At 38.6% G+C, this 144,179-nt stretch overlaps 6 protein-coding genes across 13 annotated transcripts; 4 read left to right on the top strand and 2 right to left on the bottom strand.

Annotated features, from left to right (window-relative positions):
- Nucleotides 1–10,934: 10,934 nt before the first annotated feature.
- Nucleotides 10,935–22,627, top strand: LOC106052689 (cathepsin B-like; the record flags this gene model as incomplete). Its single annotated transcript, NM_001311273.1, is given in 9 exon segments — nt 10,935–11,066; nt 14,256–14,341; nt 17,160–17,289; nt 17,378–17,487; nt 18,054–18,138; nt 18,619–18,763; nt 19,972–20,085; nt 21,174–21,302; nt 22,405–22,627. Coding segments are annotated over 9 exon segments (1,002 nt in total). The 3' UTR covers nt 22,476–22,627.
- Nucleotides 22,628–24,462: 1,835 nt separating this feature from the next.
- Nucleotides 24,463–38,511, bottom strand: LOC129923604 (uncharacterized). Of its 2 annotated transcripts, none has more exons than XM_056015244.1 (2): nt 38,371–38,511; nt 24,463–31,468 (listed from the first exon to the last, which is right to left on the bottom strand). In XM_056015244.1, exon 2 carries the CDS (start codon nt 30,411–30,413, stop codon nt 24,681–24,683), a length of 5,733 nt encoding a protein of 1,910 aa, XP_055871219.1. In that variant the 5' UTR covers nt 30,414–31,468; nt 38,371–38,511; the 3' UTR covers nt 24,463–24,680. The 2 variants fall into 2 exon arrangements, with proteins under 2 accessions (XP_055871219.1, XP_055871221.1); XM_056015246.1 differs by having other exon boundaries at nt 24,463–31,465; nt 38,371–38,505.
- Nucleotides 38,512–40,368: 1,857 nt separating this feature from the next.
- LOC129923687 (uncharacterized) lies at nt 40,369–45,462 on the top strand. The gene is made up of 2 exons (XM_056015985.1): nt 40,369–40,658; nt 44,329–45,462. Exon 2 carries the CDS (start codon nt 44,474–44,476, stop codon nt 45,452–45,454), a length of 981 nt encoding a protein of 326 aa, XP_055871960.1. The 5' UTR covers nt 40,369–40,658; nt 44,329–44,473; the 3' UTR covers nt 45,455–45,462.
- A 3,390-nt stretch (nt 45,463–48,852) lies between these two features.
- LOC129923688 (uncharacterized) lies at nt 48,853–56,495 on the top strand. The gene is made up of 2 exons (XM_056015986.1): nt 48,853–48,980; nt 56,002–56,495. The coding sequence occupies exon 2, from the start codon at nt 56,006–56,008 to the stop codon at nt 56,366–56,368; it is 363 nt and encodes a 120-aa protein (XP_055871961.1). The 5' UTR covers nt 48,853–48,980; nt 56,002–56,005; the 3' UTR covers nt 56,369–56,495.
- Nucleotides 56,496–60,718: 4,223 nt separating this feature from the next.
- Nucleotides 60,719–73,729, top strand: LOC129923686 (uncharacterized). Of its 3 annotated transcripts, XM_056015982.1 has the most exons (7): nt 60,719–60,840; nt 60,927–61,304; nt 65,773–65,890; nt 67,209–67,321; nt 68,647–68,823; nt 71,017–71,140; nt 71,435–73,729. In XM_056015982.1, the coding sequence occupies exons 2-7, from the start codon at nt 61,208–61,210 to the stop codon at nt 72,210–72,212; spliced, it is 1,407 nt and encodes a 468-aa protein (XP_055871957.1). In that variant the 5' UTR covers nt 60,719–60,840; nt 60,927–61,207; the 3' UTR covers nt 72,213–73,729. The 3 variants fall into 3 exon arrangements, with proteins under 3 accessions (XP_055871957.1, XP_055871959.1, XP_055871958.1); XM_056015983.1 differs by lacking the exon at nt 60,719–60,840 and having other exon boundaries at nt 60,885–61,304; nt 68,650–68,823; XM_056015984.1 differs by lacking the exons at nt 60,719–60,840; nt 68,647–68,823 and having other exon boundaries at nt 60,883–61,304.
- Nucleotides 73,730–76,910: 3,181 nt separating this feature from the next.
- On the bottom strand, nt 76,911–132,457 carry LOC106079746 (uncharacterized). 5 transcript variants are annotated; one of them, XM_056015866.1, is made up of 10 exons: nt 132,020–132,457; nt 107,267–107,355; nt 102,044–103,084; nt 97,908–98,038; nt 96,700–96,778; nt 94,530–94,634; nt 93,433–93,602; nt 91,405–91,504; nt 89,183–89,291; nt 76,911–81,040 (listed from the first exon to the last, which is right to left on the bottom strand). In XM_056015866.1, exons 2-10 carry the CDS (start codon nt 107,300–107,302, stop codon nt 80,877–80,879), a joined length of 1,935 nt encoding a protein of 644 aa, XP_055871841.1. In that variant the 5' UTR covers nt 107,303–107,355; nt 132,020–132,457; the 3' UTR covers nt 76,911–80,876. The 5 variants fall into 5 exon arrangements, with proteins under 5 accessions (XP_055871841.1, XP_055871845.1, XP_055871842.1 ...); XM_056015870.1 differs by lacking the exon at nt 132,020–132,457 and adding an exon at nt 107,099–107,169 and having other exon boundaries at nt 107,267–107,338; XM_056015867.1 differs by lacking the exon at nt 107,267–107,355 and having other exon boundaries at nt 132,020–132,456.
- Between the last annotated feature and the right edge of the window lie 11,722 nt (nt 132,458–144,179).

The following is a 144,179-nucleotide window of genomic DNA, read 5'->3' as shown; positions in this document are numbered from 1 at the left end:
TTGTGGCCTTGGGAATTCATTTCTTAGTAAATATCATGATTCTCTTCAGAGGAATCAAAGCTTTATTCCATAGCAATCTAGCTACCAAGTGATTGAACAGCTCTACCATGTTCCACACTATAGGACAATGTTAGACCACATGGTTAACACTGAACGTTGATGGGTTGTTTTAGAGATAATAATATATAGTGATATGTTAAAAGTTTTCAAGTATAGACCTGAAGCTTGTTTGTTTGTCACCCAAGGAGTAATAGATATTTGTTCTTTAGAGGAATGATTCAACTAGAGCTGTGGTTGTGAACTTAAGGCTGAGAATCACTGATGTAGAAGTTTTCTGTGATCTAATGAAGAAACTTTGTATTCAACTGGCTGTTGTGTGATGTTCTCATTATTTCTAATGTCAAGATGGCCAAGTAGTCGTATGAACTCTAGTCCATCGAGAAACAATCCCAGAACACTCATATCACAATGCTATGTACAAAGACACACACACTTATTTAATCAGATTTATTCTTGTAGCTTTTACTAACTTTGACATCCACTGTCTTGTATTTCTTGGTTTATTTATCAAGCCAGGTATTTAAGCCATTCAGCAATGTACTGATTCACCTTGTCTCAATCTGTTGTTCCTGCTACCTTAACTCCAGCTGTCTTTCTCAAGCAATGATTGGGTGATACATTTGATTACACAGAAAGATGTGTCTCTCCCCACACCTGTAAAGGAAAACCTTTGGCTAAAGAAATATGTTAACCTAAAGTTACCTGCCTCTTTGATAATTTTTTTTGTTTACTGGAGATTTAATTTAGATGTCTAAAATTGAAATCAAATGGATTTCTCCCTAAGAGCAGAAGTGTTGTGATTAGGATTTGGTGGAAAGGAGTGATTGAAGAAACTCTGGGCTGGATGGATTCCATTGTTTTGATGTATAAGCCTTTTTTTTTTGTTACTGTTCATTATGAACTGGTTGTGAGTGAACACGTCACATGATCACCTTTACAACTGAGATATAAACTAACACAAATAATTGTTGGATAACTTGTGTCTGTGTATGTGTGATGAATGTAAGAAAACAGCACTCCTCATTTTTTATTAAAATTAAGTCAGTCCTATTGTTATGTTAGACTTGACTAGTTCTTTGAATGAAATGTAAGAATCAACATGTTCTTGTATTTTAATGGTGTACATTGTTCACAATCTAGATTTGATATTGATTCTTTCTATCCAGTCCTTTAAAAAAACTGTCTGAATGGACCAAGACTAGCAGTGACAAGTACAAAGTAAACTGCTAATTAGCATGATTGATTAGATGAACACATACATATGCTTAGAAACTATCCCTCTTCTTCTGTTAAAGATCAAATAAACATGCCAATGAAGTATACAGTAGCTGATGCTTGTTCCTAGTTTATGTAGACATCTAGGTCAGTGACGGACCTCTAACCCGAGCATCTTGGGATGTTTGGAAATAGGGATGTAACAAATTTATATTTGCTTGGATCTCTTCCAGTTGTTAGGATAGGCAGATGCAGGGTCGCTTCAAGAGTTCCAAGAGTCCTTGACCTTAGGGCTATTTCAAAGAAACGTTTCAATTTAAAAGAAATAAATCTGAGGGGTCAAGAATGGCTGACAATGGTACCAAAGTTAAATGGGTGAAAGTACTCTTTAGTTCTCTTGTTTTATTGGCTGGGTCACAGTGGAATGACTTTGACTTGGGTTGAAATATGTGAAGAAAAAAAAATTTGTATATAGATTTCAAAGGGTAAGCACATTATTAACACTTAGAAGGACAATAGTTGAACCTGTAGACTAGAAAAAATCTACTATAAACTGATTTGACCTTTTTTTTTTTTTTACCATTACAATTTGTATTTCAGCATGAAATCTACTGCTACATTTTGTTTCACAATTACAATACATCTGTTTATAGCACAAATCTCTGGGGAAATATGTAAACAGACATGCATGTTAACATTTGTTGACTCCATTGACTTCTTAAATATGTTTTTCAATTTTGTTTTTGTAAATAACCTTGTAGCTTTGTTGCAGTTCTTTTGTCATTTTTTTTGTTTAGCTTGACAGATACCTTGAAGTTATTGTAAACTATAGAGAGGAGCTTCAAACCTCATTGCACTGTAAACACTTTGTGTGGGTTTTGTGATAAACCTTTTTAAAAATAGAATTTTTTTTTTTCAATAGGCTTACTATGATTTCTTTTGGTTTATTGTGATTTCGTTGAGAGCCAAGTGTAACACAGTGTTGTGTTTAAACACCTGGTATCATTTATGGTCATTCAAAGCAGCATGTTGTTGTAACTTTTGGAGATTTTACTTTTGCTTTTTGAAGTGTTTTCTACTTTTGTTTTTGTCTTTTATTAGAGATTCTAAGTCCAGTAGAATAATTGAAGTGAATTGTCTGAGTTCTTGTACTAAATATTTGTGACTGTACCCTCTCCACCCCCACCCCCCCACATACATACACACACCTTTCCCTGCACTACACTAACACCTACATTCATTAGATTAAAAAAGAGTAGGAAAGTTTCATAAAACAAGATTTTGTTTGTAACTGATTGACACAAAAAAACAGGTGTGGGAACCCCTTCTTCAATACTATGGTGGAGCCCTTTACTTAAGTTCTGTGGTGGAAAGCCCTTACTTCAATTCTAGGCTGGAACCCTTAATTTAGTTCTATGCTGGAACCCTTAATTTAGTTCTATGGTGGAGCCCTTAATTTAGTTCTATGCTGGAACCCTTAATTTAGTTCTATGATGGATCCCTTAATTTAGTTCTATGGTGGAGCCCTTAATTTAGTTCTATGGTGGAGCCCTTAATTTAGTTCTATGGTGGAGCCCTTTACTTTCGTTCTGTGGTGGAAAGCCCTTACTTCAATTCTAAGCTGGAACCCTTAATTTAGTTCTATGCTGGAGCTCTTAGTTCAATTCAAAGGTGAAGTCCTTACTTTAGTTCTGTGGATAGAGTGAAAGGCGTTAAGGACCACAGTGTACCTGCCCCATCTATTGCCAACTTTCAGGTCACTTTCCAAATGAAATATACAATAAAACGTACTTTAACTCCAAGGCTACCAGTAGCTGCATACTTCAAATGCCAACTCTCCTAGAGACATTTACCTCTTCATATGTTTGGGCTGAAGCTCAAAGCTTCAAATGTTCAGTGTTCTATTTCAGCTCGAATTGTTCGTGTGGCCAGATTTTTTTTTGGTTTAACACACACACACATCTAGGGTGTTTCGTCATTGTTATTAACTGGTCATGTTATGTTCATGTTATGGTCATGTTATGTTCATGTTATGGTCATGTTATGCTTTTGTCAACCCTATGGGCTTGTAGTATTTGGATATTTCAGAGTTGGCTCTCAGAGAGCTCAGTTTCTTGGCTGTGAATTTGTTGGTTATGAAGTGCTCGCATGCTATCGTGTTTTCTTTAGTTTGGTATATACAATATATATATATATATATATACAGGCCATCTAATAGCCAGTTGGTGGCAATAGAGTGGTCTTTTTTTGACCACGACCTAGAAAGTAACATGAAAATGTTTCAATAACATCCTCACGTCTTCGTGTTTGAATGGAGGTCTCAGTGATTTCGTTTCTGTGTAGTTCACGACTAAATCAACTGCTGCTAACATCGTGTCCACTAGACAAGAAGGTCAAGTAGCTGAAAACTTGCTGCCCACTTCCTTCAGATGTATTGGATGCCAGGTTCAAAGGTCACCCAATCTGTTTGGGTTTCCTCATTTTCTGGAGGATAGTCTTGCACGGTTCAAAATGGGTTGTTTTTTTTAAAGAGTTCATGGACCAAACATTAAATGTACGTAGTACACACATTTCAGAAACATGTATGGATTTCTTTTGTGACAGTTTGATTGTGCGGTCCAATGTTGAGAGAGAGAGAGCAATACATTGTTGTTATAGTCAGAGAAATGATTATGTCCATCATTAAAATGCATTGTACAGTCAAAAAAAATAATTTGTTGGATTTTAAATTATTCACGAGGCGTTGAATCAATAAAAGAATGTAAAAAAAAAGTAGTGTTATTTTTCTTAAAAATTGTATATGTGTGTGTAATTAATTTTAGTTGGTTACCCGGGGGTGGGGGGGGGGGTAAGCAGGACGTTCCTAAACTTTTGGTTGTGCTTTGACTTTTCGACCTAGTAAGCCATCTACAGCTGCTTCCTCCAACTGGCCACCCCGCAGCGTACACGGTCAAATAGGTACACCAAAGTGTCGCTCTTTGTCCACAGTCTTCAGTAGTTTGACCAAGTTCTGCCTCCCAAGCTTTTCATGACATCACTTCAGCGTTCAATTGCTCAACCCTCTTGCCCCTCCACAGTTTTCTAAATCCCGCCTTTTTACAGTTCAATTCCTCACTTCGAGGAAACTTCTAAAAACCTGGAGTGGGTGGACGCAATTCTCAAAAAATGCTCTAATTTAACAGTTGATGTATATCGCTGAGAAAATAATTACTACACTGGGAAAACTCTAGTTATAATTTTTCAAAGTAAAAAAAAAAATATTGGCTAGAAATCGAAAAACTATCTATCACATTAACGGACTAAACGTCTTTGGGTACGGTACTTCCGCATTCGTTCAAGAGTTTAATAAATTAATAATCAAGAGCATTTTTCGCATTGTCTTCTAGATCTAAAGGCCTATCATTGGAATAAAAGAAAATCTAGCATTCGCTTAACTAGGATTCTTTCTTTTAATGTTTTATTTCTTCTGAACATTGTTTTATCATGCTGACGTCTGCAGACTGAAAAGTATTCCAATCTTAGCAGAAACACATCATATCTGGATGTATACGATAAGTTACATTTAAATCATATCTATACGTTACATCTAGATCCATACAAAAAGTTCATTTTTAGCGGCCTCCGAAAGGGGAAAAGACGCTATTAGTTTTGTGCAAAATGTCTGTCCGTCCGTCCCGTTTAGATCTCGTAAACTAGAAAAGATATTGAAAATCCGACATCACAATATTTTAGACCATTCAAAGTTCTGATGCAACGGCTACTTTTTTTTTTCTGAAAGCGAAAAATCTAATTTTTAAAATCAGTTATGCAAGCAGTTTTTTTAAAGAGAAAAAGCTAATTAGTAAGCATTATAAGTTAGACCTAGATTAAAACGAATAGTAATCTTGTAAACTTCATCTCCGTAAACTTTTTTAATTGCAAAGATGTATTTTAGTTGTTTTTTTGAGCATTTGAATAAGAAATTGAGCCTTTTCAAAACACATCAATTATAAGACTTCAGTTATGCCAGGAGAGGCGCGGTAGCTGAGTGGTAAAACACTTGGCTTCCGAACCGGGCGTCCCGGGTTCGAATCCTTGTGAAGACTGGGATTTTCAACTTCGGAATCCTTGGGCGCCTCTGAGTCCACCCAGCTCTAATGGGTACCTGACATTAGTTGGGGAAAAGTAAAGGCGGTTGGTCGTTGTGCTGGCTACATGACACCCTCGTTAACCTTAGGCCACAAAAACAGATGAACTTTACATCATCTGCCCTATAGACCACAAGGTCTGAAAGGGGAACTAGTTAGGCCAGATTCACATCTAACTTTGCATTCACTTGCACCTATCCTTTGATCTGCTGGACCGTTGGGGCACTACACAAGATCTGTCAACCTTCTTTCTCCATTCTTATCTCTCATTTGTCTTTGATATAATTTCATTTGGATGTTCTCTCTGAAAATATTGAAGCCTGCCTGGGTGGACCACTTCGGGGGCCGATTTTGAGTTTGTGTTTCCACACAAACTGTCTTTGTAACCTTGTTGATCTATAAGTTATATCTACATCTATAAGAAAAATTACATCTAGATTTATTAGAAAAGTTACATCTAGATCTATAAGTTATACAGATGTATAAGATTGAGAGTTTCAAATCTTCACCGTATCAGAAAAAAAGGTTGGGGGGGGGGGGGCATTCTCTTGAACTCTATACAAGTTCGGTCTTAAAAACAAAAGACTCGAGCGAACATTGGACGAGTTTAAAGCCTCGGTTTGATATTTACAATTGTGACTAAAACGTGACTCCATCGATACAGTTTTTTATCTGACGGTGAGCCATACGTGCATGCTTTATCTATGGCCCTTACTGAAATTTTAAAACGCAAGTCGTCAGCTGAGACATTCAGGGGATTGTTGTATCGCTTCTAAGGATCTGAACCAGATTCTCTCGTTTACCGATGATACCGAATCAGAAACCCCATTGGTAGTGAACCATGCTGAGAATTACTGCCTTAGAGCACGTGAAAGGAAGCGGGCAGTGAGTTTTAAGGTTGCCTTGGTCCCCGTACAAGGACAGCCCTAGTGTCGGACATGTACCAGTTCTCTCTCTATCAAATCCTTGTCCCAATCGTCTTTCGCACAGAACTCTGCATTCATAAAGAATGGGTTCTATTGTCTTGTCGTCCTCCAAACAGTGGCGACACCATGTGTCGTAAAATTCACTCTACCGTCCGAAGTAAACACCAATTGGACAGTGACCAACTCGCTAGGACCGCCTGTTCCACACAATTAAGTTGCCACCACGCATCCTTTCTGTCTGGTCTACTCATTGCCCTGTGGAGCCCACGGTCCTTATCCGAAGAATCCCAGCCATCGCACCAAAGCGCCAACAATCTTTTGTCGGCCAGGGATCGTATACTTTGCTATGTACACGGTTCATCACACACGAGTGCCGTCTGGACCGCGTTTTTTGCGAGGTGGTCAGCCAAATCGTGACTGACCACTCCACAATGGGCGGCACCCATTGTAAGGTAACGTTCACACAGAATCGTAGGAAACGCTCCCCGACCTTGAGGAGGTCCCATACCCTTCCTCTAGAGCGGACATCGAGTCTGTACACAAGACCATGTCCTTGGCTGGCGCAGCCCCTCTATCTCCTTTTCCTTCCACCCAATCCAGTGCCTAGAACATTGCCTCCAGTTCAGCCTCGAGGCTGCTTTTTACCTGGCAGGGTCCCATGAGCTCATCTCTTTCGGGGGTGCCAGAGGGTCGAACTATTGCCCCATAAACAGCTTTCACAGTGCCCTCGAGCGTCTGCACAGAGCCGTCTATGTAGATGGTAGTCACTCCGGCTGGATACGATGCGATAGTCTCTCTGGCTGCATGAAATAACCGTGTAGGATCACTCTGCCTAGTCACCACTGGGTCAAGTAGGCACTTCCGTATCGTCGGCATGCCGAGAGCCTCCATCGAGAAGAAAGAACCGGACGAGGAAAGAGCTGCCCGCTCCACCGGCAGATTCATCTCTCTGACCAGCTCACGTGGGTACTTGGGCTTTTTATCCCATGCTAGAATCTTACCGTCCATCCGTAGCTCAACTGGTTCCTTCAATATATAACGTCCGAGTGTAAACCAAGAGTAAACCAACTTCGAGTTAAAAAGCGATCACTACAACATTCACCCAGATACCCCTATTTCCCCCAGCCCTTCCCAACTGGTCCAGATAAGTGATAAGATCATAGCGCACTGAGAAAGCTAAAAGCATGACAAACAAAAACAATTTGTAAAAATATTTGCAATCGCACATATTTATTATTATTAGTCTAGATCTATTACAAATTTAAATAATGAACTAATTAATACAATCACACTTAACTAAGTTTTTTTTTTAAAGTGTTTTTTTTTTATTTCTTAAAATTATTTCTTCGCTTCGGTGTCTCGCCACTGGTTCATCAACTTATCTAATCTTGATCAATTCAACTGAAGTGTAGACCTCAGCACAAGGGAGACCTTATGACACAAAAGTGGGTGTGTCCATTAGTCATGTGATCGCTTGCTGCTGGATCTATTTAAAGAGCTTCAAGATCTCCATTGTTCTATCTGATTAGATATTTCTTTTGTCTGTAAGTATCACAATCAACTTTAAAAAATATTTTACTTTCTAAATTCTTAAGAATACATTGATCCAACCCGTTATTTCAAGTTTGTGAAGAGGTGGAATAGCAGTGAAAGACTTGGGTTCCTAACTCAGGTTCTCAATGTTAAATAACTATGTGTATTTCTATTGGAATTCTCAACAGGGCCTGCCTTAGGCATAGACAAACTAGGCAGCCGACTAGTGCCTCTGATTGGTGAATTTTGAAATTACGAAACATGGATCAAATCTCAAACATAGCAGAACTGTATGGCTTTATGTCTACTAGTCTAAGTCTCTACTATGATTCGAGGTTTATTCGCGAATGTTTAGATCTACTAGCTAGAAGACCATTGTTTCTTCCTTTTTGGTGAAATGTCGAAACGTTATTTCTAGTCTGGTGATCATGATTCACATGAAGCACATTCGCGCTATATGAATTTAACTAATTTGTTGATGTAGATATAGATACAGGACGGTGTATAGTTCATTGCGAATATTTGGTCTTAATTTTTTGTTTTTCTATTTCATTTGAGGCTAACCTAGTCACTACGCCTAGGGCCTCCATATTCGCTTCGCCCAGGGCCATCCAATCCCCTAAAGCAGGCCCTTCTCTCAAGTGAGATATACTTAAGAATCATAAAGAAAGCAGATCACTCCAATGGTTGCACTACATTTCTAATTAAAGAAAATAGTCAGGCGAATGGTATTAACCCGCTTCTGCATCCGTTTCGGTAGAAATTAGTGTCAGTGTTTATAAAACAATAGAACCAAACGGGTAAAGTCATTGATGCATGACAAAATATGTAGATTTGAAACAAACAATACTCAAGTATATAGCGGGCTACTATTCAGAAATCTACGACAAACATTTTCAGGACAGTCTGTGGCATTTTGTATGTCTCGGGAGACAGTCTTGTCTCTTTGCAACTTCTCATGTGCATCAGACGCTGTAGCACTTTCATCCATCTTTCTACGTGTAAGTCATCTGCAATCCAGGACCTTTTCATCCGTCTTTCTACGTGTAAGCCATCTGCCATCCAGGACCTTTTCATCCGTCTTTCTACGTGTAAGCCATCTGCCATCCAGGACCTTTTCATCCGTCTTTCTACGTGTAAGCCATCTGCAATCCAGGACCTTTTCATCCGTCTTTCTACGTGTAAGCCATCTGCCATCCAGGACCTTTTCATCCGTCTTTCTACGTGTAAGCCATCTGCCATCCAGGACCTTTTCATCCGTCTGCTGTGTAAGCCATCTGCCATCCAGGACCTTTTCATCCGTCTTTCTACGTGTAAGCCATCTGCCATCCAGGACCTTTTCATCCATCTTTCTACGTGTAAGCCATCTGCCATCCAGGACCTTTTCATCCGTCTTTCTACCTGTAAGCCATCTGCCATCCAGGACCTTTTCATCCGTCTTTCTACGTGTAAGCCATCTGCCATCCAGGACCTTTTCATCCATCTTTCTACGTGTAAGCCATCTGCCATCCAGGACCTTTTCATCCATCTTTCTACGTGTAAGCCATCTGCCATCCAGGACCTTTTCATCCATCTTTCTACGTGTAAGCCATCTGCCATCCAGGACCTTTTCATCCGTCTTTCTACGTGTAAGCCATCTGCCATCCAGGACCTTTTCATCCATTTTTCTACTTGTAAGCCATCTGCCATCCAGCACCTTTTCATCCATCTTTCTACCTGTAAGCCATCTGCCATCCAGGACCTTTTCATCCGTCTTTCTACGTGTAAGCCATCTGCCATCCAAGACCTTTTCATCCGTCTGCTGTGTAAGTCATCTGCCATCCAGGACCTTTTCATCCGTCTTTCTACGTGTATGCCATCTGCCATCCAGGACCTTTTCTTTAAGTTTGCTCTCCCTCTGGATTATTAAGCTTCAAAAGTAAAAACCAAATCAAACGTGACCTACTAATGGCATATTTGTCAATGGTTATATTTAAACACATACATACACACACACACACACACACAGACATGGACTAGAAGGCTAAGGACAAGTCTACACTTTAACACGTCATCCTACTCGCGTTAGATTACTTGCGGGTTTTCACGGGGAAGTTTGATTGTAATCAGTTGTTGTTGTTTTTTTTTTCATTTTTCCCGCCTTCTGATCGGTCGTATGCTAATAGCCGGGACAGCATGACATTGGTATCCTACGTCGTCTTAACTAACAAAACGTTGTAGGCTAGTGATCTTGGTGTTCATATTTCTAGAGGTAGCCTACTGACTACATGAATTAGTGACGTAAGAATAGGTATTGTTGACTACCAGTGTAGCAAAAGACACATTGGTATACTAAGGTAGGAAATTTAAATACTGTAATTGAAATTAAAGTTGCTTTATAAGGAAGCTATTTATTCGATTCAAGTTTTCTCGTCCGCCATTGTCCAGTCGTAAGTCGTGTGCTACAGTAAAATGCCAACTGAATGGAAAAGTAACTTGATGACAGCTTTGTTATTCTTCAGCAGAAGATAGTGTTCCTTTTACATGTTTCGGATGTTAAATTTAGTATTAAAGACTGTCCCACCCTGTAGCCAAAACCTCCTAAAGGAAGATGGGGGGGGGGGAGGTCAGTGTTCGAACCTGAGATCCAGCAAGACGACCAGGCAGCCACCCAGAAGTATTGCAAGTGAAACATATAATACACATTTTTGTACTCTATATTAAAGATTCGAAATGTCGATACCGTGGTTCGAATCGATCTTCTTACTATCAGATACTTAACATGAAGCTTATACCAGAACTTGTAAGTGAACTAATGGGAACTGTCACATTCAGCTACAGCTACAACTTAACACCACCAATTTTTAGCCACTCTAGTCTAGATGATCTAGCTGGGTTTTTTTTTTTTGTTATTGACCATTATGAGCACATAAAGATGAACTGTAGAAGTTGTTTTTTTTTTTAGTTTTTCGTAAGAGACAAAGCGAGAAACTTTACAAAATCTTTGTTTTCTAATTTATTTAGACATCCCAATTAAGCCCTTATGGCGCTATAAAAAGAAAAGGAACTTAATGACCTTGTTTATTTCGCGTAGATGTCCATCATGAGGATACTGGTAGCCATCTGCGGCTTGTTGGCTGTGGCCTTAGCAACACCATTCCACATCGAGCCTCTGAGCGATGCAGAGATCTTCTACATCAACCATGTGGCTAATACAACGTGGAAGGTGAGTCTGCATGTCTTGGTCTGAAGTCTGCATGTCTTGGTGTGAAGTCTGCATGTCTCGGTGTGAAGTCTGCGTGTCTTGATCTGAAGTCTGCATGTCTTGATCTGAAGTCTGCGTGTCTTGGTGTGACGTCTGCATGTCTTGGTATGAAGTCTGCGTGTCTTGGTGTGAAGTCTGCGTGTCTTGGTGTGAAGTCTGCATGTCTTGATCTGAAGTCTGCATGTCTTGATCTGAAGTCTGCGTGTCCTAATTTGAAGTCTGCATGTCTTTATCTGAAGTCTGCGTGTCTTCTTGTGACGTCTGCATGTTTCGGTGTGACGTCAGCATGTCTTGATCTGAAGTCTGCGTGTCTTGGTGTGACGTCTGCATGTCTTGGTATGAAGTCTGCGTGTCTTGGTGTGAAGTCTGCGTGTCTTGGTGTGAAGTCTGCATGTCTTGATCTGAAGTCTGCATGTCTTGATCTGAAGTCTGCGTGTCCTAATTTGAAGTCTGCATGTCTTTATCTGAAGTCTGCGTGTCTTCTTGTGACGTCTGCATGTTTCGGTGTGACGTCAGCATGTCTTGATCTGAAGTCTGCGTGTCTTGGTGTGACGTCTGCATGTCTTGGTATGAAGTCTGCGTGTCTTGGTGTGACGTCTGCATGTCTCGGTGTGACGTCTGCATGTCTTGGTATGAAGTCTGCGTGTCTTGGTGTGAAGTCTGCGTGTCTTGGTGTGAAGTCTGCATGTCTTGATCTGAAGTCTGCATGTCTTGATCTGAAGTCTGCGTGTCCTAATTTGAAGTCTGCATGTCTTTATCTGAAGTCTGCGTGTCTTCTTGTGACGTCTGCATGTTTCGGTGTGACGTCAGCATGTCTTGATCTGAAGTCTGCGTGTCTTGGTGTGACGTCTGCATGTCTTGGTATGAAGTCTGCGTGTCTTGGTGTGACGTCTGCATGTCTCGGTGTGACGTCTGCATGTCTTGATCTGAACTACTATCAACTATATCATTATATCAACAAGTATTATACAACATGCACAGGAAACAACTCAAAATCAATAGGTTGCAATGGTTTAATTAAAGTTACGTCAATCGTAAGATTCACTCAATATGTTAACCCTTCAAGTCCTACATCTTTAAAAGCCTGTGATGTTAGTCATGACTGATAGTGATATGCTAAATGTGAAATTGCCATTTTTAGCAATCGGTCAAATCAAAACTAAATTTGCTATTTTAATTAAGTTCCTTATTTTTACACTCACATGACCTTTGCCCTAACACCTACCACTTCTACCAAGATTTTTTTAAAAATTAAGATCTTGACATTAGACACATTAAAAACTCTCAGATAACAGTGACATTGATGGCGACATTGACCTAGATTTCAACAAATCACTTGAATCGAAAGTTCGCTTAGGAATGCAGGTCCATCATAAGAACTAGATAATCAACAATTCAGAAAACTATCAGACAAGTCTTCATTAGACTGGACCTTGACCCACAATCTAGTCTTCTTCTACCTCGTTCTTATTGTTATGTTGGAGCGTTTAGATGACTAGACCAATATATGAGATGAACTGTAAGAGTGTTTAGATGACTAGACCAATATATGAGATGAACTGTAAGAGTGTTTAGATGACTAGACCAATGTATGAGATGAACTGTAAGAGTGTTTAGATGACTAGACCAATGTATGAGATGAACTGTAAGAGTGTTTAGATGACTAGACCAATGTATGAGATGAACTGTAAGAGTGTTTAGATGACTAGACCAATGTATGAGATGAACTGTGAGAGTGTTTAGATGACTAGACCAATGTATGAGATGAACTGTAAGAGTGTTTAGATGACTAGACCAATGTATGAGATGAACTGTAAGAGTGTTTAGATGACTAGACCAATGTATGAGGTGAACTGTAAGAGTGTTTAGATGACTAGACCAATGTATGAGATGAGATTACTGGTTTCCAAATTCATATAGTTTTCTTTCTATTGGTGTGTTTGGGGCCAGTGTCTTGTACGGGCATCATGGTAAGAGAGCAGTTTTGAAGAACATGGTCAGAATTCTCTGGTGAGACTCCATATGGGCAGATTTCACTGGTTCCAATTTTGAGCTTCCGGTACATATGTTGTCTCATTCTGGTGTGTTCGGTTCTGAGTCGAAAGATTAGACGTTGATCTTGTCGGGATAGCTTATAATATGCATCATCTTTCTTGTGATTTGGATGAGAGTTTGTCCATTTCTCATTTATTTTATTTACTTTTAGTTTCTTCATTTCTTCTGGATAAAGTGCAATGTTTAATTGTGAGTCTGTTCTCCTACTCTTGGCGAGTGTGTCAGCCTTCTCATTTCCTTCTAGTTCTATATGAGCTGGTATTCATTGGATTACATTTTTTTGCTGTTGTTGTTGAGCTTTGAAGTGCTGTCCTGAGTTTTTTTTATATAGGAGGAATCAGAGTTTTCCAAACTTTGGAGGGTTGTTTTCGCATTGGTTTGAAGGACAATATGACTGTGTGGTTTACTTTGATGATTTGCTAGCATGATAGCAGCTATTTCTAGTGCTTCCCTTTCTGCTCTGTGGATGTGAGTCTATTTATAGCTCATTGTATTTTTTAAGTTTCGGTTTCCGGGTCCTCCCTCTCATCCCCATCTCTAACAATAACAGTAAATTAATAAAAAAATATAAAAAAAGTTACTCAAAACTTTCATTGAAAATATCAAAGCTTCACTCCATAACCAAGCGATCTATAATTAGCACTGTATGAAGTAAATGACATTTGATTCTGTGACCAACGGTTAGCCAGGGGGTCGATTAGCCACCACAATGTGTTCAGCCTATTTTTTAATTTCCACAAGAAATGGGTAGACGGAGCTGGATGGAGCATGGCATTTGGTGAATACAGTTTTGCAATAGTTTTTACTGGAGCGGAGTTTTAACCTCAAAACCCTCTTGGGCACGCTCTTGAAATTTAGTGACTGTAGTTTCGCTTTAGGTTAACAAAAAAAAAAAAAAAAAAAAAATCCCTTTCTTGGTTACGCCCATGAATTAGACTCTACCTACGTTCTCCTAAAACTCGAGAAGAATGATACACGTTGACGTATTAGCTGCATGTATTTACTCATAAAGTGTAACAGTCTTACAACATGGAATCACATTTATTGTCCAAATTTAGTTTTGTTTATTTGAAAACAATTTTTTGTTTGCTTTAGGCTGGACGCAACTTTCACCCTGCTGAGATAAAAAGAGCCAGAGCTTTGTTAGGTGTGAACATGGCTGAAAACAAAGCTTACAACAGGTCAGTTTTGACATTACGTGACAGTATGTAACAGTATGTGTCAAGTGTCATGCCTCGTGGTCTGTTTCTTCTGTTTCTTATAAAACACAGACGTTATTTGAACAAGGTTACAAAGACAGTTTGTGTGGAAACACAAACTCAGAATCAGCCCCCCTTAGTGGTCCACCCAGGCAGGTAAAAAGACAGGTATCAATATTTTCAGAAAGAACACCAGAATTAAATTCGATCAAAGACAAATGACAGAGAAGAATGGAGAAAGAAGGTTGACAGATCTTGCGTGGTGCCCCAGCGGTCCAACAAACCAAAGTATAGGTGAAAGTGAATGTGAAGTTAGATGTGAACCTGTCCTAACTGATGTCTTATAATGAATATCTAATGGATCTAATTGTTTTGTAAAGGGTCAATCTCTTATTAAAATTCTCAAAAAAATAAAAAATCATTTCCTTAAAAAAAATATTAAAAAATCCTTTAGTTGAGTGTTTTATGTATATGTCGCAACGATGCAGTTTACGCGATAATATGAAAAACTACTTATTAATTGTTGTTTTTAAACATTTATTTTTGTGTAAATGTAGCAATTAGTAGGACAGATTTTACATAACGTAGCAATATAAATGTAAAAAAAAAATATTTTTTTTTTGACAAAAATCTAAAACCATTATGCTTAAATAAGTTAGAAATTATGGTATGATTATATTTCACCCTATTAGAGAGCATACAGTGTTTGTTACTATTAATAGTGAATAGTTGTAAAAGTGAAGTTTTAAGAAAAAGAAACTGCTTGCATAAGTGATTTAAAAAAATTAGATTTTTCGCTTTTAGAAAAGAAAACAGTAGCTGTTGCATCAGAAGTTTGAATGGAGTAAAATATTATGATGTCGGATTTTCACTATCTTTTCTAGTTTACGAGATTTAAACGGAACGGACAGACATTTCACACAAAACTAATAGCCTCTTTTTCCCTTTCGGGGACGGCTGAAAAAAAGAAGATGATTACGTACTACGCGTCATGCATTTAGTCATGCATTTAGTCATGCATTGGCTTTGTGGTGGGACTGTCTGCGATGGTTTGATTTGTGATAGGGCAAAGAAATTGTGAACATGTAATATTTAAAACAGATTTTTATTTAATTAATACATTTTTACTATCTTAACTGTGAATAGACTGTGAATAGACCTTGTTTTTAATGACTTAACTGTTTAAAATTTAGCTCTTGGGATATGAAGGGAGAATAACCCTTGAGGGATTATGGGCACGACATGGCCGAAATTGTGCCAATGTGCCAAAAAAAAAATCAAATATCTAGTCATGCATGTTAACCAATGACTAGATTCTGCCAAGTCTGGTTTTCCTAGCTGGCTCAGGCAACCTATTCTTTGCTCTAATAGCACTAGGGAAGAAGGAGCATTGTTTTACAAATTCGTCTTGGCATATGGAAAGAGGAATGTGACTTTATCGATATGTCTTTCTGAGTATTTGATTAGGTCTTTCCCAAATATCTCTTCAATGAAGGACTTAAATTTATAAAGTCAATAGCCCTCCCCTCCCACAATTCAGCGATTTCAGAACGTGAGCAACTTTCTCGTGACCTCTTCCAGAATGTCTTGCCCGTGACCTGACCACGTCTTAGAGCTACCAATACCAAACAAAAAACAAACCACCATTGTTTAACTTCTTGAGTCAATAGACTTGATCCACTTCTACTAATGTGTTTCAAAGTAGACAAAATGTAAACCTTGTATTGTCATTTGTCACCATGTATGAATAGTAACTTATCAAGACATGAATGCGTGGCTAACGTCCCTTGTGATTATCTAGTCCCGTGTTTCTTGATAACACGTAGATCTAGGTGCCGATAAGAGATGAAACTAAATTTCACACCATCGCATGATTCGCAGCGCGCGACTCAACTGTCACATGTTTTATAAAATCATATCCTGCGAAGAGAAAATGTAAATTTTGTATAAGCAGAAGTTAAATTGTACAACAAAGACTGTGCCATCTCTATAGTTAATTTGGGAAGGATTTCCCAATCTAAGTGTAGTTCTCAACATTTTCAAATTCAATATTCTAAAGTTGTAAAGGCGTCTACAGATAGTTGAGATTGTATAGACCTCTTCCCCAATGTTTTATCAAAATGTCTCTTGGGATTTTGGAAAATTCTGTGTGTGTTGTGTCTGTTCTATTTATGTGAAATATTGATGTTGTTTTAACTGAAAAAAAGAGTCCTTGTAATCAAAACAAATTTCCAATGAAGGATCACTAAAGCACATATTAGTCTAAGTTATGTCTGAGAGGTTCAAACTTTGACTACAAAGGATGGCTGCCTGTGATAACCGCTTGGAACTCGTCTCACTGAGTATATAATAAAGTCAACAAAGCGTTTCAAAAAAATAAAATAAAAGTAAAGTTCCACTTTCAGACCTTGCGGTCAATAAGGCAGGTCATGTTTCTGTGGCCCACGGTTAACGAGATTGTCATGTGGCCAGCACAACCGTCTTTACCTTCCCCAATTAATGTCAGGTGGACTCAAAGGCGCCAAAAGATTTCGGTCTTTACCTGGATTCGATTCCGTGACCCCGATTCGGAAGCCAAGCGCTTTACCGCTCAGCCACCGCGCCGCCCCCCCCCCCCAAAAAAAAAAAAAAACAACAACAACCCAACAATGTTGCTCTTGACAGTTTTCGGTCATTCACGTGATTCACGCATTACTATTGTTGACTGTTTTCCAATGTCAATATGTAAGCATTAATCAATCTTTGTTTAAATGTAAGTCATACAAAAGGTTAATGCCCTTGACCTGTCCTTCTACTCTAGAATTCACTTAAAATACAAACAAGTTCAGCCCAGGAATGATCTTCCAGACAACTTTGACCCAAGAACCAAATGGCCAGATTGTGCAAGTCTTAATGAAATCCGTGACCAAGCCAACTGTGGATCTTGTTGGGTAACTGACCTACTTGGTAGGCTTTCCATATTCTTCTGTGGCCATGTTTGTGTACATCTTCATGTTCTCTATTGCTTTCTCTCTGAAGGCTTTCGGCTCGGCTGAGGCCATGACTGACAGAATCTGTATCGCAGGAAAGGGAAACATCCACATCTCAGCTGAAGACATCAACGATTGCTGCAAGTCATGCGGAATGGGGTAAGTGGGCCACATGTACTCGTGTAGCCGCAGTTTGAATCACTAATAACAGTGTAGGTAGCTTAACCACCTACTAATTTTATTGTCTCTTTTTGGTAAATATTCTCATCAATCCTCCAATCTCTAGGCGTAGTTTAACAATCTTCTATTCCCGGCTCAAACCAAGAATGCCGCCATATTTGTTTCATAATGCCGTTTATGTGTTGGTTTTTCTAGACAGCTACACTTTCTTTATAAAACACATAATTCGACTTATTATCATGTTCCATACAAAAGTAAAGATCCGTTCACTTTTCTTGGTAGCTTCTACAATCACAATCCCATTTCATAAACGCACAAATGTTAAAGAACATGATACAAATCTATCAGAGAAAAAGTAAGGGCCCTAACGTAGGTAAAGATACATTTTTCAACCTTTTTTTTTGGAAGGGGGATTTTCTATACTTTGTGACGACATTTCGGTGGGCCAGATGGAGCCACGTCGTGTGCCGAGTCACGACTGTTGTAAACGAATGCATTCCTGGGTTCTAAATCTGAAGTGTCAAGGTTCTCATTTCTAACCACAGGTGTAACGGAGGCTATCCAGCAGCAGCCTGGGAGTGGTATGTGGACACTGGCGTCGTTTCCGGTGGTCAGTACGGAACCAACGAGGTAAGTTGACCTGGTTTCTAGCCCTTTAGAACTACAAGTGTTTATAGTAAGTAGTAGGCTCAAATATCAATGAGAGATTTCGACTAAGTCATTGGTTTTCCTGGCTGATTCAGGCAACCCGTTGTTATGCTCTAATCGCGCTTGGGAAGAAAGTTCACTTACATGACTCAATCTAAGTTTATGCAATTTTAAAAGTGGCTTTATCTGTATGTCGAACTGCGTATTTTATTAAGTTATGATTTTGTATGTGTAAGATGTCTGTATTTAAACACGAATCAATCAAAAATTAACCAATTAAATAATTAATGACTGGTATTGATATATATATATATATATATATATGGCTGTAAATTTGCAGCTCTTTTCCATTATATAGGATTCTTTTTAATTTTTTGTTAATACAATGGCATTGAAAAGAAAATGTTTTTTTGTACGTGGTATTCACGCTTTAAAGTCTCGTCTCCTCCTCTCCATGTTTAGGGCTGCATGCCTTACTCTCTGCCACACTGCGACCACCACACAACTGGAAAGTACCAGCCCTGTCCAGCTGTTGTCCCCACACCAAAATGTGAGAAGAAATGCCTCACGGGTTACCCCAAGTCTTACTCCAACGACAAAACAAGAGGTAAGCGCTGACAGGGGAAACAACCAATGTTTTTAATAGCGTTACATGGTATGACTGCAAAGGTAAATTAGGGGGTGGGGCGCATATGGAGCAGAAATGGAATTGAAACAAGGATAATAAGGAACGTTTGGGACACAATGACTTTAATGACTTCTTATTGGCGTTTAGAAAATCGTAGACTTAGTCATTACTTTTTTTTTTTAGGAAACCTCAGTATTCATGTTTTCACTCACCATTTTCATCATTAGAATTATTGGCCTCAAAGCCACTTCACTTTACTTCTTTTCAAGGCGGAAAATAATAAATACACCTTGTACGTTTTCTGCCATATTTATGTATTTTTTTCTCTTTGTAAATTATGACAATACACATCTATGATGAAATGAACCAAAACAGAATTCTTTTATACATAGAGACCAAGTTTTAGTACAATGTTAAAGATAAATTGAATTACTTAAGTCTTGATCCATCATGTGAAGGCGTGTCTCCGATCTTGCGTGTCTGACCATTTACTTGTAAATCTTGTTACAAATCTAATATAATAAGTAGTTTAAATTAAATTTAATTACCATACTCATTTGTTTGACAAAGTTTTAAAACGAGTCATAATGTTATTGTTATTAAATTACATATATTGTGTAACGGATGCATGTGTAGTAAGCTGTAATTGAAGTATTTCTAAATACCTTGATTATTCTAGATGCGTGAATACCTTGTAAGATGTATTACATTTGCGAGTCCGCATGCAGTCCGATACAAAACAGTATACGATAACAAACAGGATTAAAGGCTCAAACTGAGTTCACTCCAGATGAAAATATAACAATCTTTAATGCAGAATGGGCCACAGTCGAGTCAGTCACTACACCGATGGTATCCCTTTAAGAGCCCAGCAATAACTGATCTAAAAGTCTACATTAATCTCTAACCCCAACGTCCATGTCGTCACTATAAAATTTGCGTAACTAAACTACCTACGGTGGCTGTGACACAATTGTTAGCGATGCCTCCCGAGTCTATGAAACAAAATTGCATGATTCTATTTAGGTAATGGGAGGTTTAATTATAGACTTTATTTGGATGAGAAATAAAGATCCACTATGCCATTGTGATATATTGAGTTAAGATTATGCTTCTGACCACGATTAATAATAGACTAGTAGACTTTGACTGTTTGAGTCAAGATGATTATACTCTCTGACCAATAGGCAAGAAATCCTACGGCGTCAGAGGCGTCCAGAGTATCATGCAGGAGCTAGTGGACAACGGACCAGTGACCGCAGCCTTTGATGTCTACAGCGACTTCCTGTCCTACAAAACAGGTTCGTCCTTTTCGTCGCTTATCACGTTCCGGCGCATCATATTAAAGAAAAAACTTTATTTGTAAGAGGATGACTTGATAGCATTAATATAAGCATATTTTTTTTTTGGGGGGGGGGGCTGTCTTATCTTGTCTTATCTTGTATTGCAAACAAATAAGCAGGCTACCTCCTACATAAATCCATATACTAAATTAGTCGCTCTAATGTATTGGTCGGATTGACGAGATATGCTTATTATTCGGGTTTCCTGTTACCTAGTTGAAAGACAGGACAGAGGGAGTATTTAAATGTATTGGAAACAGGACTTTTATTTGGCAACTGAAGATGTCCCCCATGTTCGCCACGAATAAGTGGAAAAGTAAGCCTGTTAATTGTTATCATATGACACTTTGATAGAACTGAACTTTACTGCTTGGAGTCCGTGTGGCTCTATAACTTCACAAATCGGTTACATACAAAAACCATTGCAGCTTTTTAGACTTATGTTGGTACTGTTGTATCCTATGTTTGACACATACTGTTGATCATGTTGTATCATATGTTTGACATATACTGTTGATCATATTGTATCCTATGTTTGACAGATACTATTGATCATGTATATTTTATGTTTGACAGATACTGTTCATCATGTTGTATCTTATGTTGGACAGAGCATTGTTGATCATGTTGTCTTCTACGTTTGACAGATAGTGTTGGTCATGTTGGATAGAACATTGTTGGTTATGTATCTTATGTTGGACAGAATATTGTTGGTTATGTATCTTATGTTGGACAGAACATTGTTGGTCATGTATCTTATGTTGGACAGAACATTGTTGGTTATGTATCTTATGTTGGACAGAACATTGTTGATCATGTTGTATCTTATTTTGGACAGAACATTGTTGATCATGTATCTTATGTTGGACAGAACATTGTTTGGTCATGTTGTGTCCTATCTTTGACAGAACATTGTTGATCATGTATCTTATGTTGGACAGAACATTGTTGGTCATGTATCTTATTTTGGACAGAACATTGTTGATCATGTTGTATCTTATGTTGGACAGACCATTGTTGATCATGTTATATCGTATGACTGACAGGTGTCTATCGTCACACGACTGGGTCATACGAAGGAGGACACGCAGTGAAGATCATCGGCTATGGAACAGAAAGTGGTCAAGACTATTGGTTGGTCGCCAACTCTTGGAACGAGGACTGGGGAGATAAAGGTAAAACATTGTTTTCTTTCCTTTCTTGCTTTTCTCAGTTTTTATACTTGGAGGCAAATACATAAGTAACAAGCTTCTAGTGTAACAACAGGATAGCCAAGGCAGTGGTTTCAGAAAAGAGTGGGACAATACCTTGCTGACTAACAATACCAAAGCCATAGTGTACCGGACCTGTGTGATGAGCACTTTGCTATACGAAAATGAAACATGGTCAACCTACTCATGGCAGGAAAAAAAAAGCTAAATATCTTCCATCTGCGATGTCTAAGGTGGATCTTTAAAATAAGGTGGCAAGATAAGATAACCAATGAGGAAGTGCTACGAAGAGCAGGGTGCCAGGATATCCGCTCTGTTATCAGCAGCAGACGCCTTGGCTGGCTTGGTCACATTCATAGAATGCCATAAAGTCAACTTCCACAAAACATACTGTATGGTGATCTAACAGAAGGCAAGAGAGCCGCTGGTCGTCCACTTTTACGTTATACGGATGTATGCTAAAGAGACATGAAGCTCTTCAAAATCGACACTAGCAGCTGGGAAAAAGTGGCACTGGATAGATCCACATGGAGAGCGAGCATCAAGGAAGGGTCACGGATTGCAGATGCCATACACAACATTAATGGAAAGAAGGGATAAAAGTCAATGGCGTCTGGCGATTATATACGCCCAACCTGTGACAGCAGCTGTGCATCAAGGATTGGCCTCTTTAGTCACAAAAGAGTTTAAAAAGGGAAAAGATCGTGTCTAGAGACGAAACACAGATATTTTTTAATACTACAAACAATAAGGGGAACTAATTCAACTTATACCACCACATCGGCACAATAGGATTTCTTTCTTTTGTTCCAGATACCAAACAAAATAATTAATTACTAGTAGTTAATTAACGAATTGGTTAATTTTCTGTGTTGATTCTTGTGTTGTCAGGCAAAAGAAATAATTGTGCACAATTTCAGCTTGATTCGAGATTGGGTGTGGGAGAAATAACGTGTATAAGATTTTTACGGACAGACTTAGTTGATATAAGCTTTGTAATGAAAGATATCTATCAATTTCGTGTGCTTTTTAATTGTTCTTTTTTTTTTAATTGTCTGTTCCTAAGGTTTCTTCAAGATTGCTAAAGGCAAAGACGAGTGCGGCATTGAAAGCAGTATTGTAGCTGGGGACCCATAAGTCCATTCGACTGAAACGACCAGCTAGTACGCCTGTGAATGGACCACTTCTTAGAATGCAGTCATTCAAAGCGCTCAGAGAATATGTGTTAGTTTTTATATTTATTTAATTTATTAGTCAACATTTTTATTAATAAAATACCTAAAACCTTATACTTGTGTTGTTGACTTAAAAAACTTAGCTTTCTGTGTTTGTGTGTAATACGAAAAATAAAAAAGAAAGATGTTACAAAATAATACATACTAAAGATCAGATGTCTGGTCGTGTGGAATGCGCTCTGAAATGTCTTGATGGTTTTGGGTTCGAACTCTCACTGCAGCCATCCTCCGCCGTCCAACGGGTTGTTTGGGTTAGGTCATAAGAATGTGCAATTCTGGAGAAACATCTGAAACACACACACATATATACGAGGAATGCAGTATTTCCGTGGCTACGCAGCCTCAGCTGTGACCTACATATTTTGCCACATCCAGGGCAAGCATAACCATTGTCCGCCGGTGATCGACCAAGAAAGGGATGAAACACTTTGGTTTCATTATCCCTAGAAGCAAGATTAGTTTTAGCGTGTACATTTGAGATTAAGTTTCTTTTATTCGCTTTGGTTTGTTTAACAATTTCTCTTTTGAACTTGCGAATTTTTCATCGGGTCAAAAAAAAAAACATGATTGGACACGGATCTCGAAAACTGCTCTAACGATTAAACTATAAATTTGACAGTACATCATGTACATGTATAATACAATAATAAAATTAGCTGTGGAGGTCCTGACAATCTATATCTTGAACTCACATACGTCAGCGGGTATTCCCGAATGTATTCAGAATTAACGAAACAGACATTCAGGAACATTTTGCGCACCGTCTTATAAGTCTGTGTGGATCGATTGGATGTAGAGACGTCACCAAACATATCTCTAGCTCCAGTATTCTAGTCTAGACCACAGACTTTTAATCTTGCCGTCTGTATCTGCATCACCAGACAAGACTTGTATATACCATCATTTAGTAATTGCTCTAATAAAATGTCATCGGCATAAAGGAGGAATAGTGTCTTTTGTAAAGTATCTTTTATATTGTACTTGTTTATGTCTTAAGTGGCGTACTTATAACAAAAACAAGAACTAGGAATAGCTATGAAATAAAAAAGTTAGTTGATGGAAGAACGCACTAGCTAGACTGTTGTATTCTACTTCTCATACCTCAATTCGAATTCAGACTCGAGCAACGTTTAAAAAAATGCTTTTGAAAAGGCAGCACGGAAACCTTTTCTCAGATGCCCCCCTTCCCAACACCCACCCAACTGGTGTGATTAATATAAGCTTTGTTTTTTAAAAAAGTCTTTTTTTTTTATTTTACTTGTTAAGCTAGTCATTTTAATTGTTTTAAAACGTGGACTTCTTAATTTGGGCACTTTTCTTAAAGTTGGCAACAACTAGATTCGTTGTGTGTCGTGTTAGTTCTAGAACAATTAGAGCTTTTTCAGCCCTCGTAGGGCAGGTCCTGACATATAGAGGAGTCTAGATTTTGACAAGTGTTATAATATTACAGAGGAAGACGCACCGAAGTTTAAAAGTTAAAGGGAGTTGTAACTAAACTACCTCCACCCCCCCCCCCATACACACGCAGATTAAAGAAGACTTCTTGTTTGTTTGTTTTTACACTCTTCAGAAATGGCACCTTTTTGGTTGTTCTCTTCACTTAATAAGGTCATGAGCATATTGGCCCATATTGCGTTGGACTAGTGGGCAACCGTTAATTGATTTAGGACATGGTTGTAGATGCACGCCATTTCTGGCTCGGATTGTTGTACTGCGATGCCAATGCCGATTTTGATATCCCGTCCGCCCATAAGACCTAATCTTGGTCAAATCCTAATTAGTTACATTCAACTTAATTGTTTAGCTTCAACGCTTTTATTGACAACATTTGCATACATTGTTTAGGTATGGGTCAGTCTGAATATCTATTTAGTGAAACTGAAAGCATGTTCAGTACACATTGTTTTATTCTTCACAATATGTAGAGACACTTTCAGACCTGTCAGACTGCATCGACATTGTGTCTGTGTGTGTGCGATAAGTGACGATTTGGTTTATTAGTAAACAGTGACATCCGCCGGAAGTTGTGATAGGATGTCATAAGGCTAGGGAATTTCACTGGTTCCTTGAGACCGGCCTCTGGCTATTCCATGGAGGCGGCCTCTGGCTATTCCATGGAGGATGTGGCTAGCTGCAGAACGATTCTTTCGGCTTGACAGATCAACGTTGACCTTAGACTTGTTTTAGACGTCTCATCTGCATTCTCCTTTTCAGAGCCTCTGGTCGACAGTAACTGCAGCGCCCTAGAGGTGTCGGAATTTTTTCCTTCGGGATCTCTTAAATATCCGTCCATGTCGTTCATGTTAGCATGGCCAGGAGGAGTTTTCTTTTTGGCAGCCTTCTTCTTGTACTTCAAAACCTTAGGCTTCCTGTACCCTAGTTTTTTCTTGGCAGCGCTATGACTGACCTCGGCATTGACACAAGTTGAGCTCTCTCCCTGTTTTTTATCCACGACAATATTTCTCAGTCGGTTGTAAGCCAAGGAAAACATTTTCTGACCAGGTTTTAGAAAATTGTCTGTGGCGATTTTAATGATGTTTTCGTCAATGCGAAGAGAGGCCAGCTGGTCACATATTTGGTCGGATGGCGTTTTGGCAATGTCTTGGCTTGAAGGCCCATCATCTGCAGCGAGGTTTTTGGGGGCTTTTCTTATTTTTTTTCTCGCTTTTTTTCTTGGAGGTTGCGGTAACCGGCCAAGCTTATTGCCCGAGAGGGAAGGCATAGTCACTTGATGATGCGGGTTAGGACAAGGGCTGGGTTTTAGTTGAGAAATCTTTTTCATTTTAAGTTTCTTTCGTTTTGTAGTGTTGTTTTCTTTTTTCGCTTGTCTTTGTCTGCCAGAGCAGACGCTGTGAACATTTCTTCCTGACGTAGTCGGTGTGGAGTTCATCTGGTGAACCTCTTTTTGGTCATGATCACCCGCTTGGAGTTGTCCCAACGCGGATGAGCTTTGGCAGGCGGCCGAATTTGTAGCTTCCTGACCGGATGAATAACTAGACGTTTTTTGTACGGAAGTTTGACTGGACCCTTCCGGTCCGGTTTTTTTACCAAAAGTTTGCGTCTGAGCTAGACGTAGAAGTTTGGCGGGAAAGTTTAAAACACCAGACCTGGACCCAACGTTCACCTCACTCGAAGGTTTCTTCACCAGATGGCGGGATTCGTGAGCAGTAGCTTTATCAGAGGCACTAGACGCTTCTTCTTGACCGACCTCCTGTTTCCGAACAGCAAGATTTGCGCTGACAGTTATTGCAGGTGTAGCCACGGCAACGGCTAAACTCTCCGCTTTCAACGCTTTGGTGTTCGCAATCGTTTTCTTCCGCGAGTTTCTCACATACGGAGCTCTGGCCTTCACCTTGTTTCGCTTCAGTACTTTATTTTTTTTCACGTCTGCTTCCTGTAGCTTTGAATTTTGTTTAACCAACGCAGTTCGGCTTTTTCGCTTGACCCTTGAGCCCAAGAGAATTTTTTTTCGCTCGAGGACCGGCGCGGCCTTGCTACCTTGATCTAGCTTTGGGCTTCTTCGGTAAGGAATTTTTGACCGCTGACGGGACAAACTGTCATTGGAAGACGAGGAACCGTCGCCTTTACTTTCGTCTGATACATATTTGATGACTTGTATCTTGTTTTCCGGAAACTTCAATCGTGTTCCTGTTTTCACGTAGTTTAAATATGCCAGTTTTTGTCTCCTGGCCGCCTCAGAAGGAGGCTCGGTGTACGCGTCGTCTGTCTCTGTAGTAGGCTGCATCTTTAAATTGACTTTAGACTTGGAGAGCTCTTTTGCCCGGTTAGAATGTTTGGGGCCTAACAGTGAACTTTTAGCAGCCAACTTTATCTCCCTTGGTTGCTGTTTGATTTTAAACTGGGAAGACTTGGATAATACCTTGGATCTAGAAATCGAATCCGGCAACTTTCTCTTCGTGTTTTTCGAGACGCTAGCTGGTTCACTGACGCTAGTCGTAAGAGGTTGTCCAACATTCTCTATCCCACTTTCTGCCATTGTTTTGTTGCTAGATTTGGTGGCTGGCTTAAGGGAATCGTTGAAACTCACTACCTTTTTAGGAATGATAACTTTGGTCACGTGCGGCGACTTGGAGGCGCGCGTTTTCATTAAAATTTTTGGTGTAGTCCAATGTCGTGCTCGAGGGGAATTGTTCACTCGTTTTCCTCTCGGGGATACTGAGTTTTTGGCTTTTGCTTGAGCGGATTTTGGCATCCCGTACTCTTCGTTGTGATTAGAAAAGTGGTCCCTTTTGGTTTTAGAATCTTTTAAACTATTCGCTATTTCTTTCCAGGTAGCCCGGCTAGGAATATCCGGCCTTGTTTTGTCCGATTTGAAGTTGGCGCCAGTTTTCTTGTAGCTTTGCGCTTTCTTGAGGTGGGCAATAATTTCTTTCACGCTGTATTTTTTGGGTTCTTTCTTTTTTGGCGAGGCTGTCAACCCTACTAGTGGAATCCTGGGCGGGATGTTTGATTCTGGATCGACAGATGAGGATACAATGTTATTGGATGAGACCACTGGACCTTTCCACAGAGGAGATTTGACTTTGGGGATCACGTCTTTAAAAAGCATTTCTAAGTAAGTATTGCTCTCTTTATCTGTTTCTCCTTTTTCCGAGATAGATTTTATATCAGTCATGTGTTTTCTGTGGCGGTATAATCCTCTAAGCCTGGGACCAATTGCATCACATACTGGTTTTAAAATGCCTGTTTCGAAAAAGGTATTGTTGCCTTTCACTTTAGTCACTTGTTCAATTTTTGTTTTACTGTCAATATACTTTACTTCGTCGCTTTGCTCTGCTATAGCTTCACCATCTGAAAACACCTTTTTGGAAATGTCAGTTGGCGTTGGGTGACAATGCACCGCTGCACAAGTGGAATTTTGTTGTGCATCTTCCGGTGATTCTTCTCGGTTCTTCTCTTCGCTTTCCTTGTTTGCTTTAGCACCACCGTCTTGTTCATTGTCGCCGGCTCTCGTCTGCGAGATGAATTTTTGAAAGTCTTCGGCATGACTGGAACTTAAGGACAGAGAGCTGTTGATGCTGTAAAGGCGTTTGAGGACAACGCTTTTCACTTCCGTTTTGTCCATGTCAAGCTGAGAAATATCTTGATCCATAAGGCTCAGGCTGGAACACTGCTTTTGAATCCCCTCTGGACGATTGTTCACTTTGAGCTGCAGGTCCGGGTTGTTGTTAACTGACAATTTCCTTTGCATGCCTGTCGCTTTAGAGAGATGTTTTCTTTCAAAGGTCTCTTGCATCGGTGTAGTTTTACTGGGGTGCTCCGCCCTCCTCCGGCGCCCTGAGCTTGTGATTGTATCTTTTTTTTTAGCGAATTGTGGAACATCTTCTGAAAACGTTAGTGATAAAGAAGTATTTAAGTCAAGAGAGGTCTCGCTAGCTGCCTTTGCAATGCTCATTTTATCATCACAACATGCAGGCTTTTGTTGTTCATCATTAGCTTGAAGCTCTTTCACTGTTGCTTCAGCCTGGAGCGGATGCGTCTTATTTTGGCCAGACTTGCTGGCATACTCAACGTCTACAGGCATGGGAGGTCTATTACTCTTAATTTTCGAGTAAGGCGATGATGTCATATTTTTGGGTGAACCTGTAGGACTCCGGGATAGGATAGCACTCTTGGCGCGTTTAGTCAACGCTTGTCGGTCTCTTTTTGTGGCAGCTATTGGCTTTCTATTTTGAGGTGTGTCGGTCTTGTTTGTCATTGAGGTCGTGTTATTTCTCCAGGGCCGACTTCTCGATAACCTTTCTTTTGCTTTTACGTCAAGCCGCTTTTTCTCAGTTTCACCTTTTCCCGGGTGTTTTGTGGCCCCTGTGACATTTTGCTGGCTAGTATTCAGCTTTTCGATGCTTTTGTTTGCAGTGATGTCGAAGTTCTTGCATTTGGATTTGGTTTCTTTAGAGTTATGCCCAAAACTGAGACGCCGGACCAGCTTTGTCATTGGAATAGAGATGCCTGGAACAGAAGCACTCATGCTGTAGGCACCGGACGTGCCAGTATTCTCTTTTAGGGCATATTGAAGGACTTTGGCTTTAAAGGAAGGCACCGATTTTATGATCTTCGTTTTCTTGAAAGGTGTTGTGGACCCCGAGGGATGTTGAGAACCCTCTTTTGACAAAAGCAAAATACCTTGATGCTTTTGTGAACTATGTCCTCCATCTACCGTTACACAATCCACTTCGCAGCCTTCACTATTTAGTGCTTCTCCAATATCATTAGATAAACTTATGTCTCGGGTTTTTATTGCACGCCTGGAGTGGTCAGCAGTGACATACACATTCTCGGATGCCTGCAAATGTTCATCCACCTCTGGGGCGTCAGCACCCAGTGTTAGTTCACTGAATTCCTGGCGTTCCGTTTGGCATATACCGACAGACCAAAGTCCAGAGGCGTTAGGCTCGGCCGCTTGTCTGATCACTGGCTTTAGCTCATTCTCTGGCTGGTTGCTGTCCTGAGTTTCGATGCGATTGTTGCTACGTTCCAAAGCAATGCCGCTCAATGCGAATTCCACATGCTTTTTAGGAGATTTCCTCGCCTCTGCTGAAACAGTGCGGCTCTTGGATTTTTGTGGACTCTTCTTTCTTGGTTTCATCTGTTGCCTTATATTTTGGTTAGTGCCCATTTTCTTTTCATTCGACAAGGTAGAGTTCTTCACATTGACCACCCCAACAAGCTCTGACGAGTCTTTATTTTTTTGTACAGATTGTGCCTTTTCCGAGGCATTGTTTTGTGAGGTTGTGCCATTTTCATTGGACGTGTCTTTAATAGCATCTTTATCAACGTTCTTAGTCTTTCTTGTTTTAGACTTTGAACTTTTCAAGTTCTTTCCTTTTTTGACACAAGCAGATTTCTCAAGCGAAAATCCCGAGCCATTGTTTGCGTTTGCCAAGTTCTGCCAAGCACAGGAGGATTCAAAATTTACCCAGTCACTAACAGCATTGACAATCTTTGGGCTGCGGTACTTGGGAGAAGATGCCGAGGAATCATTAGTCTGGGAAGAACTAACGTTGCTCTTTCTCCGTTTGTCTGACTGAGCTTTGTAGAAGATTCCAGTATTTGAGGATTTAACGTTGCTTATAGGTAAATCTCTCGGTTTGGCTCGCTTGCTTTTATCAATGAGGTCCCATAGCTCTTCAAGTTCCGAAAGATATTGAGTTTTCTCAATGTTGATGTTACTCAAACTCCCAGATCTTAATACAATTTCTTTGTGCTCGCTGTCCCCTAGCGAGCCGCTGTGTTCATTATTGTTTTCCTGGGCTTTGCCATGCAATGACATCTGATTAAGGTAAAAAGGGCCACTACGCGACTTTCTAACCCTGGCAAGCGCAGCTTCGCATATGGACTCGTTAAACTGTAGTCGTGTGAACGACTGGCTTGATTTAGACATGCCCATACTTTCCAGCTGCTTTTCCCTGGCTTTCCTCTCTTGGTACAGTTTATCATAGAAAGTGGCTTTCAACCGGGCCGCCTTTACGGCGTCCAGCGCTATGCCTACTCGGCTCGGGATGTTTATGTAGCGTAAAGATTTGTTTCCTTGCTTCCTGTTCAGCTTTGATTTTTTCTTTCGAAATTTTGACCGCATACTATTGCCGTTGTCATTGCCATCTTCATCTCCCTTGATTAATGAACGGTCGAAAGGTGGAGGGACGACTCCCTCTTGGTCTAATCGTATGTAAAACTGTTGCCGTTCTTGTGAGTCTTTATCATTGGACAGTACAATTTCCCCGTTTTTAATGACGATGGGGCCATTTTCTTCCACTGTAGCGCCACGATATCTGGGCACCTGATGGAGTTTCTTCGCTTTTAGAATCTTGTCTACAGACATGCTGGGACCTTCACCTCATGTTCTTCATCGTTTTAAGCGTGTGATAGACATTTGGCAATGAATACAATCTCTTGGTTGTTGACTACATCTATAATATCTTTAAAAAAGAGAGCTGCATACGTTCAAGGTGGCATAACTTGTAGTCTCATCTATTAGCTCATGCTCGTCGGGAAGTTCAAATATGTCGTAGCTGCCTCCCTTTCTAGGGAGCGGCCGATTCAACAACTAGATTTTGACAGTTGAAGTTATTTTGCATTTCCCCGGAAAACGACCAATCATGGCGTGGTCATCATCGAGTTAAAATACAGGAGTTGATACAGCTGGTATCTTAACTGGCACCTTCACAATCAAAGACTGTGATTTAAGATTACTGTTTTTTAAGACAAATATTTAATCACTTTTAGTGATTTTTCGAATGATTTATTATGTCCACACTTGAGAGTTTGAGTCTACTTTTGATCACGAACCTTATGATTGGCCCGTTATTGTCACGTGATTGTCAAGTGATTGTTCACGTGGGGATCTTTGTATCAGCTTCTAAGCAAGAAGATTGAACCATTATCGGGTCTATGTTGAATGCAGCAAATGTATATCAGGACGCTGTCGATCCGATAAAATATCACGGTTTAAATGTAATCTTAATGGCTGGACTAGATTTCAATCTTAACACGTGTGTCGTGGTCTATGTCGAACCATGTTCTTTAGTATAGAAGTGTGTTAATTGTGTCCAATGAAGCATATGTGGGATTTATAGCACACTGACTGACCAACTTCATTTAAAAAGAATGACATTTCCTTGGCTGAGTCTTCTTATCACATTAAGCGCTGGACATAATCGGGTCTAGGTTGTATCAATATAACGGATGGTTGTCATAGATGGTTGTCATGTGAGTTGTCAGTGTCATCAGTATCATCTCTTGTTGATGTTGATAGGTTCATTAGCTGATGTCACATCGTATGTTGAATTAACTACATTTTTACCTATCTCTTCCTGATGTCTGTGCCTGGTGGATTCTGTTGTTGAAACTGCATATGAAGGTCAGCTTGACAGTCTGCTGTGAAAGAGAAAGATGTCTTTTAATAACTTTGTAGCTCAGCAAACACCAAATTGTATCATATCTTGTTTAAAAATTACACTCACAACATTACCACATTTAAAGGAACTTTTTGAACAAAAGTGCCTAAGAAAAATCGAAAAAATCTTGGAAGGCAACGGCCACCCGCTCCATCAGAACTACGTCAGGTCGTCGCGAAGTGGGCGACTGCTGTCAATCAAAACAAGAACGGAGCGGTACAAAAACTCGTTCGTACCTCACTCGGTCGGACTCTATCACCGCCACTCATTGATCAGGGAACATGAAATGCACCAAGATACCTGTGTGTAGTCGCTGAATGAACTCTTTATGTTGTCTGTTGTATTTATGTGTATTTTTCTGTTGTGTTGTCTTTATATGAGAAAAGAGTCCTTGCAATCACAACAAATTTCCGTTCCTTGCAATCACAACAAATTTCCGTAAGGATCAATAAGCCAGTCTTAGTCTTAAGAATGTAAGATTATTATATAACACAGACATTCACAGGGCGAAGGGAGATGGTGGGTTCAAATAGAGTGGTCTTAGATAACTGAAGGCCCTCAGCGAAAGGAATTTAACGGCTCCAAATGAAATAGAAAAATAAATAATAAACAGCGAAACTATAAAATGACACAATTTTAAAGAAAATCTGAGTGTACTCCAACAATGACGTAGGGGACAGGTTTCACTATTTCTTCTCTAAATATTTGATTTGAGTCGTGTCTGAGGCCCCCACTAATTTGAGCCCTAGGCGGCTGCCTAGTTTGCCTATGCCTAAGGCCAGCCTTGGTTTATATCCGGCACAATCGAGATGCCAGTCCAAAACGCATAACATATGACCAGGCTGCCATTTTTTGTTAACGAAATTCCTTTTTTACTTTTTGACCCACAGTTTTTGGTTGTTGTTTTTTTTTTGCAGTTTAAAAATATTTTATCCAGATAAAGTAAACAGCTACATTTATGAATTAAATTATATAATGTTTTAATAAACGAAATTAAATTTCGGAAATTCAGGCAGTTATTTGATATTATTTTTAAAAAAAAGTAAAGTTCCCCTTTCAGACATTGTGATCTAGAGCTAAATGGCAGATGATGTAAAGGTCGTCTGTTTCTGTGGCCCACGGTTAACAAGAGCACAACGACCAACTATCTTTACTTTTCCCCAAATAATGTCAGGTACCCATTAGAGGTGGGTGGACTCAGAGGCGCCCTAAGGATCCCGAAAGTAAAAATCCCAGTCTTCACCAGGATCAGAACCCGGGACCCTAGGTTCGGGAGGCAAGTGCTTTACCACTCTGCAATTGCACTTTATCCTTTAACGTTTTGTGATCAAGTATTCACGAAAGTTCACTATATGAAATTTATAGTGTCACGGTTGAAATTTATCTGGTCCTCAACATTTTAATGTTTTTATTTCACTACATCTACATTTTTATGCATATGTTGAAGTTGTGAATTGGTTTATTTTTATTTTTTTTTAATTCTACACAATTTAAACACTATTCCTACCAAAAACAATACAATTAAAAAGATTTATAACAAATTGAGGTGATGAGAATCAATAACACTCAAGAAACATAACTCTAGTTATCTCCCAGGAGTACATTGTGTCTCCCTTGGAAGCATTTGAAACAAAGATGGTGGAGCAGACACAAATGTCAAAATTCGAATCAACCAGGCTAGACATGCTTTCATTTCTGTACGGCCAATCTGGTGGCCAAAATACACTTTGCCTAAAAAATAAAATCCGCATCGTCAACACAAATGTGAAAGGCATCTTTTCTATGGTGCAGAGACTTGGAGACTAACAAATAGCAACACAGACAAGTTCCTAGCACTCACTAACAAATAGCAACACAGACAAGTTCCTAGCACTCACTAACAAATAGCAACACAGACAAGTTCCTAGCACTCACTAACAAATAGCAACACAGACAAGTTCCTAGCACTCACTAACAAATAGCAACACAGACAAGTTCCTAGCACTCACTAACAAATAGCAACACAGACAAGTTCCTAGCACTCACTAACAAATAGCAACACAGACAAGTTCCTAGCACTCACTAACAAATAGCAACACCAGTGGCGTAGCTACCAATGTGCGGGTGGTGCGGGCCGCACAGGGCACCAAGTGGAGAGGGGCACCAAAATCCCCCCAGTGTGTATTAATTTCCTATTTCCCTGAGCGTTTCAGTAAAAACGACTAATTGTATGGACACGAACAAACATAAACTACTGTATTTTAAACATGAACTAACGATTTATAAACTAGTCATGTCGCTATTTTGTTTCATCTCCTTGACTATTTCTTCCATACAATGTAAGCTATAGAACAGTTTGAATCTAATTTACTAGATTTATTTCGGACATACGGTACATGTTGTTACTACACTGATCAATGCTCTGTAATATAAAGAAGAAGAACAAGATAGGCCAACCTTTTTTTACTTTATTGTTTAGTCCATTAGTTTAATCTAGATATAGAGTCTAGAGGGTGAAAATCTGTTACATATTGCGCATGCTGTTATTGTGTATGAAATAACTGAACAATTAAAAGCAACAAAGCAAGATGAGACGGTTATCATTGAATCCAGAAAAAATGATGAGGCCGACATCCTGAATGATGAAAAAGAAGAAAATACTTCAATACCGCAGGTTCTAGAGACTAAAGGACAGCACATAAGCATGTCTTTAGTACACTCCTCTAATATTCATACTGAAGAAGCTGAACCATCAGACAGTGTAAACAATACAGAAAGCAGGATAATAAACTCTAGACTGAACAACATTCTAGATTGGCCTGATGTTATCACAGATAATATTCGCATACACCTTGCCACTCAAGGATCTGAAACAGTTCAGCGTATGGACAGTAAATTCAGAGAGGTGTATAGACATCAAGAATCAGCAAAAGGAAAGACTAGAAAGCTTCCAAAGGCTAGTTTTTTCCGGCAAATGTCAAACGGCGAGAACGTTCTTAGAAAGTGGATGTGTTATTCGCCAAAAAAAGAATCCTTATTTTGCTTCCCCTGCATACTCTTCTCAACAAGATCAAGTACCAAATCTTCATTTAAATCCAAAGATGGATTCAATGATTGGTGGAGGTTATCCCCGAAAATAGAAAAACATGAGACCAGCAGAGCTCACATTCAGTCATCGCTTGCTTGGGGGGAACTTGAAGTTCGCCTGAGAGTAGGGTATTGACAACAAGGCCCAAAATTTGATTATACAAGAGACGAAAACCTGGAGAGACTACCTGAAGAGAATCTTGGACATCATTCGTTTTCTCTCAAAGCAAAATCTGGCACTTCGTGGGCATCGCGAGCGAGCAGAAGTGTTGGAAGGGCAAAATCAAGGCAATTTCTTGGAGTATTGGAGTTAGTAAAATTATTATCAAAGTCCGATCCACTCTTGAGGGAGTATGTGCTTCAAACTAAGCTTTGTTCCAGACCGAATACATACATGTCTCCAGGGGCGGACTGACTATATGGGCATTCGGGCAAATGCCCGGTGGGCCGGTTCACTAATGACTCATGAAAGGGCCTCATGATGACACTATGGCACGCATCAAATTGTTGAAGGTTTTATAAAACCTTATAAAAGGGGCCCTCTGAGCTTTGTGTTAAAAAACAACATTCACACACTCTACAGTGTAATATTATTTTAATCTAACACATTTTCAGTAATAATGTGATGGCCTTCATCCGTAGATAGTGCTAGTGGTAGGCTTAGGGCCTACACATCTAGGGATTAAAAAATCAACATAAGGCCGTTATTTCTATAAAGGTTTAGAGTTCACTGTATGCATGCATATCGATACATTATCAAACTTGACATAATGACTTTGAGGACAGGTAGGCCTAGAATTATATGCCCATCATATGATATACAAGTTATGGGCCGGATTGTATAGAAATGCCCGGGCCGATTTCGACACCCAGTCCGCCCCTGCATGTCTCCACAAATACAAAATGAATTTATTACAATATTGGAGAATCACGTTAAAAACAAATCATACAGCAAGTAAAACAAGCCAAATATTTCTCTATTATTTTTGACAGTACACCTGACATCTCAAAGCTGGATCAAACTTCCGAAATAAATTTTACGGTACGTTGTCATGGATAATGACGGGGTGCAAGTTCGTGAGTCTTTTATTGACTTCATCGACACAAAGGACAAGCATGCTGCTGAAATCGCTGAGATGATTCTAGAGAAACTGCGTTCGGATGGCTTAGACATAATGGACTGCAGGGGTCAAGGCTATGATAATGCTGCGGTCATGAAAGGTCAAAACTACGGTGTCCAAAAACGTATTCTAGAAGTCAATCCCAAAGCACTATTCATTGCCTGCTTAAACCATTCTCTTAATTTAGCAGGAATTCTAGCTGCTGAAGCTGAAGTCAATTCGGTAACATTTTATTTTGGTACACTGGACCGTTTACACACCTTTTTCTCAACTTCAACACACCGCTGTGATATCATCATCAAAATAACCGGAACTAGCCTTAAACGTTTAGTTGAGACCCGCTGGAGCGCCAGAGGAGAAGCCGTCTAGATGATTAGGGATACGTTTTCTAAAATTATAGAAACTCTGGAGACATTAACTAACAGAGAGGAACATTCATCGACTAGATCTGAAGCAGGTAGATTATTAGTTGCTATTCAGTCTTTTAATTTTCTCACCTATCTTGGATTTTGGGCTCCTGTATTAACTGAAATTAATGATACGCAAGTCTACCTTCAAAAACAAGGATTGTCTATTCGAGACTGCTCACTCAAACTAAAAAAATTGGAGACATTTTAAAGTAGTAATCGAGAGGACATCGCTGAAGCCAGCATTACCTTTGCCGAAAGCGTGTGCTCAGATCTGAGAATCAGTACAGAACCTCAAAAACGTATTGGCCATAAGAAAAAGATGCCTGGTGAGAAAAGTGACGACTCTGTACTTACACACAAAGAGGAGCTACGAAGGGAAATTTATTCTACCTTGGACAGGATTGTTCAAGAAATAATCACCCTATTCCAGCAACTTCATGATGTAGCAGATAGATATGAATTTTTGTCGCCTTCCCAGCAATTAAATCCTCAGGTCGAAATCAATCTCGATAATACTCCTAGTGACATTGATAAAAACGAATTTCTGCTGGAGCGAAAGAGGCTTCAACGGTTTGTCACAGTTTCATCAGAAGCCTCCGAACTTCCAAAACCTGTTGAGCTCTTGAAATTTAAAAAAAAAATATCAGCTAGATGATTCAGTCCCGAATATCGTCATCATGATTCGCATATTTTTGACTATGCGGTAAGCGTCGCTACATGCAAGAGAAGTTTTTCCAAACTTAAACTGATAAAGAATTACTTGCGATCAACGATGACAAATTTACGACTCACTAATTTGGCCATTTTGTCCATTGAACAAGAGCTGGTGGAAAAAAATTGATTTCGATAAAATTATTGATACTTTTGCCAGCAAGAAAGCGCGTAAAATTCACTTGTAGTATGTTTAAGTAAAAGTGATTTTTTGAATTAACAATATTTGATTAATGAATACATATTATTTTGAACAACAAATTAAGGTTTTGCAATGTTAGTATTTAGTTATCTTTTTTTTTTTTGGGGGGGGGGGCATCAAGATGAGGTACCGCACCAGGCATCATATACTCTAGCTACGCCACTGAGCAACACAGACAAGTTCCTAGCACTCACTAACAAATAGCAACACAGACAAGTTCCTAGCACTCACTAACAAATAGCAACACAGACAAGTTCCTAGCACTCACTAACAAATAGCAACACAGACAAGTTCCTAGCACTCACTAACAAATAGCAACACGGACAAGTTCCTAGCACTCACTAACAAATAGCAACACAGACAAGTTCCTAGCACTCACTAACAAATAGCAACACGGACAAGTTCCTAGCACTCACTAACAAATAGCAACACAGACAAGTTCCTAGCACTCACTAACAAATAGCAACACGGACAAGTTCCTAGCACTCACTAACAAATAGCAATACGGACAAGTTCCTAGCACTCACTAACAAATAGCAACACAGACAAGTTCCTAGCACTCACTAACAAATAGCAACACGGACAAGTTCCTAGCACTCACTAACAAATAGCAACACAGACAAGTTCCTAGCACTCACTAACAAATAGCAACACGGACAAGTTCCTAGCACTCACTAACAAATAGCAACACAGACAAGTTCCTAGCACTCACTAACAAATAGCAACACGGACAAGTTCCTAGCACTCACTAACAAATAGCAACACGGACAAGTTCCTAGCACTCACTAACAAATAGCAACACGGACAAGTTCCTAGCACTCACTAACAAATAGCAACACGGACAAGTTCCTAGCACTCACTAACAAATAGCAACACGGACAAGTTCCTAGCACTCACTAACAAATGCTTGCGAGGCTTAACATATGTTAGATGGCGGGAGAAAAAATTCAAACAAAAGTCTGTGGGGAAAAAAAAGGCAATCACCTAAAGAGCAAGAAATTAGAAAACGCAAATGGGGTTGGATTGGGCATACATTGCGAAAAAACAAAAAAAAAACATTGCAAAACAGGCCCGTAGACTGGAACACACAGGGGGGAGAGGAAGACCAAGGCAAACATGGAGAAGATCAGTAGACCAAGAAACAAAGACGGCAGGACTTAGCACAGTTTAAGTATCTAATGTACAATAGCAGTCACGATTTCTTAGCCCATACTGGTAATTACGCTTGGACGTAGATTAGATCTAAATCTATAATTTTATAATAAATTATATAATATAGAGTCTATATCTAGCCTAGATCTAATTCTAATTATCTTCAGTACAGTCTGTAATTTCTAAGATAAGATTTATAAGAAAATACTAGGATACATACTTGTCTTCAAATATAGCTTATTTGTTCTAGACTACACTAGTTGATGAAGTATTGAAAAGATGTAATTATTTTATGAACAATGATGATATAGGAATGGTAAACACACAGCGCTAATACAGATTGCGCGGAAGTGATGTCAACATTTTAAACAAATTTAATTAAAAAACAAGAGTTATCATTTTTTTGCTTTCCGAGGTGCGAAAGAAACAAAACAAGCAACTGATAAAGGCATATTCCTCGTTCCATATGCTAGGACATAATTGTACAAATGCTCCTTCTTCCCTAGCGCTACTAGAGCATGGAATGGGTTGCCTGAGTCAGCCGGTAAAGCCAATGACTTGGAAGAATTTAAGTCATTGGTTAACATGCATGACTAAATGCATGACGCGTAGGACGTAATCATCTTCTTTTTTTTTAGGTAAAGTCTGTATTTATAAGATAAGAAGAATGGTGTAAATAGAACTACTTATTAAGGCGAAGGTTTGGAAAGGGGAGATAAGTGATACTCGAATAAACGAGCCATTCTACTTAAACGTAATAGATACAAGTCAGTAACTTTCCTCTATGCCAGTAAGGGCGAAATGGCGATTGAGTTAATCTTTATAGCGCTTTCGGGGGGTGGGGGGGAGTATCTCTGTTAGTCCGTCCTCCTTTAATCTCGCCATAAAAGATTTTTGTTTGCGGCCTTCCCCCGTAAGAAGTCCGATCCAGCGCAAGGTAAGTAATGCTTCTATACTGTTCACACTGACCTCCAACGGGACATGGTTATTTTAAAAGTAGTCTTGCCAGCGTATACAAAGGTACCTATGATGGAGGCGTTCAAGGAGTCTTAAATGTCTTCTATAGAGCATCCAAGTCTCAGAGCCATACACAAAATGTGAGAACGTTTGATTTGTAAAAATTGATTCTCGTTGTTAGGAGCTGCCATATTTCAACACGCCTTCATCAGTGCAGCACTTGGTATAGGTGCCTTCAAGGAGGCCTCGCCTCATTGGATTAAGCATTTCTCCAAAGAATATTGGTGTTGGAACAAGCCCACAAGCCTGAGTCACTCTAATGTCTCTGAAGCAATGACCATTGTATTTCTGATTAGACCTTTTTTGTTTTTAAACCAATAAGTAGTCGCTGCAAAATAGCGAGGAATCTTAGAGGGCATCCAAGCCGAGATACAATCCTCCACATGCCATATAGCTTGTGAACATATCAACGGGCGTAGCCGGTGGGTAATGCTACTCTAATTATATTTTATTGCTTATAGTAGTGTTTCCCAGACATTTTGCTTAACGGAACACTTCGTACATTCTGAATTTTTAGAGAAACCCTCTGCTTATTTTTTTAGAGAGATTAATTCACGTGATGACGTACTAGTTAATTATTCCAGTAGTTCGTGGACACACCTATTCAGGCCTTTGAGGAACACTAGGGTTCTGCGGAACAAAGTTTGGGAAACACAGGCTTATAGAATGTTGAGCGAATCTTAAAACAAGAAACAAAAAAAAAGAAACACAAAGTGCTATTGAATAGTATTGGAGAGTTTCACAAAAAGCTAGACAATGTCACGGACGCTAGATTAAACGTCTGATCTTATCTTATATAATACAGACATTACTTCAAAAAAAGAAGATGATTACGTCTTACGCGTCATGCATTCAGATGTCAATGTCACCAACTATATAGAAAATAATTGAGCTATGATTTTTAATAGAATCTCAATGCATTGCAGTTGATCGTCGTATCGAATCTCCTTGTTAACCACTAGCTGGTTGCCCTTTGAAGCTCAGAAAGTCAATATTTACTACAGAGTGAAATTATTTTGTGCTACAAACGGAAGAGGTTAGAAAAGTGGACTCTGCAGTCTGCAGGGCTATAAAAATATACACAAATTAACATTAACCTTTCAAAAACATATCTTATCAGCAGTTTTAGAACAACAGGTACACAGAAATGCTAGCTATTTATATATTTTTTTCCGAAAGTACAACTCCAGTCATATTTTGTTTCGCAAAGATTTTTGTCTGAAGTTTGGGATTTGGCAGAAAACGGAAGCTGACGAACAACTCAACACCCAAACACTTGGCACATCAGTTATGAAAATGTAGCTATAGGCTAGAGACCTAGACTTAGACCTTGATCGATGTAGATGTACTTTAGTTTAGGCACTTGGCTTTAGGTAGGATAGCGATATGTGCTCTTCTAATTAATTATACTTGAACAAAAATATAGATTAGATATTGATTTAAATAGAGCGAAATATGAGATACAGCAAAAAACAAGAAAATTAGAAAGAGGTAAGTTAGATCTATATGTTATAAATAAATAAATAAATAAATAAATATAATAATATATATATATATATCATGGGCGTAGCCAGGATTTTTTTTCGGGGGGGTTTTGGGGGGAGAATTTTGTTCTCCCCCTCCCCCAAGCCCCCCCCCCCACCCCAAGCGAAAAAATTTTTTTTTATTTATGTGTGTGTGTGTACATAATCTTTATTACACTCTGACCCTTCATTCTTTCGGAAGACGTTTACTGTGCCCTAGGATAGGTTTTTCCTGGAGTTAGTGGAAAAATTGTAGATTCTCCGCCTTTGCCAGCAAGGGTGTCTGGGGGAGCGCTAGGAGGTTCCCAATCGCGCCAAGCACGATTTCTGGTATTGAAGGCCAACAAAATTCATTTTCCGAGGTATCTACAGTGTATTTTCCTGCTATTAAAAAAGTTTTGTTTAAAAAAAACTAATGTGCTATTCTTACTGACTTAGACCCTCCTGCGCCTTTTGGCGCATTTGCCGTCAAGCTGTTTCCATAAAAATCTGTCACTGGTAATATCTGAAGTCTCTTCCCACCTGCTCTGAGGACCTCCATGAATGTGTGGCGCCAAGTTGTACTAGGATGTCATCGCAACTCTTCTTATGCGTAATTCATTTTGTCGGAGAACATGCCCCGCAAACCTTATGCGACGCTCTATCACAATCTTACTAAGGGGTCGACTCCCACTTCGGCATAGGATTTCCTTGATTTAGACCGATCTCTATAACTCCTAAAATCTGTCTTAGCCATCTTTGTTGAGCCACATTTATTCACTGCACTTTATTAATGGAGCCCCGCCACTGGTAGAAATGTGTAACTGTAGTTTGTTTTAGAATGATATTGAAGATAGAGGTTTCCCACCTCAAAACACTCTGTAGGGGAATTTAAAACTCAAACTATCTGGAGGGATTTTAAACTTAAAAAAAAAATCCATCTGTAGGAGAGGGGTTTAAATCTAAAAACCCCAATAGGATTGGCTATGCTCAAATAATTTTAGTGTGTAATTCGCTTTGTTTTATCTGAAAGAGGTATTTTTTAGCATCAAACCCCTCTGAAGGGGGGGGGGGGTTTAAATTCAAAACCCCCTTTGGCAACGCTCATAGATTTTAGAGTAATTTGCTTTTTTTTTTATATAATAAAGAGGTATTTTTTAGCTTCAAACTCCACTGGAGGGGAGTTTGAACTCAAAACCCCTTTGACTACACTCATAACATTTATAACATTTTGAGTGTATAATTTGCTTTGTTTTTATTATAAAAGAGGCTTATTTTACCTTCAAATCCCGCTGAAGGGGGGCTTAAATTCAATACTGAGTCAAAACCCATTAAGCTACGCTCATAACATTTTGAGTGCGTAATTAGCTTTTTTTTTATATTGAAGAGGTATTTTTTAGCTTCAAACCCTGCTGAAGAGAGAGGGGGGGGGGACTCAAAACCCCTTTGGTTACGCTCATAGAATTTTGAGTGTGTAGTTTGCTTTTTTTATATTGAAGAGGGGTTTATTGTAAATTAAGCTCTTGGAATTTGGGGATTGTCGTTTGCATTTTTTGTTTGTTTTGTTTTATAGAAGAGGGGGATTTAACTGCTAAAACCCCTGGTATGGGGGTTTTAAACTCAAACCCCCCCTGGTAGGGGTTTTTAAACTCAAAACCCCTGGTAGGGGTTTATAAACTCGACCCCCTTGGTTGGGGTTTTCAACTCAAAATCCCCATTGGTTGTGCTGGGGCAAGTGATGGTTTAGTATTAAAATCTCACCTTAAGTAAACAAAATCAAAGCAAAAAATCTGTGACTAAATTCCGATCCCCCCCCTCCCCTGCGGGGCGGGGGGATTTCATTTCTGGGGGGGGGGGTTGAACCCCAACCCCCCCCCCGGCTACGCCCATGATATATATAAACTTTTTTTCTATAAATCTAGTTCGTCCATCACGATACGAAGATGACCAGCTTTGTAACTTCTACATTATTGAGAGATATAAGTGCCGATTTCTTCTCCTTAGACAAGCTTTTTTTTTTTAATTTTAAGTTTTGTTGATGTGGAGCCATTTAAACTGTTTGTTTTTGCACTATCACTGGCTATATCAGGAAATAATGAATCGATTATTGTAGTGGACAGTAAAGTCATTTCATTAGTTTTATCGAATGCTTGAGAGAAATCTAAAAACAACAACAACAACAAAACAACATATTCACTCATTGTTATCTAAGTCGTTTTGAAAAGTCAACATTTAGACCTAATAGTTGTGTTTCACATGACCTTAATTTCATGAAACAAAGTTGGTATGAAGTAAGGACATTATTTTTGACTAATAAAGTTTTTAATGTCATTACATGTTATGTGTTATAGGATTTTACACTTGTTGCTGGTTAGTGATACTGGTCAGAAGTTGTTGTTTTTTTAATTAGAGGAGTGACATTAGCTTCTTTCTGGTCCCTTCGTACTCTACTTGATTAAGTGATGCCTAGAAAACTATTTTAACACTGGTGCTAGCTCTTTGCCTAGTTCCTAAATAATAGCATCAAATCCAGAGGCTCTATTTATTTTTTATGTTAGTTAATAGTTTTTAGACAAAGAATTTAATAGTTTTTTAGACAAAGAGTTACTAGTTTTTAGAGAAAGAGTTACATTGTTTTTAGAGAAAGAGTTAATAGTTTTTATAGAAAGAGTTAATAGTTTTTAGAGAAAGAGTTAATAGTTTTTAGACAAAGAGTTAATAGTTTTTAGACAAAGAGTTAATAGTTTTTAGAGAAAGAGTTAATAGTTTTTAGAGAAAGAGTTAATAGTTTTTAGACAAAGAGTTAATAGTTTTTAGAGAAAGAGTTAATAGTTTTTAGAGAAAAAGTTAATAGTTTTTAGAGAAAGAGTTAATAGTTTTTAGACAAAGAGTTAATAGTTTTTAGACAAAGAGTTTAATAGTTTTTAGACAAAGAGTTAATAGTTTTTAGACAAAGAGTTTAATAATTTTTAGAGAAAGAGTTAAATAGTTTTTAGACCTCTTTTTCTTGTACAACTATATCTCCTATGTTTTCGACTGGGTTTAAATTAAACAAAATGTCTTTGTCTCCTGGGGCTGTAAATGCTAATGCATAAATGTCGTGACGTCAGACCGGTGGCGTGGCAACGAAATATTGGTCTAAACTGCCCACAGGTCGTGACGTCGCTGGTCTGGTTTGAGCCAGTAAGAAAAGCTGTTCCCAGCTGTTATATGTTTAGGGTGTCACTATTTGAGCTTGTCTGTTTATATTTGTTTGAGTTTGTTCGTGTATTGCGTTGTTGTAACAAAAATGTTAAAAAAAAATAGATGAAAACAATATGAAGTTAATTAACTCTTTCTTTCCGTAATTATTTCCCACTTTCCAATGGAATTATTCATTTCGCTAATTTGTGTTTCACTACCCTGTTATGATTAAACTTCAATAACTTTTGTGTCTGTAATCAGAAAATGTTATTCAAGGTATATGATTATAGAAGAATGCGTGCCCTTTTTATATAACACAAATTAAAGTTTATAAAACCAAAAATTAATTTAATTAAAATGGGTAAAATCAACGTTGGTATCGTCAGTTAGGAGTGAAGGAGTTAACACATCCTATAACTTTATGTACTAAATCATTTAGTACTAATGTACTTATTATCTTTAACCTTATTTTGCAGTTCTCTGAAGACGAACATCTTCTGTGTGTAGCCTTCATCACGGTTTTTACATTTTCGACCCAAAACTATTTTGTTTAAGCATACAACTTCTGAACGTTAGAAAGATCAAACTGTTTTCAGCGGTAATCAACATTAGGAAAGCATTATGCCTTCAACAAGTAAAAAGATGCACACATCCTGCAAGCGAGCCTCGCCTTCGACGCGGGCATGTCGAAAAGCCTGGATATCGTCTGATCGCAGATCTGTCTTCTGCCCGAGCCTGTCCCCTACCAAGAAGCCACAAGTAAAAAATCGTAGAAAGAGAAGCTCAATCAATCCCACCAGTGCTCAGGAAAATCAAAAAGATCCGCGCCATAAGACAAAGAAGAAAGAAGTGCCTCTAGAGAAGCGACTGAAGAGAATCATCAGTCAACTTGGCCTTATTCCCGGCGACCGCGCCACGGATTTTGCTTTGGCGTACGACAGCATTACCCCGCTCCTCAAAGCCAGATTGTCTCTAGGAATGAAGCCTCCAGTCTCTCCCCCGAATTTCGAAAAATTCAACCTCCTCTACGTTCCCGATGAGTATACGCCAACGATGCGAAAAATGAGACTGATCAACAGGTATACGGAGGACATTCTTCTCGGGATACGTAAAAATACCGGAATAAGCTGCAACACGGAAGAAAAGTACGAGATGCTTAGAATCGATGCAGCCGAAATTGAAAACGTCATCCGAATGGATGAAGATGAACCCAAACAAGGCAGGAAAAATAAACAGGATCTCCGACCCTCAGGGAAGAGGCGTGCGGCCAACTCCAGAAACGCGGTCAAGCTGAACCTGTCCACCAACAAAAGGCTCACGGAAGACCTCTGCGTTGACGAGGCAGCGTCCTCCAGGAGAACAACGTCGTCGCCCAGACGGTTACGAAGTTCGCCCAGAGCCCGAGCAGCGCGTTCTGTTTCTGACCGTCACGCAGGCGTGGCCTCGTCTTCGTCTTGCTCTCGTCGGCCCAGAAAAAGGCACCAAAGCACGAACACCTCCCCTCCCGTCCCGGTTGTTGTGAAAACTACAATCCTACGAGAATATGAACGGAACAACTTACCCATATTTTATAAGCATATCAAGGTCCATAAATGGCTTTAAATTATCTTCTTGTCTAGTGTTTGTTATTTCTTTTTTTTATTTACCTTTAGGTTGTCCAATCTAATGGCTTCATCTGGTTTGGTTTTACGTATTTCTTCAGAATTGAAGATTATTACAAACTAGCCTTAATTTCAATCAAGAGGGCATACGACAATATCATACAGACATTCTTTTATTTTATATATTTTTTAAAACCTTTACCACATGTGCAAAATTAAAAAGGATGTTGATTTTAGTTTACTGACCATGTTAGGAAACAAATATCCACTATCTACCCCCCCCCGACAATTTGACTGTTGTATTTCTGCCCCTGCACTGCTTAGGGTGCACATCACGCACTATTTAGAACTTGACCGAGACATCTTTTTACAGGGAGCTAATTCCCGTTTAAAAGAATAATAAAAGCATGAGTCTAGTTTTCTAGAATAAGAGAATGACAAGCGTTCTTCGTCCTCACTGGAAGTTAGCATGGACCTGTTGGCATGCACCTGTTGGCATGGACCTGTTGGCATGGACCTGTTGGCATAGACCTGTTGGCATAGACCTGTTGGCATGGACCTGTTGGCATGGACCTGTTGACATGGACCTGTTGGCATGGACCTGTTGACATGGACCTGTTGGCATGGACCTGTTGGCATGGACCTGTTGGCATGGACCTGTTGACATGGACCTGTTGGCATGGACCTGGAGCAACACTGGGAAGTGTGCCGTTGATGCTGTACGGCGGGCCTAGCCTGAAACGTGGTGAAATGGGACCAGAGACGTAGAGAGAAGGAGCTATTGTGTCCGGGCCCATGACCATCTGGGACCAGAGACGTAGAGAGAAGGAGCTATTGTGTCCGGGCCCATGACCATCTGGGACCAGAGACGTAGAGAGAAGGAGCTATTGTGTCCGGGCCCATGGCCATCTGGGACCAGAGACGTAGAGAGAAGGAGCTATTGTGTCCGGCCCATGACCATCTGGGACCTTGGAAAAAAAAAAGAAAAAAAATTGATTGTAAGGACTTGAATGTATTAGACATTTAGCACTTCTTACTTTTAAGAAGATTAGATAAGATAAGATAAGAAAATTTATTGGTAGAAACAAATGGAAATTCAGCTTAACTACAATAGTTCACTATAGCATTACTGCTATTAAAATTAACGATTTAGACAGTAATAAATACACATGCAAACAACATAATACATTTAGTAGTCTGAGTGTAATGATACGAACACTTGTCAAACTTGGAAGTTACACTGGAATGCCTTTTTTTTATAATTGACTGATGCATACAGGATGACTGAGGGTGAGGTGGCTGGGTGATTGATTGCGTGGCTTACAAACTAGGGGTCCTTGGTTCGAGTCTTTGTGAAAACTGGGATCTTGAATTTCGGGATCTTGTAGCGCGCCCCTGAGTCCACACTACTCTGAAGGGTGCATGAATTTAGTTGGGGAAATTAAAGGAGGTTGGTCGGCGTGCCGGCCACATGACACCCTACTCGTTAAGTGCTAGCCCCCAAAAAATGACCTTATCATCTGTTCTATAGATTGCATGGTCTGAAAGGGGGAACTTTACTTATAGGATGACTACGGCAGGGTGGGCACTGGGTCACCATCATATTCTAAAGCTCGTGACCACGGGTACCTTGCTACACTGCTGGATTGGACAATATTCTTCTTGAGCTACAGATCACACCTAGTTTCCGTCATCGCAAGCTCTTTATCAATCTCGCTTCTTTGCGCTACATCTACTGTTCGCTTGCCAACTGAGTATCTACTCTATTGAGTTATATAAAAAATGCGAAGGCCTAACAATACTGTATCAAGATCTAGCCAACTAGTTTGGCAACTTTTGGGTGTACTCTGTGTGAAGATATTTTATTTTGGTGAGAAAAAGTCAACGTTTTCAACTTCACCTAACATCTTTGAATCAACTGTTGAAAAGAAAAGAAGATCTGGACAAGGACAGATTGCCCCCCCCCCCCCCACCTCAGGAATATACACTTTGTCTGGTTTTGAAATACAGGAATAGTATTATAACTATTATAATGCTGATGGGAGTCTGACCATATGTCACAGATAAGAGGACTAATTGGAACTTCAGTTACTAGGCTCGAATTGAACATAACAACTGTAACACTTATACAGTTCTATAGTTAACGCTATAGACTCCATTGTGTCAGTGAAGAGTTTCACACGATAAATTAAGGTTGTCACACAATATTGTGGAAGCGCGTTGGCTGAGTGGTAAAACGCTTGGCTTCTGAAATTGAGGGGTCCCGGGTTCGAATCCTGGTGAAGATTATGATTTTTAATTTCGGGATCTTTAGAGCGCCTCTGAATCCACCCATATCTAACATTAGTTGGGGAAAAGTAACCGTGGACCATAGAAACAAATATAGTAGGTGCTCAACCTGTACACTTGTACACAGCATGTTTTGAAATGGTAAACTTTACTAACACACGCAATGATTTATATGTTGGAAATCTAGCCTCATCAATATGGCTAAGTCTTGTATTGCGATTCCGACAATTAACAAGTAAAATATATATTTAAAAAATACTTTTAAAAAAAGACTATTCCTCCTTTATAATATACAGATGACACTGTAAGGGCGATTTTTTTGCTCTTAATAACTAATAAATGATAAATTTACCTATTCTTACCTCCCCTGTAGCAAAAAAAAAAATGACTGGATAAATCTAATCAATGTTCGGGGGCCAATTTTGAGTTTTTATTTCAACACAATTTTTTTTGGGAATGTTTTTTTTTTTCAATCTTCCGTAGCATGTGAAAAATGATGCTTATTGTAAGCTGTATTAATTTCAACCGGCACTGCAGACTAAGTAACACTTTACTGACCACTGACCATACGGCTTTGAACCCTCTGACATTCAGTTTTTTTCTTCACGTTTCCCTCATCCGTGATCCAGGTAGCACTGGAGATGTCTCAACAATATCTTAAAGGTCGCAAGGAGCTGGGCGAATTAAAGGACAAGTCTCTATTATTACATTTTAAGGAACTTTGATAAGATTTTGAAATTTCAGCAAACTGAACGAGTGCTCTCAAAACAAAACCTCATGATTTCAAAGTCAAAATGAAAAGTCTTTAAAGATCAAATATCTTTTATTCGTATTGGTCTATGTGTGTGTGTGTGTATGTGTGTGTATGTGTTTGTGTGTGTGTGCTTTTTAATAACGAAATCGTCATTAGTTCACTTGTAGGACAAATCAACACTAAACAATGTGATTGTAGACATAAAACTTAGACATGTTTTGAAGATAATTCAATGGTAATAGTCCAAGAATATCAATGTTCAGATTAGATCCATCTTAATTCTTGGCTTTCAAGAAGCAAATATATTGTATCACCTGCTGCTCTTAGTTCTAGATAATACAACAAAACGAACTGGTCATCTCTTCCGTGGTGGGACACTATTGTGAGAACCATTGCAGTAGATACCACGTTTACATATTAACTGGACATTGGGCCAAAGTATTCTCTGTCCACTTGTACACTGTCCGTGAGGCGTTCCTTGATAGTAAGTGTTTTATGAAATGCTTTCGTCTCTAGATACATTTTTTTTTAGAATAACTGAACGTACTGTCAAACAGATTATTCACTGGCTGTTGAAAGTTTGCATGATAAACATTTCTTTAAGTTTAGAAAATATACATTTGTAGCAACAATACAATACATTTACTTTTGAATACTCAACATATGACCAATAAGTAAAAAAAAAATTTGCTTCGTATTTTTCTTTGTAAATGGATTTAAAGTACTAAGTAGCTATTATTAATCTAATTTTAAAGACAATTTTTTGTGTGCGATGCACGCCTGTGGTAAGTAGAGCAGCTTCTTCAATCTGTTATAGCAGCGCTTCATAACCTGGTGGACGCTAGGCGGCCTAACCCATTTCTTTCTCACAAGAAGACACCAAAGCGGAGACGTAGTGAACAAGACGTGCTCCCCGGGCAAGAAACTTTGTTTTCGCCCTCCCTATTTTCCGTGAACATCATAGTAGTAAAAAAGTAAAGATTCCTTTTGAGACCTTGTGGTCTATAGGACAGATGATGTAATGGTCATCTGTTTCTGTGGCCTACGGTTTACGAGGGTGTCATGAGGCCAGCACAACGACCAACCGCCTTTACTTTTCCTCACCTAAAGTCATATATATATGGCTCCTTTTGTCTCGAAAGGCAATGGATGCGCCCAAGTGAGTCACTGGTTTTGGCTTAATCTTGAGACGGGGCAGAATCTGGTGTGGCTAATCAAGCCAATTCTAGAACGGCAGACTTTGCCACAATTCGTACATTTGTATGCCTCTGATTTAGGGCTAGCAGACAGGGCAGCCTTCTTTTTTTCCCTCTTGATTAAAGCCGCTTCAATTCTTTTGTTCTCAGCAAGGGTTGTCCCAGCACGCACAGTCTGTCTCCATGCACTCCGGTCTTTGGCTATGTTTTCCCACATACTTTCACTGATGCCTGAGGCTCTCATGTCTCGCTTGCAGACATCTCTATATGTTAGTCTTGGGCGGCCCTTGGGTCTGACTCCTTCCACAAGCTCAGCATATAAGATATCTTTCGGGATTCTACCATCTGGCATGCGGGTGACATGTCCGAGCCAGCGTAATCTCCTTTGTGTCAGGAGAGCATACATGCTGTTCATATTGGCCAATCTCAAAACTTCCTGATTGGAGACATGGTCCCTCCAAGAGATGCCCATTATGCGTCTCAGGCAGCGCAAGTGGAAACTATTCAATCTGTGCTCTTGGTACATGTATGTCGACCAGCTTTCACTGCCATAAAGGAGAGTGCTCACAACACAGGCGTTGTAGACTAGGATTTTGGTCGCTGTGGTCAATTTACCATTTTCCCAGACGCGCTTGGAGAGTTTTGCCAATGCTGTGGTAGCTTTTCCTATCCTTTTTTGTCAGCTCGATGTCTAAGTCTAGGTTACTGACAATTGTTGAACCCAAGTAGGTAAATTCCTGCACCACTGAAAGGGTGTGGTTCCCAATTTGTATTATAGGTATTTCTGCAACGTCTTGTGCCAGGATTTCGGTCTTGGAGAGACTTATAGTAAGGCTAAACTCTTGACAAGCAGCTGCTAAGGCGTTCACTAGCTTCTGTAGACCTCCTTGTGAGTGAGATACGAGTGCCGCGTCATCGGCAAACAGCAGCTCCCTTATCAAGATACGACGCCTTTTCGTTTTGGCTTTAAGACGTGCCAGGTTAAAGAGCCTTCCATCGGATCTGCTATGGATGTATATTCCGTCTTCCAGGGATTTAAAAGCACTGGATAGTACGACTGAGAAGAAGATGCCAAATAGTGTAGGGGCCAGTACACATCCTTGTTTTACACCGCTCTTAATGGAGAATGGCCTGGAGGAAGAACTTTCAAACTGAACGGTGCCCTGCATATTTTCGTGAAAAGCTGACACTAGTTTTCTTAACTTATTTGGACAGCCGATTCTCTCTAGTACAGCAAACAGACCGCTTCTGCTAACAAGGTCAAAGGCCTTGGTCAAATCAATAAAAGCTATGAAGAGGGGCTGCTTTTGTTCTCTGCTCTTCTCCTGTAGCTGCCGCAGAGAGAAAATCATATCTGTTGTAGATCTTCCTGCCCTAAAGCCACACTGCGACTCTGGATAAACACGATCTGCCAGGATCTGTAATCATATCTATATTATAAAGTAGAATGTGAGGGGTATGTATGTATGTATGTATGTATGTATGTATGTTACTTATAGACATCAAAACCGCTTGACCAATCTTGATAAAACTAGGCAGGAATGTTCCTTGGGTACCAACTTAGACCGTAGTGTATGTATTGTAGCCCTAAAACAAACTTAAGACCCTCAAAAAAAATAAAGTTGTCCGACTCTATTAAAGCTATAGTATTTTATGGATCTAGGCCATGTCTACAATGTTGACATTAGAAAAGATAGAAAGGATTTAGACCTAGATCTAATTTTAAGAAATACACTTTGCGCAGATAGTTTTTTACTTTGACACATGAAAAGACAAAAAAAGATCCTTTGATTTCATTATATAATAAAATTAACCTTCAATTTTGTGTTTCAAAAGCATTTTTTACATTAATTAGTTCCTTATATCTGTGACTACAGATTTCCTGACGAACATTCTTTCATTAGACAATACCGTAATGAATCGCGTACTAAAAATTAATTCGTTTAATTGTTTACTTTATAATCCCATCCCTAGATCTAAAACTCTAATTCAACTCTAAGATGATAAAACTTCTCTTCGCACAGATAGTTTTATACTTTAACACATAAACATATTAATTAAAGTCCATTCATTTCATATTTTGATCAAATAAACATTCAAATTTGGTTTTCTAAAGCTACATTCGTTTACGAAAGCTGCGAAGCCGAGTTAAAGGCCTAGATCTATATTCATTCATGAATCGCGTACTAAAAATTATTTCGTTTAATTGTTTACTTTATAATCCCATCCCTAGATCTAAAACTCTAATCCAACTCTAAGATGATAAAACTTCTCTTCGCACAGATAGTTTTATACTTTAACACATAAATATATTAATTAAAGTCCATTCATTTCATATTTTGATCAAATAAACATTCAAATTTGGTTTTCTAAAGCTACATTCGCTTACGAAAGCTGCGAAGCCGAGTTGAGATAGGCCTAGATCTATATTCATTCATGAATCGCGTACTAAAAATTATTTCGTTTAATTGTTCACTTTATAATCCCATTTATTTAACAAAGCTATCGCTCTTTTCGTTTTTAATAGATAAGAATGTATCGACTTCGGGTAAACCATTTTCGCAAAACTAATTTTATTTTCGTAGCGAAAGAGAAATAACGTGAAAGGATCATTAGCTACGTTTAACATACATCTAAATCCAATCCACTAGATTATTCAAAAGCAAATGTTTTAATTTTAAAAAATGGATTTAAGCCTATTAGCTATTTTGATTTGATAGCTTCATTCACACTATTTTTACATTGACACATTCGCTTTACTTATTACATTATTATTTCGTTTAATTGTTTACAAAACACTCTCAGTGACTATATCAACAGTAATGCGCAAATAAAGACCCGCGGGTCGCGGGTAACATATGTCTAGTAGGCTTATAAATAAAAGTATTTAATAATAATATAATACAAATGACGTATTGTAATAATGTATAACCTAACTAAAATATCTACAATAATAATTACATTTTTGTGCCTCTCTGCGTGTGTTCATGGAATCGTGCCTTCCCCCCCCCCTTTTTCACTACACCTCTGCACCAAAGGTATCTTTTTTTTTCAAGGGACAAAACAAAGGGAAATGTTACCTGAGATGAATGTCGATAGGTAACAGAGCAGGACGGACTAGGAGTATTCTGACCAAAAAACTGGGGCGTCCAGAGACTCTTAGTCTCCTTTCAGATCGAGTGACGGTCCAGACACGTCCGCCCTTAACTCTCGGTGTTGGGGAAACTCTATACTATATGTGAAACTGTTTCGGCGCTCTCTCCACAGTGACGGCATCGGGAGTCGTAGTATGGACGGAACCGGGCAAAGTATGCCCCAACAGGACCTCTTCAACCGACACCAAGGATCGTCGTGACCTGGGTGACTCATACGCTGCCAGACACCACGGGCCCTCTCGGATTCCTCTCAAGATTTTACCTCTTCTCATAACTAAGTGCTCGGATTTCTGCAGTTGCCAGTAGAGGCAATATGACCAATTCTTTAATCCGTTTTCGCGAATGGCGTCTCTACCAAGATTGGTTGAAAAGGTTTTCTTGTTGAAGATACATCCCCACCATGTCATTTTCACGCCCGAATGACCGATCTACTCCTAATAGTTCGACCATCGTTCAAATGACTTTCTTTTTGGTACAAATTCTGGACACGTGATTTCTCCCACACCCAAACTCGGATTAAGCTGAAAATTTGTACAATTATTTACTTTACCTGACAACATAAGAATCAATAAGAAAAAAATTGGTAATTAACTATTGGTAAATTAATTATTTTGTTTGGTTTGAACAAGGGAAAGAAATCGTACTTGAAAGATGTGGCGTTATAAGTTGAATTAGTTCCCAAGTGAACATTGTTTATGCATTTTAATAACGATAATGTCAACATTCACCAAGATACCCCCTTCTTCCCTCCTCACTTTCTCAACTGGTCCAGACAAGTTTTAGGATCATATCGTATTGAGAAAGCTAAAAGCTAAACAAAAACAATTGGTAAAAAATAATTATAGCGCACAGATCACAAACATGTAACCGATAGAACGTAGAGAGTAATAAATAAAATTACACTTTATATAAGCTTTTTTTTTTTTTTTTTAGTATTTTTATGTTTTATTTGTTCCTAGTCTATTCTCTGACCTACTTTGTATTCGCTCAGGCTTTTGTTGGTTTTGTATTACTTAATTTTTTTTACACTTTTATTTCCCCTTGACCGTTGAAAGTAAAACACTCAGACCTATATATATTATATCTAGACTGGACATAGAGAACTGGCATGCGGACTACATGTCCCGCCCATCGAAGTTGCGACCCTTTTACTGTCGCATATATATATATATATTGTTATGACTTTGCCATGCGCACCGCCATCCAAGATAGTGCAGAAAGAAGGTGCGCACTATCAGTGACCAGACAAGTCGGATGTTGACATAGGAGACTAACGATTTCCGCCCAAGGAGAGAGCCAATATGGAGACGCTATGCTCAAGGCAGATGCCCCTTTGTGTTTGTCATGTCTCTATGTAAATAAACGTCTATGTCCTCGTTGAGTTGCCTCACTTAAGTTATTACAATTGGTGTCAGAAGTGGGATTATAGGCAACTCAACGAGAGGAGGTAGGATTTACAATGACAGCTTTGAAACAATTGGACCAACTCTCGGTTAGAGAGCTTAGGAAGGAACTTCGTAACCGATATGAGATAATTGGTGGTACCAAGGAGGTGCTTACAGCTCGTCTCTGGCAAGCCTTGATAGATGAAGACGAAGATCCAGATACATACTTATTTGAAATTAAATCGGAGATTCATGAGCATATTGGCAAGATAAATGAAGGTATTGATGAAATGTGTGAACAAATTAACAGTATGGGGAAAAAGGTAGATAAAATGGTGTCTCGACTAGACTCGTTGGTAAAGGAGCAGTTGCCTGTAGACTCGTTGGTAAAGAAGTTGCGTGATCAAGACTGTGGCTGCACAAACAGTGGTGACGGAGTCGCTGGGGATTTGAGCGTCGTCTGTGTCTGTGTTGTGGGCAAGTCTTGTGGTTGTGACTTTCAAGACGAGAAACGTGACAATGATTGCTGTGATGATCTCAACGAGATGTACCGAATCGAACGGAAAGAGACAAATGAAGAAACTGAAGACTGTTACTTGCCTGAAGCGTTTGTTCCTGTTGTACCTGTTACCAGTACCTTAACTGAAGTCTGTTATGTGCCTGAAGCGGATGTTCCTGTTGTACCTGTTACCAGTACCTCAATGAGCCTGACGGAGCAAGACAACGTTGGGTCTGCGTTCAAGCCTGTTGCTATGGACCTTAAAGACCTCTGCATATCTGTCGGTGCTTACGAGGGAAATTCGAAGCTTGACAACTGCATCCAGAAGTTTAGCATGAACTGTACGTGCGGCGCATCACACATAGAATTTAGATGCCAAGAAAACCACCAACAGGGCATATGTACTTCTACCATCATCATCGACATTGGCATATATGAATGTCAATCAAACCACTCTAAATCTGAGCTGTCAAGAGGAAGACATTTTCCACTTGAATCTGAAGAGACCTATCTTCTGGACGTAAGACTGTTGTCTGAGGATGACTGCGGTGCATTGGACTTTGCTTGCAACGTGGCTGCAAGCGAACCTGCAGCTCCCTTGAGAGGCGTCTGTCGGGAAGGTCTGCTGAGACAGCGTGTCCGATCAACGGCTGTGCTGAAGAAAACAGTGCTCGACCCTATCTCTTTGTGTGGCAAACGCCAACGTCATCATCGCAACAACAGCCTGGTCAACTGGAGAAAGAGAAAGCGGCACTGGAGGAAAACAATGCGGATGGCTTCGTGGGGAACACGCTCCCTGCCGCCTGTGGCTCCCACTGATCGACCTCCACCTGAACTGTCAAACCTCAGCTGCAGTGTTTCTTTTCGGGACGAAAAGTGCTAAGACAGGGGCAATGTTATGACTTTGCCATGCGCACCGCCATCCAAGATAGTGCAGAAAGAAGGTGCGCACTATCAGTGACCAGACAAGTCGGATGTTGACATAGGAGACTAACGATTTCCGCCCAAGGAGAGAGCCAATATGGAGACGCTATGCTCAAGGCAGATGCCCCTTTGTGTTTGTCATGTCTCTATGTAAATAAACGTCCATGTCCTCGTTGAGTTGCCTCACTTAAGTTATTACAATATATATAGGTCTGTGGTAAAACACTTGTTTAATTTAAAAACTAAAATGTACACTGTTTAAGACATAAGCTCTTGAGCCATTTACTGCTTAATGTTGGTTCTGAGATTATTGCACTTAAATGAAACTTTGCGTCACTTCCGGCAGGAAAATGAAGCTCATCCTAGCCTTCACCTTGCTGGCTGTCTGTGCAGTGCACGCTGCCCCGCTGCAGGCCAGGATCCTCTTCTTCGACGACTTCAACAACCTGATCCACGACGTGGTGAACACACTGGGGAACGGCATCGACCAAGCTGTGCAGACGGTAGGAGCCGTGGTCAGCAACGTTGGCAACGTCCTTGGAGTTGGAGACGTGACCAACGCCCTGACCGGAATCGTGAACAACGTGGTGGACAAGACCACGGACGCCGTGGGCGGCGCCGTCAACCAGATCGTGGATGCAGTGAAGAGCACCGCTGATGGAGCCACACTCGGCATTGGCAGCAAACTGATGTCCATGGCTAACTTAGGCTAACAGAAAATTTGTTCATGGTATCGGTAGAAACTTTGTCAGATACCAGTCGATGATGTTAGAGGGTAGAGATTTACACAAGATTTTGTTGAGAAAGTTAACAAAAGGTAAATAAAACAATTCCATTACAGTGTATTTGTTGCTTCTTGTATTAGTTGCCTGAATCAGCCATAAAAACGTAATTATCTTGGCTTTTGAAGTAACGTCTGTAATTTATAAGATAATATATTTTTCGTTGATTCAACAAAATATCCTTACATTTCTTCAAACCCTAGAAACTTATAACTGCATTTATTGGGGGAAAATACCAAAGAACACTATATAACTATATTGAAACGTTTTGTAACTGCACTGACCCAAGCAATTAGAGTCATGCTCCCCTTTTAGTGAACATTGTTTGAGACTTAGATCACTTCTTTTGTCCACCAGAGAGTCTGCGTGTTCCATGGACTCAGCGCTTGGAGTTGTGCCACGCTTCTCCCTAAATACTATGGTCTATGTGCCTTTTCATTGCAATGGAACAAAGGCTTGGAACTCGCTACCCTTTGATCTCAGACAAACAACATGCTTCACTAAATACAAGAAGAACATTTAAGACCTGTCTGTTCAAAACGTTTTAAAAATTATTTTGTCATTTTAACCTTCGTGTTTATATGTGTTATGTTCTCATTGCGTCTTGAGCCTACATTATATTTGTTAATAGCTGTATATAATTTCAATTATTATTGTCATTGTTTATTGTCTGCTGCTTAAAGACATCCAGTCTTGTGCTGGAGCCAGTATGGCTTAGTAGGCCTACAGTTGGACCGAGACCAATGGTTATAGAAGGCCTGAACACTGACCTGCGACGTCGCAAGCTGCGGGTAGTTAAGACCAATAGCTCGTTGCCATGTCAGAGGTCAAATGTCACAGTATTGAGACCTTCTATAACGACTGGTCACGGTTGGACTGCTCTTTATAACATTTGTTGCGCTTAAAAGAAGATCACAGAATGAAGACAGAGCGGTAAGGGATGACAAGCTTTATTCAATGTAGGAGCCATCTTGTAGGTAGGACGAACAGACACACACACACACACATACACACACACACAATCAGAGCATAACACACTGTAAAGCGTGCACACAGGCAGGGGAGATAATGAAGCAAACAAAAAAAAGTACAAAGGGAACAAGAACGCAAAGAAAAAGTGTGCCTTTTAATGACGTCTGCGAATGTTTGACCAAGGTCACAAGGTCACATAGTGACATTTCTTTTCATATGTAAGTCCTCGAAAGAATGTATAGTTGTTGTTTTTTTTTTGACAATTGTCAAAATAGATTAATCCCTCGTCAATTTATGTTGAAGTCTCTTAGGGCATGAACAGTTGTAAGGGGCCTTCATTGGCTGCAAAAATTTGAGAATGGCTCAGATTCTGCAACATGCACCTGTAGAATATGTCTCTCAGACACAGTCGGATACAAAAGTAATTGAATAAATAAAATTTAAAAGAAAAACATATAAAAGATAGAACCGCACAATTAGTGCAAATAAAACTAAATTGAGATTCCACCCAGACAGACAGAGTTGATAAAAGCTTTGTAACAACCAGATCTTATAAATGCACGATATATTCAATGTCTTACAGTAGAATGTGCAACGTATTCGTAATATGTACAAACTTTGAACATATCTAATTCTAAGGTTTGAGATCAAATCTTGGAAGTCGTTGCAGACACGCATTCTGAAGTTTTTTTTTCTTCTTCTTCTATATTTGTAGGCAATTGGCTTCTGCCTGACTCATACACCAGTTAGCCTAATTACATTCTAAACAAAGTCTTCTTGGTCTGACTAGCATTTGATTCGCCATATTAGCGTTAGATGTAAACACAACAGTTTTTAAGAAGAGAGAATTTAAACTTTAGGAAACAGAGGCGGCTCAACCACTACACATTGAATCCTTCATTTGCTTAAACTGACATAAAAGAGAGCACCTGGCAGCAGGCGGCTGCCGAAAGAGACAGGTGGAGGTTTCATCCAAAGGCCGCGGGATACACATTTGAGACCGAAAGAAATTACACTGCCAGACGTAGACGGCCAAAAGAGAACCAAAATGGACCACCGGCGGACAATGGATATGTATGCGATTGGCGTGGCAAAATCTGTAGGGCAAAGATGTAACTGCACTCCTCATTGATCTTCGGACTCGAAGAAAGGCCTAATTGTAATGTTGAATTCAGGAATTATATCTGACCATCCTGACTAAACTAAATTTCAATTATCTCTAAGTAGGGTTCCAGTTATTCTATTTTGACCTAGGTTTTGCGTAATCACTCATGTCCAAGAGAGGGGACAGGCATGTGCTATACGTCAATATTACCACAATAGCCCCTCATCTGGGAGGAGAGGGATGAATTAATCCTTAAGTCAGAGAATCAGCGTCAGAGAGTTTTAGAGTCAGAGAGTCATAGAGTCAGAGAGAGTCAGACTATATTACAAAGAGAAGTCATTTTCCTCCAGGTTTTTTAAATTATTAAAATGTTTTTGAAAGTTTCTTTAAAAAATGTTTTAAAAAATATTTGTATTATTATTTTAGTATGTTTTGTTATATTTACATTTTCAAATAAAATGCTTAGTTTTTGTTTTAAAAGTAAAATAGTGTATTTATTATGTACATAAGTTTAACTTAATTTTAAACATCATTTAATAAGCAGTGTTTCATATTATGCACGTGCAGAACGGTGTACCCAAAAAGATTTAACTCTTTCTCTCCTAACAGAAGATACCAACGTTGATTCCACCAGAATGTGGTAAATAATTACGGAGAGAAAGAGTTAAATTAGAGATTTAACCAAAAGGAAAACAAATCTTTGTTGAGACCGTGAACGACAGATTGGCCCTTTACAAAACGATCAATTATATTATCAATTATTATTCAATAACATCAGATAAGCCAGGTTCACATTGAACTATTTCATCTCCAGCATCAGTTCATTGAATACATATGAATATTAGCAATGTAGTAATTAAAAGATTAACATACGCTCGTATCTCCGTATTATGTGGTATAATGTCATCAGACAGCCGAACAATAGAATAATATCGGCAAATTTTTCTATACGTACACATGTCTTCATGATGAAAATTAATATTAAAACTTTTATATAGCGATACTTTCATGCTTATAGTAGCATGCTCAGAGCGTTTTGGTCCAATCTCATTTGTGGACCAGTGGGGGGGGGAGGGGGTATCTCGGAGTTGGTTTTCCGTGTCGACCCTCGAGCCCCCTACTAGGTAGCCAAGACAAGCCAAGTTCAAGCGCACTTAGCCTCTCGACCACGCTTCCCACCATATTGAAATATTGAAAGCTGACTTTTTACCTGCCTGAGTGGACCACTTCGGGGGCCAATTCTGAGTTTGTGTTTCCACACTAACCAACTTTGTAACCCTGTTTTAATTATTACAGAAAACAAAATCTCCCAAAAATTGATCTAGATTTATAGAACTTTTAGGTGACACTATAGCCAAACAATCAGGAGTGGACTAGGTATCAAAATCGGTCCGGGCATTTTCATACCATTCGGCCCTTGACTTTTATATCATATGATGGGCATCCAATTCTAGTTCTAAATGTCATAAAATCATTTTGTTAAGTTTGATGATGTATCGATATCTTTACGCATGCATACAGTGAACTCTATTTCTTTAAAAGAAATAGAGGCCTAATTCCTAAGTGTGTATGCCCTTAAAGAATGAAGCCTAGTAGTAGCACTGTCTACGGGTGTAGGATATTAAATTATTTGGGAAAATTTGATAGATTAAATCAGCATTACACTGAAAAGTTAGTTAAAGGTTGTTTTTTTTCTTAAAACACGACGCTCAGAGGGCCCTTTTGCAACAGAATACTATAAAACCTGTAACAATTTAATACTTTCTATAGTGCCATTCATGGGGCTTTTAGCTGGCCCTACCGACACAATAGGATACCGGCCCACTGGGCATTTGACCGAATGCCCATATAGCCACTCCGCCCCTGGAAACATTGCTCAGAGGAGGTCCAACACTTTCGTTTTAAAATAAATTCTGTTGGGTCATGTGATAATTAGGGTTGTATGAATAATTGCCTAGATCAAAATTCCTTTTTTACAGGAGCTAGATCTAGTTGACAGTTTCATTCTCACCAACATTGAAACATGTTCACTGATGATCTGCTGTCTATCGTGGTTACGAGACAGCAGACGTGAACATGGAAAAATTGAAGACTACACACAGTCGTGAAGTCACTACTTTGACCTCATTACTTTTAACCCTCACTCTTCTTCCTCCTCCTCCTCCTCCTCTCTCTCTCTCTCTCTCTCTCTCTCACACACACACACATCCGCCGTTAAACCTGAATTAAAAAAAAAAAAGATAATACTGTCAAGGGAAGAAATTCGTCTTAGTCTAAATATGGCAACAAGGGAGCGAACCGTGACAGGTTAATTGTTCATTTAAATGTAAGCCTCAAGTAAGTTTCTTTTTCTCTCTTCTATCACCGTAGAGCTGTACACTTCTGAGTCGCTATCTTCTCCGTTTTTTTAAGCCTTCAAACACTACCTGGAGTCTAAGAATTAGAGTGGTCATTTCGAGAAGGCCTTTGAGAACAACAACGGCGTTCTACAAAAGTTTGTTTTTGCCCATTGTAGTGTTTTATGGTGAAGTGGCTCTATGTTACCAACTAAGTGTCTTTCCTCTGTTTCTAAGGACTTCTTTATGAACCGATTTCTCCACCAACAAACTTTAGTTGTGTCTAATTAAGGTTATGTGAATATGCTATGATATCAGGCCGTATTTCCTCCTGGATTTATCCATTTCTTATAGAGTATGCGATTCGGGACTTTTATATTTATTGTGAACTGCATGTTGTGGTCAGCTAGCTGGACAGCGGTCATTCGACCGGGCCTCACACGCATCGAAGATGGTTAGTAAAAATAGCTTGTTATTTGTCTTCCTCTGCTAACAGTAGCCTATATTTAGATGCCTTCTTATCAAACGTCATTCACTGAATTATTTTTTATTTCATTCGGTGTTCAGTTTAAATCTGTTGAGGGGGTGAAAGGGGTGGGGGAGGACATATTGTCATGACATCGATAAGAGTGGCAAAATAATTAGTATCTTTTTTTTTTGTTGTAGCAAAATCATTTTTGTTTTCGAAGAATTGGTATTAGCAGCTACCCGATTAACATTCTGTACTTTTGAAAATTATGTTTCGCTTTTATTTCATTTTCTGCACAATACCTCTATTTCAAGTCATTTCTTCGGGGAGGGTGGGCGGCTCTAACGCTTTTCCTTGAAATTTAACAGTTGATGTCGCTGAGAAAAGAATTACTAGTTTGTTGGCCACATGGGACGTTTTAAGTTTTCAAATTAAAAATAAATAAATTTAAATTTGGCTAGCGATCAAAATCTAGGAGGGAAGAGGGGGGAAAATTGAAAATCCCTTCTGAGCCCCCAATTGAGGGGTCCCCCAAATGAGTTTTTTTCACATTAAAAATTAAATATTAAGCAAAGTTCAGGGCCCCCAAAATAGGTCAAGCCCCCCCCCCCGTTCCCCCAAACGATGGAAAATTCCTATCTACGCCCCTGCATCCTAGGGTGGTGGTGGACAAGATTTAAATTGGAGACCATTGAGTGACCAGGAAGTATACACATACACAAGCTGATTGTCTTTTAACTCGTTCTGAATCTCATGAAGCAGCAGTAGCTCAATGTTACCATGGTGATTATTTGTTGCTGTGGAGAAGCCACAACGTCGCAAACGAATGCAGGTCATAATGCCCATTTGATTTGATTGCGTATAGAAACTATTTACATAAAATTGCTGACCTCAAACAAAAAAACAACAACAGGTGGCCAGAAAATCCGCTGACCTTAGACACAAAACAGCTTACCTCCCAGGACATCAAATTACGCAGATAGTGTTAGCTGTTTGTTACACTTATTAATTAGCGATTAGTCAGGCAAGACAGTAGTAACTCTATCTGACATGTACTTACAGTCTTATGCTTTTTGAAAATGTACACAAGTCCTGATCAGAGGCGTAGTGAGCAAAACGTGCGCCCAGGGCAAGGTACATTATTGCCCCACCCATTTTCGATGAACATTACATAAAAATATAGGCTGCGAGTGGCGCCCCCCCCCCTTCTGAGGGTGGCGCCTGGGTCATCATGCTCCTTTGCCCCCTCCAACTACGCCTCTGGTCCTGGTGGTATTTTGTAAGTGAATCTCAGAACTAGTTCTCAGATTAAGCAAACGTTGCTAATAATACCTAGCTCCCTTTTTGATGTGAAACAAAATCATGAATTACCAAATAATCTGGGGATTAAATGGTGAAATGGATCTATGTTTTGTTATGTACAATTATTAATTTGTTTAAAATTTACACTTGATCCTAGAAAAGGTATGGGAGGAATAACGTGTTCACTTATTTAAGGGGCCAAAACCCTACATATTTAGCTATATATATATATATATATATATATATATATATATATATATATATATATATATATATATCTGAATATAATAAATAGGCATGTCTTCGAGTCCGACGATGAATGAGAACTACGGTATTTTCCAATATCCTTCTTCCCTAGCACTATTAGAGCAAGGAATGGGTTGCTGAGCTAGCCAGGAAAACCAGTGACTTGGCAGAATTTGGGTCATTGGTTAATATGCATGACTAAATTCATGACGCGTAGGACGTAATCATGTTCTTTTTTTTTTTTTTTTGAAGTAACGTCTGTATCATATAAGACAAGATAAGAAGAAGGTCGATTTTAATTTCTTTGCGCCGTCTTCGTCTGTCATTGGCAGTGGCTCTTGTTCTGGCCTCAACTCTTTGAATACTGAAGGATTAAGTTCATTTGTTGGTATCAAAGAAAAAAAATATTTCCAGTAATTAATTGAATAAATATTTAATTTTTTAAATAGATTTATAAAGTGTCTTCACCAATGAATACCTTTGCAAAGTTTCAACTTGATCCGTGAATGGGTGTGGGGGAAGTAACGTGTTAAAAATTTAACCTTTTTATCAAACACACAGACAGACAGACAGACGGAGAGGTGATGTAAGCTTTGTGATAAATAAATAATAGAGAAAAATAGTATTTCTATGTGAAAATTGTTTTAATAGTATGCAATGTATTGTCCCTATGTATTGTCCCTATGTATTGTCCCTATGTATTGTTCCTATGTATTGTCCCTATGTATTGTCCCTATGTATTGTTCCTATGTATTGTCCCTATGTATTGTCCCTATGTATTGTTCCTATGTATTGTCCCTATGTATTGTCCCTATGTATTGTCCCTATGTATTGTTCCTATGTATTGTCCCCATGTATTGTCCCTATGTATTGTCCCTATGTATTGTTCCTATGTATTGTCCCCATGTATTGTCCCTATGTATTGTCCCTATGTATTGTTCCTATGTATTGTCCCTATGTAAAGTCCCCATGTATTGCCCCATGTATTGTCCCTATGTAATGTCCCCATGTATTGTCCCTATGTATTGTCCCTATGTATTGTTCCTATGTATTGTCCCTATGTATTGTCCCTATGTAAAGTCCCCATGTATTGCCCCATGTATTGTCCCCATGTATTGCCCCCATGTATTGTCCCTATGTATTGCCCCCATGTATTGTCCCTCCTATGTATTGTCCCTCCTATGTATTGTCCCTATGTAATGTCCTTATGTATTGTTCCTATGTAATGTCCCTATGTATTGTCCCTATGTATTGTCCCTATGTATTGTCCCTATGTATTGTCCCTATGTAATGTCCCTATGTATTGCCCCCATGTATTGCCCCCATGTATTGTCCCTATGTATTGTCCCTATGTAATGTCCCTATGTATTGCCCCCATGTATTGTCCCTATGTATTGCCCCCATGTATTGTCCCTATGTATTGCCCCCATGTATTGTCCATCCTATGTATTGTCCCTCCTATGTATTGTCCCTATGTAATGTCCTTATGTATTGTTCCTATGTAATGTCCCTATGTATTGTCCCTATGTATTGTCCCTATGTATTGTCCTATGTATTGTCCCTATGTATTGTCCCTATGTAATGTCCCTATGTATTGCCCCCATGTATTGCCCCCATGTATTGTCCCTATGTAATGTCCCTATGTATTGCCCCCATGTATTGCCCCAATGTATTGTTCCTATGTATTGTCCCTATGTATTGTTCCTTTGTATTGTCCCTATGTATTGTCCCTCCTATGTATTGTCCCTATGTATTGTTCCTATGTATTGTCCCTATGTATTGTTCCTATGTATTGTCCCCATGTATTGTCCCTATGTAATGTCCCTATGTATTGTCCCTATGTATTGTTCCTATGTATTGTCCCTATGTATTGTCCCTATGTAATGTCCCTATGTTTTGCCCCCATGTATTGCCCCCATGTATTGTCCCTATGTATTACCCCCATGTATTGCCCCCATGTATTGCCCCCATGTATTGCCCCCATGTATTGTACTTATGTATTGCCCCCATGTATTGCCCCCATGTATTACCCCCATGTATTGTCCCTATTTATTGCCTCCATGTATTGCCCCCATGTATTGCCCCCATGTATTGTCCCTATGTATTGTTCCTATGTAATGTCCCTATGTATTGCCCCCATGTATTGTCCCTATGTATTGTCCCTATGTATTGTCCCTATGTAAAGTCCCCATGTATTGCCCCATGTATTGTCCCTATGTATTGTCCCTATGTATTGTCCCTATGTATTGCCCCCATGTATTGTCCCTATGTATTGCCCCCATGTATTGTCCCTATGTATTGTCTCTATGTATTTTCCCTATGTAATGTCCCCATGTATTGTCCCTATGTATTGTCCCTATGTATTGTCCCTATGTATTGTCCCTATGTAATGTCCCCATGTATTGCCCCCATGTATTGTTCCTATGTATTGTCCCTATGTATTGTCCCTATGTAATGTCCCCATGTATTGCCCCCATGTATTGTCCCCATGTATTGCCCCTATGTATTGTCCCTATGTATTGTCCCTATGTATTGTCCCAATGTATTGCCCCTATGTATTGTTCCTATGTATTGTCCCTATGTATTGTCCCCATGTATTGTCCCTATGTATTGTCCCTATGTATTGTCCCTATGTATTGTCCCTATGTATTGTCCCTATGTAATGTCTCCATGTATTGCCCCCATGTATTGTTCCTATGTATTGTCCCTATGTATCGTCCCTATGTATTGTCCCTATGTATTGTCCCCATGTATTGTCCCTATGTATTGTCCCTATCTAGATTATCCTTTATTTAGCCGCTGCTGAAGATGTTCATCTAAATGAGTTTCTGTATTGTTTGAATTCATGAGACACTCCGTAATCTTTTACTTTTTTTGTTTTTTTACCTCTGGTTGGTCGTGCCAGTTTTCAACTCCGATTGTGTCAGTCCGAGACGTCAAACAATCATAGCCACAGGTGACCCCCAGACCACAATAGCCAGCTTCTCAGATGACCACCTGTCTCCAAATTTAACAAGTGAGAGGTGAGTCATGAATAGATTGTGTTCCGTTTGAACCGATTGGGCGAATTTCTTAAATTAGAACTGAGCGTGGAAAATATTTTACAAAAGGTGGAGTGTAGTTTAAATTATTAATCGTTAAATTATTATGTATAATGTTTAAGGAAAAAGACACTGTGAAAAAAAAAAGAAGGGAAGATTCGGGCCACTGGATCTTATTTTCCCGCCAGTCATAACACTAAATAGAATCACATAAGTCACATGATAAGTGGTGGTGTTGTTCTTTCAAATCTGTAGATACAATTAACTTCAATATTTATAATAGTTTTTTTTCTTTTCATTACATCTCTTATATTCACGCAGTCTGTCTGTCCGGCACAAATATTCTACATATAATTTCTCCCAATTCACACTCTCGGATCAAGTTGGCTCTTTGAAACCGTGTCTTGCCATTGAACTCAAGGGTTGCCCCCATCGGGCCTAGAAGCATGCTTTCATACTAGATGTTTTTCAGATATGTCACGAGAGATGAACCAAAGGCAAACCCGTAATTTGTTAACGTTCATTTTACAAAACACAAAACAATAAACAAGATAAATATAACAAACAAACAAAAAAAAAAAAAAAAACAACTAAGTTTATGGTGCGTTGGCTGAGCGGTAAAGTGCTTGGCTTCCGAACCGGGGGTTCCAGGTTCGAATCCTGGTAGAGACAGGGATTTTTACTTTCGATAATTTTGGACCACTCAGAGTCCACCCAGCTCTAATAGGTACCAGACATTAGTTGGGGAAAAGTAAAGGCGGTTGGTCGTTGTGCTGGTCACGTGACACCCTCGTTAACCATGGCCCACAGAAACAGCCCTATATACCACAAGGTCTGAAAGGGGAATGCTACTTTTATATCAGAGAAAAACTGGCCATTTAGTGCAATATTTTTCAATACTGCAAAATTCATTTCCTTTTTCTGTACTAAACAATATTAATTAACTACCCCTAACTAATTAGCTCACTGGATAATGTTTTGATTGATTCATGTGTTGTCATCAATAATGAATAATCATGCATAGTTTCAACTTGATTCAAGAATGGCAAGTGGAAGAAAAACCTTGTAAAAGAATCATGAGACAGACAGAGTGACTTAATAAAAGCTTTGTAAAAATACGAAATAGCAATCCATATATGGCATGGCGCAATCCCGTCCATTAGGAAAGTTATAATGACACGGCAAAAAGTCCTTTTTTTGTACGTTTGGTGCAGTGTGAAAGCAGCCTTAGACTCTCTATAGCTCTACCGAGTTACCTTTTACTGACGGCATTGTGAAATCTATCTTCTTGGCCTTCTAGATCAGAATGCGATGTCTGGACCATCAAGTCCGAAGCTGAACGCGAGGAGATCATTTTTGTTATTGTCAACAGCCTTCACCTTGGCGCTGAGAGTCAATTCTTGATTTTTGCAGGTTCGTTTTAAAAATACGCCTATAAACAATTATATTACGTACATAATATTGTATAGTATCAATGTTGTTTGAGTGCATTCTGTTGGCATCGATTCCATATTCGAGAAGAGAATCGAATTGAATCGTGGAATACGCTGGAGTAGAAACAGAAATCGATCTAATGTACTAACTTAAGTCAATGTACTTGAACTAGACTACAACATTAAGGAGGAGACCATTCACATTGATTTGTGGAAACTGAGTTGGTTCAGTTTGGGGACTTTTGGACTATGACCTCCGTTTTTTCAGAGGTTTATATGTCTCTTTGCCTACCAAAAAAAAATGTCTATAAAGCAGTGGTTCTCAGCACACTTTCGAATGGCTCTGAAACATGTTTTCTATACAGTATAGAAGGCTACTAAGGGTTCTCAAACTCTTCTATCAATGATGCTTTCGCTCCATAATGTGAAAATTCGGTTTGTGTATATTATATTCGGTAATTTTGTAACGACCAAAAGACTATCTTATAAATAACATTCTGCTCGAGGATGTGTAAATGTATTGAAGTACTACTTATCATTCGACAGCTTCGCCTGGTTGGACATTTATATGATATAGCTGATGACCGCAAGGCAAGCTTAAAGGGGGACACCGTAACAGGGGTGCCTTCCAGCATAGATGATAGCAGCTGGCAACAGACGGCCCCCGCGTAGGTCGCGGGACATTTGAGACCCAAAGAAAATCCCTGGTCGAAGACAGGCGCAGAAGACGACAATATACACCCCCCAGCGGATAGCGGCTTTTTCAACATCAGTTCTGGCAAAACATGCAGGCCGCAACTAGTTTGCGTGGTCTCATGGAATCCTGCAACTCATCCTTAATCTTCAGAATTAAAGACAATGCTATATTATTAAAATTTTAATAAACATATGAAACTAACGAAAAAGTCTTGCATAGTTAACTGCAAGATAGCAGTTTTTGGATATTGTTTATTTTACTATCACGGAATAATATTTTGTCTGATGCAAAATGTTTGGAAATCAACTTTCTTCACATGCTTGCGAAAACTCGAAACAATATTATTGAATAATACGATGTCTTTTTCTTGGAATGTTCTTTATCTCATTACCAGTTCACAGTGTATCTGCAAACTTATGTAGTGCTCATTGGATGTAGAAATGAAATAAGAAATATTATATGCTACGACTTTATTTAATTTATGCTTACATGCGATAATTCGCTTTGTGTATTAATTTCGGTAATTTTGTAAAGACCAAAAAAAAAACGTGTCTGATGAGGTTGGATCTTCATTATGTATCGATGGTAATCTTACTTGTTTATCCTAGAAGTACCAGATGAGGGTCTGCGCTACGACTACAACATCACCAAACAAGATTCTGAGCTTTTTCCTAAGACAATTAAGTCCCTCAGCCCAGTCATCCTTGTATGGATACAGTCTCCAGTTGTTGAGACCAGCAATGAATTCAGTAAACAAAGGCTAGCATTCACTTACTGGACACGAGGTGACCATCACTTTTAAAGCCATCTTTTTTTTTTCACATATTACAGTACAATTTATTTATTAATTTAATTTCTGCAATGAAAGTGTCGCGGAAGAAAGTGACAGACGTTCTGTTGCGAGATGAGAGTGTGGAAGTGAAAGTCTTGCTTATTTCTACTCCATCCATCTATTTGTTGGTCTGAGTCCAAGATTCCCGATTCTTTATGACTGCAGTTTTTACTTGACTGACTGGCATTCTCAGTAACTAGTCTAACCATTTTATGTTTTGTTGGACCAGATATTTAACCTTACACAAGAAAAACATTAAAAATACTCATTAAAAAGACAATACCTTCTGTAAGGTTAACATGCTTGACTAGATTGACCTAGGAACACGCGTAGGACGTAATCATCTTCTCCCCGAGAAGGAATCCTGGTTAAGCGAATGTTCAGATCTAGTAAACTTTAAAATATTCCAATGGTAAGCATTTAGAACAATGTTTTCCAGAGCAATAATTTATTGAATTCTTGACATTCCAGAAAGCGATGGTTCTTTCAAGAACTCGATAGCCCTTTTAAAACCGATGTTGGATCTAGAGCCGTTTTTAAGATCAGTGTCCAGGTTCCTCCGCATTCCATGAGGTTCTGATTTGAATAGAGGTATTGTAAAAAAAAAAGGGGCGACAACATTCTTCTGATACCGTTAATTCTTATATGGTTTCTTATCTGCATCATTTGCATATCTCTTATAGGGCATCGGTTGCATGTCTCTTATAAGACACCTATCGCAGTTCTCGTATCCCTTGTATGTTAGTAACTTCCGCTGCAGGGAGTCTCACGAGGACTCTATTGACAGGTCTTTTACATGATGTCGAATTGAGGTTATGTATTGGTATTGAGCCTTTTTATGTACGGGTTACTTCCATGTTTGTTAATGCTTCCAACTTTGGGGATGATATAATGACGGTTCGTGTTGAAGATGGAGACACGTACAATTATCAACTCAAATTCTTTGAATGGCATTAACTTTGTCAACACTGCGATTTATCATTAAGTTCTTGTTATAATGTATGAATCGTTCCGCCTGTTTTTATCTATTAACCTCACTGGCAGAAGAAATCTCTGACCTTAGGGCCTTCTCAAGGGCGACAGTTTATGGTCTCTATTGGAGAGTTAAGGTTAGATAGTTGCCAAGTCTTTTCAGAGATTTACTATTGTCGAGTTTAAAGTCAATTCAAATATGTGTATCATCAATAGTTTGTATGTACAGCGGTTATTTTGCCCCAATAGGAAACAACTTTTGAAAAGAAATCAAGCACAAATTAAGTCCAAAAAAATAAATGCTGAACATTCTAATTAATAGCAAGTTGATTCTTATAAGGAAAGGAAATCCGCAGTTGTATCTGAGGAAGTGTTCCTTGTATTTGAGGAAGTGTTTCTTGTATCTGAGGAAGTGTTTCTTGTATCTGAGGAAGTGTTTCTTGTATCTGAGGAAGTGTTCCTTGTATCTGAGGAAGTGTTCCTTGTATCTGAGGAAGTGTTCCTTGTATCTGAGGAAGTGTTCCTTGTATCTGAGGAAGTGTTCCTTGTATCTGAGGAAATGTTTCTTGTATCTGAGGAAATGTTTCTTGTATCTGAGTAAATGTTTCTTGTATCTGAGGAAGTGTTCCTTGTATCTGAGGAAATGTTTCTTGTATCTGAGGAAGTGTTCCTTGTATCTGAGGAAATGTTTCTTGTATCTGAGGAAATGTTTCTTGTATCTGAGGAAGTGTTTCTTGTATCTGAGGAAGTGTTTCTTGTATCTGAGGAAATGTTCCTTGTATCTGAGGAAGTGTTTCTTGTATCTGTGGAAATTTCCTTGTATCTCATGATGTGTGCTCTGTGTCTAATTATGTAACCTTTGCAACCTGATGATAGGGTCATTGTATCTCATAATGGGTTCCTTGTAATCTGATGATAGGGTCATTGTATCTCATAATGGGTTCCTTGTAATCTGATGATAGGGTCATTGTATCTCATAATGGGTTCCTTGTAATCTGATGATAGGGTCATTGTATCTCATAATGGGTTCCTTGTAATCTGATGATAGGGTAATTGTATCTCATAATGGGTTGCTTGTAATCTGATGATAGGGTCATTGTATCTCATAATGGGTTCCTTGTAACCTGATGATAAGGTCATTGTATCTCATAATGGGTTCCTTATGTCTGTACAGAAACCAAATCTTTAATTGAGGAAAAAGAAAACGTGGTACTAATGGGCGCCATCGTGATCTCCATTTTCACAGTCATTGCCACGATTCTGAGTCTGACCAGAGCCACGAAATGTCATTGTATTAAGTAAGTGTATGACCTCCCTTTGTCTGTATTCTATCTATCTATCTATCTATCTATCTATCTATCTATCTATCTATCTATCTATCTATCTATCTATCTATCTATCTATCTATTAATCTATCTATTAATCTATCTAATCTATCTATCTATCTATCTATCATCTACCTACTTGTCTGTCTTTCTGTCAGTCTGACGGGTACTTTTTGACTAGCATATATTTCGTTAAATGTTTAATATGCTGGAGGAGGGGATAGTATTCTGTGATATAATTTTGTTCAGTGCTTTTTTCTTTTTCAGAAATTCTTGGACACGTCTGCAAGCACGGAAACGAGATCGCTATTCAAATGGAAGAAACACTCGAAACAACAGAAGCGCCAGGAGTCATCCAGGAGAGACACTTTCCCTGATGACGGTTAATGTGACAAATGACAACACGACATCCAGCCGTCTAGGTGTCCAAACTAATCAGTTCCCCCATTGCCGTTCTGAAAACGGAACGGAACACGGGTCGTCCGAGGTGAGCGTTCCCGGACAAGAGAACACGGACGTTGCATCGCAAAGCGTAATGCGCTCTGAGGCAGCCACTTCTTTCTCTTTAACAACAAGTGAGAGTAATGACTTACAGAGAACTACAGAGAGGGATACGGCGAACGGCCAATTTAGCGACGTAGCACATTGCCCAACAATGTCAGCTTTAATTGGTCTTCTGCCTCCCGTTTATGACCCCTCGACGCCAATGCCATCGTCCTTGACACTTTTCACTTCCCTGCTTCCTTCTAGGTGGCGTATGCACCGATCCTCATCAGTGTTCACGACAAGCGCCACCGAGACTCCTACGCGCCCAGGATGTTTGACATCCATCACAGCCTCTGGAGGAGAGCCCATAGCGAGGTCGTCCACCTCGAGGCAATCACTCTCTCCGCAGACAGACAGAGCGCCGTACTTACATAGTTCAAACACTTACCATGCTCGAAGTTCGACTTCAGCTGGGTCAGATTCTTTCCCTGACAGCCCCCCACCTTACGTCGACCTCTCCCCACCAAATTACTCCACGCTATTCCCAAGCCATACGTAACTGGAGTAAAAAAAAAAATACCCCTCCCCCCACTTCCCAGTAGTCGCAGATGATCTCCGTGAATTTCTGAGCATTAACGACTGGGATTTCCTGATCGTCACCTGGTAGGAGTTTTGTGATCCACATCAATTAATGAATTCAGACAAGTCAACATGTCCACACTGTATAACAAACGTATGCATGGGGATAACCTACTATTCTGTCACCATTGTGTACTTTTGGCATACAGCAAAAATCACAGATATCTTGCTTGACCATTTGGCGTACTTTTGGGATTCAGCGGACATCACAGATACCTTGCCTGCACTGCATTGAGAATTACATTCGGATAACGTGCTATACTATATAGTAACATATTTCTCTACAATGAGTTTGAACCCAAGACTTTCATGTAATTTTATCTCAGCGTCCCGTCACTAAATCTCTGTGCCACAAATTTACTCACAGTGACACAGTGCCATGTGTCTGGCAGACTTGGATAAACCTCTTGGCTACCTATCAAAGGGATCGAGTTCGGGTCCCGACTAGAACTGAGTTGTGTTTACTGAGTGCCCAAAGACAGCACGGAAGCCTTCTCCAAGATACCCCCTGCCCACACAGAAGGGATATGACCACAGCGCACTGTGCATGCTATTGTATATAAGAGGCGCTATGCAAAACCATGTGTCAGTTACACGTGTCGGCGCGTAACATTTTAATTAAATACATTTAAAGTTTCCCTTTAAGAGTTTTTGAATTTTTGGCACATCGGCACAATTTAGGCAATGTCGTGCCCGTAATCCTTCATATCCCAAGAGCTAAATTTAATACAGTTAGGTCATTAAAAGCAAGGTCTATTCACGGTTAAAATAATAAAAATTTATTAATTTAATAAAAATCTGTTGCAAATATTGTATGTTCACAATTTCTTTGTCCTATCACAAATCAAACCTTCGGAGACAACCCCACCTCCCGGATAAAGCCCAGTACCTTCCCAGGGTCGACATTAAGAAAAGAGTACCTAACATTATAAATATTAAAGAAAACAAAACATTTAAAAAAAACATCTGGAGATGTCATTCTTCTGGTGAAAAAAAGAAAGGTTCAACTGTAAATTTATTTCTACTTTTTGCTTTACAAAAAAACTTCTTTTTGGCGTTCTCTTACGGTAGCGGGGCCCAACATCTGAATCTCAAGATTTTTTAGTATTTTTATTATATTTGACATGTGACTTCCTCCCCACACAAACAGAAGAGAGTGAGGCGGGGGATGTGTGTACTTGTCAGTCCTTTAGCCTGCGGGACTGTCTGGTGGTCATTAAACGGGCTGCGGGGCGGATGTATTTCCAGCAATTCCCCAATTTTAAGATAGAGAAATCTTGGTAACAAGAGATGTAACCACTAGTAAGTTCAGGTTACAGAGGTTAAAATAGGAGTTATCTCCTTTGGAAATATAATTATGACTAAAAGAAAATACTTAACATTTAAAAACATAGATATGTAAATGGCGCTCTTAAAACTGATGCGAAGTTAATATAATGTAATAACTTAAGTGAGGCAACTCAACGAGGACATTGACGTTTATTTACACTGAGACATGACAAACACAAAGGGCATTTGCCTTGAGCACAGCATCTCCATATTGGCTCTAGACTTGGGCGGAAATCGTTAGTCTCTTCATGTCAACATCCTGTTCTAGTTTGGTTACTAGAAGTGCGCATCTCTGCACTAGCCTGGATGGTGGTGCGCATGGCAAAGTCATAACAATAAGAAAACTTTTCTTTCTGCAGGCACGACATGGCCTAAATTGTGCCGATGTGCTTAAAATCAAAATCAAACCAAATCAAAATCTTTACGATCTATTGACGAATAATATTTTATAACATTGTGAGACTATATACAAATTAGTACAAAAAGAATGTATCAGCAATTCTGAAAAAAAAAAGCTTGTTGAACATCATTTTTAATAATGTAAGAATAAAAATGACCTTAAGCAAAGAAAGAAGACATTTGTTTATAGATGTCGCCAAATATTATTATAACATTGCCTCCAGCAGTTTTTATAAGGAGGCTCCCATTCTACGCTCGCCATGAATAAAGAGACTTGAATTCCGTCTTGGTGTAGTGGTTGTGAAGGGAGCTGTGTGGCCTACAACGATGGCGGTGCATCGGATACGTTTGTGTATTTTATTTGGTTTTAAACATGTCAATGATTTATACCCTCGTTGAGTTACTTTCTCTAGATTTAATTTGTAATAAATTTAAAAGGGTTCAACTCAACGAGGACAGGATGGACAGGACCTCATAACAGTCTTTCGAACAGTTTCTTCACAAGCTCCTTGTCTTGGGCGGGACTCCGTTGTTTCTATAATGTCAACATTTCTTTGAAGTCTCTAACAGTGTACGAGCTAGAGCGCACCATGCACTAAGTTGAATGGCGGTGTGCAAGGCAAGGTTATAGCAATATGTATACAGTTATTTATTTTTTTTTCACTTTATTTTCCAAAAGTTACATTGCAAAAAACAAACAAACGAATTTTATGGTATCACAACAACAAATGTAAAAACTTTGTTTAGAAATAGTTCATAGTTCTTGCGTTCATTTGCTTGTCCTCAGAAGTTTTTATGGATGGTGTGTTGTCAGTACTCAGTCATTCTGTAACTGTGGGGGAGGCTTGTGTATACAGGCTCTGTTATCTTGTAGTCGCAGATATAAAGGTTGACCTCTGAGACGTCCGCCACTTAAACTGTTTTTATTTCACTGAATTATACAAGCGACCCCCCAAACTGTCGCCCAACTGCCTCTGCTGCGCAGAAATGGAACTCTCAAACCTAAACATCAACGCATGTCGCCTTAGAATGTCGACAGCAGCACGCCGAAAGTTTCTACGTCCTCCTTCCCAATGCCCAGACTTCCAAGACATCAAGAGCTCAGCTTTGCACCAGGACTGCAACCTTAACAACGTGGGCGTCTGCGAAGATGAAATGAGCCCGGAGTTGACTCTCATGCTCATGGTCCAGCTTATCTTAATTGCCTTGCAAACACTGAAAAACCCAAAAGGGTCCACACTGAGAGACATCCGCAAGATTCTCTACAAGGCCGGGGTGATTGATGAGACCACCGATATCCGCAGGGCAATGATCGTCGCCCTCAAGTACGGGTTAATAGCCAGGCCAGTGTGGGCGGTGAAGGCAGGGATATACGGAATATACGTAGAAGGAGATGGTGTCCCCATTTACGCGGGGAGGAAGAGCCGGCCAAAGCAGAGGAAGCACCGGAAAGATACGTTTCCGTCAAAAACCGAAAAGAAGAAAACCCAGAAGGCCAGAGTGTTGAGGAGGAATAACCGCCAGCAACGAACCAACTGCGTAGCCTCGAGGCGCGCACCAAGAAAGCCTGCATCCGCATCTAGTGGGGCAAAGAAACGAAAAGTGATTCCACGCCGCTAGTCTTTCTAGAAAAGGGCAACAGTATGGGAGTGTCGCGAGTCATGACCTGCAGTTTGACGTCCAAACATCGTCTTTGCGGTGCTACTGTGACGTCATAGGCAAAAGGTTACAACCTCGACTCGGATTCATCAAAATATTTTATTTTTTTTTGGAAAATGTAAAAAAATATTTTTTCCTTTGTTTCTCTCGGTCCTTTTCAGGGCCAACCAAATAGTCCAAATTCTAAAAAGGTGAGATGTACTTTATGAGACTTCAGATAAGTTTACAGAGTAAAGTATTGTTATAACACTGCCATGCACTAAACACTAAGAAGGGAGCAATGTTATAACACTGCCATGCACTAAACACTAAGAAGGGAGCAATGTTATAACACTGCCATGCACTAAACACTAAGAAGGGAGCAATGTTATAACACTGCCATGCACTAAACACTAAGAAGGGAGCAATGTTATAACACTGCCATGCACTAAACACTAAGAAGGGAGCAATGTTATAACACTGCCATGCACTAAACACTAAGAAGGGAGCAATGTTATAACCCCTCCATGCACACCACCATTCAAGATAGTGCAGAAGGTGCGCACTGCTAGAAACCCGACTAAAAAGGATGTTGACATAGGAAGAAGAAAACAGGTTCCGCCCAAGTCTAGAGCCGAGACTGTTTTATGTAGTTGTGATGTATCTGTAAATAAACATCGTTATTAAGAGTAACAAAAAAACTAAAACAAATTAATTCCACGTATCTTATTCATGGTAAACCAGTAACACAAACTAAAAACTCAAAATACCTAGGTGTTATATTAAATGAAAATCAAAATGCATCCTCTGTTTGGGACCCCTCAACTCAAGAAAATATTAAGAAACTGGAACAGACACAAAATAGAGCATTTGACTAGAGTAAAATCACTAAATTTAGAAAGTCTTCAGGTGAGAAGACTCAAAAATAAAGTAGCAATTATACATAAAACACTGAACCATAATCAGTATTATATGAGATAAGAAGATAAGGGAAAATAACCGCTAATTACTAACCATCCGTATGGAAATTACAGGATTTAGCTCCCTTTCTGCTATCTAAAAAAAAATTATTAATACTAAATGATTAATTAATTGGTAAATTTTTGGATTGATTCGTGTATTAGGAGTTATGGTAGATACATGTTACAAAAATAGTATATCCAATATACACACACACAACTCTCATTAAGTATAATTTATTTCCCATATTTCGAAATCAAACAATATAATTAATCACAAACAATTTATTAACTTTTTTTTATATTATTTTTTTTAATTGATTCATGTCTTGTCAAATTCAATAAATAATTGTGCAAAGTTTTGACTTGATCCGAGAATGATAAATGAAAAAAAAAATGTATCAAAAATTTTACCAGGCAATCAGACAGACTGAGTTGATATAAAGCTTGTAAAAAGGACTACAAAAGTATTGCTTAAACTTTAAACTTCTAAAAAATAATTTGTTAACTGATGGCAGAAACAGAGAAAAACAAAACAATATAGGAGGTAGAAAATTTAGAGGGTTGCTCGTGGTTGAAGGGCACTAATAAACAGAAACAGATGACATTAACATCATCTGCCCTATAGATCGCATGGTCTGAAAGGGGAACTTTACTTTAATTAAATAAATGTAGCGCTGTTACCAAAGATAACGTAGGGCCCAAGGGTCTGTCAGAACATGACCGACATTACAAGCCAAATAATAATTAAAAAAATACTTTTTTACACGTTTATATAAGAGATAGAACCGCACAAATAATGTAATAGATCTCATTACTACAAGATTTATATCCCTTTTCTGAGAAAAACAAAAATTTATTAATTGATTAAGATTAATTGATAAAATAATTGGTCAGTTTTTTTTTAATGCTTCATGTTAGGGTCAAAAAAATAAACATGCAAAGTTTCAACTTCAGCTTAGAATAGGAAGTGGGTGTACAAGATGTGTATCAGACATAGGAAGTGGGTGTACAAGATGTGTATCAGACATAGGAAGTGGTTGTACAAGATGTGTATCAGACATAGGAAGTGGGTGTACAAGATGTGTATCAGGCATAGGAAGTGGGTGTACAAGATGTGTACCGGACATAGGAAGTGGGTGTACAAGATGTGTATCAGACATAGGAAGGGGTTGTACAAGATGTGTACCTGACATAGGAAGTGGGTGTAAAAGATGTGTACCAGACATAGGAAGTGGGTGTACAAGATGTGTACCAGATATAGGAAGTGGTTGTACAAGATGTGTACCAGACATAGAAAGTGTCTGTACAAGATGTGTACCAGACATAGGAAGTGGGTGTACAAGATGTGTATCAGACATAGGAAGTGGGTGTACAAGATGTGTTCCGGACATAGGAAGTGGGTGTACAAGATGTGTATCAGACATAGGAAGGGGTTGTACAAGATGTGTACCTGACATAGGAAGTGGGTGTACAAGATGTGTATCAGACATAGGAAGTGGGTGTACAAGATGTGTATCAGACATAGGAAATGGGTGTACAAGATGTGTAAAAGACATAGGAAGTGGGTGTACAAGATGTGTATCAGACATAGGAAGGGGTTGTACAAGATGTGTACCAGACATAGGAAGTGGGTGTACAAGATGTGTACCAGACATAGGAAGTGGTTGTACAAGATGTGTACCAGACATAGGAAGTGGGTGTACAAGATGTGTACCAGACATAGGAAGTGGGTGTACAAGATGTGTACCAGACATAGGAAGTGGTTGTACAAGATGTGTACCAGACATAGGAAGTGGGTGTACAAGATGTGTACCAGACATAGGAAGTGGGTGTACAAGATGTGTACCAGACATAGGAAGTGGTTGTACAAGATGTGTACCAGACATAGGAAGTGTGTGTACAAGATGTGTACCAGATATAGGAAGTGGTTGTACAAGATGTGTACCACACAGACAGGTGGAGATTTACTATGACAGATCATCAAAATATGTTTTCATCAGCTAGGTCTTTATGTTCACTTTGAATGTAGTGAAGCCTGTTGTTTGATCTGAAAGGGTAGCGAGTTCCAAACCTTTGGTCCGTACACTGAAAGACCTAACTTTTGATTTTGATAGGAATGCGAGGCACAAATGAAAGCGTCCATGGAGCGCAGGGAGAAACATAAAAAGGTTGTTTACAGTTCCTTGTTTACATTTCATTGGATTCTAATTCTAGCATCAAGAAATACACAGAATCAAAGGCATACACATCATCACTTACGTGAGTATTTGAGTCAAATCACTACAATATATATATATCTTTTTAGAAATACACAGAATCAAAGGCATACAAATTATCTCGTAGGTAAATATTTGAGTCAAATGATACCAGAAAAAATATATTGCATTCATGCAACAGAAATAAACAGAATCAAAGGTATATACTATACACATTGTCAGGGTACATAAGTATGTGAGTCAAATCCCAAAAATATTTTTTTTTTCATTTTAGCATTAAAAAATACACAAAATGAAAGGTATACACATTATCACTATACATAAGTATTTGAGTCAAATCACACAAAAAAAATTATATATTCTCATTCTAGAAACAAGAAATTAACAGCAGAACTAAAGCTATACACATATTGTTGCACTGCATATGATATGTGTATCTCAAGGCAAATTCCCAAACAAATTCAGACAATTTTTAGAAATAAATAGCTAAAAGTAATTTACAACTGAAAATCACATTCACAAGAAGAAATTTGAAAGAAACTTATTGCTGTAGAATGAGAACTTCCCAAAAATGACAGCTTAGGAATGGAGTAAAATAGGCAAATGACAAGGTCACCTATAATATTGCGCTTCAAGTCCTTGTCTTTGTTTTTTTATGAAATGCCTTAAATTACCGCCCTTATCTTTACTCTGAGATAGAAAAGAATGCACAGGTATATGTACTGTTGAAAAGTTAGAGGAGACAACTCAAAGAAGAATGGCGGATTGATGCAAAATTAGGTGTAGACGAGCCACAGCAGACAAACATCGACTGTAAGGACTTGGATTTACTTCCGTTACTCTGAGTCCAGTCCTGTCCCCCTTGTCAGTCCACGCTCTCAGGCGACCCCCCTCCCCAATCCTAGACCAATTGTCATAGAACGTTGATATGTAACGTCACAGCTTGTGGGCAGTGTAGACCAATAGCTCGTTGGCACAGGTCGAGGCCTTCTATAACAAATGGTCTCGCCCTCGTCAACACTTCTACTGTTATCTACGATTAAGTCAACACTTTGTTCTGTCATCTACTGATTAAGTCAACACTTTGTTCTGTCATCTACTGATTAAGTCAACACTTTGTTCTGTCATCTACTGATTAAGTCAACACTTTGTTCTGTCATCTACTGATTAAGTCAACACTTTGTTCTGTCATCTACTGATTAAGTCAACACTTTGTTCTGTCATCTACTGATTAAGTCAACACTTTGTTCTGTCATCTACTGATTAAGTCAACACTTTGTTCTGTCATCTACTGATTAAGTCAACACTTTGTTCTGTCATCTACTGATTAAGTCAACACTTTGTTCTGTCATCTACTGATTAAGTCAACACTTTGTTCTGTCATCTACTGATTAAGTCAACACTTTGTTCTGTCATCTACTGATTAAGTCAACACATTGTTCTGTCATCTACTGATTAAGTCAACACTTTGTTCTGTCATCTACTGATTAAGTCAACACTTTGTTCTGTCATCTACTGATTAAGTCAACACTTTGTTCTGTCATCTACTGATTAAGTCAACCATTGCACTGTCATCTACTGATTAAGTCAACACTTTGTTCTGTCATCTACTGATTAAGTCAACTCTTTTGTACTGATAACTAATTGATGAGGCAAGGAATCGCAAGCACAAACTGGTGTCGTCACGTCTTGAAATTAGCCTCGGTCATAAAGCTCGCCTCCGTTGATAATTTCGAAGGCTTCACCCTCACTATCATCATATACTATATACTATCATACTATTATACCATCATACTATCGTATACCAACATTTGCTGATGTGTAACATCAACTGGACTTGGACTTTGAAACCTGCACACTACACACTACATTAAGTGACGAACAAAACATTTGTTTACAGCAGCAGATGGTCGTGTGGTTAGGGATTCGAAGTGACGTCACAATGGTTTCGACTTCTTCACTTCAAAAGTCCCACACGCCCCCAACCTCTCTCGTATCTGATTACTCTTTAAAGTGACCGGCTTCTAAATTTTCTCTAATTTAAAGTTTGTCTACATTAGCTCCCTCTACTAAGTGTCTTTTTCCTGACTTGATGATCGCCCTTAGGACATTTTTTCCCAGCTCGTGAAGAATACTAGTTCCGCTTTGAATGGCTTGGAATGACGTCAAAATACTATCTGGCTTTGGGTGCGTGTAATGAAGCGCTGGAATAGAAAACGAAGATGCCATGTTTACGTAGGCTTATAAGTAGGCTATAATAACATATGATCAAAGTAAAAGTAGATCTATTCATTGTAATAGGGTCTTTTTTTTATGTAAAGTACTTCATCAGATCTGTATATTATAATTTTGAAACTCTGTTCCTACTACAATAAGTATTGAAATAATTTTATGGGAAGCAACTCAGCGACAAGGGGGCATAATGCCGGCACAAGTGTAACACTCAAAAGAATACGCCAATCCGATTTCGTTGTATACAGAGTAATTTATAAGAAACGAATCGCGGACTGTCAGGAAGAACAGTTTACCAAAACATTGGTAGAGTTAGACTACGCGAGTGGCAGAAGCGAACCCAATGCCTAACAGCCTAACATCATAATCTTTTCTGACTCATCGTTGAGTTACTTGCCTTTGATTTACAGCAATATTAATCGTGCATTTAGAAGTGCACACAGACCTCATGAGACCTTGTGCACTTCGTGATAGACGAGAGTTTTGTTAGGGTTAGGGTTAAAAAATCTGTCTGAAGCATACTTTAGTTGTTGTATCTTGATAGTAAAAGCTGTGTATGTATGTTTTGAAATAAAGTTTAAATCTGACTGAAGCATTCTTTGTTGTATTTTGGTAGCAGATCTATATCTGACTGAAGCATTCTTTATTTGTTGTATTTTGATAGTAGATCTAGATCTGACTGAAGCATTCTTTACTTTTTGTATTTTGATAGTAGATCTATATCTGACTGAAGCATTCTTTGTTGTATTTTGGTAGCAGATCTATATCTGACTGAAGCATTCTTTTTTGTATTTTGATAGTAGATCTAGATCTGACTAAAGCATTCTTTACTTGTTGTGTTTTGATAGTAAATCTAGATCTAGATCTGACTGAAGCGTTCTTTACTTGTTTTATTTTGATAGTAGATCTAGATCTGACTGAAGCGTTCTTTACTTGTTTTATTTTGATAGTAGATCTAGATCTGACTGAAGCATTCTTTACTTGTTGTATTTTGATAGTAGATCTAGATCTAGATCTGACTGAAGCATTCTTTACTTGTTGTATTTTGATAGTAGATCTAGATCTACATCTGACTGAAGCATTCTTTACTTGTTGTATTTTGATAGTAGATCTAGATCTAGATCTGACTGAAGCATTCTTTACTTGTTGTATTTTGATAGTAGATCTAGATGTAAAAGCCTGTAACTGGCTTTTGTCTGTATGCGTTGGTTTTGTTTTTTTAAAAGGGATATCACATTTGAAGGCTAGACAATGAACAATAACAGCTGATCATAAGCCAACTTCCATCTAATATAATATGATAAGACGTTCTAATGCGATAAAAGTACATTTCTTGTTCCATATGCTAGGATAAATGTGTACACATTCTCCTTCTTCCCTAGTGCTATTAGAACATTGAGTCAGCCAGGAAAACCAATGACTTGGCAGAGTTAAATTCATTGACTAACATGCATGACTAGATTGACCTAGGACCTAGGAACACGCATAGGATGTAATCATCTTTTTTTTTTGAAGTAACGTCTGTATTTTATAAGAAGAAGAATGCGACTTCTCGAGTTCAGCAACAGTTCCCATCAATGAATCACAAAAGAACCTGTTCAAGTCCTTGGGAGCTATCAACATGCCCCTTATCACAAGCAGTTGTGAGCATTAGCGTAGCAAGATCAGGGCCGGTCTTATGCTACTGCAACCTATGCGGCCGCAGAGGGCCCCGCCCTTTCATAGGCCTGCGCGAATTCTAGGTGTAAATTATTAAAATAAACCATTTTAACTTATTATTAAAGAATTTTTTGGAATTCTCCTGAAATTGTAAAATATACAAAAAAAGTCATGAAACTCTCCTGAAATTATTAAAATCTTCTGAATACTGATGCAAATCTCCTTAAAAACAGACACAATTGTCATTTCGGGGTGTCATTAAATATGTCAAACGCCAATCCTACTTGCGATTTAAAAAAAAAGACATTGTCAGCTTTCATTTAATAAAAAATGTAATAATAAGGCAAATTTTAACCAAAACAAGAAGTTCAAATACTTAATTTACTTGAATAGTCACTGGCCTACAAAAATAGATCAAAATGTATCTCGACCTCTTTACAAATACGAAAGCGATATTTTGCTCGTAGATAGTCAATCTAAAAGTCAGAATGTTTATCTTTTTTTTTTGTTGTTGTATGAATCAAATGCAAAGACGAATTTATTTTCCAATACAAAATCTTAATTTTCACGTATTATCCTTATCCCTACCCAGACTAGGCCCCGCGCAATCCGTTTCGCATAGGGCCCCCTCAATCTGTAGGACCGGCCCTAAGCAAGGTAGGGTTCAGGAATACGACATTAGGCCCCCTTGTTATGAAGTGTGTGTGTGTATGTGTGTGTGTTTCCAAGGTAATGGTGAAAAGAGGGAGCATTCCTTTTTGGTCTTGGAGAGGGAGCATTCCTTTTTGGTCTTGGAGAGGGAGCATTCCTTTTTGGTCTTGGAGAGGGAGCATTCCTTTTTGGTCTTGGAGAGGGAGCATTCCTTTTTGGTCTTGGCGAATGATAAAGTCACGACTTATCAAAAGTTATGTCTAGAACGGCAGACGATCTAGAGCAGGGGTGGGCAAATTACGGCCCGCGGGCCACATGCGTTCTGGGTTCGAATCCTGGTGAAGACTGGAAATGAGTCCACCCAGCTCTAATGGGTACTTTTCATTTCTTGAGGAAAAGTAAAGGCAGTTGATCGTTGTGCTGGCCACATGACATCCTCGTTAACCGTATGCCACAGAAACAGTTGACATTTACATCATTGTCTCATAGGTTTGAAAGGGAACTTTACTCTTTCTTTTTAGTTATTAAAACTATACTACACCTACATCGGTTCAGTTGTACTAGCTGTTTGGAGTTACAAGCCAATGACCGATTCTCAACACTCCTCTGGTTGAGTGTGACTGAGCCCAAATTTAGCCATAGTGTCTCTAATGGAGACATGAGAACAAGACATAAGACATACAACAGATAAAGTACACATGTTCCTCAGTAGTTAGAACGAGGCCCTCAAACTTCGGGTAACTTGCAAGGCTTTCTAATCACGTAATGTTCTGAATGTGTTTGTCCCTAGTTTATGAACCTGCAGAAATGGTCCTAACGGGGTCAGAGCAACAAAAAAAGCCCCGAAGACTTCTTACAATACCGGTTAGATGCTTGAAAGTAACTAGTTTTTGAAGCATCTTTGTTAAGATTGTTGTTTATCTACTCACTAGAGAGTCAATGGTAATCTCGATCTCAGTTTCCAAGGACCAATTTCTAGAATACTTTGAATGACACGTCTAATTGAGGTTGCAACATTTGAAATGTGCAATTTAACGGTAAATGCACAATCTGAACATTTGTACTTTTGTTTTGTATTAACTAGAGGAGACTGATGAGGCTTTATCCCTCGAGTTCGGATTCAGATCGTTCAACTATTTTTTTAATAAATGCATAAAAAAGCGATCATCCAAACGTCCCGTTCTTTCTTCCCCACCCCTTTTCAAATGTACCAGACAAGTGATAGGATCATAGCGTATTGATAAAACTAATATTAAATTGCGCTAAAAAAAAACAAAATTGGTAAAAATATTTATAATCCGCACATATTTTTTATTTTAGTCTAGATTCATTACAAATTTAATTACATGAATAATCCAAACTAATTGATACAACTACACTTAATGTAAGCTTTTAATAAAAAGTATTTTTATGTTGTTGTACTTTTATATTTAAAGTAGCAACATGATTTTTAAAAATGTCATAAGAATTCCAATTAATCTACACTGTTTTGGAGGCCATTATTTCGGACGCCACCGTGACAACTTGTGACTCTTATCGTCACACATGTTCAAATGAATCATTTGAATATTCATAAGCTATGTTGAATATATATTAGCAGTGAGAGTCCTTGAACCATGCCAGTTCTACTAGGGCTAAGCTATAATTTAGTATAATAGTTTAATATATCTAAGGGAAGCTACTAAACCATAGATCAAGATAAAAGACAAATTATGTTTATTGCACAATTGAAATGATAAAATTACCAATAATGTAATTGATTATTGGTTCATATTTTGTTAGATACAATAAATAATTGTGTTTTTTTTTTAACTTGATCCGAGAATTGGTGTGGGAGAAATAACGTGTTCAAAATTTGTAACAGACAGAATGAGTCCCTATTGTTCTTGTAAGGTTTATAGCAGTGGCGTCATTAGGTTGGGTGTCACCCGGTGAGGTAAGGTCAGGGTGTCACCCTTGCTCGACTTTCCCCTTAAATCTTACCAATAAAAACGTAAAATTGTTTAGTTCTTTCTTTGTTGCGTCATAATATAATGAGTTAATTCCCTACATTCGTTGATAATTGTTACTGAACGTTATAGTGATTGTCGATTCTATACTAAAATTTCATAGTTTCCAACACTATATCATTGGTTATTGTAAAGTTTAAAATTTAAAATTTTAAATTACAAAAAATATTTAACATAACTCAACATGCTTTCCTTAGTAGACTTTAAAGAGCTCCTAACGGAAATAGTTAAACATTACAGTGTTAGTTTTGTAAGCACGGTGAATTTATTAATCAGTAAAAAAAATAATAATAACAATTATTTTTATTACTAAGCTTAGCATTTAAAAGCGTACAAGAACTTTTCAGGATTTCAAACTTGAAAACTTATAAATAACTTTAAAGTCAAAATCTTTTGTGATTTCGTTTTCAATGGACAGAGTTGCCAGATTGCCAGATTTGAAATTAATGTCTCTAAAGTTCTTAATTGAAAGTTCTTAATTAATTTTAGTTTTAAAAAGCTTCTTTCAAAAGACACAACATTGACATGCATTTGGCAAGAAGCTGTTGAAGACTTAAGTAAAGGGCGTGTAAATATTCCTCGTTCCATCGGTATTCCATTTTAATTGTTAAATTCAAGTACTTCCCAGTTTTAGCTTCTTCAAAATTAACTTTTACTGCCACAATAAGTAATCAATTAAAATATCGTGTCGTCTGTCTCAAAGCTAAAGGGATCAAAGCACTCTAGTATTAATCTCTGGTTCTTATCTATTAAGAGAGGGCATACAATTTAATTCAGGAAGTATTTTATGAACTTTGACCACATAGCTTAAATAAACAATGCACACATCCATTCAAATTGCGTTTCTGTTTTTTTTTTAATCGCCTGCAATCCTTCACGAATTCCAAATATTGTAGCTAATTATCTTATCCATGAGCTCAACACCTCGATAAGTCAGGCCCAAGAGTGTGAAGATATCAGGACTATCAGCTTTCTATATCTTTGAAGAGAAAATCCAAAAACATTTTTGTTATTTGAACGATACCATTGCTAATGTCAAAAAGTTATAGTTTCAGAGATCTAAGTTAGGTGTTCTATGATACAAGATGCCACAGTACTTTGTAGCATTTGTCTCTTTACGGCATTCGCTGGCCTATCCACTGGCCATGTTCCATTCTATAAATTTAGGCGGATCAGCCAAGATCTAGTTCTTTGTCTCCTTTCACTTAAACTGGAATCAACTGTCTCTTGTTCATCACCATAATCTGTCCATCACTAGTGTTAAACAGAGCTGCGCACCATATGCGTCTCGCGTTTAATCTGTCCATCACTAGTGTTAAACAGAGCTGCGCACCATATGCGTCTCGCGTTTGATCTGTCCATCACTAGTGTTAAACAGAGCTGCGCACCATATGCGTCTCGCGTTTGATCTGTCCATCACTAGTGTTAAACAGAGCTGCGCACCATATGCGTCGCGCGTTTAATCTGTCCATCACTAGTGTTAAACAGAGCTGCGCACCATATGCGTCTCGCGTTTGATCTGTCCATCACTAGTGTTAAACAGAGCTGCGCACCATATGCGTCTCGCGTTTGATCTGTCCATCACTAGTGTTAAACAGAGCTGCGCACCATATGCGTCTCGCGTTTGATCTGTCCATCACTAGTGTTAAACAGAGCTGCGCACCATATGCGTCGCGCGTTTGATCTGTCCATCACTAGTGTTAAACAGAGCTGCGCACCATATGCGTCGCGCGTTTGATCTGTCCATCACTAGTGTTAAACAGAGCTGCGCACCATATGCGTCGCGCGTTTGATCTGTCCATCACTAGTGTTAAACAGAGCTGCGCACCATATGCGTCGCGCGTTTAATCTGTCCATCACTAGTGTTAAACAGAGCTGCGCACCATATGCGTCGCGCGTTTAATCTGTCCATCACTAGTGTTAAACAGAGCTGCGCACCATATGCGTCGCGCGTTTAATCTGTCCATCACTAGTGTTAAACAGAGCTGCGCACCATATGAGTCGTGCGTTTTATGGAGAAAAGTAATTACAAAATAATGCCTCGGAATAATCGTAAAAATAACTTTGTTTTAATCAGTAGTTGTTAATAGATAAACTCCATAGCGTGCGTGTTAATGGCTGTTGGACATTTTTATCAGCCCAAGAGATGTGCTTTCTATGTGTCAATATGGGAATTCAGCAAGCCACGAATGTTTACATTTTAAGTGGGGATAACCCATAGTGGGTTCTATTTCCTAATCAAGTCTTTCTTTATCATTGTTACTTCCCTTCTATTTTTAATCATCCGCCCCTTCCTCCCCCCCCCCCCAAATACTGTTTCCAATATTGCGGAAGATAAAAAATAAGAACTTTTATAATGCATAATACAGACTTAAAAGAAGGTTTGACATTATTATCAGGTAGTTCTCTTCTGCTGTAAAGTAAAGTTCCCCTTTCAGACTTTGCGGTCTATAGGTTTCTGTGGCCTACGGCTAACGAGGGTGTCATGTAGCCAGCACAAAGATCCCGAAATAAAAAAACCCAAGTCTTCACCAGGATTCGAACCCAGGACCCACGGTTAGAAGCCAAACGCTTTACCGCTCAGCCACCGCGCCTCTTCTGCTGTAGATTATAAATATAAAACAAAACAACAGAGCGTTCAACGAGTAACGTGATGTATGTACCCCTTGACTGGCCATGACCAGTTGAAGCGCTTTTTTATATAATTAAAACGCATTTTCATTCTCTTTTTTTGTACAACAATTTACACAATTGTTTTGTTCTGTACATTCAAGCGTATTAACTCTTTATCTCCGTAATTATTTTCAATGTTCTGAATGTTCTGACACAAATGTTCATTTTTCATTCTTGTACTCTACCCCGTTATAATTAAACTTCAATATGTTTGTAATCATAAAACGTTACATTTGATTTAGATTTATAGGAGAATGCATAATCTTTTTATACATAACACATATAAGTTTATAACACCAAAAATTAATTCAAATTGAATAGGTCAAAAGATTCTCATCTATGACAATAAAAACTTTATAACACGGCTTGTCTTCGAAACCGAAGATTAGTGAGGAATGCAGTATTTCCCGTGGCTGCGCAGCCCCAGCTGTGACCTACATATTTTGCCACATCCATGGCAAGCATAGCCATTGTCCGCAGGTGGTCGATTTAGATTTTCTTTTCGCCGTCTGCGTCTGTCCTCTGAAGCGGATTTTTCTTTTGGTCTCAACTGTGTATCCCACGGTCTTTGTGAGTGACCTTCAGCTGTCTCGCTTTTAGGTAACAAGCTTTTAGTGCATTCGATAAATGGAAAAGTTCATAAGGTGTCATGTCATTCAAAAGTTTGTTTTTATTCATGGTATAGCCCTGCAGTGACTGCATAATCAAATGTTTTGAAGCTTTCCCGATTGTAGCTAATGTTTTCAATCAGTTGGCAAAATTTAATTTTATTGGGTCAAATCATTAATTAGGAGAGAAAGAGTTAAAGATTCTCATCTTCATGTTTAGTTTATCGTCAAAATCCCCAGTAGGTCAGATTTATAACAATATGTGTGTGTGTGTGTGTGTGTGTGTGTGTGTGCATGTATTAAGAAACCATCCTGAAAAGTTTGTTTCGTATTTGTCCTATGTTTGTTAGTTTTCCTTTGATATAAATTCTGCTTCAGTCAGTTTAACAGGTATAATATTTGATTTGTTATTGTTTTAGTAAGAACTTCTTAATTAGTAATTTCCCTTTCTTTGTATTTACAGCAATTGTATTGACGGAGATATGAGTTCTAGTCTTAGAAAGAAATTCTTTACCGTAGGTTTCATTCTGTTTAAAGTCTCTGGTCGGTTGAGAAGCCTGGCTCTCTGGCCTCATGTAATCGTCATGCCAGGCTGGGTGACAAACACCGACGTAGCAGATAGTCTGAGGTAGGACAAAGGAAAAAATAATGTATCGATTTTCATTCTGACATTAACAAAAGGAAACATCCATAAAGAAAATATAGTCAGTGTTTATGTAACAATAAAGTAACAATTAAAATAAATTCTGTAACAAAGTAGGAAATCTTATATGAATCTTTTAAAGACACTACTGGATTTAGGCTTGCTATAACCCTAACATTTTTATTATAAAGCTTTTATCAACTCTGTCCGTCTGTCTGTCTGTCTGGTAAAAGTGTGTACACGTTATTTCTCCCACACCCACAATTATTCATTGACATAGACAAGACAAGAATTAATTTTTAAAAAGTAACCCATTAGAAATTGAATTACTGGTAATTCATTATTTTGTTTAATAACAACAAGGGAAACAAATACTTCAGTATTCGCAGCAATGGCTCAATTTTGTTGGGTTTACTCCCCTTAAATAATTGTTAACGCTGTTTCTCCCTCACGCATTTTCCGATCAAGTTGATATTTTACACAATTATTTATTGTACCTAACAAAGCATGAATCAATAAACAAAAATACTCAATTAGTCTATTAATTATTGGTATTTTGTTTTGTTCAATATAGAATAAGGAAGATAACTTGTACATTATTGGTAGACAGTTTCGGGGATGCAGCCCTCCCCCTATATATAAACTTTGTTATTTTTTAAAAAGATTTTGCTTGTTTGAGATATGGTACCCCTTATATGCATTATTATGCATTTTTTCCCTTGCTCTTTCTTCAAAATGATTGAAAATATCCCTGGAAACATTTTGCGTGGGCCATCTAGCAAGTTGGGCCAATAAGTTATAGCATATGTTACCTATAGGGTGAATTCTGCTCTGTTGAAAGGCTTGTTTCCCATTGAGGCTTTCTAAGGGGAAGACTTCCCTTTCCCTCGACTACTGTTTGTACCAGTAGGTTTTCCCAGGGACGACCAAATACACCCATTACTAGAGCTGTTATGCTCCAGCGCAGACTTAACTCTTTCTATCCTAATTGACGATCCCATCGTTGATTTGACCTCATTAAATTAAATTAATGCTTAACTTTATAAACTTTACTTTGTGTTCTATAAAAAGAGCATGCAGTCCCCTTTAATTCTGGACCAAATAAAACATTTTCTGATAACACACGAACAAGTTATTGAAGCTTAATCATAACAGGGAAGTGAACAAGTAATGAGCAAAATGAAGAATGCCGTCAAAACGTGGACAAATAATTACGGAGAGAAAGAATTAACACCCGAGCGAGTTCCCACATGCTCAGCGGTCAAAAAGCTCTTTGAAAAAAAAACAACTTCAGACGGGTTTCTATTGCTAAACCTTCAACGTTAATCTATACAGGGGAAGGTCTTGTTGAGAATTTCTCTATAGTTAGCGTCTATGTTGTTACTATTCTATTAGTCTCTAGTCTAAAACTTGTCCTAATTTCCTGTGTAACCCAAAGTCGTTGCTAGAGGTTATTTTATTTCTGGGCCTATGCGACTAGTTAAACTAAACCAATGTAGGCGTATTCAATTCTGAATGAAATAACATTTATTTTAAGCAAACTTGAATGCAACTTTTATTTCTAATTAGATGTAGAATCAAATTGAAATGAAATATATATTAGTAACACACATGAAATGTTAAGTTATACGAAATCAAACCTACTACAAATACATACATGTCTTTACTACATAACGTCTCGGTTATCTTCAGCTTTCACCTCCAGTCTTTTAAATTCCCTTTAATTACGTCACACCATCTCGTGGTTTCACCGGAAACTCCTCAGCTTACACAACCTAAACCATCCGCTCCCCTTTCCTTTATCCCCGTGCAGTGCTGAATAGCACTAAGCACAAAGGCAATAGGTGATTCTCGATAGCAAATACAGTGCTGAATAGCACTAAGCACAAAGGTAAATAGTTGATCGTTACATACACTCCATACAACTTTATGGTCCTGGAACTCTGACGCCTAATCGTATAATGGAATTGACATTTGTATATCTATTATTTGTAATTCAAAAAACGCTAGAGAAGTGTATTTGTGTATTATGGTTATTAAATTGGTAAACACAAGTTTGATTAGGTTTTCTACTAAGTGAACAACGTAACTACCTGAAGATGAGTATCTATAAATAAAGTGTCGGGATGGCGTTCGTACACTTTGTAAGGCATCAGAACTCCGTTAAATATCCACGATGAATCCCATTCGTACCTAAACAAGAGATATATCATTGCTTGAAGCTCAACAAATATGAATGCTTAGTTTATACTTTACAAACATTCCTCTGCTTATTTATTTATTTGTTCCTATGGTACATACTACTATATCCTAAATGGTCTTAACATATAATGTAATCTAAATGTCGCCAGCACTGATATGTGCTGATGAAATATGAACTGATACAATGTGCAGTGATACAATGCGCACTGATACTATGGGCAATGATAAAATGTGTATTTATACACTGTGCACTAATACAGACTCAATTACAACAGAGGAGGTTACCATGGCCATTACAGTCCAAAAGAAAAACAAAGCACCAGGGCTAGACAAAAGTGTCAGCAGAAATGCTAAAACACGGGGGACAATGTCTTGTTGACAGTACGATTGATCTCTTAAATCTCTACTGGCAAACTTCTAAAGTGCCTTAGGACTGGCAAAAAGGAATGATTGTAAAGCTTCCTAAAAAAAGAGCAACTTGGCAGATTGCAACAACTGGAGGGGCATTACTCTCCTCTCTGTCTCGGGCAAAGTTTTCAGTATTGTTCTGTTGAGACGGCCTCAGCAGTCTGTAGACGAGAGGTTCAGAGAAGCAAAAGTAGGCTTCCGAAGAGGCAGATCATGTACAGAGCAGATCTTCGTTCTACGAAATATCATAGAACAAAGTCTCGACTACCAACAACTGCTAATGATCAGTTTCGTAGACTTTAAGAAAGCGTTTGATAGTGTCCACCGAGAATCACTATGGAAAATAGTTAGAGAATATGGCATTCCTGAAAAAAAATCTTCCAGATTCTACGACAAATATACAGTCAATCTTCTGCTTTCGGTGTTCCGTGACGTGAACAGAATCGAATGACGGACTTGGACTTCGCTGACGACTTTGCACTACTCGGGTCTACAAGTAAATGTATACAAGAAATGACAGAGAGCCTAGATAGAGAGGCATCCCAAACTGACCTCCGCATAAACTTAGATAAGACTAAAAGTGTGCGATTGGATATAAGGCAAAGGGTACCCCCGTCAGACTTGGCGAATCAAAGCTTGAAGAGTTGGATAAGTTCACATACCTAGGCAGCATTATAACTAACGATATGGATGCCTACTATGACGTAGCGTGCCGAATTTGAAAGGCAGGGAGCATTTTCCAAAGGTTGCTGCCTATTTGGACAAGCCAAGCTTTTGGACATGAGACTAAAATACACCTCCTTTATACAATCGTCATCCCAACAGCAACATATGCATGCGAGACATGGAAGTCATCTGTCAACATTGAGAAAAGACTAAATGTGGCTCAACAAAAATGGCTAATTTTTGGAGTCAGTTACAGAGATCGGGTCTCAAATAAAGAAATCATATGCCGAACTGGGACTCGACCACTTAATGAGGTTGTAACCAAGCGTCACTTGAGGTTTGCGGGACATGTCCTCCGACTGAAGGAGTTGCAATGACATGGAAGACAATATGAGGAAAGAGTAACCAGGGACGTCCTCGTATAACTTGACGCCACACTTTCATGGAGGACCTCCAGAGCAGTGGACACCAAGTGGGAAGAGGCTTCAGACATTGCTAGTGACTAATTTTTATGGAGACCGCTTGCCCCCCCACCACCCAATGCGTCGAAAGTAAAGAAAGCACTAAAACACTGTGCACTGTTACATGTGCCCTGATAAATTGTGCACTAATACACTGTATACTGAGACAATGTTCACTAATACGGCGTGCATTAATGACTAATACATTGTGCATTAATGACTAATACATTGTGCAGTAATGACTAATACATTGTGCATTAATGACTAATACATTGTGCAGTAATGACTAATAAGCCGTGCACTGACTAACGAAAAGACATGAAAGAGAAATTAATTTAAGCCTCATATAATTGGACCACTCATTTGAGCAGCATTTTAATTTACCAAAACGAATCCAAAAACTGTCTCAGATAAGTTGAACCTGGCTTGGACAGAAAGACTCCAGTATTGAAACTCCTCGGCCACTCTCCACGATTCACCCAGTCATAGCATCCAACAGCGGGATATCTCCGGACATCTTCTGGTACAGGGCTGGACCAGAGTGCATCCTTGTCCTGGAAGCCAAGAGAGCTCTTTCTTTACACACACAACAACAACAAATAAATAATAAAACAAATCATAATAATGATTCTCAAATATATACGCAAGGACCCTGACTGATGCAATCATTCCATCATTCGCCACTCACCGAGCCAATTTGACGTAACAGATACTAAAATTCTAAAATTTAAGGTTTGTTTAAATGGGTTGGAGCGGGCGAATGGAAGGGGTGTTAAAAAAAAAGCGGGGGGAGGGGAGTAACACAGCACTGAGTGTATTTGGGAAGACATTTTAAATCGGGTCGTTTCAATACATTACATAACATACACTCAAATACACAGGTCAAAAGTGGGATTGTTGAAATGCGGACATTTTAGTGGAAAGTTAGGAAAGGGAGGCTAGGCCAAAATATTATGTCCCCAATACGCTTTACTACATGTAATGAGAACACAAGGCCCCAGAATATCCTAGAACCTATCAAATATTTCGAATAAGAACTGAAAAGCAGAGGAATAATTAAATAATATAAATAAGACTATTTATAAAGGAGGACAGTTGAAAAAGGGGGGGGGTGGAGTGATACTCGAATTTACGGGCCAGTCCAATTCAACGCAAAAGATACTAGAATTCTCAAGCCAAATGAATGTAATGGGGGGGGGGGGAGTCTTTATTTGTGGGCCTTTTTTTTATAAGTAAGAAAAAGAGGAAGGGCCCATGGCAAATAAACAATATATAGCCTCGAAACAAATCAACGGGCGTAGCCGGTGGGTAAATCTATTATGTATATATGCATTGCTCTCAGATATCCTTACTAATAGATCTAGATCTAGTTGACGCTCGAGTGAGTGTTGCACCAAGTCTAGAGGTCAGGAATACTTATTGTTATGCACTTGTTATTTACTTGTTGTTATATATTTATTGTTGTTATGCACTTGGTCTACCTGGTAAGCTCCTCCGTACTTGAGGAGTATGATAGCTCTGAGTATATCTGACTGGTGAGCATAGACCTTCACATCTTGCTGAAACACTGTCTCCACGACTTCGATCTGAAAGTGAGTAAACATGCAGGTAATTAGGATTTAATATGAGATGTTACCAGACATATCAAATGTGCATCTACCCGATTTATCAAAGCACAAACATTTGAATAACTTGACTCTCTACATGGAAACACAGGGCTTTCTGTCTGACTATGTCTGAGTGGAGATATTTTTTTTTTGTTACAACGCTCATATTAGCTCAATCTGTATCTTTCATGTATATTTGTATTTTCGCCCACTTCTACTGAACATTCGTCATCAAATTTAGCATACAAGCTCAAGCTAGATGACAACTCAAAAATCAATTAAACAAGGTTACAAAGACAGTTTGTGTGGAAACTTAAAATCGGCCCACGAAGTGGTCCACCTAGAAACAGACGGACAGATCTAGACATTGGTAGAAAATAGAACATATTAGGCTGTAAAAAAAAATATACTTAAAAAAATAATCAAAAAATGCATATATATTTTACAGGATGTGACTTACAAAAAAAATTAGAAATATTTATTAACTAAATAAACAAATTCAACTGGGTTTCGAACCCAGAACCTTCTGCATGTTGGGCAGAAGTGATACCCACTACACTACGGAAACACAAATTTAAACGTACAATATATATTTGAAATCTTTCCTTATACTTTCAGTTTGATACAAACAAGATATATCTTGCTAGATCTAGACCTAGTTTGAGATCTAAATCTAGATTCAAGATCTAAGTCTAAGCCTAGATCTAGAAATAGCTCGAAGTCTCCAAGTCTAGATCTAGAGTCTAGAGTAAGAGTTAGATCTAAATCTAAGTCTGTCTATATGATATATCTAACTATAAGTCTAGATTACTCTAGATCTAGAATCTTGATATAGAATCTACTATATCTAGACTAAAACTCGTATATAGATCTATGTAGATCTAGATCTGGCCTCTATTTATTGTAATTTAGATTCAGATTGTTGTCAAATGTATAGCCTATATAATGAGCATGTGTGAAAACTGCGCGGTAAAAAGAAGTTGTTTTTTTTAAACTTACAATTGAAACGAAGTTCGTATCAAAATCTTTTTTAAATATAATATTTGAATCAGTATTCTATTCAATGAACTAGATAATTAAGGAAAAATATATTTTATAATTATCCATTGACACTTTTACCATTGTGACCTTAGATGCAAATGTTTTGTACCAATGCGAGAATCTATGAATGAAGTTGTTTTGTTGATGAAAAAGCTTGGGAACTTTTCGATAAGACTTACTGCCCCTGAAGTTTTTCATTGAAAAGTGGTGTACTTTTTTTAAAAATCTGCTTGCATATATAATTTTAAAAATTAGATGGTTCACTTTCGGAAAAGAAAAAAGTAGCCGTTGCATCAGAACTTTGATTGATCTAAAATATCATGATGTCCGATTTTCATTTTCTCATCTAGTTTCTGAGATCTAAACGGGACGGACGGACAGACAGGCCACACAAAACTAATAGCCTCTTTTCAACTTTCGGGAGCCGCTAGAAACTAAAACTAATTAGTTAATTAACTATTAGTAATTATTTTGTTTGTTATCTTGAACAATGGAAACATCGTACTTGACAGATGTGGTGGTATAAGTTGAATTAGTCCCCTTCATGACTTGAGCCCTGAGTAAGCATTTTTTATGCATTTAGGATAAACATTCACAAAATACCACCTCTCCCCTCCCCCTTTTCACAACTGGTCCATACAAGTGATAGAATCATATCGCATTGAGAAAGCTAAAAGCTAAACAAAAACAATTGGTAAAAATATTTCTAATCGAACAGATTTATTATGTTTGGATAGGCTCTGTATATAATTACTCGACTGATCCGTTACGCTCAGCTATATTTAAAAAAAAATAAACTAACTAATTGATACAATTAAACTTAATTTCAGCTTTGTTGTTTTTTTTAAAGTATTTTTTAAAAATGTTTTTCTTGTTTTAAAAATGTATTTTTAATGTTTGTCTTGTTCTCTGTCAGAGCTAGAGTTAGTAGAGTGTTATTGAAATGAAATAGGAAAACGTTGAGTGTTATTTTGGAAACCTGAGAGACATGGAAATGACTTACATACACAAACGTCACACTTTCATTGGCTAGTCTTGTCCACCACTCGCCTGACGGCAACGTGTCGCCATGAATGTAAACGCTTTAATGAAAGAATGGAAACATATGGGTTTAAATCTAGTATCAATGATCTTGAACTATTTATTTGGTTATCAAAAAAATTTATTACTGTATAAAATGTGCGTCATTAGCATTGGGTTATGAACATTTTCGAGACTCCAAGAATAAATAGATTTTTTGTATATTAATAAGCGCGTTGTTTTTGTAAACCATATGTTCTGTTTGTAAGTGATGTCTGTCATATATAAGATAACTTTATACCCTGCTCCCGTGACACCTAGTACATTCAAACATTTAATTTTTTAAAATCAACTCACCAAGAGCAACATATGTAAACACTCACATTTTTTTTTACTTATTATTTATTGTAACCCACAAATATAATAGCTACACTCCCCCTCCATTCTATTCCCCCCTCTCCCTCTGAAAACAGAACAACAGATAAGCTGCAAACACACTGTGATAAAACTCAGGGCCCTTTATCTAAAGTACAACACGTAGAAACTTGTTCCTTGACAGTGAACGAATCGTTTTTGGATCATCTCACAGAAACGAGACAAAAGCCTGTGCATTCGCCATTGTTGGAAAGCCGTTCGCCGCTCTCCGCGCAGCTTATTCGTCCTTATAAGCGATACAGTATGGGAACAGGTCGTAGCACTATGTGCTTTAGGAACACAGGCCTCTAATGTTTTCTCAGGTTTGACTCCCACCAAAGCCTTTCTTAGGTTTGATTATATAGCCGCAAGGCGGCAGAGGTTTTGGGATTCAGAGTTTTCCTTTTTCTAGGTGGGTAGCCAGCCAAGGCTAACGGGCTCCTCCTGTCCGAAGCTTACTGGCTAAGGCACCAGTTTTTTTTTTTCCTTTGCCCTCTTGTCTTGTCGATGATAACAGTTCAGCCAGACCCAATACCTGAGGGTGGACTGGTTGTCAGAGGCTACTTGAGACGCATGCCATTGGAGGCATTTTTTTAGGTAGTGGAGTGCTTATATAAATATAACGTTTAGAGTAATGAAAATACATGTTTTCACAGCATGTGTGCACTTAGTTAACGTCTTATTTATTCATAGACTCTTTTCTCATCAAAACGTTCACGGTGAATCAATGCGCCCATTGAGTCAGATACCAATCAACGCCCATGGGAAGTTACTCACCGTTGAAAGCCTCCTAAGTATAAGGCGGAGAGGATGCTCATGTAGTGTGAGAATGTCAGAACCACTGGCTTGTCTTTGGCTGGATTCAACATGATCATGTGACTTATTGGTGGGATTAGATCCTTAGGATCCTGAAAAAAATATTCACAAGAGAATAGAAATTACTTTGAGGAATTGGAGATAATGTCAAGATGATATGGGGTCAAGGTTCACACTTTCATATTGAGATTGCAAGATGAATCATGGCAAGCGCATGTGTTAATATTTGACTTTAGCTACCCTTCTTCTTAGTTCTAATATTTGTGCTGAGTTTAAACACATTTACAATTCGTGTCTGTTCTTTTGACTTCAATGAAATCACATGCAAAAGTTTGGGGAGAGAGAGAAAGAGAGAGAGAGAGATAAAGTTTTTGTGTATTATGTTTCTCGTGGTTGATTTAAAGCTTGAAGACAGTGATACTATTTATTCTTATTTATTATTATTGAAGCTCGTGATAACATCCATTAGATATTATATTATTTTGCGTATTATTCTATTATTGCTGGTACGGAGTACGAACCTCGCTGAGTGCAAAAGAAACGAAGCTGCCTTAGTCAAGAGAAAGAAAAAGAAAGCTACCATATCACCTAGCCCTAAAACAGGGGGACACGACAATTCGTTCACTGACATTTCGTTCACCGACAAATCGTTCACGACTTTTCGTTCACGCGACTATTCGTTCACCAGACATTTTGTTCACCCGACAATTCGTTCACGCGACTATTCGCTCACGGACAATTCGCTCACAGACAACTTGTTCACCGACAACTTGTTCACCGACAGTTGGTTCACGACAAATCGTTCACGCGACAAATCGTTCACTAACTATTCGTTCACAGACAAATTGTTCACAGACAAATCGTTCACTGGATATTTCCAAAAACAAAAAATTGCTAGAGATCGGGCCTAATCCGAAATTCTTTGTCAATTTTGTTTGTTTGTTGTTAATATTTGGTTAACGAGGACAGTATGTGATAAAAAAATTATACTTAAAAGAAAAAAGAGATCTTAGAAGCAAGCTGAAACATTTAAATGGGACATCACTTTACTATAGGTAACATTTTTACTTTCAACATGTAGGCCTTCTTTTACACTCATATCCATCATGTAGTCTTGTTCTACCTACCCATATTTGCTTATCTTCTTAATAGCGGTCCAGATGTTTAATTAACATACCCATTTTATTGATATCTTATTAACAAAAACAAATCTTATCTTATATAATACAGACGTTTCTTCAAAAAAAGAAGATGATTACGTCCTACGCGTCATGCATTCTGCCAAGTCACTGGTTTTCCTGGCTAGCTCAGACACACTAGTATTTTTCCACAATCCTTTCAGTGTTTTTACGAGAGATAATTTAGATTTTTAACAATGGTACTAGATTTGGTACAATATATGGTTTCACTGTTCAACTCTGAACGTCACATACTAGATACAGATCTAAGGTTAATACTTATCAATTAAGACATCTAAGAAAAAAAAAACTAATTACATATACAACACTAGGAAATATTTTGGTTCCCTATCAAAAAATTATAATTTATCGCAATACAACAAAATAAAATTGTTTTAATAAATTTGTTATTGAAGTCCAAGCAATCAAATTAGTCTACCAATGGGTGGTCACATATAAAAACAAGTTAACTAAAATAAAAATAAAATAAAACTTCTTTTAAACTTGATGGAAAGTACTATACTAATTTCTATTTGATATAGATATTTTCACTGTGTATAGGCAATGTCCAATAAAGTTTTATTACTTCCAGAGGAGGCAGTCTGTCTAGAACTCAACTATGTGTTAACTAGAGTATCCAGATGAATGGGTAGATTCCCGGTAGATGAAAAAAAAAGAGGGGGTGTTAAGGCATATTAAAGGTGAAAGTAAAAATGTTACCTATTGTACAGTGAGGGCTCGTTTAAATTTTTTAGCTAGCTTGTAAGATCTCTTTTTTTATTTTTTTTTAAATTTAAGTATAATTTTTATCACATACTGTCTTCATTAACAAAATATTAACAACAACAACAACGAAATTAAATAAACTCGGATTTGACCTGATCTCTAGAAATTTTTTGCATTTGGAAATAATAGCTACAAAAGTTTTAATGTAAATAAATTAAACACGCGACGAGAACATATAATATTAACAATATGTTACTATCGAGTAAACGATTTGTCTGTGAACAATTTGTCCTTGCCGTGAACGAATAGTCGCGTGAACGATTTGTCGCGTGAACGATTTGTCGTGAACCAACTGTCGGTGAATAAGTTGTCGGTGAACAAGTTGTCTGTGAGCGAATAGTCCGTGAGCGATATGTCGCGTGAACGAGTTGTCGGGTGAACAAAATGTCTGGTGAACGAATAGTCGTGTGAACGAAAAGTCCTGAACGGTTTGTCGGTGAACGAAATGTCAGTGAACGAATTGTCGTGGAACCCTAAAACAGATGCATTCACATGGCGAAGTGTAGCAAACTCTGCAGACTTGGCTTGATTCGTCACACCAGGTGAAACTAAAACCAGTGACTCGTCTGGACGCATCCATTGTCTTCCGAGACAGAAGGAGCCATATATTTAGTTATATCCATGAAATGCAATCTATCGTAACCCACCAATATAACGTTTTCACTTTCCACCTTTCTATTCCCCCTCTCCTTCTCAAAACAGAACCTCCCTCGGAACTCTCTTCCCCCCCCCCCAAATAAAAAAAAAAAAAAAGCACAGATAAACTGGCAAACACATTGTGATAACACACAGTGCATTTTATCTAAAATACAACTCTAAGAAACATTCCTTAAGACATAAACTGACACATTGGACGTACATGATATCTAGCTTTGATTACCTTCGGATACGATGGTCAATGGTTTTTGGTGGTCACTACATCTCAATATTTTCAGAAATGAAATCTGATGACCCAATCAATACCCGATTGTATGTCTGTAATTCTAGTATTGGTGAAGAACCAATAGAACTCCTCTTTTCGAAAGTCAATCATTTAATTATATTTTTCAAGTTAAAATCTTAAAATGAAAGATCTCGCGCTGCAATTTATGCACACAGGAGGATTAAAATTCAATGCACTTGAGAAGACTTACCGTGAAGTTTGAAGCTTATAGACTCAATGAGCTAATTAGAGAGCCGATACAAGCTCTTCTCATGGGGTCTTATCTATATATAGTTTTTCCTTATTGTATTCAGAAATCGAAAGTTCTCGTACCGGAAACGTATTTTGTCTGGCATACCTTGACCCAATTCATCACGTGACACTGTATTTAGTTTTACTCAATTCGCAAGTTCCTCTATTCTTCTTAAAGAAGCTTTTTGACGTCATAAATCAAAGTTTTATTTTATTATTTTTTTTAGCCAATTTGTCGACATTGATGACGTAATCCTAGATAAAATTATATCTGTTAACATGGTCTAAAGCTAGCTCTTTTAGGCTTTCCAAAATGTCCCTTATAAATTACAGGCGTTCCTTCATAACAGAAAATATTGACGTCCTATTCGTATCGTCACAGCATTGAACCAACATTGACCCTCATAAAAAAACAGAAGTGTTTATTTTCTTAGTAAATGCAAATACAACAAGTGGTCAGAGGTTTCAAAGGTTCGAATAGCATCGCCTATTTTTTGCCGTTGGTTAGACATCACTGCATTAGAAGATATGGCACTTCCTTATATATCTATATAGGAAGGGTCGAGAGGCTAAGTACGCTTAAACTTGGCTTGGAAACCTATGAAGGGGGCTCGTGGTTCGACACCCGACTTGAGCAGAGTTGTGTTTACTGAGCGCCTAAAGGCATCACGGAAAATCTTCTCCCAGATACCCCCTCCCCCTAACTGGTTCACAAATAAAATTGGACCATAGCGTTCTGAGCATACTATAAGTATAAAAGTACCGCTATAAAAAACTACATTTATTATATCTCTATTAATGATTAAATTTAGCTATTTGAAAGCTAAATGCTACAAGGATTGAGTGGTTGAATGAAAGAGCAAGCAAAAAGACACTCTGGGATCAAATTAGAATAATGTATATTATATAAAGACAATAATAATTTTAAAAATTGAAACAAAAAATGTCTAACAACTTACCTTTGATTGTTTGGCTTGAATTGGTTCTGATTTACCATAATACAGAAATCTGGCCACTCTTCCGAAAGGCGTTTTACTCGTAATAATATGTTCAGGATAAAGTGGGCCAGCTACTGCAAGACATGGGGGGAGGACATCATCAATCATTTGCTGCAAAGCACCAGACTCGGTGACGTTTCTGACCATCGTGTTAAACTGGTCAACATTCACACACTCGTAAGAGCTCTTTAGCGAGTTATTCTTGTAGTCCTGAAGGCTAACTCCAGACTGCACAAGTCCATATCTGGCAAAGACTATCGTCTCTTCACTGTGACTGGCTCCCGGCATGAGGTAGGTCAGGTAGTTCTCTTCTCGCCAAAGATTTGGAATGTAGGTCAGGACAGCCCGTTCACCGAAGAAGACCCCACCACTTGGACTCGCTGCAAGCTGCTCCAGACCGTAGTTCAGTGCATCCATCGTGCCGCAGGCGATGGTTTTATTCGTGCGTCTTAGAACAAGGTAAGGGAGGGACTGCTTAAGTTCTTGGAACCATGTGTGGTACAGATCTTTCTCGAGGGGAAGTGAATCGTAATGAAATATCAGTTTCATGGGTCTAAGGACACGTACCATGCTTAACACGCCGAGATAATCCTCGAAGCGAAAAAACTTGTTGCCACACCAAACATAATGTGCCACGGTAGGTATCTCCCAAGCCTCAAAGTTGCTCGCTTTCAGCTTGTCTCCGAACAACGCCGTGACCGTTTCGTCGTTACCATAGCTTGTGAAGATATCTCTGATCAATCTCAGCTTATCAGCAGCACTTCCGGGAGCTTGGCATTTCGGCACCGCAGCCTCCTTCTGGACATCACACAGCAACACTGTGCTAATTCCTTTAATAAGACCACTGCTATTTGCTCGCTTGGGTTTTACTGGCTTCGGGTGTTGGCAAGGGAAACACAGATTGTAGAAACAGTGAAAGTTCATGAATAGCAGCAGCAACACGACACCCAAAATGAAGATAAATGATTTTAATTTTAATCCGTGTGCCATTATATTCTGAAACTGAAAAGAAATAGTATACAAATCAACAAATGATAGCCTATTTTATGGTTTATTAGCTGTGCCAACTTATCACACAGGGATCCTGTGAGCTGTCCCAACGGTTTAAACGACTAAGTCACTAAGGCGTGGTGTTTTCCATACTGTGTTGCGCGGAACCCTTGTGTTCCGTGAAGCCTAAATAGGTGTTCCACGATCTACTGGAATAGTTAACTAGAATAGGCCACCACGTGAGTTAATCTCTATGTTAAAAAAAAACAACAAAACAAAGCAAAGTGTTCCACTACATGCTCAGAATGTTCGAAGTGTTTCGTTAAGGAAATGGAAACACTGGACTAAGGGATAGGTGAAGGTGAAGGTTAATGCTTAGAAATTGTTTTAAGGGATAGGTGAAGGTGAAGGTTAATGCTTAGAAATTGTTTTAAAAAAACTCTGTATGGTATGAGTATTTCAAAGAAATAGAACACATTGAAAAATACTGTAAAGATAATTTTTTATTATTAAATGTAAAAAAAAACAAAGAAATGATAATCGATTTTCGTAGGGAAAAGAAGGAAAATGATGTTGTTTCTGTAGCTGGAGAGACTATTGAAATTGTGAAAACCTTTAAATACCTTGGTACTATCCTAGACAATAAACTAAATTTTACTGCAGATACTGATTAAAAAAAAGGGCAGCAAAAGATTATGATTACTAAGAAAACTGTCCTCGTTTAATGTTAGCGAAAAGGCCTTGGCTATGTTTTATCACGCTCATATCTGCAATATTTTAAATTTCAATATCACTGTCTAATATGACAATCTGAGCATTAAAAATAAAAATAAACTTTACAGAATCCTAAATGCTGCTGGTAAAATCATTGGCAAAAAAACAAACCCCATTTGGGCAGTTGTTTGAGACAAACATCTATAAAAAAAAAAGCTAACAAGATCCTAGAAATAAAGAATTACCCTTTGTGTCAGGATTTTGTGATTTTACCATCACAAAAGAGATGGCAATCAAATCATTAAATAAGAACAACTGGTATAAACTTTGTCACATGTAAATGTAAATAAGTCTGGTGTGAATGTACACTTAAGTTTCTTATAGTTATAATGTTTTTTGTTTGGTGTAATGCACAAATTGTAAGACAAATTTCCATACGGACAATAAAGATTATTATTATTATTATTATTATTATTACACTGGAGAATGACTCACATAAGCGCTCACATGCAGTTAGAAGACAGTTGCAGTATACATTGAACGGTAATCACATGCCCCTCTAGAATTAGATACATAACTAACAAAAACAACAATAGAGCTGTAATAGGAGTTTGGCATCTTGAGACTAGAATAATGGTTAGGGAATGAAGTGCAAAGTGTGCAAAGGAGATGCGCAAATTGAAATGCAACATTACTGAAGGAAGAAGAAGCTTTCAAGACAGTCCAAAGTCATTTCCTTGCGGGGAAGGAGGGAGGGACTAAATAGATGACTCCCATTCTCAGGAATTTTTAAAAATAAGAATCAACATCCGTGCATTTTAAGGGATCATACTGCAGCAACTTAGATCATTTTATATTATACCTAGATTGGAAAACTGAAACACATTTGTATCAGCTATTGATCAATTCACAGACCTATATATAGAGATTGTTATATACGTAGCTCTTTTTCAAGCTGTAAAGGGAAGTCGCCTCGAATTTAGGAGAATCGATCTTTTCTGTCCTAGAAAAGTAATGATCCTCAGTTTTCAAAGTCTAGAAGTAATGCAATACCATTTAGTGGATTTTTGATAGAAATTTTGGCTATTAATCAAAGAACTATATATATAATCAGGCAAATCTATGAAATAAAACCATTTCCTTATAGTTTCCATTTAGATAATGTTTCGAAAATCCTAGATCGAAATAATTCACGTCTGTTGATTGTAATCATCTTATGTACAATTAACTTAAATAGATTGATTACCTAGATCTTTCTAGATTATGTATCCAAAAATTGCAAAATAATAATTATGAGACGAGAGTGTTCTTATTTTCAATGTTTAATTACATAGGTTGGGGTTAAAAAACAACAACTTTACTTCTTAACTACTGTACAAAACAACGCCTTGTTTCAGCAGTTTTGAAGTTTTTCACGACATCTTTGTGTAGAGTTAGAGATCTCCACGTCCAGTCTATGTATAATATATATATATATATAGGTCTGTGAGGAGGAAGCTTTCCTGACAGCCAACTATCATTTCCTTATGGGGGAGAAATAAATAGATAAATTCTCCCATTCACAGAATGTTTTAAAAATAAGTATCAACTTCCGTGCATTTAAGAGAATCACTCTGTCTGTTTGTTTGTCGGTCTGGAAAAATGTTTGTGCACGTTATTTCTCCCATACCCATTGTCGGATCAAGTTGAGGCTTTGCACTATTATTTATTGGCAAAGACGAGACACGAATCAATAAATACAATTAAATTATTAGTGAATTAATGTGTTGTAATTATTTTTTTTGTTTGATACCAACAAGGCAAATTAATCTTTCAGTTTTCACAGCTATGACTAAATGTGTAGGGTTTTTTCCCATTATATAATTGTTAACTTTGTTTCTCCCAGACGCATTATATGATCAAGTTGATACTTTTAAAAAAATGATTTATTGTACCTAAAAAATTAATCAATTAATTAACAATTTAACCAATTAATCAATTTATTATTGGTAATTAATTAGTTTGATATCTAATAAGGGAAGTAACGTCTACATTATTGGGGGTTCACGGTCATTTCATCCCTGGTCACTTCATCCCCGGTCACTTCATCCCCCGGTCATTTCATCCCCTGGTCATTTCATCCCCCGGTCATTTCATCACTTCTCTCAAATGAATTTCACTATTTCCACCAGACCTTGGTCTTTGATCATTACGTCATGTGCAGGATAATATTATAATATTACATCCCCCAGATCCAATAGAAGCGCTATAGCTAAGTACACACCCAGATTTACAATCTATTACAAGATTTCTTATCAAGAATGCAAAGTGGAAGTGGAAACACTATAAACGCATTAGTAACATGTCAAAAAATATCAAAAAGCATTCTACAAAATCATAGTGTTGTAACTCCGCTCTAGAGCCACACTGATGGTGCGCATCAGAGCGCCATTCAACACAAGGAGTGGAAGACTTGTTGAGACAGGAAGAACGACTGTGGGTGAGCCGGCTGAAGTCATGGGAGTCTGAACAGTCTGGTGCTGAGTGCTGTCCTCCTGTGTGATACTAGGAAACTGTTTGGAAGACCTGGAGCGACACTGGGAAGTGTGTCGGTGGTCTGTTCTGTGTTCTGATATGGAGTAGGACTCTTAGAACCTAGAACATATTACTCCCTGTGACTTTATAGCAGAAGTCCTAATCTAACTATTACTATGTTAATGCTTAAAATAAATTAATACATCGTTTACTGTTGACGACCTGCCTTTCGGTGAGTGCCTGCCTTAGAGATTTACAACAATATTTATATATTAGATGAAAGGAGAACTTAAAGTCAAAGCCACAACAGCACAATCAAACAATGAAAAGTGACAAAATATTTAATTTGGGATAAAGTGACCGGGGGATGAAATGACGGGAGGATGAAATGACCGCGGGATGAAATGACCAGGGGATGAAGTGACCGGTCACCATTATTGAGATATATAGTTTAATATATATATATTTTTTAAAAAAGTGAACGACCTTCAACTTGATCCGAGATTGGGTATACGACAAATAACGTGTACACATTTTTACCAGACAAAAAAAAGTGAATTGTAAAAAAAAAACTATATTATTTAAACATAAGGAAGGAACATATTTTTTTTAAAAAGGTGTATTACTTGTTTTTATATGACTGTGATATAAAAATAAAAAAATTCTAAATGTTCATTGATCATAATCATACAACCTTTTGTTAAGAGAACTAAACTTAGTTTATAGACAGGGTAAAATGCAGTAAAAATCTTTTTTAACAGCAGCCCTGCATTGTATGAAACATGAAGAATTGTATACCTTTGGTGTAATTATATGGATGGCTCCCTCTTGTCATGACAGTCCTGGGTTTAACACAATGTCATGCTCTGCTGTCAAGAGGTTTAAGGAACGTTGACATTTTTTTAAAAATAAAATAAACAAAAAACACATTAAAAAAAAATACTTTTGAAAAAAAACAGACAATACCTCCTTTATACAAGTCCTAGAGCGATAGTTTTTCATCTTAGTAACTAATCAACTTGAAATTTGAATTGAAGGATCGTCGTTATTTGAGTCTGTAAAGACATATTTAGATCTAGAGATAATATCTACATAAGAGTCTCCAGCTTCACATGAACATCTTGATACATTGACACCTCATCAAGAGCAAGCTGACACATATTAGACACCTTAAGAGGAGCCGGTGACACTTGGATAACTATCGTGTGGATCTGAGAGACCAACAAGATTCATTTATTCATTTAGCACAGTGTTGCCCAATATCCGGCCCGTCGACGAAATGTCAGCACAAAATGTAGAAAATCCGCTACCCCCTCCCCCCTAAAAAGGTTGAAAAAATGTATCTTTACCTTCGTTAGGGCCCTCAATTTTTCTCCGATTGATTGGTACCGTGAACTTTAACATTTGTGCGTTTATATAATGGGACTCTGAATGTAGACTTTATCAAAAACGTGAAAGGAACTTTACTTTCGTTGAAACATGATAAGAAGCCAACATATTGGAGTTGTAATGTGAGTGTTTAAAAAAAAAGAATAGTATATAAACGGTATAATAAAACAAATTTGACGTCATTCGAATAAAAAGATTGTTAAACTACATAAAGAGATTGGAAGATTAATGTGAATATTTACCAAAACAGAGACAAGAAAATGAGTCGTTGGTAAAACTATTGCTCATATTATTCGTAGAGAAATGAAGCTGTTTTCTGACGCATGAAAAAATAAAATAAAATATCCCATTAATGAAGGTAAGTGCTAGATCCACGGGTTTCTAATCAAATAGTTTCAGGTCTAAATCATTCCGTTTTTGTACCTTTCTTTTATGTGGCCCGCGACACCAGTGTTGGAAATTAAAATGGCCCACATGTCGATTGATGTTGGGCATCACTGATTTAGCATTTTTGGAGCTTCAGAAAGCTTCAAGATGGTTAGGGATACATTAAAAAAAATGAAAGAAACTCTTAAGACATTTACTACATACTTGTATGCATGAAAAAGTGTCTGAATCAGGCCGCAGTTTTTCAATTTTCTAAGATAACTTTTTTGACCCCTTGTATTAACTAAAATAAACGACGCGCGAGTCAACCTTCCGATCTGGGGCATTATTGTAGAACCTCAAAGACGTATTGACCACGAGAAAAAGATGCCAGGCGAAAACAATGTGAAGGTTTTGAAACAAATTACAAGAAAGAAAGAGCAACTAGGAAAATGTATGCTTCCTTGGACAGGATTGTTCAAGTGTTCAAAAAATAATCACCCAACAATATACATAACTGTCTAATCGCGTCCACTCAAAATATTAATCAGCCTCCTATTCTCCTTTCCCCTTTCCGAAAAAAAACAGTCCTGGTTAAACCCTCGCATAGTTCTACTAAGAGTATATAAAATGTATGCTTCCTTGGACCAGTCTGTTCAAGTGCTCAAAAAATAATCACCCAACAATACACATAACTGTCGAATTTCTACGCACAGACACAAACACACACACACACACACACAAGGGAGACGAACGTATGCCAAAGGAAGTCTTTTTCGGTGAGCTAAAAGGTGGTCGACGTAACAGAGGCGCCCCACGAAAACGCTTTAAAGACCGGCTTAGGCGCCAACTCGCCTTAGCTGACATAGAGGAGAGCACCTGGTTGCATGCGGCCACAGAACGAGACAGCTGGAGGTCATTCACAAGGGCCGCGGGATACACATTTGAGACCAAAAGAAAATCCGTTGCCGAGGACAGACGCTGATGGCGAGAAGAAAATCTCTAAATCGACCACTTGAGGACAATAATTATGCTTGGTCTGGATGTGGCAAAATACGTAGGTCACAGCTGGGGCTGCGTAGCCACGGGAAATACTGCATTCCTCACTAATCTTCGGACTCGAAGACAAGCCTTATAACTATATAAAATTCTAGTTTGTTGATATAGATTCAGACTAACAAACATAAAAAAAGACAGGAGTCTAGACGAAATGCTCCATAAGAAGGTGCGCAAAATGTTCCTGACCGTTTATTTGCTTTTTTTAACTGCTAATAATACATGCGGGAATACCCGCTGACGTATGTGTGTTTAAGATATAGATTGTCTAGACCTTCAGGCCAAATTTAATTTTAAGAATATTATATTTTGAAAAATTATAGGCCTAAGGTTCAAACCAAAGGTTTTCCTGATTGATAAAAAAAATTAACAAAAAAAAAAAAAAAAACAAATAAAAAAAATAGGCCTACATAAACCTTCAAGTTTCTAGGAAAATTGTTAGAGCCGTTTTCGAAATCCGTGTCCACCCAGGTTTTTTTTTACATTATGAAGAGCTTGCAAGCTGATAAGAGGAATAGTTGCAGGTTACCATATACCTTTTAAACTACATATCAGCACTGCCTACACCAGAAACACCAAAAATAGCAAGTATTTTTATAGATTGGAATCGCAAACGTCGTGTTTTATAAGCTGGTGAGAATAGATACATGAAACATTTAATTTAGTATTGCACTTAGTTTAATGCTCAAGACAAAAACTACATGTTTTAGTCAGAAATGTGTGAGGTATGATTGCTTAATAACCCACTTAGCTTAACGTGGACACCTTGACTAGCTAATTACTTTCATTGAAATAACTAATATATACCAATAACTCTATTACACCAGATAATAATAATAATAATCGGTAAGGACACTCCCCCTTATTATAAATACTCTCCGCAAGAGGTTCTCGAGTCTACTGAACCTCTGCTGTACTGGGATAGGCCTATTCTGACCAACAAAACGGTAGATTTCAATCGCCCGGATCTGCTGTTCATCGATAAAAAAGAAAAAACCGCTACCATTATCGATATCGCCGTACCACTGTCTCATAATTTAAGAAAAACTGAGATAGAAAAACAAAGAAAATATGGGAACCTAGGCTTGGAAATTAAGCGTCTATGGAAATTGTCCAAAATAACAATATACCCCATTGTTATATCAACCGAGGGGATAATAACAACTGACCTCACAGACACCTTCAAGGCCCTTAACATTCCTAGGAACATCTTCGTTGCCTGTCAGAGGGCGGTACTGCTGCAGACCTGCCACATCACCAGAAAATTCCTCAGTGGAAACTGTTAAAGGGACTACGATGAATTTTGTTTCTCTTTAGCGAAACTCGACCCTGGCAGCGCCAGAGAATGACTACTCGTTCATTTTTAACATAATAATAAAATTACGAGAAGCATATCCTGAAACTCAATGTTGTCGACAAATGCCGAAAATGTGGAAATGTGGGTGAGTCCATTGAACACATTATGGCAGGATGCCCAGCCCTATCAGAATCAGCCTACCTAGGTCGCCATAGTTGCAAAGTTAATACACCAACACCTGGCTTTGACGTACAAATTGATCGGTAAGGACACTCCCCCTTATTATAAATACTCTCCGCAAGAGGTTCTCGAGTCTACTGAACATCTGCTGTACTGTGATAGGCCTATTCTGACCAACAAAACGGTAGATTTCAATCGCCCGAATCTGCTGTTCATCGATAAAAAAGAAAAAAACTGCTACCATTATCGATATCGCCGTACCACTGTCACATAATTTAAGAAAAACTGAGATAGAAAAACAAAGAAAATATGGGAACCTAGGCTTGGAGATTAAGCGTCTATGGAAATTGTCCAAAATAACAATATACCCCATTGTTATATCAACCGAGGGGATAATAACAACTGACCTCACAGACACCTTCAAGGCCCTTAACATTCCTAGGAACATCTTCGTTGCCTGTCAGAGGGCGGTACTGCTGCAGACCTGCCACATCACCAGAAAATTCCTCAGTGGAAACTGTTAAAGGGACTACGATGAATTTTGTTTCTCTTTAGCGAAACTCGACCCTGGCAGCGCCAGAGAATGACTACTCGTTCATTTTTAACATAATAATAAAATTACGAGAAGCATATCCTGAAACTCAATGTTGTCGACAAATGCCGAAAATGTGGAAATGTGGGTGAGTCCATTGAACACATTATGGCAGGATGCCCAGCCCTATCAGAATCAGCCTACCTAGGTCGCCATAGTTGCAAAGTTAATACACCAACACCTGGCTTTGACGTACAAATTGATCGGTAAGGACACTCCCCCTTATTATAAATACTCTCCGCAAGAGGTTCTCGAGTCTACTGAACATCTGCTGTACTGTGATAGGCCTATTCTGACCAACAAAACGGTAGATTTCAATCGCCCGGATCTGCTGTTCATCGATAAAAAAGAAAAAAACTGCTACCATTATCGATATCGCCGTACCACTGTCTCATAATTTAAGAAAAACTGAGATAGAAAAACAAAGAAAATATGGGAACCTAGGCTTGGAGATTAAGCGTCTATGGAAATTGTCCAAAATAACAATATACCCCATTGTTATATCAACCGAGGGGATAATAACAACTGACCTCACAGACACCTTCAAGGCCCTTAACATTCCTAGGAACATCTTCGTTGCCTGTCAGAGGGCGGTACTGCTGCAGACCTGCCACATCACCAGAAAATTCCTCAGTGGAAACTGTTAAAGGGACTACGATGAATTTTGTTTCTCTTTAGCGAAACTCGACCCTGGCAGCGCCAGAGAATGACTACTCGTTCATTTCGGAAATTTGTCTTACAATTTGTTCATTACACCAAACAAAAAACATTATAACTATAAGAAACCAAAGTGTACATTCACACCGGACTCACTCATAATTTACATATGTAGTGGAGTGTATACCTTTTCAGGAAACACCGGCCACCCCGATATCCACGTGACCCTTCCCCCTAGATGGCACCTTGTGTCCGCGCATAAAAAGGCAGACCAACGTGGACACTGTCCATTCGACCGGCATCTCTTGTCGCTGTAGTGTCCGTATGTTACTGGACCTACGTCGTCTCCACTCCCTGTTTGTGTCTGGTTCTACACCATGTGTTTATGTATGGCTGCAGGTAATTGCATTTTACTTTTTTATGTTATATTGTAATTTTATTTAGTAGTCTACATAGAATATCGCTACCCCCGGATTTCGTCCATATTGTTGGACTATCGTTATTTTTAGGAAACCAGCATGTAAATGTTTCCATTTGTTGAATTGTGTACCTTTAGTATACCATACGAATAGGGTTTGTTGGACTAGTCCGTTTCGTTTCTTTGATTAAAAACTATTGGGCCGGAAGTCGCTTTTTTCCCTATAAATCTTTGTATTTTTCAGTTCTCTTTTTAAATTAAACTGACATTATTATGCTATAATTTTAAGTGTACCTGATAGAGAAAAAAATTCTGCACAAAAATACGGGTAGTTGGGATATAACCCGATAGAGGCTATAAAAAGAAAAGACCTGAAACTAGCGCATGAAACTACACATTTACAGTACTTTTATTGATGAGTATTTTACCCAAGATCTGTGTTATTTTTTTAGGACTAGCTTATTTCATGTACCCGGCATTTTCCGATACACAATTTCATACACAAAATAATTGTTGAAAAAAAATGTAGTGATTTTAAACTTTAAATGATTACTTAAAAAGGTGTTACTCTAATCAATTTTGAATATTATTTTGTTATGAATGTCGCTGTTTATTTTGTTCTAGTTTCTTAAATTTTTCTTGAGTAAAGGGGTCATTTTTCTCCTAATGGGTATACCTGATTTCTCCAAGCAGCCTTTGTAAAATAATGGTCCTAAATAATGCTATGTTAATAAACGAAAAATTGCATGGCTGCATTATGATGAATGTACGTGTTAGTTCAATATATTTTATATTACTAGGTAACTATAAATAACCGCATAAATAGACGTAAGTTTAATTTGTTTTCTGTTAGATAAAGTCATATGGCAAATTTTTGTTTATATCCTAATTCTAAAAAGGAATAATAATAGAACTATACAGTAAAAATAATCACTAAGTTTTTATTTTAATAGTTTTGTAAGTCTAACTGATAAGGTTACAAAGAGAGTTTGTGTTTTTGCAGATGTACACAAGCTACACTATGAGTCAGTCCATCTCTTCTAATTGTTTAGAAATGAGTGTAAATATGTAGGCTTCGATATTTTTAGCCTGAATTTAAGAAGTTACAAACTTCAAACAACTAATATATTGCCTCTTCCATAAAACTTTGTACTTATAAAATAAATTTATCCAATGCTCGACATCCTGCTTGTATACTTAGGCCCTATTTAAATCGATCCGGTATCAATGTATTAAGTAGCAATAACCCCGCAAAAAAAAAATTAAATGAAAGAAGATTGAGATATACATATATAGGCCTATATACGGGGTACCGGCACCTTTTTTCAATGTCAGGAAAAATGATTACTTTTCTTGTAATTCAACGTTAATTGTTAATTTATTATTAGTTGCATGTAGAGTCTTAGAAAGTCATTATTTTAGACTAGATAGCCAGGAGGTTTTTTTTGGGGTTCAAACCCCCCCTCGGGGGGGGGGGGGGGGGATCGGAATTTAGTGACTGATTTTTTGCTTTGATTTTGTTTATTTTAGGTGAGATTTTAATACTAAACCATCACTTGCCCCAGCACAACCAAAGGGTTTTTGAGTTTAAAACCCCCTACCAGGGGGTTCGAGTTTAAAACCCCTACCAGAGGGTTTTGAGTTTTAAACCCCCTATCTAGGGTTTTTGCAGTTAACCCCCCCTCTTCTATAAAACAAAACCAAAAAAAAAAAAAAAAGCAAACGAAAATCCCCTAATTCCAAGAGCACAGTTAAGGAAGATTTTGATTTTAAACCCCCCTCTAAAATTTACGATAAACCCCGTCTTCAACATAAAAAAAAGCTAATTACGCACTCAAAATGTTATGAGCGTAGCTAAATGGGTTTTGACTCAGTTTTAAGTTTAAATCCCACTTCAGCGGAGTTTGAAGGTAAAAAAATACCTCTTTAATAATAAAAAACAAAGCAAATTATACACTCAAAATGTTATGAGTGTAGTCAAAGAGGTTTTGAGTTTAAACTCCCCTCCAGTGGAGTTTGAAGCTAAAAAGTACCTCTTTAATATAAATAAAAGCAAATTACTCACTCTAAAATCTATGAGCGTAGCCAAAGGGGTTTTGAGTTTAAACCCCCCGCCAGGGGGGTTAGAGGCTAAAAAATACATCTTCAGTGTAAGAAAAAAAGCAAATTAAGCACTCAAAATGCTATGAGCGTTGCCAAATGAGGTTTTGAGTTTAAACCCCCATTTAGAGGGGTTTAATGCTAAAAATACCTCTTCCCATATAAAAAAAGCAAATTACACACTAAAATTATTTGAGCGTAGCCAATCCAATCGGGGGTTTTGAGTTTAAACCCCTCTTCTACAGATGGCTTTTTTTTTTAAAGTTTAAAGCCCCTCCAGATGGTTTTGAGTTTAAATCTCCCTACAGAGAATTTTGAGGTGGAAAACCCCCAACAGATGATTTTGACGATAAAATTTCTCTTTTCGATATAAAATCTAAAGCAAACTACAGTCACTTAATTCCAAGAGCGTATTCAAGAGTGTTTACACATTTTTACCAGTGGCAGGGCTCCATTAATAAACTGCATTGAATAGTCAACTGCCGAAATTGAAAAACACTAAATGTGGCTCAACAAAGATGGCTAAGACAGATTTTAGAAGTCAGTTATAGAGATCTGGTCGTAATCAAGTAAATCCTATGCCAAACAGTAAGATTGTGAGAGAGCGACGCATGAGGTTTGAGGGACATGTTCTCCGACAAAATGAATTACGCATAAGAAGAGTTGCAATGATATCCTAGTACAACTTGACGTCTCTCATTCATGGAGGTCCTCATGGCAGGTGGGAAGAGGTTTCAGGCGATACCAGTGACAGATTTTTGTGGAAACAGCTTGACGTCAAATGCTCCGAACGGCGCGGTAGGGTCTAAGTCAGTAAGAATAGCACATTAGGTTTTTGAAATAGAACTTTTTAATAGCAGGAAAATGCACTGTAGATACCTCAGAATATGCATTTTGTTGGCTTTCAATATCAGAAACAGTGCTTGGCGGCGGGGCTTCGTCCCGCGCTGGGGGAGCTCCTAGCGCTCCCCCAGACCCCATTGCTTTTGAGGGAGAAACGTGGCACTACTAAAAGCGTTGAGTCCATTGAGCGCAGGGCTCTCTGGGGGACAAATGGAGTAATCAGTTCGCTAAGGTACAAGGGCATCTCATTGTTATATATACACAGGGAATCTACAATTTTTCCACCAACTCATGCAAGAACCTATTCTAGGGCACAATAAACGTCTTCCGAAAGAATGAAGGGTCAGAATGTAATAAAGATTATGTACACACACACATAAATACATATAATTTTTTTTGCGGGGGGGGGGGCGGGGGAGGGAGAGAAAAAAATCCACCCCTCCCCAACCCCCCGAAAAAAATCCTGGCTACGCCCATGGTCTAAGTACTAACTTATTAAATAAGTCATTATAAGTAGAAGTATTATAATGAATATTGTATAGATCTAGATTGACTACATTATAGATAGATCTATAGATAGATTTCTAGTTTAGTAGATTAAGTATAGAGTATAGTAAACGTATTACAGTATTATTAGATCTATGTCTTATGTCTATATCTAATAATTAAAAAAACTTTAGTCTTTATTAATATCTAGACTTCTTTCTAATAAAAACTGACTATAGGCATATCATAGGCTAGACTCGGCAATCTAGTCTCAAGATAGAATCTATACTATTACTATCTAGATCTACTCGATTTTTATATATAGATCTAGACTAGAATTAGATTATAGATCTAAATATACTAATGGAGAGATGATATGAGGTGTTAGCACAAGAAACAAACCTGGGTTTTTCTAAACTCTAATACTTGGTATGTAATAGTAAAACAGCACCTACCTAAATAAATCGTAACTAGCAATCAAAAATCTATATTTATTGTAGTATATATAGGTCTGTGGTTGTATTTTATATAGCCTTCGTAACTTCTTCTATAGAGAAATGGCTTTTGTAATTTCTTTTACTGAAAATTGGGCTATTCGCGTCTGACACATATATAATTTTTATGTTCAGCAACAAACCCTATTAGATCATATATAGATTGTTAAATGTCCATCTTGTTAATCTACTTCTACAACCAGTGTGTAGATACTGGCTTTTATGAACCATTTGTTCTATTTATATGTTAATGTCTTTTATTTTTTATAATGTTTCGGGTGTTCCATATCTCTCTTGTGTTTGTATAAGAGATGGTTGGTTTACACTATATGATTTTCTTTTCGTTTTTTGTTAAGATTTAGTATTTAGACTTTGATGTTCTGTGTACAACTTGGTCTAACCATTTAGGCTTATTAATTATTTTTAGTTAATGTTCATTATTATTATTATGTTTTATGTTTGCCTTTGGCAGGTCTTTAATGTATAATAAACAGTTAGGAATCGTCCTACGATTTGCATTCGCCTTTCATCATTTAGAATTTAGTTGTCTTCTGTGCCAAACCCACCACAGAAACTTGGTTGCACGAGTGGGGTCAGGAAGAGAGACAACACTGTTCGATCAGAAGACGCCTCAGAATCTGCTTCCTGACAACCGAAACTAAGAAAGTGACAACCAGACGTAGATGTCAACAAGTAACAGTTAGTTTATTCCTGTTTCTGTACTTTCAAATATTTTCTATTTTTTGTTTTCTTCTTTTTGTTTCAGGGTAGTTAGATTTAGTTTAGTTTAGTTTAATAAAATTTGCTTATATTTTCTTAATTGTGATTTTACTTAGCTTGAAAATTGTTTCTGTTGAGATAGATTTAGTTATTAGGTTACTATTATTGTTAGAGTTTCTTAAGACCTGCAGCCAGATGGAGAGAAGTATGGTGGAACCTAGTTCAGTGAAGGGGAGAGACGTGGGTCCCACGTGCAGTGGAGGAGAGCCGGAGGGAATGGAACGTGTCACTAAGGGGATGTTGACTCGACTATAAGCTAAACTTGATGCATTGAAGCTGGCCTGTCAGCGCCCTCATTACATCATAGAACCTGCTAGAAAAATGAGACAGTTCAGTGGGGATGGCAGAAATGTTGAGGTTTCAATTGAAGATTTCGTCAGAGAAATAAGAGATTTATGGGAACTTCGGCCTTACCTCTCTCCTCTACATCACTGTATTCGTGGTCTGTCTTTGGGTCTGCCTCTACATCACTGTATTCGTGATCTGTCTTTGGGTCTGCCTCTACATCACTGTATTCGTGGTCTGTCTTTGGGTCTGCCTCTACATCACTGTATTCGTGGTCTGTCTTTGGGTCTGCCTCTACATCACTGTATTCGTGGTCTGTCTTTGGGTCTGCCTCACATCACTGTATTCGTGGTCTGTCTTTGGGTCTGCCTCTACATCACTGTATTCGTGGTCTGTCTTTGGGTCTGCCTCTACATCACTGTATTCGTGATCTGTCTTTGGGTCTGCCTCTACATCACTGTATTCGTGGTCTGTTTTTGGTTCTGCCTCTACATCACTGTATTCGTGGTCTGTCTTTGGGTCTGCCTCTACATCACTGTATTCGTGGTCTGTCTTTGGGTCTGCCTCTACATCACTGTATTCGTGGTCTGTCTTTGGGTCTGCCTCACATCACTGTATTCGTGGTCTGTCTTTGGGTCTGCCTCTACATCACTGTATTCGTGGTCTGTCTTTGGGTCTGCCTCTACATCACTGTATTCGTGATCTGTCTTTGGGTCTGCCTCTACATCACTGTATTCGTGGTCTGTTTTTGGTTCTGCCTCTACATCACTGTATTCGTGGTCTGTCTTTGGGTCTGCCTCTACATCACTGTATTCGTGGTCTGTCTTTGGGTCTGCCTCTACATCACTGTATTCGTGGTCTGTCTTTGGGTCTGCCTCTACATCACTGTATTCGTGGTCTGTTTTTGGTTCTGCCTCTACATCACTGTATTCGTGGTCTGTCTTTGGGTCTGCCTCTACATCACTGTATTCGTGGTCTGTCTTTGGGTCTGCCTCTACATCACTGTATTCGTGGTCTGTCTTTGGGTCTGCCTCTACATCAGTGTATTCGTGGTCTGTCTTTGGGTCTGCCTCTACATCACTGTATTCGTGATCTGTCTTTGGGTCTGCCTCTACATCACTGTATTCGTGGTCTGTCTTTGGGTCTGCCTCTACATCACTGTATTCGTGATCTGTCTTTGGGTCTGCCTCTACATCATTGTATTCGTGGTCTGTCTTTGGGTCTGCCTGCCCTTTTTTTTTTGACTGTTAAATATCTATGCTCCTCTGTACTCTGACCATTAGCGGATCCAGAACTTTAGAGTGGGGGAGGGTCGATTTTTTTCAAAACCCTAACCCTAACGCCCAGTAAACACTAACCTTAAGCACAAACGCGCGTTCAGCTTTTTTTAAAAAGCAGTGTTTCTCAGCCTTTGGCGAAATAACACACACACACACATACAAACAATCATGTTGAGGCCTTTTTCTTGACAGCTAGGGGTCTGGGAGAGTGCTGCAAGCTCCCCCCCCCCCCAGTGGGATCCTGGTGAAAGCCCTGACGTCAAAAGCTTTTTCTTGCATTCTTCACTGCAGAAACGCATTCTCCTGACATATACAGCTCATTATACATCCTATTAAAAAGGACCTTTTAAAAAATGTTTTACTTGAAAAATATTCTAATATGAATTTTACAGGCCCTTACTACATTGCAAATACAACCGATTTGTTCCTTAAAAAGATAAGATACCCCCACAGATTTAGATTAAGACTTTGAGGATCACCGCCGAAAAAAATATTCGAAAAATAATATTTATAACAAAAAGCTCATTTGTAAGTGATACATTTTGTTCAATTGGCAGGTTTGTAACTTTGCTTTGTTACAGAATTATAATTCAAAGCTCTAAACAAATAATTTCGGCCTCGGGAAGAGAAATGAAGTGGGTTAATTAGATTCTACTCTAAGTGTTTTGCATTTTTTGGATGTAAGTGCATATTGTGAGTTATAGTCTCAAAACTTTTTATACAATAGAAAAACATCAGTTATTGTAAAGGTTGAAATTAGGCGACTAGGACAATACTATTTGGGTTCAGAACTCATCTCAATTGTTACTCTTATAATGAAAAATGACGAATGAATTCTAAATTTTCCAAAACAAAGTCTTTCTTGAAATAAATAAGATAAATTCGTGTGCAAGTACATAAACTCTGTCGCCAAAGTTGACTATTCTGTTTTAAAACATCATGTTTTCGTCTGGAAAGGGGAGAGGTCGGTAGAGTGAAAACGATTAATCCTCGCTCCTTTTTATATACTCGATATACGAATTTAATATATAGCATATATAAATTATATTAGTGACAATTTTTTTTTAAATTTTGTAATTTCTTAACTAAATTACAAAAAGAAAAAAGTATTGGTTTGTCCAATGGGTGGAAAACAATTGCATTTATCGCCCCTCCCACCTGGTACAACCCTTTTACATTTTATAATTACTAATGATATAATTTGAGATCAGAGTCTGTGTACGTCGTAATCACTGGTAAGTCAAAACATCTATATGTACCTTATATTATAGAGATATTCAACTAATTTTGTTCACAAACTATGATTTCTCCTTAAAAGTAGGACCGCCCCCGCCCCAACTCAAAGGGTTTAGGTGGGAAGGGCAGTAGATGTATTCGCCCCCCCCCCCGCCCCACTAATCGGCTAACAGGGTACGACATAATATAAAGATCGGTTAAAATATCAATAACAAGTTTAATTATATAGATATTTAATTGATTCTGTTAGCAAGCTGTGATTTCTATAAATAGATTGGATCGCCCCCTCCCGCGCACTCGAAAGTTTATGGTGGGGGAGGGGCGGTATTGATGACATCGCCACCTCCCTACCCCACCAAATCGGCCAACATACGAGAGGGGGGCGAAATAATCTAAAAATGATTTAAATATAAATAATTAGTATATATTATATTTGTTTACCAAAATTCATCCGGCACCACCACTACCGCCCTCCCCCCCCGCGGCCTCCTAATTGTCCATGATCTCGGAAATCAGAAAAAAATAGACAAAATTGTTGTCTTGGGATGTCACTCGATTTGGAAATGCCAATTCTACGCGCGATAAAAAAGGTTATTGTCAGCTCTCATTTAATAAAAATGTAATAATAGGGCGAATTTTTACCAAAACCAAAAGGTTCATAACTTTATTTACTTAAATAGTCACTGGCATATAAATATAGATCTAAATCTATCTCGATCTCTTTACAAAATCAAAGCGATAGTTTGCAATTTGAACGTGATTTTGTACTTAGTAAGGAATAAATAAAATCCAAATACGAATTTATTTTCTAATACGAAATCTTAATGTTCACTTATTATTTTATACCTTTCTCAGACATTGGCCCCGCGCAATCCGTTTCGCATATGACCCCGCAATTGTTAGGGCCGGCCCTGCGAATATGTCAACTCCGGTTCTAAGTGAGCGCCTTGGAGGTAAAAGGAACCTGTGTACGAAATTTCATGGGGATCCGTACGTCAGTTTAAGAGATTTCTTGTTCAGTCAGTAAGTGGTTGCTTACAAATGTGATCATAGATTTAGACAATTAGGAAGGAATATAGGCCTAAGTAGCTAATATAAAAAACAACAACATTGGTTTGTTAAATTGCTGATATCGCAACTTCTATATCTTTATAGAATTTACTTTTAAACACCAAACATTTTTATTGAACGCATGAAATTCAGTTTCATTGACCTTATGGAGATATCATTTTCTAATCTCATTAATTTTACAAGTGAATAACATATTACAAATTAGATATACAAAATCAGTGTAATGATGTTCTAATGAGATGTCTTAACTTGTATACTGGATAACAAATTGTTGCGCCAGCAGGCAGCAGTCGTCATTTTCGTCTCTCGTTTTGGAGGATTTTTGTGTTGCTATTTTCTAGAGCTAAGTGATCTTTCTGATACCATTAGATTTGTGTAGATGTCGTCTATAGATTGGTGTATTTAGTTCGATAGATTTAAGTCACGTTCATTAAATTTAATTAGTTTTTGTATTCATTTACTATCCTTTAGTTTAACAAGCATCTAGATAAACAGTAACAGAGTGATACTCATAGCCCGAGGGATTGATGTGCTTGGTAAAACCGTGTACCGTGGCCACTACATAGCAGTCGCAGCGCAAACCTGTGTGTCATCAGTCCTAGTGTGTCAAATCACCGTACTGGAGTCATGGACGCTAATCTATTACGTCGCATAGGACGCACATGTGTGTTACTCAAATCACGACTAGATAGCGAGGTTTTCCGAAATATTCGTCGACTTGGCATCGGGCGTAAACTGCCGACAGTTCGTGGGTCTAGGGCTGGGCGTCTTATTCGCCTATGGTATAACCCATCGCAATTCAACTCAACAGATACATGTCACACAGTTTCACTAGCGGATCCAGAACTTTGGAGTGGGGGGGGGCGATTTTTTTCCAAACCCTAACCCTAACGCCCAGTAAACCCTAACCCTATGCATAAACGTGCGTACAGCGCGCGCGCGCACACACACATATATATATATATATCATTTCTCAACCTTCGGCGAAAAACAAAACAACTGGGGCAGAGCTATAAGGCCCCGACGACAAAAGTGTTTTCTTGCTTTTTTCACTGTAGAAACGTATTCTCCTGACAAGTACACCTCATTATTCATCAATGGAATTCGGGGCGAAGCCCCGACGCAAAAAAGGTTTTCTTGCATTCTTCACTGCAGAAACGCATTCTCCTGACATCTACAGCTCATTTTCATCAATGGACTTCGGGTCGAAGCCATGACGCCAAAAGCGTTTTTTTAGCCTTCTTCACTGCAGAAACGCTTTCTCCTGACATCTACAGCTCATTATTCATCAGTGGATGCAAAAAAAGGTTTTCTTGCATTCTTCACTGCAGAAACGCATTCTCCTGACACCTACAGCTCATTTTCATCAATGGACTTCGGGGCGAAGCCCCTAAGCCAAAAGCGTTTTCTTGCTTTCTTCACTGCAGAAACACATTCTCCTGACATCTACAGCTCATTATTCATCAATGGATTTCGGGGCGAAGCCCCGACGCAAAAAAAGGTTTTCTTGCATTCTTCACTGCAGAAACGCATTCTCCTGACACCTACATTTCATTTTCATCAAAGGACTTCGGGGCGAAGCCCCTACGCCAAAAGCGTTTTCTTGCATTCTTCACTGCAGAAACGTATTCTCCTGACCTAAAGCTTATTATTCATACTATTAAAAAAGGACCTTTCGAATAATGTTGTACTTGAAAAATATTCTAATATAAATTTATAGGCCCATAATACATTGCAAATAAAACTGATTTGTTTCTTGAAAAGATAGGATACCCCACATATTTAGCTTTTTGCTTTGAGGATCGCCGCCGAAAAAAAAAATTATTCGATAAATAGTATTTAAGAAAATTAAAGTATAAATTGTGAGTTATAGTCCCAAATTTATTTAACTAGAAAAATATCAGATTGAGTAAAGGTTGGGAAAAGGCGACTATGAAAACATTGTTTGAGTTTAGAACTCATCTCAATCATAACTTTTATACTGAAAAATTTCGTTTGAATTATAACTTTTCCAATGGAAAGTCTTTCTTAAAATAATTATGATAAATTCATGTGAAATTATATAAATAAACTCTGTCTGGAAATGGGAGGGGCGGTAAAGTGAAAACGATTAATCTTCGCTTCTTTAATAATTTCTGCTAAATATTGCATTTGGCATTAAAGAATAGGGGTGGGGCGACTCGATATAAGAATTTAATTTATACTAATTTATAGTGTATATAAATTATATCAGTGACAGATTTTTTTTAATTTTGTAATTTCTTAACTATAATACAAAAAGAAAAAAGTATTGATTTTTCCGATGGGGGTAATGTGATTGCATGTATCGCCCCTCCAAACTGGTACAACCCTTTTTCATTTAAATTTACTAATGATACAATTTGAGATTAGAGTATCGTACGACATAATATACAATGGGTCACATATCAATACGTAGTTTATATTATATAGATATTCAACTAATTTTGTTCACAAACTATGATTCTACACAAAAATAGGACCGCCCACCCCAGCACTCAGAGGGCTAGAGTGGGGAGGGCAGTACATGCAATCGCCCCCCCCCTCACCCCACCGAATCGGCTAAGATACCAGAAAGGGAGCGACATAATATAAAATGTATATGTTAATTCAACTAATTTTGTTCACAAACTATGATTTCTCCATAAAAACGGCCCGCCCCCCCCCCCACTCAATGGTTTAGGTGGGAAGGGCAGTAGAGGTATTCGCCCCCCCCCCCCCCCACCAATCGGCAAACAGGGAACGATATAAAGATCGGTTAAAATATCAATAACAAGTTTTAATAATATAGATATTTAATTGATTTTGTTAGCAAGCTGTGATTTCTACCAATAAATCGGACCGCCCCCCCCACTCGAAAGTGTAGGGTGGGCGGGATTGATACCATCGCCCCCTCCCGACCCCACCAAATCGGCCAACATACTAGAGGGGGGGGGGCGAAATAATCTAAAAATAGGTTGAAATATAAATAATTTGTATATATTTTTAACATAAGTAATAAATTCGTATACAAATTGTGTGAATCCTATACTAAAGTTCGTCCGCCTCCCCCCCCCCGGGGGGGGGGGGTCGGCCGAGTGGGGGGGGGCGATCGCCCCTACCGCCCCCCCCCCCTGGATCCGCCAGTGCACAGTTTCCAGGACTCTTAACTGTGTTGTTAACCCCACCCCTACCCCTGTCATTTCTTCTACGACAGAGTTCAGCAGTTCCCTACTAAACTGTTTTATTAACCACCCCACCCCTATTACTCCTGACACAACAGAGGTCAGATGTCCCCATCAAAAACCTATAATTCGTGATATTACTCCTCCGGTGTCTTCAAAATGTGCTACACCTCTGGTGACTATATCCTCCAGTCTGCTTAAAATAATGCACCTCAACGCCCAGTCATGCAGTAACAAAGCTCTTGAGCTTGCAGACACCATCACTGATGATAGCTACGACATCGTTTTCCTTAGTGAGACATGGTTTAAAGAAGTTGGTGATGAGCCAAGAACCACTGAGCTAACGCCACCAGGCTTTATTTTAAAGAGTCTACCTCGAAAAACAGGCAGCGGAGGTGGTCTAGCAATACTGTACAGAGCTAGTCTAGCCAAGTCAGTAACAATAAGACCTGACAGCTCAACGTACACCACCTTTGAGATGTGCGAGCTTCGCCTTTCCCACCACAGTAGAACACTGACTTTTATTTTCCTGTACCGCCCACCACCAAGCAAGAGAAATACATTGACAACAAAAGTTTTCATCGAAGAATTTCAAGACCTCCTTGACAGTCACATATCAACAAAAGATCTATTTGTCATAGGCGATGTGAACTTGCATTTTGACAGTGAAAATGAGACATACGCGATGTCGTTGAAAAATGCGCTAAAGGATCGCAACTTAGACCAACTGATAAATGTTCCGACACACGTCAAAGGCCATACTCTTGACTGGATTGTTACAAATGCAAGTGAGCTTATAGCCAAACTCAATGTCTCAGACCGCGGCTTGTCAGATCATTTTCTTGTACACTTTGAAATGCGCCAATCAAAAGCAAAAAAGCCAAAGAAAAACGTGACTTCCCGTAAACTTAAAGCCATAGATATTGCCTCCTTCAAAATGGACGTGACCTCTTTGCTGTTGCAACAGAGCAACACAGACGTTCTCAGCAATTACAATTCTTGCTTGAAAAAGTTGCTGGACAGCCATGCACCTCTTGTCACTCGTACAGTCTCAGTTAGGCCATCTGCACCCTGGTTGACGGAAGACATAAAGACTGCCAAACTTATTCGCCGACGTGCCGAATGTACATTTCAAAAGACAGGTCTGACGATACATCGACAAATATACATACGAGAAAAAAACAAGGTTAACCGTATGATTAGAGACGCAAAAGCTAGTCATATTCGACAAAAAATCGAAACTTCTGATTCTTCAAAGGAGCTATTCAGGATCACCGCTGAAATGTTAGGGGGAGCAAATAACGAACGTTTGCCGTCATCTATCCCAGTATCTGAACTTCCTGATTCCTTCAATAGATTCTTCATTGGGAAGATTGAGCAGATTAGAAATGACATGCCATCCCTCTCATCACAGCTTGACCACTCTCCAATTTTTCAAAATACTCCTTTTTGCGAGTTTCAGCGTGTATCTGAAGATTATGTCAAAAGTACTATTTTAAAGATGCCAAATAAGTCATGTGACCTTGATTCCATTCCAACCTCCTTGCTCCTTGAATGTTTAGATGAGCTTGTACCTACAATTACCAACATTGTGAACTCTTCACTGACTTCAGGCATTGTACCACAGCAATTTAAGCATGCACTTGTCAGGCCCTTATTAAAGAAATCCAGTCTTGACCCGGAATGTCTAAAAAACTATCGCCCGGTATCAAATCTTCCCTTCCTGTCAAAGCTTCTGGAGCGCATCGTGTTAGCGCAAATTCTTTCTCATCTTGAACAGTACTGTCTCTTGGAAGAATTTCAATCTGCATATAGGAAGTGCCGTAGCACAGAGACAGCAGTGGTCAGGGTACTAAACGACGTACTTCACAATTCCGACAAAGGCCACATATCAATTCTTTCCATGCTGGACTTGTCCGCAGCCTTTGATACGCTAGACCATGAAATTATGATGGCCAGATTCTCTGCAACTTTTGGTTTAGCAGGAGTCGTCCTTAAGTGGCTTGGATCCTACCTGACGGAACGCACCCAAAGTGTCGTTGTTAGCGGGACGGAATCAACAAGCTTACTTTTGAAGTACGGAGTACCCCAAGGATCAGTTCTAGGCCCAGTACTGTTCACTATGTACACATATCCACTCAGCGGTGTCATACGGCCAACCGGCATCTTATACCATTTCTTTGCCGATGACTCACAGTTATACGATTCATCAGTACCCTCAGAGGTGTCGCATCTGGCAGAGAAAATCAGTAGTACCGTTGCAAGGGTGAGCGATTGGATGGTTGAAAATAAACTCAAGATGAACGAAGACAAGACAGAAATAATTAAGATTGGCACTAGGAACAATGTCTCAAAAGTTGAAAGCACAGATTCTCTCTTTATCACGAACTGCCATGTTCCTTTTGTCCATGTAGTGCGGAATCTTGGAGTTTTCTTCGACACAACACTATCTTTCGACCCAGAAATAAATCAGCTCTGCAAAGGTCTTTATCTGCAGCTGCGCAGATTAGGCCAGATCCGACCATATTTAACAACGGAGTCAACAAAAACGCTAGCTGTGGCATTCATACTCTCCCGCCTTGACTACTGCAACGCCGTGCTAGCAGGTATACCTGATGACAAAATAGCCAAGCTGCAACGTATACAGAACAACGCCGTTCGAATAGTCCTTAAAAAAACTAGACAAGATTCTGCTACTACGCTCTTGCGCACGCTCCATTGGCTTCCCGTGAAAGCGAGAATCGATTACAAGGTCTCCACACTTTGTCATCAGTGTATATATAACAATGAGATGCCCTTGTACCTTAGCGAACTGATTACTCCATATGTCCCCCAGAGAGCCCTGCGCTCAATGGACTCAACGCTTTTAGTAGTGCCACGTTTCTCCCTCAAAAGCTACGGTCTGCGTGCTTTTTCAGTTCACGGACCAAAGGTTTGGAACTCACTCCCCATTGATCTCAGACAGACAACATGCTATACCACTTTTAAGAAGAACATTAAGATCTACTTGTTTAAAACTTTCTTAGATTAGTTTTTGATTGCTATCGTCGTGTTTGTGTTTGTAATGTTATTACAGCGCCTTGAGCCTACATTTTGTTTGTTAATAGCGCTTTATAAATAAAATTATTATTACTATTATTATTACTGAAAGGGTCATAAAACAAAAACTTCCGATAGAGCAGAGGAAAGTCTTGTCTCATAAATTATCCTATGTTGATTTTAAAAAACGCTGTGAGACCCACTGAGGCTTACCAAACAGGTTCAAACCCATAAGAGGACAATACGAGAGATAAAAGCCTTACAAAGGAGGACAGAAAATAAAAAAAAAAACAAGACAAAGTAGGCTTGCTAGTAGGCTTGCTAGTAGGCTTGCAAAGTATTAAAGAACGGTTGATAAGTCATAGGCTTCAAAACTACATCATAGGTTATCATAGGTTATCATAGGTTATCATAGGTTATCATAGGTTTCTCAGACGAAGGGGCTTTTTTTCTTGTTTGTCATTAAAAAAAACAAAACATAATAAAACAACAAAAAAATCACACACACACACACAAAACAAGAAAAACATTTTGAAAAATTCTAAAATACTTAAAATAAAAATAAATAAAAAATTAACAACAAAGCTTATTCGGTGTGTAATTGTATCAATTAGTTTGGATCAGTCATGTAATTAAATTTGTAATAGATACAGAGTTCTAGACCAACAACAATAAAAGATGTTTGCGATTAGAAATATTTCTATTTTTTTTAGCGCTATTTCATGCTATAAGCTTTCTCGTTACGCTATGATCCTATCACTTATCTGGGCCAGTTTGGAAAATTGGGGGGGGGGGAGAGAAAGAAAGGGTTAGCTTGGTGAACTTTACCATTACGAGTTATTATTTATTGATACTGTTGTAACTCTAGGGTAGGCACTCAACGTAAAGGCAGGCAACACAACACAGTGTAACAGGAAATAAAGACAGGTGTTTATTCACTAGGACAAACACATAGCATCCTTCAGCTTCCCCAGAGTCTTTCTACTAATTTACCAGTCCTTTAGACAGCAACCCGAATGTGGACCAACGACAGCCTTCCCCGCTTCGCTCCAGGTCCCTTCAACAACCTTTAGGCAGCACCAAAAGCTGGCTTCTTAGTTTCCAAACATTCAGACTCTTCACAATCCCTGATGCAATGTTCTTCTCTCTGTCCTAGTCTTTTTCTCTCCATCCTAGTGTCTTCCTGTTTACGTTCACTAGTGCGCTAGTGCGCACCTCAAGCACTGGTGCAAGGCAGGGTTACAACAATACTTTCATTATAGGCTATAGACATCTAGAACTATAGTCTGATTTAGATCTATTAGTATTACTATTAAGATCTAGTCTAGATCTACTTCTATATATAGAATCTAGATTTAATTTAGTAAAGATATATAAGCAAATCTTACAAATTTGTCAATGAACTTAAAGGTACTACTCTTTCAGTGCGGCGTTACCCTCAGCGAGTGACTTCGCTAGCGCTGGTCAGTGCGGCGTTACCCTCAGCGAGTGACTTCGCTAGCTCTGGTCAGTGCGGCGTTACCCTCAGCGAGTGACTTGGTTTATAATACTTATTTCACTATCACCTTAAACTTTTTATTTCTCCTTTTTTTAAATTATTTTCCGGATGTGGGAGTGATTGTTCTTTGTTTTGTATGCTTGGTTATGTCTATGTTTATAGACTGATTATATCAGCAAAATAGGTCAGCAAAGATTACGATTACTAAGAAAACTGTCCTTGTTTAATGTTAGCGAAAAGGCCTTGGCTATGTTTTATCACGCTCACATCTGCAATATTTTAAGTTTCAATATCACTGCCTGGTATGGCAATCTGAGCATTAAAAATAAAAATAAACTTTATAGAATCCTAAATGCTGCTGGTAAAATCACTAGCAAAAAACAAACCCCATTTGGGCAGTTGTTAGAGACAAACATCTATAAAAAAGCTAACAAGATCCTCGAAATAAAGAATCACCCTTTGTGTCAGGATTTTGTGATTTTACCATCACAAAAGAGATACAAGACACCGATAGCAAAGACAAACAGACACAAACACTCTTTTGTTCCCCTGGCAATCTAAACATTAAATAAGAACAATCTGATATAAACTTTGTCACATGTAAATTATGAGTGAGTCTGGTGTGAATGTACACTTTGGTTTCTTATAGTTATAATGTTTTTTGTTTGGTGTAATGCACAAATTGTAAGACAAATTTCCTTACGGAAAATAAAGATTATTATTGTTATTGTTATTGTTTGGTAGCAAATTCGATGCTGTACCAGTATGTTTTTTTTTTTTTTTAAAGACAACATTGTGTTAATGGTTCCTCTTTTTTAGTTTATTTCCGGGGAACCGAAATATGAAAATAATACAATTTCTTCGTGCATTTGTTCATCTTTTATAAAATTTGAATTGATTAAATGTGTTTACTTTTGTGATTTTTCAGTAAAATTTTTCAGTATATCAATTTTAAATGCATATTTTCTTTCTATATATTTCCTTTTTCCGTGCTCAGTTTAAAATTAATGAAAAAAATTTCGTGAATAATTAATTTCATTTATTCTAATTTTGTAGCCCATTCATTTTCCTTTAAAATAACATCAAATATGTTAGATTATTTAATAAAATAAAAAAGTTATGTTAGTCTTAGTAACTCTACCCCCCTTGAAAATGTGTTACATTTAATAAACATCTCAAGTTATCGGTACACTACAGCTGAATCTTTTTTTTTATTTATTTTATTGTTGTTGTTTCTTAAAACTAAGGAATGATAGATTTAAAAAAACAATGGAACATTTTGTTTTGTCCCTCCCGTGGAAAAGAATCCTGGTTAAGCGAATGTTTAGGTCTACTTTAGTAACTTGACTTTATCATATGCCAATGATAGACCTTTAGATCTAGACATAGAAGGCGAATCGCTAAGTTTTCTTGAACTTTATTGTATTCAACTCTTGAATCAATAAAACTAAACATTCGGAAATTCGTTTCAAGGACGCGATAGTTCTTTCCAAAACGATGTTGGATCTAGACCTAGAATCCTAGATCTAGAAAAATGATAACAGTCTAACTAGAGTTTTTCTCGTCTGGCCAACGAGCTAGTAATTCTTTTCTCAGCGACATCAACTGTTAAATTTCTGGAGAAATTTTTAGAGCCGTTTTTGAGATAAGCGTCCTGGTTCCTCCACCTTCCATGAAGCTCTGATTTAAATAGGCGACGACATCCTTCTGAGACCATTTACATGTCTTATAAGACACTTATCACAGGTCTCTCATTTAATTGTTTGATGTTTCTTACCTGCTTCATTGACATGTCTTATAAGACACTTATCACAGGTCTCTTATCCCTTGTATGTTTGTAATGATATGGTCAAAAAGTTGCCAGTGCACCTAAAATTTACAGTTTATCGTGAAATTGTATTTTCCGGTTTTCTTATTTTTTTTAGATGGACGAACAGACAGACTTAAAACTTAAAACTAATGGCGGCTTTTTACAGGCGATGCTTTTACCCAGTGATGCTCAACCTCACTCGGACGGCGGGCCATTTTCATATCCGACACTCGAGTCGAGGGCCACATGAAGAAAAAGGGAAAAAAATAGCCAATTATACAATAAACCAATTTTTATTAGAAACCCCTTAATCTAGTATTTACAATAATTCATGAGAAGTTTATCCTAAACTACTTTTAAATATCCGGCTGTATAGTTGAGACGTCAAGTTGAAGAACTGAATCTAGAATTCTAGATGTTTGTCTAAGAGACGATACGATTACGTAGCATTGGTTTCGCACGATTCATCACTGAAAATGTTTGTCCCACTAATAAGTCCTTGTAATTATTGGGAGCAGATGAAGAAAACAGTTCAGAATGGAGTTCGTTGGAGAGTTTGCGGCCCTATGCTCCCATGAGAATGCACAGGATGAAGTCAGTAAGTCAGCTGATGTGATCATCCATAAAACTTGTTTTTGGAGATTTCGAAAAGGTTATGCAAGAAAGACGAAGTAGAAATCAATTGTCTGCATCACTTGACATGTATCAAGCAAGTGTGTCTAGTTTGTAAGTCTATCAGTTTCAGTTGTAGCTCTGCCTGGGCATTTGGCACATTGGCGGCAGATGGATTTTAGAAACGACGACTATTGTTCAATCTGAACAGTGAACACTATCATCATCACATGGTCCGTAGATTTTGTTGGTGAATAATTCAGCGAGACCACAGAGGCTCGGTTCCATTTGACCTGTAAAAACTATAGCTGTCAACCATAGTTGTGGCACCATCAGTAGTCACTCCCACTAATTTCTCCAAGGGAAAGAGATTCTCTGTGATGGTTGAAACGTTCTTGTCAGTGTTTCGCCACTTGCGATCCCATGCATGCTCCAAATAGCTACTACTTTTCTGATTTCAAACTATTGTTTTTATCGCGAATACATACCAAAATTTTGAGCGGTATCAGATATGTCGGTAGACTCGTCAGCGGCAACAGAAAATAGACATGCAGCCGACTCATTTTCTTCTCATTTTAGGTAAATATATCTCATCCATCCTCCACTGTAGGTGTAATCTAACTATCGCGTCTCAAACCAAGAATTGCGCCTTATTTATTTATTTGTTTGATTTCCTAAAGCGGTTTAATGTTATGTTTTTTAAAGGAAACCATTCTTTCTTTATAAAACAAATATATGGGCTTACTATCGATACCAATCCATTTACCCTAACGTAGGGAAAGATATTTTTAAAACTTTTTTTGGACAATGGATTTTCTACACTTTGTGCAGACGTTTCGGCGGGCCGGGTAGAACCACGTCGCGGGCCGGATGTGGCCCGCGGGCCGTATTTTGGGCATCATTGAACTTTTACCAAACAGATTATCCATCGGGAGAGTAGACAATTGCGGACAAAGTGAAACCCTTTAGTTAAATGCGAACACTTTACGTGTTAATGACTTAATAGGAAATAATTAGACTACCTGATATGTCAATTAAGTAGGCCTACCTGATAAATGATAATCCAGCTTTATATATAGAATTGCAGAAAACTGTATTAAATGTATCAGATGTTCAGACCTATAGTACATTAATGTATGTACATGTTCCTTGTAGAGTCTCTAAGTATCGACATTCGAGTAGCCAATATCACATACGTATCATAGCAACGGACAAACACCAAATTTGTTAATGTCACTTAGGCACATTAGTGGGTGACATTGAGAATACTTCAATGCGATACACACTGGTACACTTGAGGTCCAACTGTACAATGCCGAAGCCGTTGTTACTAGGGCCTATATACATTCGAATGGTTAATGAGTGGCTCAAGAGAGATGATTCATTAAATCTCAAGTTATGATGAATTAAGGCGTGCATTAATAGTGAGACTAACCTCGATTGTCTACCTTTGTAGTAGTACTGCGATCTATTTTGATGTTTTTTTTTCTAATATCTTTGCTAGGTTTTTAAATTTGATAACAAATGTAGGCCTACACACCAGAAACTTTAAAATCTAACCCCACCCCTCCTTTTCGCTCACACAGACACACACACTAGAAAGCGACACGAGACTTATTTGCTATTTTAAAACTAATGTGTCTGCTAGTAAAGAATCTAGTTTTAGTTTAAGATAAATCTAAGCCGGTCATGACAACATTCTTATACGCTTGCGGAGCTTAGACGCTAACTGCAGAGCTAAAGAGGAAAATATCTTATAGAAGGATCCTAACAATGAAATTGAGATGCCATAGGAGGATCCTAGCCACTGGAGGATCCAGGAGGTGGGTGGGGGTGGTAGGGGGCGGACGAATTTTAGCAAGGAAATCACACAATTTCTTTACGAATTTATTACTGTTAATAATTACTGTTAATATTATTTCGCCTCCCCCTATAGTATGTTGACCGATTTGGTGAGGTGGGGAGGGAGCGATGGCATCAATCCCGCACACCCCAACCTACCCACCCTAACCCTAACGCCCAGTAAACCCTATGTATAAACGCACACACAGCATATATATATTTCATATACTAGTAATCCTAGTAATGTAATTGAGATGATATAGAAGGATCCTAGCAATAAAATTGAGATGTTATAGAGAAGTTTCCTATGTATTTTAATGACTTTGGCGGGCCATAGAAATATTTAAACCTCTCATAGCGGGGGAAAAGATATAAAAGTTTTTGTAAATTCTTTGCATATCATCTGTTGCACTGATGGATCTAGTTCATCCGGTGTCTGAAAATTCAGGCACTGGAATTTTAGACAACGGTAATTTAGGCACAACTATTTAGGCATCTGTAAATCGGGCACTTTCTGATATGGCGGAAAATCAGGCACTGTAAATTGTACACTTTCTGACACTTACTTTTGAACTCACCCCCCCCCCCCCAACTTCACCGCGTTGTTGCAAGTGTTGGTTTAACATTAAAATCTCGCCTAAAATAAACAAAAGCAAAGCAAAAAATTATTCATAAAATTCCATAACCCCCCCCCCCCCGAAGCAGGACGTTTTGGCGCCGCCGTTTTGGCGCCGCCGTTTTGGCCCCGCCGTTTTGGCGCGAAGGTCGTTTTGGCGCGAGCCGTTTTGGCGACGGGACGTTTTGGCGCGAAATACATTATGTACGTTTATTGTATTATTTCTTTTAAAAGAATTATTCATATCTATGTTTTGCATGAGTGTTTGTGTTAAGACATATTTTTCACGTACTAAATGTAAATGTGTGTTTGTTTTTCACATCATTTTCTTTAATAAACATTTTGGCTTGTGTATGTGTGTTTATTAAGAGGCACACTTTTATTTTCAAAAAAGTTGTTTAAGATATTACTTTAAAATTAAAAACAAAATGAAACGATGATAGACTAAAAATTGATGCAATTATTTGTTTACATTAACATTGGTTTATTTAATAACTGTATGGTATCTCCAACTATACATACCAAACACTTGCTAATATAAGTAAAAATATAATATATGTGCCATGTTTCTCAAAAGACTTTTAGTTAAGTATACATAGACACCATGGTTATTTGCCTAAGTCGCTGGAATTCAAGGGTTCATTAAAAAAAAAGCTACGTGCTTATTAAATTATCGTCAAATGATATCTCGCGCCAAAACGTCCCGTCGCCAAAACGGCTCGCGCCAAAACGTCCCGTCGCCAAAACGGCGGCGCCAAAACGGCGGCGCCAAAACGTCACGTACCGTCACCCCCCACCCTGTTAAAGGTTAAAGGTTAATTTCAACGGGAGAGGGCGATTCTATTTGTCGTTGACATCCCCGATCCGACTATGTATCTATTATCATAACCTTTTGCTTTTGCGGGGAATCATCTTTACATCCCCTCTCCTGAATCCAATGATGTCTATATTATATAATGAATAATGAAAGAATGAATTCCAAGCCATTTTTTTTTTGTTTTGTCATTTTTTCTTTTGTCTCATGAAAATGCAGTTAGAAATTATTATAGTTGGTATTTTTGAAAGCGTCACCAACAGCCCAAAGCGCTAAGGACATGCCTATACGTTAATATTTTTTTTTATCTTCAAAATTAAGGTCACCTAATTTCCCGCCTTGTCAAAAAGTGACCAAATTGACCGGTGCCTAAATTTCCGGATGCCTAAATTACCGGTTGCCTAAATCACCAGGTGCCTAAATTGCGTTGCCTAAATTACCGGTGCTAACGTTCCAGTGCCTAAACTTGCTAGATTAAGTTAACCACCTGTATTTACTTGAACACAACTTCGTGAACCTGTGGCACTTGACGTCTGGAGAGACGGTCTTCTCCCTTTGCCACTTCTTGTGTGACTAATGAGACCAATCCTGGATACACAGCGTGGGCATATGCAATCACCAGGCGTTGTTGCATTTTCACCCTTTTCTACTACTGCTGTGTATGGCGTCTGCAATCCGGGACTCTTCTTTAATGCTCGCTCTCCATGTGGATTTATCCAGTGCCACTTTTTCCCAACTGTTAGTGTCGATTTTGAAGAGCTTCATGTCGCGTTTGCACACATCAGTATACCTTAGAAGTGGACGACCAGCGGCTCTCCTGTCTTCTGTTAGAGTAAATCACTCTAGAGTAACCTACAAGTTAAAATGAAAACACTTTAAGTAAATCTTGCAAGAATAATTATTACTTCTAATGAAACAATTGAATTCACATGAAATTGATTTTTTAAGATGAACTAATAATAGGAATTAAGCTCAATTTAACCTCGATTTTTTGTTCTCTCATCTTTTATAACCCGATAGTTTTATACTCGTGACGTGACGTCATAGACTTGACGGGCTTATCTTTCATTTCCCCACTCAAAATTCATCTTGAAATCTCACTTTTAAGTCTTTCTTCTTCTAAAACTTTGAAATCTCACTTTTAAGTCTTTCTTCCTCTGAAACTTTGAAATCTCACTTTTAAGTCTTTCTTCTTCTGAAACTTTGAAATCTCACTTTTAAGTCTTTCTTCTTCTAAAACTTTGAAATCTCACTTTTAAGTCTTTCTTCCTCTGAAACTTTGAAATCTCACTTTTAAGTCTTTCTTCTTCTGAAACTTAATGTTTCATCGCCTTCTTCCACCAATGTATGTATCGTACTGATTCTGCATTCGTGGTGACAAATCTCTGTAGGGGAACAGCACACAGCAAACACCACTAGAGCAACGATACAAATTGTGAAAAGGGAAAATATTGCAATGCAGGCTCTAGACAGGAACTCACGGGGGAAGTTGGAAGAGGCTGGAAGACCAAACTAAACACGGAGGAGATCAGTAGAACAAGATGCAAAGATGGTTAAATAAACATCTCCATTTCAAGGGAAATTGCCAGGAATGGACCCCCATGGTGAAGTCCTGTTGCGGTCCCATGCTCAACTGAAAGTGTCCAAGTTGTCGCTGCTTATTATGTGACATTTATTTATGCACATTAAAGTGTCTACTATTCAGTAATTAAAGATGCCTTCGTTCACTTGCACTACTGTCGCGTATGGCGACTACTGAGTACTACAACTATAATAGCACAACAAACATTTAGATTCAAAACGTAATGCCATGAGTAGCAGACATAAGATTTATTACGTATAAAATAACAATTCACAGCCATCAAGAAATACAAGTTTCATCTCACAAAAATCCATCTTAATACTCAAAGAAATCTGGCAACTCTACAACTAGTGATGCTCTCTGCATACGTCTGTACTCTTCTAAAACAAACATGGAGACTACTGACTTCCAACCATGAGGTCAACTCTCGGAACGAGATTTTTTTACCCATCATTCCACGCAAACTTTCACGTGAAAAGTGTTACCCATGAATTTTAAGTATTCCCGACTAGTTCATGTCAAACAGTGTTGTGACACAAGTGAAGGCATATTTTATTTTCATTTTGGCATCTGAACATTTCAGAGTCATATGGCGTCCTACTGGTGTTTATTACATAGATTTTATTAGGTCACTCTGTCTGTCTGTCTGTCTGGTGCAAATTTCGAACACGTTATTTTCCCCACATTCATTCTCAGATCAAGTTAAAACTTTACATACCTAATTATTGTACCTAACAAAACTTGAGTCAATCAAAAAATTAACTAATTATTCAAGTAATTATTGTTAATGAATTATTTGTTTGATATTTTAAAAGATACATAAATTCTATATTATTGAGATATATTTTTGTAAATGTATTCTTTGTTGTTGTGTTTTTTTGGTTGTGTATATTTTGTTTAATTCCACTTACTTTTTCAGTTTTTCTTTTTTTTTTTTTCTTTTTCTTGTACCGTGTGACTATGGTACTGAATTGTTGATCATTATTTCCAATTTCTGATCTTTGTCAATAAAAGGTAGACCTTCTCGATTCAGCTATTGTTGATTTATATCGGTTTATCCCAGCAAGGAAAGTAATTAGTAGACTTCATGGCGCGTATTTATTCTAATTAGCTTTACATATATCAAGTCATGAGTTTGGCCAGATGTTCATGGGATTAGTTTCATAACTTGTTAGGTGAGCCCTAAATACGAAGGGAATGACTAAGCTGGACGCTCTACCATTTATTATGGGATCCAAGAAATCGATTATATGCCCTTGTAGGCGACATCTGTATGTTTAGGTATCGCCTCTAAAATAATTTTTTATAATGTAGATGCACAGTCCTGATACTTATCACCCTGATATTAATATTTAAACGGAGGAGATATATTTGTACAGTCTTGTGGTACGTGCTGCCAATTGTGCAGTATTGGGTGTGATTTATCGACATTAAACTATTACGTTATTTGGAGCTCTGAGTTGTCAAGTTTTTTAAGTTGGTGATGTCGTGTGGTGAAGTTTGCAGAGAGCCTGGATAGTGAGATTCGTTACAATATGTTATTAGATGTTTGTTTGTTTGTAAAATGTTTTACATGTTTCGGATGTTCCTTCAGAGTTGAAAATAGTTTACTTCCTAGTCCAAACCTTCCGCAGGATGACGGGGGATGGGAGCGGGCAGGGTTTGAACCCGGGACAATCGATAAATCCAAACGACAGTCCAGCGCGCAAACCGCACGACCAGGCATTCATTGTCTAGGTAGTTAAGTATAATCATTTTAATTACAATATCTGTATGTTATTTTAGAAAATAATATTTTTCTTGTGTTATAATTATATTAATCTCTAGGTTTACATAAAATGAGGTTTGTTTTTTGTTTTCATTTTATTGTTTTTCCTTTCCTAAATATTACGGTATTTATCCACTACTTGAATTTCATGAATTAATAGTATGAGAAGGCAGTGAAGTTAAGTTTCTTTACACAGCTTCAAAAGTAAACTGTTAGTATTTATCCAATTTCTTACTTATATTTTCAATTTTAAAATATGCGAAATTGGAAAATGATGTTTCTAAATATTCTAATTATTTAAAATTGTGTTCATGAAATCTGAGCTGAAAACTACACTCAAATCTCTACTGAGGTTCCTAGACTTGTGACAGGCATTGCACATTCAGAATGTGTACTCTTGCGTTAGATATAGTATTGCTCAATGTGGGTTCTCATCTCATCTCTGCCTGTGGTTCCTTCTGGGACATAGGCCACCAACCAGCTTCCTCCATTCGTCTCGGTTCTGGGTGAGTCTCTTCAACTGTCCCTACGTCTTGTCCATCTGCTTGGCATCTGCCTCCAAATCGCGGTGTCAAGTATTCCTGGACCGTCCCCTCTTCCTCTTTCCTTGGGGGGGGGGGGGGGGGGTTCAGGGTTAGGGCTTGCATTGTTATGTTGGATGCAAGCTTGCGAACAGTGTGACCTGTCCATCTTCAGCGTCTCTGAAGGATATCAACATCAATGGGCTGCTGCTTTGTTCTCTGGCACAGCTACATTTTCATCTCAACTTTCACTTGCGCTGTCTTCCCAATCTCATACATGGTCCGGACGTTCCATGTACCGATGGTGACGGTGGTCCTGGTAGAGATGATAGTCTTCGGCCTGTCGCCTTCCAGATGACTCTGGCTTTCACCGACATGCGTCATAAGCCTTCCAGCTGGAGGTCCATCCTCTCTCAGGTCCGTGACTTCTGTTGATTTGCTGTTTCTGTAGCTAGTGGTTTTTCTACAGGGTATGGTAGCTAGCCCTATGCCCAACCTCCTCCTTTCTCAGCCGGGCCTGGGACCGTCCTATAGCGAAGTTCAATATGGGCTCAGTCACACAAGCAATTTACCGGCAGGGGCCTAATGTCGTATTCCTGAACCCGGGCCCTCGGGAACCTAGCTACGCCACTGATGTGGATGTTGATTAAAAATAAAAAAACATAAATTTAATGCAATGATATTTACACCAGGACATTGACACGAATAGTGTGAATAAGGAGTAATCAAATTTAAATATGACAAAAATGCAACAGATACTGCCCATAGCAATTATTTTTTTTTTAAATATTAATGTACCAAGCACCTTGTATGTTGTAAAACAGCAATGACAAGACACCGATAGAGACGTTAACAACATCAACTCTTGCACAACATACACCAAAGATTCTTCACTTTAACAGATACTTCAGACACTGTCAATGAACATCAACTCTGACAATGGCTATCAAGCATTGTCATCAGGGGCGGACTGGGTATCAAAATCGGCCCGGGCATTACCATATAAACCGGCCCACAAATAACATGTCATATATTTTCGGTGTTCGCGGGATATTTACCCCACTCCGCAATTTAGATTGCAGATGTCATACACAACAGAAGCAGAAAGAAGGGTGAAAATGCAATGGTGCCTGGTGATTATATATGCCCAACCTGCGATCGCAGCTGTGCATCAAGGATTGGCCTCTTTAGTCACACAAGAAGTTGCAAAGGAAAAGATCGTCTCTCGAGATGTAAAATGCCACAAATATATATATATATATATTAGTGTGTGTGTGTATGTAATTAATCTTCATTACATTCTGATCTTTCATTCTTTCAAACGTTTTTTTCTACCCTAGAATACACTCTTCCTATGATTAGTGGAAAGACAGTACACACCGCCAAACGACAGCTAGGGAGTCCGGGAGAGCTCTGCGAGCTCCCACAGTGGGTCCGGGGCGAAGCCCCGGAACCAAGCATTATTTCCGTTATTTTAAGCTTTAAAAATGCATATTCTGAGGTATCTACAATGCAATTAGCCTGCTACTCTTCCGCTAAAAAATTAAAAAACCAAATCTGCTATTCAATAGAGTCCAGCGACTGATAGAAAATGGTAAAATGCTTTAGTTTTTGTATTGGAGGGGGAAAGGAAACCACAAAAACCCTTTTGGCTACTCTCATAAAATTTGGTGACTGCAGTTTGTTTAAGTTGGCTGCACTGGGGCAGTAAGTAAAGTTTCCCTTTCAGACAAAGAGGTCTGAGGCAAGTGATGGTTTGAAGACCCTCCCCTCCCGGGTACGCCCATGTGTTATATTATAGATGTAAGCCTAATTCTCTACAAAATATATAAAGTTTGATAACGCATCGAAAACTGGGTGTATGCATTCGTAGGATTACATAACGTATTCTATTTATAAATGTATGTTGTCTGAAAACTATAAACAATACTATAGCAGACTTAAAATATGCTAAATCATTGGTTTTCCTGGCTGACTCAGGCAACCCATTCCATTAAAAGATAAGAGAAAGCAGAACGGTTAGAGACGCACTTACTTAATGTGAAAAGGTCTTGCTTACTCCTAGTACATTCTCAAAAACGAGATTTGTATATGAATATACTGTTACGACCCTATTGGCGGCGCAAAAGGGCTAACTCAGGCTCAGCTGACACACACGTGAATCACTCAGGTCAGCGGGGCCATGGACAAGGGACAGTACTACGATTACACGCAAATATGACCAATGTTATGGTCATGTGATCGAAAGCCTGCGTGTACGAGGACACAGTGTGTAGGAAAGCGGCAGTTCAAGACCGGAGAGCGTCGAGACCGGGACTGTTAGTCGGCCATGAAGTCGGTCCTGGTTGAGTCCTCATGTGTTGATGTACAAGTCCAGAAAGAGAGACAGTAGAGTTTTGTACGGTGATGTACAGAGTGACATTTTAGTTGTTGATTTGTTTGATGCCAATTTCTAGTATTGGCTGTTATCTACTTATTCACTCATTATTAAAGTACCCGATATTGTGGAGCTCTTGTTGTCAAGTTCTTGATGTGTTGATGTGTTGTGTTGTGTTTAGCAATGTTTACGGAAGGCCTGAATAGGAGAGAGGAACGTAACACTGGTGTCTTGAAGTGGGATTTCCTATGGCTTCTGTAAAACTGCTAGATGAACTGAATCTGAAAGAACTGAAACAAGAGCTGAAATGGCGAGGACTGAAGTACTACGAAAGGAGCAACGAAACTTTTAAAGAACGTCTCCGGCAAGCCCTGGTGAATGAAGAGGAAGATCCGAACACGTTCCTCTTTGAACTCGAACATGATGTGGTAGAGCTCTTGATCACATTTCAAAAACAGATGTTGGCTGGCTTTCAGAACGTGATCAAGAGTGACTCGCAGAAAGAGTCAGATGAAGAAACCAGAGAAGAGACCGAGACCAGTAGTTCAACCAACGCTTTTGCTACAGACGTACCTGATGTGAGTGCCTCCGTCAGCCAGACAGAACAAGACAACGTTGTGTCTTTCCCCAAGCTCGTAGCTGAGGACATTAAAGACATTTGTCAATCTGTCAGTGCTGATGAGAGGAACTCGAATCCTGATGGCTGCACCCAGATGTTTGGCAAGAACGTTATGTGTCGAGCTCCGCAGGGAGAATGCAAACTCCAAGAAACCCATCGGCAAGATCTGCACCCAACAGACGTTTGTCCAGCTGATGAGACCAGAGTGATAAGCCCTGGTGATGGTCAAGTAAGTGAGCTGGAGCCTGATGCTGAAGATGAGGGACCTTCGCAAGTGGAGTGCTGCCAACTTGCTCCACTAGTTTGCCATCCGGACAAGCCTGAAGATGATGTGTGCCACTATTTCCCCTCCTGTGGACCTGATACCCATTCCCAAATCCCATCTCTTGAAAGCCCTATGAATCAACCTGATAGGCCAACGATCTTTGTGACCCCATTCCTGACATCTTACCCCTCCCCATGTGCTGGCTGGCTGCCTTCTGTAGTGAGCGACCGAAGAAGGCGACGTTTGCTGAGTCCAAAGTCCATGGCGATGCAACCACGACGTCAGTGCAACCAGGTGAAGGTCAACTGGAGTAGGAGAAAGAGACATACGCAGAATACAACGCAGATGGCTCCATCGAGATGGCACTATAAGCCCATTGTCGCCCCCACCGATAGACCTCCTCCTGCATCGATTCACCTCCACTGCCCATGTCGTGTGCTAGATTTTGTCCGGGACGGACAAATCTGAGAAGGGGGCAGTGTTACGACCCTATTGGCGGCGCAAAAGGGCTAACTCAGGCTCAGCTGACACACACGTGAATCACTCAGGTCAGCGGGGCCATGGACAAGGGACAGTACTACGATTACACGCAAATATGACCAATGTTATGGTCATGTGATCGAAAGCCTGCGTGTACGAGGACACAGTGTGTAGGAAAGCGGCAGTTCAAGACCGGAGAGCGTCGAGACCGGGACTGTTAGTCTTCCATGAAGTCGGTCCTGGTTGAGTCCTCATGTGTTGATGTACAAGTCCAGAAAGAGAGACAGTAGAGTTTTGTACGGTGATGTACAGAGTGACATTTTAGTTGTTGATGTGTTTGATGCCAATTTCTAGTATTGGCTGTTATCTACTTATTCACTCATTATTAAAGTACCCGATATTGTGGAGCTCTTGTTGTCAAGTTCTTGATGTGTTGATGTGTTGTGTTGTGTTTAGCAGTGTTTACGGAAGGCCTGAATAGGAGAGAGGAACGTAACAATACCATGACCCATTATTTAAAATATAAATCTTCATTCATTAAATATCGGATGTGACAGCGCTATATAAATTATTGTAATTATTGTAATATTTTTCATACCTATACGCTGCCTTTGTGGACCTCACCAAGGCTTTCGACATGGTAAGTCGCCTGAGTTTTGCGGAACAGATCGCTCCGCCTGCTTACAAAAATCAGTGTCTACCAGGCGGTGGTTCTCTCAACCCTTCTGTATGGCACCGAGACATGGACACTATACAGGAAACATCTAAGACTTCTTGAGCGCTTCCGCCAAAGATGCTTGCGCTCCATCATGGACATACGGTGGCAAGACCGCACTACAAACAGCGATGTCCTTGCGAACGCCGGTATGGACAGTATAGAGGGACCTCTTTTGGTCCGACAGTTACACTGGGTAGGGCACGTATCCCGTATGGGAGACGAACGTATGCCAAAGGCAGTCTTTTTTGGTGAGCTAAAAGGTGGTCGACGTAACAGAGGCGCCCCACGGAAACGCTTCAAAGACCAGCTTAGGCGTCAACTTTCCTTGGCTGACAAGACAGCTGGAGGTAACTCACGAAGGCCGCGGGATACACATTTGAGACCAAAAGAAAGTCAGCTGCCGAGGACAAACGCAGACGGCGAAAAGAAAATCTAAATCGACCACTTGCGGACAATGGTTATGTTTGCCCTGGATGTGGCAAAATATGTAGGTCTCAGCTGGGGCTGTGCAGCCACGGGAAATACTGCATTCCTCACTAATCTTCGGACTCGAAGACTAGCTTTATTATTATTACTAAGCATAAGTTGGCCATTAATTAGGCTACAATAGTATAAAAATTGATTTAGATCTAGATTTACTTTTTTAATTAAATAATATTTTGTGTAAGCCCCAAGTGTAGTATTTTTAGATCTATGTTATTAAAAATAAACAAAAAGAAACTTTCTTTTTCTTTTCAAATCGCAGAAAGTTTTATACCCATAGTGAGCTGTGAATACGTTGTGTGGCTTGCAATGTCGCGGCTGTGTGTATGTGTTCAAGTTAATTTCTATTAAGTATTGTTAAAGAGCTAATTGTCGCACCTTTTTTTTTTTTTTTTGCTGCGTTATATCAATGTTTTCTAACTTAACCTCTTTTATCCCTCTTTTTGGTTAAATTTCATTAAAAGACGGGGGAGGGAAGGAGCAAAAAAAATTGGAGTGCCATCAAAGGCCCATGCCGACCAGCAAAACGAGTAGGCCAAACACAACCTCGAAGACATCAAAGCAGTCCATGCCGCTCGTGCATAGCAGAACGTACAGTCTAACGTTTTGCAAATGATAATACGTACAGTGAATAGTGTTGTTGTTTTTTTTTATTCTTGTTGAATTTCAAACAAAATTAATTGTAAAAAGAATTAAAAAAAAAAAAAAAAAAGAAAACGTGTTCGGGCCTTTGTGTCTTGCTGCTGTCACTTTTTTTTTTTAAGTTGTCTGCATTGAATTTTTTTTTCTTTGGTCGTGACCAGACCGGCCCATTTGGTACCGGCCCACCGGGCATTTGCCCTTTTGCCCATATAGCCAGTCCGCCCCTGATTGTCATGAACTTCCGTACTTCAACACTGGCCATGATGACGACTACACTGTCAATGGCAACTCCAGTACCGACAAAGTAAAACCAACGTTAAAATGGGTAAAGCCCAAGGTGTCGAAATGCAGCCCAAACCAATAGTTGTCAACTGTCGTCACACTAGATCACGACAAAGCGAAAAGAAAAAAAATACTAAACAAATTATTTCAATTACAAAAGGATGTCATTGAACCCAGAAAAAAAGCAGCACTTTCAATT

Source organism: Biomphalaria glabrata, chromosome 17, assembly GCF_947242115.1.
Source record: "Biomphalaria glabrata chromosome 17, xgBioGlab47.1, whole genome shotgun sequence".
Taxonomy (NCBI): domain Eukaryota; kingdom Metazoa; phylum Mollusca; class Gastropoda; family Planorbidae; genus Biomphalaria; species Biomphalaria glabrata.
Note: the sequence above shows the minus strand (reverse complement) of the source record. Positions and strands in the feature narration are given on the sequence as shown.

Excerpts from the sequence above, each read along its gene's own strand:
- LOC129923688 (XM_056015986.1), top strand. The coding sequence starts at position 56,006 with ATGAAGCTCATCCTAGCCTTCACCTTGCTGGCTGTCTGTGCAGTGCAC.
- LOC129923686 (XM_056015982.1), top strand. The coding sequence starts at position 61,208 with ATGCGATTCGGGACTTTTATATTTATTGTGAACTGCATGTTGTGGTCA. Across the intron at positions 68,824-71,016 it reads ATTCACTTACTGGACACGAG|AAACCAAATCTTTAATTGAG; the intron begins GTGACCATCACT and ends ATGTCTGTACAG. Across the intron at positions 71,141-71,434 it reads ACGAAATGTCATTGTATTAA|AAATTCTTGGACACGTCTGC; the intron begins GTAAGTGTATGA and ends TTTCTTTTTCAG.
- LOC129923604 (XM_056015244.1), bottom strand. The coding sequence starts at position 30,413 with ATGTCTGTAGACAAGATTCTAAAAGCGAAGAAACTCCATCAGGTGCCC.
- LOC106079746 (XM_056015866.1), bottom strand. The coding sequence starts at position 107,302 with ATGAAAAACTATCGCTCTAGGACTTGTATAAAGGAG. Across the intron at positions 98,039-102,043 it reads TTCAAGCCAAACAATCAAAG|GATCCTAAGGATCTAATCCC; the intron begins GTAAGTTGTTAG and ends TATTTTTTTCAG. Across the intron at positions 94,635-96,699 it reads AAAGTGTGACGTTTGTGTAT|ATCGAAGTCGTGGAGACAGT; the intron begins GTAAGTCATTTC and ends ACTCACTTTCAG.
- LOC129923687 (XM_056015985.1), top strand. The coding sequence starts at position 44,474 with ATGCCTTCAACAAGTAAAAAGATGCACACATCCTGCAAGCGAGCCTCG.